The sequence below is a fragment of the Haliotis asinina genome, chromosome 1 (assembly GCF_037392515.1).
Source record: "Haliotis asinina isolate JCU_RB_2024 chromosome 1, JCU_Hal_asi_v2, whole genome shotgun sequence".
In the NCBI taxonomy this organism is placed as follows: Eukaryota; Metazoa; Mollusca; class Gastropoda; order Lepetellida; family Haliotidae; genus Haliotis; species Haliotis asinina.
In genome coordinates, this window is record NC_090280.1 from 87,249,876 (window position 1) to 87,394,054 (window position 144,179).

Below are 144,179 nucleotides of genomic sequence, written 5' to 3' on the forward strand. Positions count from 1 at the left end.
GTGATCAGTAGATATAGGGGGTGTATTTTGCTGGTCCAAATGTTCCGAGTAGCGGGGAAAGTATAACCCTCCGCTTTCATGGTGAAGTGTAAGGATGAGTTGCGGGTGCTGTCCACACCCAATGATACCCCAGTAACCGTAGAAAGGCGGATGTAGTGTCAGCTGCAGTCGTCTGGAAGACTGATCGTCTTTGAAAGTATGTCGGTAAATATCAACTAGGTCCGTGCCACAGGTTAAAAGGGACACAAATTCAGTGCAGAGATTCTTCTTTGTGCTAGTACTGCTGGCCAAAGGTATATATAAACAACAATTTTTACTAATAAACTTTGCAAGGTAGTCCGTACGAGACAGGGAACATTCATGAACGCCCTTTTCAACAGGTAAACTTAGGGCCAGTAATATTCGTTACACTGCTATACTATAATACCGAATAATACCTAGCCCATGTCTACTTTGACTGACCAAGCAGCAGCAGCAGCAGCAGCAGCAGCAGCAGCAACAACAACAACAACAACAACAACAACAACAACAAACTCCCCCTCCCCCAAACAACAAACAAAAACAAACTCTCCCTCCCCCAAACAACAAACAAACTCTCCCTTCCCCAAACAACAAACAAAAACAAACTCCCCCTCCCCAAAACAACAATCAAAAACAAACTAAAAACACAGTCAGTGCCGAGTTATTGGCAAGAGTAGTGCATGCTCGTGCCTGCAATCAATGGTGCTGAATTTTGCCACATTCAATTGATGGAGTATGAAAAGGAGTTATTTATGCCATCAACACACCCCTCTGTTTGAATCCTGTTTATGATCCCTTGAGGCACAACAGTATACACAGCATGTAAACGTGAATTGGATTGTGATTTAGGGCATGCTGTTAATTCGTTTTCTATTTGCAAAAATAGATGGCCATTGGAGATATATATGTATGAAAGTAAAGTTTCAACATTGACATGCTGGCATACAGCGGCATGTATGCACTGCACAGCGCCATCCAATTTACCAAAGAGGGGGTATTCTCAGTACACCTACATTTACTTGTAACTGTTGAAAGGCAGGTGTTGTGTAGAGTCTAAGCTAACTGCCCTCCCCCGGATTAATGCCCTCCGACAACTGCCCCCTGGTTATCTGCCCTCCGTCCATTGTGCCCCCTGGACAAGTGCCCCCTAGGCTAATTGCCCCCTGGGAGAAGTGCCCCCCATAATAACAACACACCAGCTAATACATGTAATTGATAGCCCTATATACCACACAATATATCAGTCTTCAGATTCACTTAGAGTTCATATGTTCAAAATGTTTATAAATCTCATGTTATCTTGGAGAAAGTTAATCTTGGAGACGGCTGTTCAGTAATGTTGCAGAAAGTTAATCTTGGAGAAGGTTGTTCAGTAATGTGGCCATTGCTAGATGAGCTGAAATCATTATTTGCTGTGAAAACTTTCATTTAATCTGGAGTCACATCTTAAAAAAACCACAGGATATCATAGAAAAAACATTCTAATGACCTTACTGACCAACATACACCTAATTGTTCGGGGGGCAGTTAGCCTGATACCGTTGTGGATGCTGATTCTGTTTGAAAGCATGACATATATACGGAAAGTGTATTTTTCTTGCATTGCAGTCCGTACAGGACTGGCAGCTACTCCCAAGCATTTATTGACAGATTACCTTTTCTGCTTCAACGTATAGACATAACACTCTTTTAACGACGATAGCGTTCCCCTCATTGAGAAGAGTTTACTATGGCCATGCCATCCCTAGGTTATGATGCGCTGGCGCTTCCTTCAGCCAGAACCAGGCTCGCTGACGAGCGTGCAGAGGCGACGAAGGGGATCGCGTGGTCAGGCTCGCTGACTTGGTTGACACATGTCATCGGTTCCCATTTGCGCAGATCGATGCTCATGCTGTTGACCACGCGATTGTCTGGACCAGACTCTATTATTTATAGGCATATAGCTGGAATATAGCTGAGTGCAGCCCAAACACTCACTCAGTCCGTCACATTATGTAATTACACAGGCAGGCAGACGTTGTTATATCTGTGGGTTGCGAATGAACTGCATCCATTTTTCTCGGATGACTGGATCAGACGGAAACCGGCGCAAACTCAGATTGTATCAGCGTATCGGAAAATGAACCAGCCAGTGAAAGACTTACTTGAGAGCACGTCCACCTGCTCAGACTGGGTTCTGTATCCACTGTGCCTCGTTTCGAGAGACCCGTGAAGGTCCAGGGGTAGAATAGGCCTTCTGCAACCCATGCTTGCCATAAAAGGCGACTGTGCTTGTCGTAAGAGGCGACTAACGGGATCGGGTGGTCAGGCTCGCTGGCTTGGTTGACATATGTCGATATGCAGATCGATTATTTACAGACCGCCGCCATGTGGCTGGAATATGGCTGAGTGCGGCGTAAAACTAAACTCACTCACTCACTTCGTGTCGAGGGAAGTAAATCGAAGTACAAAATACTGTTCTCTTGATTCGCGAATAAACGCTGATAATTTTGTTTATTTGCATTACCACAATCAGCAACATATATTACATGTCATTAGTAAGTGATGATTGTGTTTTAATTATATATATACACACACACACGAGCGCGCGCGTGTGTGTGTGTGTGTGTGTGTGAGAGAGAGAGAGAGAGAGAGAGAGAGTGAGTGGGTGTGTATGTGGTACCTTTAACAGAACCAACAAAAGTTTAATGTCCCGTTACAATCCAAATTAGACAACTCCAATGTGAATCAGGCATCTACAGCTTGACTTGCCAGCACGGAGAATGTGTCATGTATTTCACAGGTGCTTGTACTGTTTAGAAACGTCGTTAGAAAGAGACATAGGTATGCAGGCCCTACCCTAGAACTAGGGTACTAGGCAGCGAAATAACCACTAGCCCGGTAGCCCGATGTCAGGTAAAACACGGGATAGTCAAATTAGTAACGGTAGCCATGTTTGCTAGCGTAAAGTTTCAGTCTGTAAAAAATTCTCTTCGTGGCCTTTTTGCATTAAAATTGCCTAATTCCTTTAGTACTTTTTGTTTTCATGCCGACAATTCTGAAAGTACACACGAATCTGAATTCCTTACCAGTTTCTTAGACGCGTCGTGATTTGGACCAGTTACCAAAATAGTTTTCAGAGGTCTATATTTAACTGTCTCAACTTGGGATTCCCCTTCTAATTATGGCATCAAGGGGAATCACCCAAAGATTGATTATACTATGGTATGTGTACCTTGTTACTGATCACAACACGAAGATGTTACTATCTTTCTGTAGCGTGCGTGCGGTTGTTTCCGCAGACAGAATGATATTGTTCAGACACTACATTATTCCAGGGAGACTCTAGAAGAGACTCTTGTGGATTAACCCTGGTTGTTGTGAGCTGTACAATGTTAGCAAGCAGCTGTGCTATGTTAGGTTGTGCATGCCAATTATAGAAACTTGGCTGGTTAGAAAACCACTTTACTCAGTGGTATGGTATTTCTTCTTTGAACACTATCTAAGCAAACTAATATGTGGGCCATGTCACCTTGCCACCAGAGTGAGGCCATTTTCACGTGACTAGCTCTTCATTGGTCGTTCCTCTACCAGCAGCCAATCGACAGCCACGATTCACGATTTTTCGTTCAACGTTAATAAACTTGTTATCCAGTGAGAAAGTGTGTTCACACTGTCGAATGTACGGTATTAGGAGCCAGGAATTGTAGAGACTGTGCATTTAAGTAAGTCATCGTTCCCATTATTTATAGCCAGCAGCTGCCAGTGTTTTGAGCCAACCATGGTGGGTGGTATGTCATTGGTTCATGAACATCTTTCCAATGCTGTGTGACGATGTGAGTATGTTTCGTTGTTGTGACCTTGTATATTGTTTTGATTACCTGTGAAAGAGATAAACATGCAGCTTTGAATTAAACGTTGTTCAACGAAAGATTGTCGTTATATTTTGTCATTGAGATGGCTGCTTGTAGTCTCGACCCGACTTACGTGGATCTATATATAGACTAGGTGGGTTTTTCCAGTTTAAAGAGAACACTTTCCTATAATAAGTACATTCATAAATTTAGCCACGTGCCCACTGTAAGATAGCCCTGAAACTGTTTCTGTTTTCTGTTATTGAATAATTGGTGTGGGTATCAAGACGAGGCAAGCATTTGAGATCCACTGATTATTTCAGATCTGGAAATTATTAAAAAAACAATACAGGTTTCTACTTGCGTGTGCGCATGCTCAGGGAAGCTGAAATGGCAACCATAAACGAGTGTTTCATCCTTATGAGCTTGTATATAATTTTGATTATCTGTGTATGAAAGAAAGAGGCAGCTTTGAAATGAACGTTGTTCAACGAATGGCTGTTGCTGTATTTTGTCATTGAGATAGCTGCTTATACATGTAGTTCAAACCCGCCTTACATGGGTCTATAAATAGATCAGGTGGGTTTTTCCAGTTTAAGGAGAACTGAAAAAAAGCACTTTCATTAATTTAGGCCAATTACCGGGCCATGTGCCCTGTGGACGTAAGCCCAGAAAATGCCCTCCTTCTGTTATTGAATAACTGTCATGGGTATCAAGAGGTATCTTCAGGATATAAATTGAGATCCACAGATCATTTGAAATCTCGAGATTATTAGAGAAACTACGGGTTTCTACTTGCGTGTGCGCATGCTCAGGAACTCAGGAAAGCTTGACTGGTAACACTCATTAACGCGCCAACAATTGCTCAGTATTTGCCACAAACCTTCTTGCGAAAGAGATGGAAAGTAATCTGATGCCAAGTGTCATCTCAAAAGTCCACCTACAGATGAACAATGAGTCACAGGAATTCAAACGGCGGCTTGAGACATATCAGAACTGGAGGAGCCAAGCTGTCAGCAAGCATGCTCTAGCACGAGCTGGATTCCAGTTCATTGGTAGGTTTATTTAGTTTCTTTGAATTATCCTATACACATCATTACACTGAGTACGTTGTTTCAGATTATCAATTATGGAATCTTGTTTCATATTTTACATCCAGTTAAACAATTATTCATGTGCACATCTTTGAGACAAAGAACATATTTGTTCACCAATTTTCAGTGTTACTTTCGGTGGGGGTGAAGAGGCGTGACAAGGAGTAAAGACGTTGTGCGTTGAAAACACTCCTTTATTCATTGTCTTCAGATGAATCTCATCCTCTAAGGGTTACACTTGAAGGGAGAAATTCATGGACGATCTGAATTATGAGGAACATGATTTTCAAAGTGCATTCTTACACCTTCATCGGGCCTCTTCATTTTCAAACCGATTTGGCCGGTGTTTAATTATGTAAACCGGCGGTGTGTTTTTTTCTTCTCGATATTTAGGTTTGTTTGTTTATTTATTTTGGAGGAGTGTTTTGTTTTTTTATGTTTAAAGGTACTATAGTGTAGGTGTGATGATACTGGATGGGATGGTCTTCTGTTTTAACTTATATAGGTTATATTGCGTTATGAGGTTTGTTATGCGTTGTGATATTGGGGTTATAGGTTTTGCAAGCCTGCGCATGGAGTTTGGGGCTGGTATTGACATTTATGAGTTGTTTGATTACGGAGTTTGCAGCCGAACATTGGGCCGATATCTTTAATGTTGAAGACTACGAAACCCCAAACAAATGAAATCTAGAAAACATGGAGCTATATATGCAAATACAAGAACCACAGAAATAATAAGATGGCAAAGGTGAACACTTATGTAAAGGGAAAACAGTAGGGCTTGGGAGACTCCCTGTCAATATGAAGGTGGCTCACCTAAACATTTGACTACATCAAGCAGTGTTGCTGTTTGAAACTTCAGCCACTCTTTCAACCGTCATTATGACATCAATATGTATTTGCTGCATTCTGAAATCTAGTAGTCAAGGCAGTCTTGGCTATGACGTATATGTGTTGGGGATGCAATTTCAGGTCCCGGTGACAAGGTGCAATGTGCATTCTGCAAAGGAAAGATGTACGACTGGGCCCCAGGGGATAACCCGTTCACTCTACATCAGAAGTTCTTTCCTTGCTGTGCCTTCATCCTGCAGGCGGCAGTGGACAACAGGAAAGCTGTTAAACCTCAGTACAATAAACTGGCTGAACGAAGAACGTCATTTTCCACGGCACCAGTGCCAATTCCACCCAACCTTCTTGCGGCGGCAGGCTTCTACTATGATGGTGAGCAGACGCGGTGCTTCTACTGCGGAGTGGGACTCCGGGATTGGGGGCTTGGGGATGACCCCTTCCATGTGCATCTAATGTTTAATCCATGTTGTGGATACATCAGAAACACATCGAACTTCCAGAGACTTGGCATCTCGGAACGTGCTGACTGGTCACTTGCGGACAGAAGATCCCTCCGACAGACTGCAGGAGCAAGTCTAATCAAAGATACAGATCTTCTAGTGAAACTGGATGATGTGAACACGTCACTCCCACTTGTGAAAGAGCTGTTAGATGCATATGACCTTGAAACTATTCTGAAGGAGATGAAACTCCATGTCATTGAAACTGGAAGGAATTATAAGACCGTGGAAGGTTTCGTTGCAGGTGTTAATAAGCGGAATAAAGCCGTGAGAAACCGAGCAACTGGTATTGAAATGACGGGACCAGTTCATGAACTGTCTGCTGAGAATCAGAGACTTCGCCAGCTGAAGCTATGCAACACGTGCAATAATGAAGACTCAGTTGCCCTGCTGCCATGTGGTCATCTGGTTAGCTGTTACACGTGTGCAGCCACAATTCAGGAGTGTCCAGTCTGCAGCTCGAGGATTCTTGGTTCAGTGCCAGTGTATTACTCATAACGTACCTCTGAAGGTCTAAATGCATTCATTTGTAACAATCAAGTCTTTGAATGTCATTTAGAAGTGAAAATACATAAGAATGAAGATGATGAAGGAGTAAGCATTAACTCCGAAACGTTGTGTTCTCTCATAAAGAAGTTGATATCCATAAAAATCTTCATTCTCATTGTAACAATGATTTTGTATGTGAAACACAATATTAAACGCCTTTTTGTCATTCGTTTGTAAACAGCATTGTGTGTTTGTTATCTAAATGTTGTTAAGTTATAAACAAGTGTTTACCAACTAAACAATGGTTATTTTCAAAACAGTACTGGTGTACAATATATAACAAATGCATCACCGTTTTAACAGCAAAACCCTGTTAAAATTATCGCTAGTGTTTAGGAATTAAACGTCGTGCGATTAAACGCAACTAAGGAATAACTGACAACGCATCTGTACGGAAGCGAGAGACCGCGTTGGTACACCTTCTTAGTCAGGTTTTATCCAGATCGTTGTAAATGTGCCCGTTAAAAGCACTTTACTGTCTAATATGCTAATGCTGACAGTACTAGATAGATATACGAAGTAGAGGGTGTAATCTAAACATCAACCACCTTCTCCCACAATGAATGTAAACTGTGTTTGCAGATATCGTACACACTCTGAATAGCCATACATGTATTGCTTATTAATCCTTATTAATCCTTAGCCCGTTGAAACTGAGGCGATATGTGTACACTCTAAATGAATTACTGTTCTGGAAATCCTGAAAAATATCAAATCCCATTGAGACCGAATTGCTATTATGACTCAGTACTGTGACCCTTAAATATGAGAGGACATAGGTACCCTTCGTGTCTTAAACTGCCTTAATTTGCTGTTTAAAGTTTGGTCCCTGGGAACACCAGACACCTCACACACACACGATGGGCACAGCGATGGTGCATAACAAAGATCTATCACATTCACCTTTCTTACATTAATAAGGAAGCTGTTTTTCCGCTATTTCCGCTGTCATTTACCGTGTCTTTTGCCGTGCATTTAATTTCATAACTTATGAAATATCTGAATCAGGTCCCTGTGAAAGGAGAGGGTATTTATATTTTCATTTAGGGTATTCAACAAGACTAGGGGGTAACCACACCAAACGACAACACTCACTGCCACAATGATGCTGTCTTTATGTTTTATGTTTCTACATGTTATCTGTGAACCTCAAACAAATTGGTTTTACTATTTTCCAGTCTCACCATCCCTATGTTGTTTGACGTTTTATCTAAAAATGCCAAATAGATTGGTAGAAGAATCAAACTTAGGTATTAAAGTGCATAAAAAGGCTATTTGAAACTGCAATCGCTTGTTGAGGTGACTCCCCCTTCATGTTTACTGAAAATGCTTGTTTTGGAGACATTACCCACCCCCTTCCAGATGACGTAATCATAAGGACAACAGACTTCACTGTTCATATATGAAGCCAAACGTTGTATTGTGATGACTGATATCTCGTGAACCACATTACCCACACATGTGAAACTTTGGATCTAGCTTCGTTAATGATCCATTAAGAATGAAATGGAAACGTCACAAAGATTGGACATGGTGAACATAGTAAGACTGACTTCTTCTTGACATCCCCTCGTATAACTTGCACGTGGCTATCTGAAACTCTCAGACACACAGACTAAGTGAACGGTGCTGCTGCTTAAAGCGAACCAAGAAATCCTCCATTCCAACAACATTAATATCATCGCACAGAAGGGATTATTATTACTATTTAGCATGAACTGAACACAGCCAATGTATTATCATTAACATATAAGAAACACCTGTAGATCCCTGAGGTACAACACAGAGTACGACGTACAATGATGTAGATGCCTTGGTTGTCTTCCTGCCACGTGGTCATCTGCTGTGCGTCTGCTTCTGTCAAATCCTGTGTGCAGACCAGTGATTCGGGGTACAGTGCGGGTACATCATTCAACTTCGAAGATAATGGGACTTGGAGTAAGTGAGTGAAGTGAATTTTATGCAGCATTTAGCAATATTCCAGCAATGCCATTGCGGGGACAACCGGAAATTGACTTCATACATTGTACCCATGTTGGCATTTGAACCGGGGTCATCGGCATGACAAGCGAATGCCTTTGCCACTAGGCTAAATTACCGCCCCCTTTGCGTGAGCGTTAAATATCAAATGGATGAGTGAGTGAGCTTAGTTTTACGCCACACTCAGCAATATTCCAGCTGTCGTGGGACGGTCTGTAGATAGTCGAGTCTGGACCAGACAGTCCAGTGATTAACAGCATGAACATTGATCTGCGCAAATGGGAACCGATGACGTGTCAACCAAGTTAGCGAGCCTGACAACCCAATCCCGACAGTCGCCCCTTACGATAAGCATACCTGCCATTTGTGGCAAGTATGGCTTGAAGAGCTAATTTATCCCGGATCTTCTCGGGTAGGTAAATATCAAAGATGCCGAAAAAAGCCCGGAATTATGTTTAACTTTTCGAACTACCAGACACGACATGCTGTGATGTTGATACCTCGGTTGTCTTCCTGCCACGTGATAATCTGGGGAGCTTCTACTCGTGTGGATCTTCTGTTCACAAGTGTCCAGTGTGCAGTGCGGGCATTCGCGGGGCAGTGCCAGTATATTACTCATTACTTATCTTTGAGGATCTTGGAGGTATGTTAGTAACTGATGAATATGCTCATTATAGCAATAGAAAGCAATAAGAATTATATATTTATCATATAGTAAAACATGTTATTAATCAGTATCGTTTTCAGTGTTAATGTTGAAAATACCCTGAACAAGTACCTCAAGGTAATATAGTTTCTGTACCATCCCTCTACAATAGGAGGTTATACCCAGACGACCAAGGTGCCTGGACATGGGTTTCACATTACAACTGTCCGTGGTCACGTGGGCTCCATTCTGAGAAAGCTGTGATGTGCTGGACTTTCCCTGTGAAGAATGTGATCAGTAGATATAGGGGGTGTATTTTGCTGGTCTAAATGTTCCGAGTAGCGGGGAAAGTATAACCCTCCGCTTTCATGGTGAAGTGTAAGGATGAGTTGCGGGTGCTGTCCACACCCAATGATACCCCAGTAACCGTAGAAAGGCAGTTGTAGTGTCAGCTGAGGTCGTATGGTTGGAATCAGACAATGCAGTGATTGACATGATCACTGCATCGATCAGTGCAACATACATCCACCAAGTCCGTCAATCTGACCATGAGTCACCTCTGATGACAAGCATTGGTTGCTGAATGTCAATAATATCCCGGGTTTTCTGAAGCAAAGTGGAAGTGAACAATCTAAATTTATAGCAAAAGGTCAAAAGTAAATTCATGAATGTGTTTACAACACTATCGTGTAAATATATCCTACTGATAGGCACAGACCCGTTCTATGTACCTCAGCCAGGTTCATTTTGAATACTAACAGGAGGCCATTTCAGCACCTGACTGAGCCACGCCCCTTGGCTATCACCCCCTGTCCTGCAGAGTGCAGTGACCATACCACTTAATACATAGGTAAGAATGAATATATATAAAGCGTGTATGGCATTATACCAAGCGAACTTGGGGCACAAAAACACAATGCAAAAGATAGTCCCCCAAGCGAAGCAGAGGGACCATAACATTCACAACTGCACTACTCACAGAGATTTGTAATTGACCTACTAATCGGTTGTCACCACGAAGACAGAAGGGGCAGTGCAGAGTAGGTTTCCACAATCGTGTACGTTCAGTAAATTCGTGTATCTTGTGACACGTGTGAAGAGAAGAATACATACTTTTGTGCTATTTTAATATTATCTATATCACTTTCTTGACACGGGTTTAAAATGTAGGGAATTGTCAGTAACAGTTAAAACTGTTGTGACAACGACTGTTGCACTTCAGTTTGACTTTGAAGTATTTGCACCTGTTTGTTTGACACTTGCTGTGTCCTGAGCAGTCATACCTCACAACCCCCAGTCCACCTCATATAGATGAAATGTCATCAAATGACTGCAGTGTACTAACTGTTGTTACCCCAAATGACGCGAAATTTCTGACCCTTTTCGTCATTTCATGTAATGACTGATTTCACAATCTGTGTGTAACAGAAAAAGAGATAGTCACGTAGTTTCCCTGTCCATACAAGATACAATAGTTAAAAACGGATATTTACAGACAGATCTGATTTGTCTGCTGTGAACACCGCCTCAACAGTCTCATTTCCCGTCCACGTCATTAGTACATGTGACCAGAAACACGAAGCAAGATCACGTGATAAATACTGAATCGACCGACCGACCGACGACGGTTAACTAACCATCCTCCATGCCTTTCAGCACCGTTGTTGCAACCAAAGGAACGATCACTACTTTCTCCTAACAAGGGCATCTGTATGTCCAACATTCTGAAGATGAAGTGGGTACATACCATGAAATACTTAGACTTGAAATACCTAGATACTGTATTTGTGTATTTCTGTTAAGATGGATTTTATTTCGAGGTATTATGTGAATGGCAGGTTCAAAGCAGCCATGTTGGAATGCATTTGTGTTGTTTCGTCAAGCTTTCGTTGATGCGTAAGTATATGCTTCAGTCGTGTGATTTCAGTTTCTCCTTTTTAAACTCATAGAATATATATTTATGTCAAATGAATATCATGATAATCCGCGAAACACTTTTGTCTGATTTTGTCTCGGGTGTGAATATGGGCGTCTTATGTGGATCTATAAATACTTTGTATTTGGCGGCACAATCATATGAGAACTGCGCATGTCCATACTGTTGAACGGCCATGCTATGAGACCTCAAGTGCTCAAATGCAAAGTCATAACGAAAGGACTTGAAAAGAGCTTCTGTAAATATGGACGCTAATCAGCCGTCAAGTCTACAGATCACAAGCGAATCAGAACAACTGAGACGAAGACTCGACTCATTTCAGAGTTGGACTTGTCGGATTGTGGACAAATATTTCCTAGCAAGAGCTGGTTTCGCGTTCACGGGTAAGCAACTCAGCTAAAGCAGTTACTCGTGTGGTTCTTCTGTTCACATGTGTCCAGTGTGCAGAACGGGGATTCGGGGTACAGTGCCAGTATATTATTTATAACATAACATAGTTAAAAACGGATATTTACTGACAGATCTGATTTGTCTGCTGTGAACACCGCCTCAACAGTCTCATTTCCCGTCCACGTCATTAGTACATGTGACCAGAAACACGAAGCAAGATCACGTGATAAATACTGAATCGACCGACCGACCGACGACGGTTAACTAACCATCCTCCATGCCTTTCAGCACCGTTGTTGCAACCAAAGGAACGATCACTACTTTCTCCTAACAAGGGCATCTGTATGTCCAACATTCTGAAGATGAAGTGGGTACATACCATGAAATACTTAGACTTGAAATACCTAGATACTGTATTTGTGTATTTCTGTTAAGATGGATTTTATTTCGAGGTATTATGTGAATGGCAGGTTCAAAGCAGCCATGTTGGAATGCATTTGTGTTGTTTCGTCAAGCTTTCGTTGATGCGTAAGTATATGCTTCAGTCGTGTGATTTCAGTTTCTCCTTTTTAAACTCATAGAATATATATTTATGTCAAATGAATATCATGATAATCCGCGAAACACTTTTGTCTGATTTTGTCTCGGGTGTGAATATGGGCGTCTTATGTGGATCTATAAATACTTTGTATTTGGCGGCACAATCATATGAGAACTGCGCATGTCCATACTGTTGAACGGCCATGCTATGAGACCTCAAGTGCTCAAATGCAAAGTCATAACGAAAGGACTTGAAAAGAGCTTCTGTAAATATGGACGCTAATCAGCCGTCAAGTCTACAGATCACAAGCGAATCAGAACAACTGAGACGAAGACTCGACTCATTTCAGAGTTGGACTTGTCGGATTGTGGACAAATATTTCCTAGCAAGAGCTGGTTTCGCGTTCACGGGTAAGCAACTCAGCTAAAGCAGTTACTCGTGTGGTTCTTCTGTTCACATGTGTCCAGTGTGCAGAACGGGGATTCGGGGTACAGTGCCAGTATATTATTTATAACATAACATAGTTAAAAACGGATATTTACTGACAGATCTGATTTGTCTGCTGTGAACACCGCCTCAACAGTCTCATTTCCCGTCCACGTCATTAGTACATGTGACCAGAAACACGAAGCAAGATCACGTGATAAATACTGAATCGACCGACCGACCGACGACGGTTAACTAACCATCCTCCATGCCTTTCAGCACCGTTGTTGCAACTAAAGGAACGATCACTACTTTCTCCTAACAAGGGCATCTGTATGTCCAACATTCTGAAGATGAAGTGGGTACATACCATGAAATACTTAGACTTGAAATACCTAGATACTGTATTTGTGTATTTCTGTTAAGATGGATTTTATTTCGAGGTATTATGTGAATGGCAGGTTCAAAGCAGCCATGTTGGAATGCATTTGTGTTGTTTCGTCAAGCTTTCGTTGATGCGTAAGTATATGCTTCAGTCGTGTGATTTCAGTTTCTCCTTTTTAAACTCATAGAATATATATTTATGTCAAATGAATATCATGATAATCCGCGAAACACTTTTGTCTGATTTTGTCTCGGGTGTGAATATGGGCGTCTTATGTGGATCTATAAATACTTTGTATTTGGCGGCACAATCATATGAGAACTGCGCATGTCCATACTGTTGAACGGCCATGCTATGAGACCTCAAGTGCTCAAATGCAAAGTCATAACGAAAGGACTTGAAAAGAGCTTCTGTAAATATGGACGCTAATCAGCCGTCAAGTCTACAGATCACAAGCGAATCAGAACAACTGAGACGAAGACTCGACTCATTTCAGAGTTGGACTTGTCGGATTGTGGACAAATATTTCCTAGCAAGAGCTGGTTTCGCGTTCACGGGTAAGCAACTCAGCTAAAGCAGTTACTCGTGTGGTTCTTCTGTTCACATGTGTCCAGTGTGCAGAACGGGGATTCGGGGTACAGTGCCAGTATATTATTTATAACATAACATAGTTAAAAACGGATATTTACTGACAGATCTGATTTGTCTGCTGTGAACACCGCCTCAACAGTCTCATTTCCCGTCCACGTCATTAGTACATGTGACCAGAAACACGAAGCAAGATCACGTGATAAATACTGAATCGACCGACCGACCGACGACGGTTAACTAACCATCCTCCATGCCTTTCAGCACCGTTGTTGCAACCAAAGGAACGATCACTACTTTCTCCTAACAAGGGCATCTGTATGTCCAACATTCTGAAGATGAAGTGGGTACATACCATGAAATACTTAGACTTGAAATACCTAGATACTGTATTTGTGTATTTCTGTTAAGATGGATTTTATTTCGAGGTATTATGTGAATGGCAGGTTCAAAGCAGCCATGTTGGAATGCATTTGTGTTGTTTCGTCAAGCTTTCGTTGATGCGTAAGTATATGCTTCAGTCGTGTGATTTCAGTTTCTCCTTTTTAAACTCATAGAATATATATTTATGTCAAATGAATATCATGATAATCCGCGAAACACTTTTGTCTGATTTTGTCTCGGGTGTGAATATGGGCGTCTTATGTGGATCTATAAATACTTTGTATTTGGCGGCACAATCATATGAGAACTGCGCATGTCCATACTGTTGAACGGCCATGCTATGAGACCTCAAGTGCTCAAATGCAAAGTCATAACGAAAGGACTTGAAAAGAGCTTCTGTAAATATGGACGCTAATCAGCCGTCAAGTCTACAGATCACAAGCGAATCAGAACAACTGAGACGAAGACTCGACTCATTTCAGAGTTGGACTTGTCGGATTGTGGACAAATATTTCCTAGCAAGAGCTGGTTTCGCGTTCACGGGTAAGCAACTCAGCTAAATCAAGTCGTTTTGAATGCCTCATTTTGTCCTAGGTATCGGCAACGTAAATGTTTGGTTGTGAGTAACATACTTAAATTCTATTAAACTACCCATCACAAGTTGAGACTTACTTAGAGCACTCATTAAAATGTTGTGTATATGTATGCCGAAGATGAATTTCACCACGAACTTTGCGGAACCAACCTCACACCTTATGCAGATGAACTGCACGAGGATGATGCATCAAATTGCTGAAAAGCATGCCCACATATGGTGCATGTGAAAAGTTAAATAAAATTTCGTCAAGAATTTGCCAATTTTCACCATTTACTGAATGCATGACAACACACTTTTCAACATTACAAATTTGTTATACAATACAGCAGTTCATGTGAAAACAATATCTTTACACAGTATGGAATATTGTGCGAAATTTAGTTTGGAACAGTTGACTGAAGTCAGTGGCTACATTTGCACAAGTGAATCTAAACCTTTGATAGGTAGCATATTATTTGTTTGTTTCGAACAATTGAAAATACCAGATACGCTGTAGCTTATCAGCTGCATGTGTGTGAATGTGTTTATTCCTGATACAAATTCACGGTCGAATGTTCTGACTTTTTTGGGTCAATCGGTGGTTGCGTGTCGATGCAAAAGAATTTTCTCCACAATGTGTTCCTGATATCGTCGGGCTAGCTGGTTGGACTCTTTTCAACAAGAGTTTCCATTACGACATACAACCCTTTGAAAGTCTAAACTTTGTGCAAATCTGGAAATAGTAATATCTGCCATTATAAACAAATTCTTGTGTCATTATTACTAAGCTGTACAGATAAAAATAGGACGGTGCAGAGAGGGTTTGGGTGATCTGGCCTTGTTGTTAGTATGAATCTTATTTCAAACAATTTCAGGCTTTGATTACCAAGTGCAATGTGAGGTCTGCGGGGGAATGTACAACTGGTCAGAAGGAGACGACCCCTTTGTCGAACACCAGAAACTCTTCCCTAGTTGTGCCTTTATTATACAGTTGGAACAGGACATGAAGAAACCTGTTGCAGTTCAGTACCAAACTCAGTACCAAAGGCTGGCAACATTTTCCACGGCACCAGTGCCAATTCCACCCAACCTTTTTGCGGCGGCAGGCTTCTACTATGATGGTGAGCAGACGCGGTGCTTCTTCTGCGGAGTGGGACTCCGGGATTGGGGACTTGGGGATGACCCCTTCCATGTGCATCTAATGTTTAATCCATGTTGTGGATACATCAGAAACACATCGAACTTCCAGAGACTTGGCATCTTGGAACGTGCTGATTGGTCACTTGCGGACAGAAGATCCCTCCGAGAGACTACAGGAGCATGTCTAATCAAAGATACAGATCTTCAAGCGAAAGTGGATGATGTGAACACGTCACTCCCACTTGTGAAAGAGCTGTTAGATGCATATGACCTTGATATGATTCTGGAGATGAAACTTCACATCATTGAAACTGGAAGGAATTATAAGACCGTTGACGGTTTTGTTGCAGGTGTTGACATTATTATTGTTGACATAAAGAAAGGTACATATGTATAAACTACATGTGAACTACAGAGAGAAGGAATAATGATGGTGATGCCTCGGTCTTCCTGCTGTACGTGTGTTTCTTCTCCCAAGTGTCCTGTCTTACAGCTCAGTGAAAAGGGGTAAATTGAAGTATGTCATTCACAACTTCGAAGATATTGGGAACTTGGAGTGAGTTTTTTTAAACACCGCGTTTAGCAATATTCTAGTAATGCCATGGCTGGGGGCACCAGAAATGGGCTTCATACATTGCATCCATGTTGGGAATCGAATACTTACTGCCTTCGGCATGACGAGCGAAATGCTGCTTAAATCTGTGAAGTACAAGACAAGACATGTCGTGATGTTGATGCATCGGATGTCTTCCTGCCATGTCGCTATCTGTAGAGCTGCTACTCGTGTGGTTCTTCTGTTCACATGTGTCCAGTGTGCAGAACGGGGATTCGGGGTACAGTGCCAGTATATTATTTATAACATATCTTTCAGGATCTTGGAGGTAGTTTGGTGACTAGTGAATATGATGTTTAAACATGTGAATGCCTGGGCTTTTATGTATTGTGGTACTGTATTTTGAAAAACTAAGAAACACAGCTCCAAAGCATGAGGACAGGTCCATACAGTTCAACAAAATCCCTGAATGCAAGTTAGTGAGGTTGATTACACATTCCATGCCAGTCAGCCCTTTTCATGTTGTGTCTTTCAGTCCACTTTTTTCCATTTCTGGTGCTCACAAATTCACTTTTTCACCGAAAACGTTCCCTTCAAGCAGCTCTTTTGATACAGTCGGTTTGAGCTGACATAGTACCCGTTTGTCATTTCCTCATTCACCTATTGAGGGGTAATTTACAACATACATAGTCCCCATGAACTGTTCTACCCATGACACACCAAAACGTGTGCTCCAGTTTCCAAATACCTGCTGCATAATGGGTGCCTTACTTACACATGGGACACAAGTCAAGCCCTTTACACATCCTTCGGGCCACCTTGAGGAATAGTATCCTGTGTTAATTTGTTTAGAAGATACTTTTTTTACTTTAATAGGGTCATTTGTACTCACATTGAATAATCAGTGAGCGTCGGCGGTGGTTTCACTTTTGTTATTTTACATTTAGCCAAACTCAGGAATATTATATCGATATTACATGATTGCTTCTTTGGCATCTTACATACTGCGTTACTTGTGACTAGCTGTAGAAACAGTGTCCCTGAACCAGTTTATGAGTCAGTATTGTTATTATGTTTTTTTATTAACACATATTTCGTCGGCAATAAAGCAGTAAGTCCATATATGGCAATCTTTTCCATTTTCTGTTGTTCAGCACTCAGCAATGTTCGAGCTGTGTGAAGGCTGTCTGCAAATAATCCAGTCTGAACCATGTTTCGTTGGTTGTTACGAGATTGTATTTTCTGTAATTTGTATTATTACTGATTAAGTGATAGTTATTATGGGCCATTTCGTATCATCGGTTACAGTGTTTTAGCGGCACGTCTTTCAGGAAGCACATTAGAGTTGCCTCTCTTTTGGTGTGTTTCAACTTTTTTTAAAAAATATTTTTTTATTCGCTTTGCTTGGTTACAGGGATATATGGGTAGAATGTAACGTTACAAATTGCATAATAAAAATTAGACAGTAGAATGTTCTTTGTATTGGGAATATCTGACTTAATCTGTTGAACTAACGTTGTGTTCTCATAATAAAGACGTTCATCTGTGTGTGTGTTATATAAACATAATCTTACCACTGGCTTCCAACATTGTTATCATAACTGTCGGCTTCCTATCAATGCTTGTTTAAACTGGCTTCCAGCTTTTGTTAATTCATTTCACTTGTTACTTTGTTATTGTTTACCTGTTCATATAAATATAACTCTGTACCCCATTCTCATTCACCAGATAAGGGAGTAAGCATTAACTCCAAAACGTTGTTTTCACATAATAAAGAAGTTGATATCCATAAAAATCTTCATTCTTATGTATTTCACTTCTAAATGCCCTTCAAAGACTTAAAAACAATGTTAATGACTAGTCATACCCCTGAAAGGTGGTTAAATCATTTGGAGAATGAAGGGCTTTTTCTATTTATGTAATACCACACTCAGTAACATTCCAGCCTGGCAATCATGTGACTTTTATCTTAGCAATTGAGATACCATTATCTACACTGACCAAATCCTATCCTGAAACCTCTATCCACCCTATCCTGAAACCTCTTTTGACAGGTACAGGAGGGGTAGCCTCATGCTTAAAGCACCGCTCGTCACGCAGAGGACCCGGGTTCAATTCCCTGCATGTGCACAATGTGTGAAACCCATTTCTGGTGTCCAATGCTGTGATATTCCTGGAATATTGCTAAAAGATGCGTAAAACCATACTCACTCACTCACCTGCTTGGGAGGGTGTTGAAGACCAATTTGTTACATCCTCGATATTTCCAGGGTAAATGTTCCGACAAGTCCACCTCGATATTTCCAGGGTAAATGTTCCGACAAGTCCACCTCGATATTTCTAGGGTAAATGTTCCGACAAGTCCACCTCGATATTTCCAGGGTAAATGTTCCGACAAGTCCACCTCGATATTTCCAGGGTAAATGTTCCAACAAGTCCACCTCGATATTTCCAGGGTAAATGTTCCGACAAGTCCACTATACCCATGATGCATCAAACGGGCATCTACGATAATTTTGTTACCTCCCTTTGCTGCCTCCGCATTCTCAAAGTAGCCGACCAGCTAAGCCGCCGTTACAACCGAGCAGTCCCTCCTGGATTTAAGCAAATTCTGCACCCCACTTTTCAATATTCTGCAAAACATTCTGCGGCTAAAACAACTAGAAAAAAACAACAAAAAACATCATACAGACCTTCATAGTTTAATTCTCAAACACAGATACAAAGGTATGTCGACAGTACACATCACATCTCGAGTGACAAAGCACCCACACCTTTTTCTGTGTTTGGGAATTAAACACTCGCTGAAAGTTATTTCTCTCCTCTCGATTGTAACTTTGATGCAGACGAACAACTTCTGCTTTCATGCAGACAATTTTATACCTAAAAGAAATCTGAATAATTTCAATTTTCAAAATGATCGATTTTGAGAATGTAATTGTAGTGTCAAATTCATCTAATATTATTTGAAAATGCTTAAAATTGCTTTATTAATAAAGTATATTTAATCATGATTATTTCAAAATGTTGTCACAATACATATGTCAGTCCTTTTCACCTGTAACCAACCCTACTTTTGACATTAGGTCTACTTTTCGTTTCTGCTGACAGTTTTCACTCACTTCTTAAAATGAGCGAATTCCGCGACAGAAAATGGCAAATTCTGCATGCAAATGTGTTTTCCACGGACCAGACGTTTTTCTGCATGGCAAGGTAAATTCAGGGATTTTTTTCTGCAACCGCAGAATAGCGGAATCCAGGAAACCCAGCATGCCAGTGTCAACAAAGATACTGCGAAGGTTTGTTTGCAGCGTGACCTTTGGGGAAATCATAAAGACACATTCAGAAACATATCAGCAAGAACCACTTCTACCTCTTTCAAAGAACCTCTGCATGGTTATGTTGCCAAGTTGAATCGGTTAGATGATTAAAAGAGCCACTGTGAGCTGTGACTGCTACACTCTACTTCCCAGCATAGACACCTGATTGGATAAAAAGCCAAACAAAAGAGGTAATAAAGTCATCAGGCTGAGCTGTAGATGTATCCAGGGTTTAGAGGAGCTTTATTGGAACTACGCCTGCGAGGTATTGAGGATGATTCTTACCTTGATCCTTAATTAAGTGAGTATGGTTTATTACATCTTTGAGCAATATTTAAAATACAGACTTTCTAATCCTGCCACTACCAAGGGACTGAACTCTCAGCCGCAGCCTTCACAATACAACAACTAATATGGACAGATAAGGTTATGTGTAACAAACACAAATCATGACATGGATGCATGTCTAACAATATGACAGATATCATTCTGTGATGCTAGATAAGGGTAAACTTTATGGATACTTGACAATGATAAAAGAATCTGTAATGAAACGTTACATCAACTTAATAAAGAAGTTGTTCACCCATAAAGTTTGTCCTTATCTGACTTTCCAACTCAAAGAAGATAACTGCAATGATAGTTCAAATTCATACATATCGTTGACAGTATGAGTGAGTGAGTTTAGTTTCATGTCGCACTCCCCAAATTTACACCTACACAGGGGTGGTCTGAAAATAATCAAGTCTGGACCAGACAATCCAGTGATCAACATTAAGAGAAATGATCTGCGCAACTGGGATATGATAACATATGTCATCCAAGTCAGTGAGCCTCTTATGACAAGCATGGGTTGCAGAGATCCGTTCTGTCCCAGAGTTGACACTATGAACATGGTAGTGCCTCTTTTCATGTCCATTGTAAAATATCCACAACATATCACAAGTACATTAGCACTAATGAATGAGTTGGGTTAACCAATGATCTGAACAACATTCAACAGAATCACTGTTATTAATCTGTGTGTCTGACATGATGAGGTGGCACAGCTTTACTGGAATACTGACAAACATGGTGCAGGCAAACCTAGATACAGAACAGGACATTCTGGGATTTGAACCAGGGGATGCAACTCTACACAGCAAAATGTGATGGCTTATACAATTGTGCCCTTAACAAAATGATGTCACATTTTGTCATAGCATAGGCCTAGAGCTCCAGATAATTTTTCAACATTAGGATTATCCTTATTTTTTCAATATAGGAGTAACTTTACAATACCTATAGCCTACAGGATGGAATTTAATGGCATACCAATAATCTTTTGTTTCATTTCATAATGCACCACGACATTGCTACTCTTGTGTAAACAGATCAATAAAGAATAAAACAATACTTTTTCAGATAAACACATTTGTAAATGATTCTAAGACAGTACACCATTGCTGTGGTGCATATCTGTTATATTCTCTAAATTATTTCCTACTGTATGGTGCATATTTTTCAGTTGTAAATACGTTGATACGGCCCTTATCTGGAGCAATGTAGGTCTTTCAGAAGACAAAAGTAACTGGTATTTTTTACAATACTATGACTCCTCATGAGCAAAAGTTCATTTCTTCTCTTCAGATATTAATTAGACTGAGGATGCAATACAACTGAAACTTTAAACAAATTAAAATTCTGGCAGACATATTATTTCATGAATATGATTTAATAATAAAAAGGTTTATATCAGCCGTCATTATGTCACAACACAATAACATATTATTTCATGAATATGATTTAATAATAAAAAGGTTTATATCAGCCGTCATTATGTCACAACACAATAACATCTTAACTGTCAAGGCCATTAGGAGACTCGGAGGAACAACAACCTGGCCATGCAAATGTGCATGGTGTCATTACCACTACAAATGATTGTACTTGTAGTCTTTGAGTAATGTTACCAAAAACTTAAAGAAAGGTTTTCTGCTAGACTATACTGTGCATGGTATCATGGAATCCTGGGTCCCTTTCCACAAGGCAACCATAGAACTAAGATGCTTGTACCTCCCATACTTCAACACAGACTTCAGAGAGTTGTAGCGCTATGATCGCTTTGAGAACCCAGGCCCAGGTCTGTGTTAACAAATACCTTGATGTTTACACAGTTCAAATCAATTTAACCTGCCATTTAGTCCATGGCCCCCTTCCTCCAAGTGATCATAGCGCTACAACAGTCGTAACACCCACACCTTAACACAGAGTTATGACTATCATAGCGCTACGACAGTTGTAAATCCTATACTTTAACATAGACTTATGACTATCGTAGTGCTACGACAGTCGTAACTCTCATACTTTAACAAAGACTTATGACTATCATAGTGCTATGATCGCCTTCAGATAAATTACGTTTCAGCTAACATCAAAATCACTTCTGTTTGTTACACGAAGGAAGAACCATCACTCAAGACTGTGAGACAGATTCATCTGTGGCCTCTTTGAGTCTTTCCTCCAGAGCATCATCAAGCTCCTTGTGGAGAGCCTTGTCGATGTCCACTTTGTGCAAGTCCTCCATGCCTTCTTTGGGCTCGTCTCCTATGAGAATGTCGATGAGACTCATGATGGCAACATGGTTGAGTCGGTCTGTCTCCCACTTGTGGAGCTCCCTCATAATGACATATGTGTTCTTCTCCTTGATGTAGAGACGCCATTTCTGCGTTGAACAAAGCTGGGACAAAGAGAGAGTGTGTTAACAAGATTGGTTTTTCATGGCACAGTTGTCAATGTTCAAATGAGTGATGGAGTGAGTTTGGATTACCCTGCTTTTAGCAATATTCTGGCAATTATCAAGGTGGAAACACCAGAAACTGGTTGACTGTACCCATGTGGGGAATCGAACCAGTTCTTTGGTATGATGAGCAAATGCTTTTACCGCTAGGCTACACTACCACCTCAATATCTAAGAAATTTAAAGGCAAGGATATCAAAAATAGGCTTTACACATTGTAACCATTTCTGAAATTGAACCTGTATCCTTGGCATGGTGAGTAAACACTCTGACCACAAAGCTACCTCACCAATGTACAAACACAAAGCATGTTCTTCCTTCCTCCATGGACAAGTGAGTAGGTGGGTCAGCTTAGTTTTATGCCACTTTTGCCATTATTCAAGCATGGCAGTGGACACCAATCAATGGAAGAATTTAGCCTTAGGATAATAAGTGAAAATGAAGTTAAACACCTAAATTGTCGTAAAAAGACAGAAGACATTTTTAAAATCAAAGTTCTTATCTCTTCATCTGCATAAAACAGACTTGATTAATGTAATTTTATAAGGACAACAGTTGGCTTATAGCACAAATTTATACATTCTGTAGTCTAAACAAGTGATTATAGTGATTTTAGTGAGTGAGTGAGTGAGTTTTTATGTTGCTTTTAGCAATATCACTGTGGGGGACACCAGAAATGGGTTTCACACATTATACTAAATTTATACCTATGTCGGGAATAAAACATGGGTCTTTGGCGTAACGAGCAAACACTTTAACCATTAGGCTACCCCACCATACGGGAAAGGTGCTGACAAACCATGAAACATGATCATGAAGATTTGAACCCTAGATGATAGATTTGCTAAAGGGACGTATAGTGACAGTTCATGATTTACGGCTAGGAGGTGATGATGATTTAAATGGTGAAGCGAGTATGATGTGAATGCTACCTTAAAACGTACGTACAGCGTAAATGGACCCCCCTCATGTCATGTACTAAATCAATTACTCCTCCCCTTCCGCCATAATATTTTAAAGATTGTCATGTACAAGATTGCTGATCCTCTCTAATACAAAATTGAAGACAGACCTCCCTCCACCTATTCAGAACAAAATGGGTGACTTTAAGATCACATGATAAACACTGAATCACCCTACCAACCATGGTCTCCGTGGGCTACAACGCCGTTGTTGCAACCAACGGAACGATCACAACTTCCTCCTATATGGGTATCTATATGTCTTACACTGGTGCATACTATCAAATACTTACTTGAAATACCTACACTGTATTTGTGCATTTCTATTAATGTGGATGTTATTTTCAGGTATTTATAGTTCCCAAATGACAACTTTTGGTCCGCCATGTTGAAATGTACTTGTGTTGGTTCGTCAAGCTTTCGTTGATGTGTAAGTATATGCCTCCACTCCTGTGATTTCAATTTCTTCTTTTAAACCTCATAGAATATATATTTATGACAAATAAATATCATGACAATCCGCGATACACTTTTGTTTGATTTTGTCTCGGGTATGAATATGGGCGTCTGATGTGGATCTATACTTATATTTGACGGCAAACTCATATATGACAACTGCGCATGTGCATGGTGTTAACGGCCACGCTAGAATGTAAGTGCAAGAACTGTGACAGGACATCAGGAAAAGAATTTGGAAACAGCTTCTGAAAATATGGACACCAATCAGCCGTCAAGTCTACAGATCACCAGCGAATCAGAACAACTGAGACGTAGACTCGACTCATTTATGAGTTGGACTTGTCGGATTGTGGACAAATATTTCCTAGCAAGAGCTGGTTTCGCGTTCACGGGTAAGCAACTCAGCTAAAGCAAGTTGTTTTGAATGTCCCATTTTGTCCTTGGGTATCGGAAACGTAAATCTTTGGTTGTGAGTAACATACTTAAATTCTATTAAACTACACATCAAAAGTTGAGACTCTCTCAGAGTACTTATTACATGTTATGTATATGTATGCGGTTATACCGAAGGTGAATTTCTCCACTAACTTCAAACCTTATGCAGATGAACTGCACTAAGGACGATGCATCAAATTGCTGAAAAGCATGCGCACATATGTTGCATGTGAAAAGCTGCGTCCTGGAATAAAATTTGGTAAGAATTTACCAATTTTCAACTTTTACTGAATTCATGACAATAATCTTTCAACATTACAAATTTGCTATACAATACATCAGTTCATGTGTAAACAATTTCTTTAAACAATATGGAATATTTTGCGAAATTTAGACTGGAACAGTTGACCGAAGTCAGTGTCTACATTTACACAAGTGAATCTAAACCTTTGATAGGTAGCATATTTTTGTTTGTTTCGAACAACTGAAAATACCAGATACGCTGTTCAAAATGACATAGCCCCCAGCCAGCCTATCAGCTGCATGTGTGTGAATGTTTTTTATTCCTGATACAAATTCAGGGTCGATGGTTCTGTTGCGGGTCGATGCAACAGAATTTTCTCCTGGATGTGTTCCTGATATCGTCGAGCTAGCTGGTTGGAGTGTGAGACTTCATTTCAACAAAAGAGTTTCCATTACGACATACAACTCTTTGAAACTCTTCACTTGCAAATCTGGAAATAGTAATATCTGCCATTATAAACAAGTTCTTGTGTCATTATTATTAAGTTTTACAGACAAAAGTAGGACGGTGCAGAGAGGGTTTGTGTGATCCTGGCCTTTTGTTAGTATGAATCTTATATTATTTCAAACAATTTCAGGCTTTGATTACCAAGTGCAATGTGAAGTCTGCGGGGGAATGTACAACTGGTCAGAAGGCGACGACCCCTTTGTCAAACACCAGAAACTCTTCCCAAGTTGTGCCTTCATTATACAGTTGGAACAGGACATGAAGAAGCCTGTTGCAGTTCAGTACCGAACTCAGTACCAAAGGCTGGCAACATTTTCCACGGCACCAGTGCCAATTCCACCCAACCTTCTTGCGGCGGCAGGCTTCTACTATGATGGTGAGCAGACGCAGTGCTTCTACTGCGGAGTGGGACTCCGGGATTGGGGGCTTGGGGATGACCCCTTCCATGTGCATCTAATGTTTAATCCATGTTGTGGATACATCAGAAACACATCGAACTTCCAGAGACTTGGCATCTCGGAACGTGCTGACTGGTCACTTGCGGACAGAAGATCCCTCCGACAGACTGCAGGAGCAAGTCTAATCAAAGATACAGATCTTCAAGCGAAACTGGATGATGTGAACACGTCACTCCCACTTGTGAAAGAGCTGTTAGATGCATATGACCTTGAAACTATTCTGAAGGAGATGAAACTTCACATCATTGAAACTGGAAGGAATTATAAGACCGTTGACGGTTTTGTTACAGGTGTTAATAAGCGGAATAAAGCCGTGAGAAACAGAGCGACTGGTATTGAAATGACGGGGCCAGTTCATGAACTGTCTGCTGAGAATCAGAGACTCCGCCAGCTGAAGCTATGCAACACTTGCAATAAAGAAGACTCAGTTGCCCTCCTGCCATGTGGTCATCTGGTTTACTGTTACACGTGTGCAGCCAGAATTCAGGAGTGTCCAGTCTGCAGCTCGAGGATTCTTGGTTCAGTGCCAGTGTATTACTCATAACGTACCCCTGAAGGTCTAGATGGCTATGAGATGGCTATGACTGCAGAATACAAAGCCAATTTATTATTGTTGACATAAAGAAAGGTACATATGTATAAACTACATGTGAACTACAGAGAGAAGGAATAATGATGGCGATGCCTCGGTCTTCCTGCTGTACGTGTGTTTCTTCTCCCAAGTGTCCTGTCTTACAGCTCAGTGAAAAGGGGTAAATTGAAGTATGTCATTCACAACTTCGAAGACATTGGGAACTTGGAGTGAGGTTTTTTAGCAATATTCTAGTAATGCCATGGCTGGTGGCACCAGAAATGGGCTTCATACATTGCATCCATGTTGGGAATCGAATACTTACTGCCTTCGGCATGACGAGCGAAATGCTGCTTAAATCTGTGAAGTACAAGACAAGACATGTCGTGATGTTGATGCATCGGATGTCTTCCTGCCATGTCGCTATCTGTAGAGCTGCTACTCGTGTGGTTCTTCTGTTCACATGTGTCCGGTGTGCAGAACGGGGATTCGGGGTACAGTGCCAGTATATTATTTATAACATATCTTTCAGGATCTTGGAGGTAGTTTGGTGACTAGTGAATATGCTGTTTACATGTGAATGCCTGGGCTTTTATGTATTGTGGTACTGCATTTTGAAAAACTAAGAAACACAGCTCCAAAGCATGAGGACAGGTCCATACAGCTCAACAAAATGCCTGAATGCAAGTTAGTGAGGTTGATTACACATTCCATGCCAGTCAGCCCTTTTCATGTCGTGTCTTTCAGTCCACTTTTTTCCATTTCTGGTGCTCACAAATTCACTTTTTCACCGAAAACATTCCCTTCAAGCAGCTCTTTTGATACAGTCGGTTTGAGCTGACATAGTACCCGTTTGTCATTTCTTCATTCACCTATTGAGGGGTAATTTACAACATACATAGTCCCCATGACCTGTTCTACCCAAGACATACCAAAACGTGTGCTCCAGTTTCCAAATACCTGCTGCATAATGGGTGCCTTACTTACACATGGGACACAAGTCAAGCCCTTTACACATCCTTCGGGCCACCTTGAGGAATAGTATCCTGTGTTAATTTGTTTAGAAGATACTTTTTTTTTTACTTTAATAGGGTCATTTGTACTCACATTGAATAATCAGTGAGCGTCGGCGGTGGTTTCATTTTTGTTATTTTACATTTAGCCAAACTCAGGAATATTCTATCGACATCATATGATTGCTTCTTTGGCATCTTACATACTGCGTTACTTGTGACTAGCTGTAGAGACAGTGTCCCTGAACCAGTTTACGAGTCAGTATTGCTATTATGTTTTGTTTATTAACACATAATTCGTCGGCAATAAAGCAGTAAGTCCATATATGGCAATCTTTTCCATTTTCTGTTGTTCAGCACTCAGCAGTGTTCGAGCTGTGTGAAGGCTGCCTGTAAATAATCCAGTCTGGACCATGTTTCGTTGGTTGTTACGAGATTGTATTTTCTGTAATTTGTATTATTACTGATTAAGTGATAGTTACTGTGGGCCATTTCGTATCATCGGTTACAGTGTTTCAGCGGCACGTCTTTCAGGAAGCACTTTAGAGTTGCCTCTCTTTTGGTGTGTTCCAACTTTTTTTTAAAAAATATTTTTTTTATTCGCTTTGCTTGGTTACAGGGATATATGGGTAGAATGTAACGTTACAAATTGCATAATAAAAAGTAGACAGTAGAATGTTCTTTGTATTGGGAATATCTGAATTAATCTGTTGAACTAACGTGTTCTCATAATAAAGACGTTCACCTGTGTTATATAAACATAATCTTACCACTGGCTTCCAACATTGATATCATAACTGTCGGCTTCCTATCAATGCTTGTTTAAACTGGCTTCCAGCTTTTGTTAATTCATTTCACTTGTTACTTTGTTATTGTTTACCTGTTCATATAAATATAACTCTGTACCCCCTTCTCATTCACCTGATAAGGGAGTAAACATTAACTCCAAAACGTTGTTTTCACATAATAAAGAAGTTGATATCCATAAAAATCTTCATTCTTATGTATTTCACTTCTAAATGCCCTTCAAAGACTTAAAAACAATGTTAATGACTAGTCATACCCCTGAAAGGTGGTTAAACCATTTGGAGAATGAAGGGCTTTTTCTATTTATGTAATGCCACACTCAGTAACATTCCAGCCTGGCAATCATGTGACTTTTATCTTAGCAATTGAGATACCATTATCTACACTGACCAAATCGTCTATCCACCCTATCCTGAAACCTCTTTTGACAGGTACAGGAGGGGTAGCCTCATGCTTAAAGCACCGCTCGTCACGCAGAGGACCCGGGTTCAATTCCCTGCATGTGCACAATGTGTGAAACCCATTTCTGGTGTCCAATGCTGTGATATTCCTGGAATATTGCTAAAAGATGCGTAAAACCATACTCACTCACTCACCTGCTTGGGAGGGTGTTGAAGACCAATTTGTTACATCCTCGATATTTCCAGGGTAAATGTTCCGACAAGTCCACCTCGATATTTCCAGGGTAAATGTTCCGACAAGTCCACCTCGATATTTCCAGGGTAAATGTTCCGACAAGTCCACCTCGATATTTCCAGGGTAAATGTTCCGACAAGTCCACTATACCCATGATGCATCAAACGGGCATCTACGATAATTTTGTTACCTCCCTTTGCTGCCTCCGCATTCTCAAAGTAGCCGACCAGCTAAGCCGCCGTTACAACCGAGCAGTCCCTCCTGGATTTAAGCAAATTCTGCACCCCACTTTTCAATATTCTGCAAAACATTCTGCGGCTAAAACAACTAGAAAAAACAACAAAAAACATCATACAGACCTTCATAGTTTAATTCTCAAACACAGATACAAAGGTATGTCGACAGTACACATCACATCTCGAGTGACAAAGCACCCACACCTTTTTCTGTGTTTGGGAATTAAACACTCGCTGAAAGTTATTTCTCTCCTCTCGATTGTAACTTTGATGCAGACGAACAACTTCTGCTTTCATGCAGACAATTTTATACCTAAAAGAAATCTGAATAATTTCAATTTTCAAAATGATCGATTTTGAGAATGTAATTGTAGTGTCAAATTCATCTAATATTATTTGAAAATGCTTAAAATTGCTTTATTAATAAAGTATATTTAATCATGATTATTTCAAAATGTTGTCACAATACATATGTCAGTCCTTTTCACCTGTAACCAACCCTACTTTTGACATTAGGTCTACTTTTCGTTTCTGCTGACAGTTTTCACTCACTTCTTAAAATGAGCGAATTCCGCGACAGAAAATGGCAAATTCTGCATGCAAATGTGTTTTCCACGGACCAGACGTTTTTCTGCATGGCAAGGTAAATTCAGGGATTTTTTTCTGCAACCGCAGAATAGCGGAATCCAGGAAACCCAGCATGCCAGTGTCAACAAAGATACTGCGAAGGTTTGTTTGTTTGACCTTTGGGGAAATCATAAAGACACATTCAGAAACATATCAGCAAGAACCACTTCTACCTCTTTCAAAGAACCTCTGCATGGTTATGTTGCCAAGTTGAATCGGTTAGATGATTTAAAGAGCCACTGTGAGCTGTGACTGCTACACTCTACTTCCCAGCATAGACACCTGATTGGATAAAAAGCCAAACAAAAGAGGTAATAAAGTCATCAGGCTGAGCTGTAGATGTATCCAGGGTTTAGAGGAGCTTTATTGGAACTACGCCTGCGAGGTATTGAGGATGATTCTTACCTTGATCCTTAATTAAGTGAGTATGGTTCATGACATCTTTGAGCAATATTTAAAATACAGACTTTCTAATCCTACCACTACCAAGGGACTGAACTCTCAGCAGCAGCCTTCACAATACAACAACTAATATGGACAGATGTGTAACAAACACAAATCATGACATGGATACATGTTTAACAATATGACAGATATCATTCTGTGATGCTAGATAAGGGTAAACTTTATGGATACTTGACAATGATAAAAGAATCTGTAATGAAACGTTACATCAACTTAATAAAGAAGTTGTTCACCCATAAAGTTTGTCCTTATCTGACTTTCCAACTCAAAGAAGATAACTGCAATGATAGTTCAAATTCATACATATCGTTGACAGTATGAGTGAGTGAGTTTAGTTTCATGTCGCACTCCCCAAATTTACACCTACACAGGGGTGGTCTGAAAATAAGTCTGGACCAGACAATCCAGTGATCAACATTAAGAGAAATGATCTGCGCAACTGGGATATGATAACATATGTCAACCAAGTCAGTGAGCCTCTTATGACAAGCATGGGTTGCAGAGATCAGTTCTGTCCCAGAGTTGACACTATGAACATGGTAGTGCCTCTTTTCATGTCCATTGTAAAATATCCACAACATATCACAAGTACATTAGCACTAATGAATGAGTTGGGTTAACCAATGATCTGAACAACATTCAACAGAATCACTGTTATTAATCTGTGTGTCTGACATGATGAGGTGGCACAGCTTTACTGGAAAAACTGACAAACATGGTGCAGGCAAACCTAGATACAGAACAGGACATTCTGGGATTTGAACCAGGGGATGCAACTCTACACAGCAAAATGTGATGGCTTATACAATTGTGCCCTTAACAAAATGATGTCACATTTTGTCATAGCATAGGCCTAGAGCTCCAGATAATTTTTCAACATTAGGATTATCCTTATTTTTTCAATATAGGAGTAACTTTACAATACCTATAGCCTACAGGATGGAATTTAATGGCATACCAATAATCTTTTGTTTCATTTCATAATGCACCAGGACCTTGCTACTCTTGTGTAAACAGATCAATAAACAATAAAACAATACTTTTTCAGATAAACACATTTGTAAATGATTCTAAGACAGTACACCATTGCTGTGGTGCATATCTGTCATATTCTCTAAATTATTTCCTACTGTATGGTGCATATTTTTCAGTTGTAAATACGTTGATACGGCCCTTATCTGGAGCAATGTAGGTCTTTCAGAAGACAAATGTAACTGGTATTTTTAACAATACTATGACTCCTCATGAGCAAAAGTTCATTTCTTCTCTTCAGATATTAATTAGACTGAGGATGCAATACAACTGAAACTTAAAACAAATTAAAATTCTGGCAGACATATTAATTCATAATCTGGCACGAAATTTTATGTGATGGTGTTTGGTCACTTGACTCAAACAATACAAGTACAGCCGTTTTTCAATTTGGCATGGTGCATTATAATTGTACTACCATTGTGGGTTTTGAATTTTTACCATTGTGGGTCTTAACTGTCAAGGCCATTGGGAGACTCGGAGGAACAACAACCTGGCCATGCAAATGTGCATGGTGTCATTACCACTACAAATGATTGTACTTGTAGTCTTTGAGTAATGTTACCAAAAACTTAAAGAAAGGTTTTCTGCTAGACTATACTGTGCATGGTATCATGGAATCCTGGGCCCCTTTCCACAAGGCAACCATAGAACTAAGATGCTTGTACCTCCTATACTTCAACACAGACTTCAGAGATTTGTAGCGCTATGATCGCTTTGAGAACCCAGGCCCAGGTCTGTGTTAACAAATACCTTGATGTTTACACAGTTCAAATCAATTTAACCTGCCATTTAGTCCATGGCCCCCTTCCTCCAAGCGATCATAGCGCTACAACAGTCGTAACATCCACACTTTAACACAGAGTTATGACTATCATAGCGCTACGACAGTTGTATATCCTATACTTTAACATAGACTTATGACTATCGTAGTGCTACGACAGTCGTAACTCTCATACTTTAACAAAGACTTATGACTATCATAGTGCTATGATCGCCTTCAGATAAATTACATTTCAGCTAACATCAAAATCACTTCTGTTTGTTACACGAAGGAAGAACCATCACTCAAGACTGTGAGACAGATTCATCTGTGGCCTCTTTGAGTCTTTCCTCCAGAGCATCATCAAGCTCCTTGTGGAGAGCCTTGTCGATGTCCACTTTGTGCAAGTCCTCCATGCCTTCTTTGGGCTCGTCTCCTATGAGAATGTCGATGAGACTCATGATGGCAACATGGTTGAGTCGGTCTGTCTCCCACTTGTGGAGCTCCCTCATAATGACATATGTGTTCTTCTCCTTGATGTAGAGACGCCATTTCTGCGTTGAACAAAGCTGGGACAAAGAGAGAGTGTGTTAACAAGATTGGTTTTTCATGGCACAGTTGTCAATGTTCAAATGAGTGATGGAGTGAGTTTGGATTACCCTGCTTTTAGCAATATTCTGGCAATTATCAAGGTGGAAACACCAGAAACTGGTTGACTGTACCCATGTGGGGAATCGAACCAGTTCTTTGGTATGATGAGCAAATGCTTTTACCGCTAGGCTACACTACCACCTCAATATCTAAGAAATTTAAAGGCAAGGATATCAAAAATAGGCTTTACACATTGTAACCATTTCTGAAATTGAACCTGTATCCTTGGCATGGTGAGTAAACACTCTGACCACAAAGCTACCTCACCAATGTACAAACACAAAGCATGTTCTTCCTTCCTCCATGGACAAGTGAGTAGGTGGGTCAGCTTAGTTTTATGCCACTTTGCCATTATTCAAGCATGGCAGTGGACACCAATGAATGGAAGAATTTAGCCTTAGGATAATAAGTGAAAATGAGGTTAAACACCTAAATTGTCATAAAAAGACAGAAGACATTTTTTAAATCAAAGTTCTTATCTCTTCAACTGCATAAAACAGACTTGATTAATGTAATTTTACAAGGACAACAGTTGGCTTACAGCACAAATTTATACATTCTGTAGTCTAAACAACCAATTATAGTGATTTTAGTGAGTGAGTGAGTTTTTATGTTGCTTTTAGCAATATCACTGTGGGGGACACCAGAAATGGGTTTCACACATTATACTAAATTTATACCTATGTTGGGAATAAAACATGGGTCTTTGGCGTAATGAGCAAACACTTTAACCATTAGGCTACCCCACCATACGGGAATGGTGCTGACAAACCATAAAACATGATCATGAAGATTTGAACCCTAGATGATAGATTTGCTAAAGGGACGTATAGTGACAGTTCATGATTTACGGCTAGGAGGTGATGATGATTTAAATGGTGAAGCAAGTATGATGTGAATGCTATCTTAAAACTTACGTACAGCGTAAATGGACCCCCCTCATGTCATGTACTAAATCAATTACTCCTTCCCTTCCTCCATAATATTTTAAAGATTGTCATGTACAAGATTGCTGATCCTCTCTAATACAAAATTGAAGACAGACCTCCCTCCACCTATTCAGAACAAAATGGGTGACTTTAAAATCAGCATCATCCCAACACTAAGCATGCTTTGACTATATATGTAAACATTAAAAAGCCCAATACCCATTCATCCTCAAGAACTCCAAAAAATGCACTATGTGAGCACTGATGTGCCTAAATAAATACCACAACAGCCCTATGGTAAATCTGTAGGGTGAGTGAGTTTAGTTTTATGTCGCATGCAACAATATTAAACCAATATGGCGGCAGTCTGTAAATAATCGAGTCTGACGAGACAATCCAATGATCAACAACATGAGCATCGATCTGCACATTTGGTCAGTGAGCTGTGTGACTGGAGTATATACCTGTGTGACTGCTTCCACCAACATCTTCCGAATGTCCGGATCCTTTTCTCTCTCCTTGTCTGGAGGTAGGTACTGGAGGTCATCTGGCAGTCGTTCCATGTCATCATCGTCAAACTCTTCTGGCCCAGCCAGTGGCAGCAGCAGCCGAGGCAAAATGTCCATCTGGTCTCCCATCAACCATTCATGGCAGTCTACACAAACACACAATATGCCAGCAATATCCTGACATGCCCAACACTTGCAACTTTTCAACTTCTGACAAGACTGAAAATACCACTAAAAACAACTGAGATTAGAAAGGTATTTTTACATAATGCAAAATGCAGAAACAACAATGTAGACGTTTTAAGTCAAACCTTTGCTTAGGTTTTTATCTACAATGTACTTCTCAAATAAATCAGCTTGGGTCAGAGCTCATGTTCAAATATAAGGAAATCAAGAACTTAGTGTTGCAAGGAGAGTCAGATACCTTTTAATTTTGTTATTTTCTTAATTATGTGAAAAAGAGGGTCCTGATCTAACCTTTTCCTATGGGAAAAATACCTACTAACCTATCTCAAAGCAGCAATTTTTCAGAGTTCCAACAACCCCTCCTCTCCGAAGATGGGACCGTTTATACTGCGTAAATGGTAGCAGTCTCTGCAAAATGCAACGGTTCTTGTCCATCAGCTCCTGTCTGATGGATGAAATCTGCGTCAGATTGGACAGCAGCAGCCCCAAACAGTCCAGAGTAGCGGACTGGTTGTAGTCCATGTTACACAGTGCATCGACCATCTTCTCCACACCAACATCATCACGATGCTCTTCCACGACAGCAGCAACTTTCAGTGCACATCTCTGTGTCCGAGTTATATTGGCTAACATGCTACCCACAAGATCAGCAAAGTCGCTTTCTTTGTTCAACACATATTTCATCAAGTCTAGACTTATACTGGGAAACTTTTCCAGATTTAACAAAAGCCATGATATATCTTCATCTGTTGCCAAATTGAGCAAACTTCGGAATGCGTCTTTTACAATATCTTGCATAGGATCAGAGGTCAATGACACAATTGCTTCAAGGAATGGTGGATTGTCTTTCACGAACTGGATGCCCTCTTTCTTCCCAGTTAGACCAACCATGAAGCTGAGAGCCTGGTGTTTCACATCTGGTCGAGCAGAGAGGGACAGGAATGGAAGCATTTCTTGCTTCACAGTCTGCATGGTAGCTTCGTCTAAGGCAGACATTATCTGGAAACAAATCACAAGACACTGTTACCATGGCAACCTTTTCAGCTAAATATGTACTTTGTCATGCTGAGTGTTTACTAAACTAACGATTCACCTTTAGGGACCATTCATAATTTATCACTGGGGTGGGGGAGGGCGATGAGGATTTTTATATTTTTTCTGTACAAATCTGGTAGCCCCCTCTTTCAATACTTGGGACAAAACATATAGCTCCCCTCCCCTGAAAATCCTCATCATACCCCCCTGGTGATAAATTATGAACGGTCCCTTAGTGAGGATAGTATTAGTTCTTTCTTCCAGTAAATTGTCAAAACTCTTTCATTAGAATATGCATCATTTTCTCATCAAGAAAATCTGTACCTATCAAGCATCCATGAACTTCTAGGAAGTTGCTTCATTTGCAACTGTTATAGAACAAAAGGTGTTGTATTCTTAATTTTTGGCTTTCTTCTGTTACATAAAATATACCATTTTAGATTCTGACAATTTAGGTGTTGTTCTAGCCAGACCCCTAAATAATTGCATTTTGTGGTTTTAATCGTCTAACAAACAATAAATGTACTCGCAATGCATTCCACGCTCTATGACAGACATTATGTAAATGGGTAGAGTGCAGTATTTGTGTTAGTTTTTGCAGAAATTATCAGTTGAAATATTATATACAGGAGCAATTCCATATGACTGACATTATGACTGAAACAAGAGGGTTCCCTTTCTCAGCCAGCTACAGGAGCAAAATCCTAGACCACACTTTTCACATCCAATTTATTTTTAGGGTCAGCTGAATTAGGGTTAAGAAAAGAAGGGGTACTTTAAACCCATACAGAGTTGAGGTGTGGCATCCTTCCCTTGTCAAAGTTGTTTTTCAATGCAAAGCAATGCAGTATACAAGTATATTCCATGCAAAATCACAAAACTGACAGATCAGTTTAATATTAAATTCAGCCAAAATATAAAGAAGTATGTCATAAAGGCTCACGATAAAGTGAGTGAGTGAGTGAGTGAGTGAGTGAGTGAGTGAGTTTAGTTTTACGTCACACTCAGCAATATTCCAGCTATATGGCGTTGGTGTGTAAATAACTCTGGACCAGATAATCCAGTGACCAGCAACATGAGCATCGATCTGCACAATTGGGAACCGATGACGTGTCTACCAAGTCAGCGCATCTGACCACCCGATCCTGTTGGTCGCCTCTTACGACAAGCATAGTCACCTTTTATGGCAAGCATGGGTTGCTGAAGGGCTATACTACCCTGGGACCTTCACAGGTCGCTCACGATAAAATGTATGGATTCAGACAGCCTACAAGACATATATTCTGAAAATATTGGTCATTATTTTTTTCTAAATTCCAGATTGGAATTTCCCACTGTATCAGTCAGGTGATCAGAGGAGGAACAGTTCCATAGAAACAAGCCTTTAATATTTGAGTGGGTAGAAATTTCATTGAGGCTTTCACATTTCAGGCAGCTTGTGAAAATGCTCTCTTCCCCTTCCCCTGCAGGATTAGGAGACTATGCGTATTTGATGCTGACATCATTGTGTTTGTTGATTAAAAAATTTGAAATTTCATATCTGCTGATCAGATAATATCTTCAATCATCAAAGTATGTAGTGAAAGGGTTCTAGGACATCAACGATAAGGCATGTTTATTTCAGGAATATATTCCAAGGTTAACCTTTGACATCGCCAGGCTTTTGCCAGGCACATCTACAGATAACATCTACACTGCTGAAGAGTAGCCAGTGGGAGACAACTGGAAATCAATATTTATTTATAAGGCCTTTTACCCTGTCTTCTCTAAAGGGTGGTAGGTATGAAAGGGGTGAGTGAGTGAATTTTGTTTTATGCTGCGTTAGCAATATTCCAGTAATATCACGTCGCTTAACACTAGAAATGGGGTTCACATGCTGTACTCATGTGGGGAATCAAACCTGGGTTGGTGGTATGATGAGCAAACACTTAACCACTAGGCTACCCCACTGCCCCTGGCAGAGAAATGGTTGACAAGCTGAGGATAGAGTTAGGGGTAACATTCGCTGCTTTCACATTAATTTTAGACTTGCAGAGCGTGTAAAAATATCTACAGGCAGACTTCTGCTTTGGTCTATGTTTACCGATAGTGTAAATACACTCAAAACAAAATGATTAAATAATAATTATTTACATGTGTCAACTGTTCATAGCTGATTACATACATCAATGGTGGTGGTGAGATGTGTTTATACAAGAACTTACTGACATAAATTTAGCTATTTATTTCACTACTCACAGTCTTTGTTTCATACAAGAATAAAGATAAGTTGCATTCGACATAAATCTATATATTTGTTTTGATTCTCATTTTCTTCAAAGAATGTGTTTACACTATCAGAAAAGCGTACAACCAAAGTGGATGTTTTCACATGCTCTGGTGAATTCCATGGAACTGAAAAGTGACCTCTTCATCCCAACCGAAGTGTAACATAACAACACATCATTAACTTGTAATAAATACCATATCTGTCTCAGTTTACCAGGAGCAGTAGCGCTGCGGGGCAATTTTCTCAATATAGCGCCTCCATCCTTTGCTATCCTAGGGTTAGGGTTTGGGTCCCTTTATGATCCTTAGGGTTAGGGTTTCTGCTTAGGGTCTTTAGTGAGCGCTAATTAATCTGAAAAAGTGCGCCCGATAAAGTGCTGTACTCCCGACTCTAGACTAAGGCTTAGTCTCTGAATATATATAATTTTGATGGTAACAAACAAACGGAAAGATTTCAGTCTGTAACCCCCGTTTCGATTTACCATTCTATAATAAATAACAAATGTTTGTTTATCAAAAATTCTTAACACTAACACTTGACCCTAAACCACATTCTTGCTTCAACCCAAGGACCCTAAAACCTCGAAATAATCCTACTAAATAGGATACATTTCAAACGGGGATTACGGGTGGAATCAGAGAATGCTTGGTAGTAGGCAAAATAATGTGATTCAGGGACTGAGACAGACTAGCACCAACTCAATTCCAAAGAAGACTCTGGTATCAATCATCTGTACAAACTAAAGACAGACAACGTACCTTCTTCGCGTATAAAGGCTGACAGGAACATACACGAAACCCACGAAGCCAAATTGAGATCACACGATAATGAAAAGATGTAACTTATCTTTTTGCGAATACCTTAGTCAAAACAAACACACGTGCATGCACGACAGGTCAAGTTACCTCCCATGCGGAAGCTGTGTTGTTTCGTTTCGAATAAAACATTTTTAGGTAAATGATAAAGTTGTAATTTGAAACTGAAGTTTCGATAATAATTGTTTCAAATATCATTAATATCAAATACACACCAATTTCTTGATGTGAAATTACGAAAGTTTACACTTGTTTAACTATGAGTAGGTGTCCATGTTGGGGTAATATTTCCTGGTCGAAGAATATTTCAGAATATGTATCATTAACTTACTGATGAGGTTGTTTGTAGGAAAATGGAACTGTAATTCACCGTACCTTGCTAAACGTAACCTGATTACCTTTTCGTGGTGGTACAAACATGAATAATATCTATATGCCAATGCTTCAGAGCAAAAAATGTGCATTATCAGCTAGGAAATGCTTCTTTGAGCAGAAGAATGTTGATGGTGGTTGCGTGAAATGTACCCCAGCGAAAAAGGGGTATTATACCTTTCAGCTCCTTATATTAAACGACTGGGCGTACGTGCAACATTTATTAAGAATAATTTATGATCATGAATAATTTTAATGATGTGTTATTATATTTCAGAAAGTCGCGATGGGATAGAACTCTATGTGATGTCTTCTTTATCGAAGGTAACAATGATTCCATGCAATGAGTAAAGATTATACCATCACTGACATTTTATGCAGAAAGTTTGTAAACTTAGTAGACATCCAATTTTATAGTTCTGTAGCAGGTGCTTATAAAACTTATTTCATAACTAGTTATTTAGGCTGAAGTGGTCGTTGTCGGCTCAGGTACTACAGATATTTACCCCGGGTAAGCTTGTGTATACAGTTATGTGCCCTTAACAAGGTCAGAATACAGAAATGTACCTGGCATCTTGCATGGATGACGAGTCCATATTTCGCACCCCAATACTGAAACTGAATCTACTTGTTCCCATTTTACTGATTGCAAATGGAGTTGTGCTCCTTGAAATATTCGCTACCATGTATGGTCCTTTCTTACAGAAATCAATCAAATGTATCTAATACAACTGTATGACAGTTCCAATAAATGAACATACTGTAATGGAATTGTCCAAGGGCACCTAGGGCACCTTTACGTATACAGAAATGTACCTTTGATGCACATCTGTAGTACATGTGCCAACAAGAACTCCTTCAGCATTATTTATATTGAACCATTCAACTTTGTAATACAGGGCCTAGATTTTCGAAGCTGTGTTAGAGCTAAGATAGTTAGAAGTAATGTTAATGTGTGGCACTTATGACTACCGGTATTTTAGGTCTATGAGAGTTTTCAAAATCTAGGCCTTGAACTGTGAAATCGTATTTCAAAGGAACATTCAAATTATAAGACATGAGACTCTGATCATTTGGACAACATTATTTTGTATTCACATAAAGAACATACACTTTCCTTCGCATCGTAAAGCAGCTGTAATAGTCATGACTTTCTACAGGCACCATTGTATAGTGAACCATTTCAATATTTTACAACCTTGCATGAGTACTGGTACATGGATTCTTTAAGTTACTGGCATAAGGAGAGCTAACTTTATTTCCACCATGTGCCTGGAATATTGCTGAGTGCAGAGTAACACAACAATAAAAAACAAAAGCAGACCTTACTCATGTTGTATGACAGAAACTGACTTTTTTGTCATGGCTGCAGACATTATTTTGATATTTCTCTAGAGTTCCTCTTTTGGCTAATGCAAAATGCACTTGTAATCAGAATCTTAACAGTCTTAGTTTACATGTACCAAAGGTAAAGTGGGCTTTGTTGTAGTCTTTATGGCATTTGTGTTATCTGTGTGTTCTTAGACCAGCAGACCTCGATCTGAAAAAAAGACCAGCTACTGGTTACCTTCAGTTGTGATCGACAAATGTCTATCCACTAAGATAAGGCAGATCAGAAGTAAAGAAAAGTTGTGTGCTGCTTAAATAATATTGAAATGGTTCGATGTATGGAGGCAATTTGGTAGTAGAGTTATCTTTCAAAACAGGTAAGAAATCCCACTGCTGTTGTCAGTGACTGTTTTGCTTTTTCTTGGATGTCAAGTATAAAACAATAGTATACTACAAACAAAAACTATGGGAACAGTCTAAAATTTGAACCAGTTGTGTCACTGCAAGTTCTAACATTTCTTTTAAAGTTTCCATTAAGCACACACAAAGTTGCATTTACCCTAGAGTATACTGGGCTTGATTTAGTGTTTTGTTACTTGCACTGCTGCACCCAATATTTCAAAGTGCAACGTAGTTAATAGTCTAATTTGCACCAGGTGCAAGTCAGTTTTCTAATGCGTAAACCATTGAATAAAACCTCAAAATTTTGCTTGTAAATATTGTGGCATGAACTCATCATGTTTAAATTTACTATCAAATTTTAGGATGTTCCCATACTTTTTGTTTATAGTATAATCCAGTGGGCTACATTGCATTTATGCTGTTGTAATGTCTGACAGGGTCAGCTTTTGTTTGACATTTTTTAGTTTGTATTGTTATAATTCTTATATTTCTTAAAGTTTCTGATTTCTCTGTTTTTGCATTTCCTCAGGGGGATGAGAACTTTATGGCCAGCCAATAATTTAAGATGCACTGTGCATTGTACTTGTAAAGCTGAGGTCCATAACCTAACTAACTTCAGCATTACCAGTATTTTCAGCAGTGTATGAGATCTCCTGGTCACATGCTCAGGTCATGTGACTGTCACATGACCTTTCATCGACAGGACAAGCTTTGATGGAATATCGTCGTCATAGCTGGACCTCACTGATGATACAATTGATCATCGTTCAAATTAGTGTTTACTTGAAAAATGTTGCGATTTAGTTACTTGTGACAAAAATCTTTTTGAACTTGGTTTCAGTTGACTTTCATTCTCTTTTTTTTTGGCCAATTTTTTAGGTTTCATCTAAGACTCGTATGTTCTTTGTCTATAAACAGTTGTGAGCCAGTTTGATGCTGTTTGGCTGTTGCAAAGACTAAATCATAGTTAAGACTAAACTCAAAATGAGTGAACTTTCTATAAGTGGAACTGTGCAAAATAATGGCGATGAAGGGATTGGAATCACAGCAAGCAACTCCGACATGGATTCTGGTGAAGAGGAAGATGCCACACCATCATCACATCATATGTCCAACTCAAAATATGAAGAGTTGGACTGTGAAAATGATGCTGGAGGGCTAACCACTGAGAAAGGCAACAAAATTCACCTTCAGTCGCGAGAGGATGCCGAACCACCGAGGAAGCGACCCAGACGTGATCACACCAAGGATGTGAACGGGAAGATTGAGTTTGAAATTATCGATGAGATTGAGGCTGATGAAGAGGACCATGGGAACGGTGATGATAGTGATGATGATGAACTCTCGGATGACGAGATCTACGCGTGGCTGGAGGAGGGTGTAGATAAGAATGTCCAGGCTGAGAAGGATGACAGTATTCCAGTCGAGAGGGAGAAGGTGGTATTGAAGGGTAAATTGTTGACACATTCTCTATTTGGCCTGCCCTGCAGGGTAACTTACACCTGTCCAATTTGATCTCTCTAAATATATCTGAACTGACTTTTCTGTCCAGTCCTTGCATAGAAGAAGAGCTTGATAAGACAGGTCAGGAGCAACTCAGCATAGAGTTATTATGGCTCAGAAGAGTCATCATATTTTAGCAAATTAATGAAAATTAAATTTAAATTCAACCTGCGAGTTGTATGAAATTAACTGCCTGCATCACTTTCCTGTGTGCTTGGATGACATACCATGATAAGAGTGATTGACCTTTCACTCAAAGCAACAGCAAGTCAGTCTCATTATCTACCCATATTAGTTCTTTGCTGTAGTTTAAAGATACAAAGACAAAAACCTGCCAGTTATTGTAACTGCTGCTGAAGTTGATTAATTAGCTTTCTCTCCTTAGTCAGTGTTTCTATTATCCTGTACAAAGTGAGAATGTCTGTTGATTTCAAAGGCTGTCTGGTCATCATGTTCGGCAAATTTAAAATCATTTTTCTAATTACCTCTGTCAATTTTATTTCTCCTTGAAAAAGATGATGTTTACATAATGACATTGAGCTCTTGTCAAATAAACTATTAAAAAAACCATCAGGCTAAAGATAATGGCATTGATGCATTGCGATACCCCCTACATTTCTGATTGGTTGTTACGGTGCCATGAGTCGCGCAAAATGAATAGGGTAATCACTTGACTGGTAAAATGTACAAATGATTGGTATTTGAAATGCTAGCAGGTGATGTATTATAGTGTATATTCTGTGAAACGAAGACAAAAAATGTTTTTCCATGCTGACACCGATAATATGTCATGATGTAAGAATCGAGTATAAGAAATTGATTTCCTGAAGGGACAGGTACGATTCACCACTGACGAGAGTTAATTATAACGGCCCTAGCAAGTATGTCTAACATTGCAACAAATTTCTACAGACTAGTGGGATAGTGGTAACTTCTTTTTCAGCAGTTTGTTGTTTTGGGAATGTAATTGCAAGGCTGCCATGGAGAGTGAGGAGAGGTTATGTGTAATAATAATGCTATTTCAATGAGTCTTTATACGGAAATTGAGTCAGTACTAGGAAATAGAATTTTTAAATGAAAAAAATATTCATTTTGAGCTCTGCTGCTGCTAGGAAATATAATGAATATACATATTATATATTGTTGTATGTTAGAAGCTATGACGAATGTAATATCTAAATATTTACAGTAACTTACTAAACAATGTTTCAGAAAAGGGTCATGATCCATTTGACATCCTACCTGAAGGCTGGGTGGTGGTGACCCACAACAGTGGTATGCCAGTTTATCTTCACAAGGAGTCGAGGGTTTGTACCCTGGCCAGACCCTACTTCCTAGGACCAGGCAGCGTCCGTGTAGGTTTCACTACAGTGGTATTGATTTTGTTGGTTGATGTGTTTAACACCGCACTCAGCAATAGTCCAGCTATATGGCAGCAGTCTGTGAATCATTGAGTCTACACCAGTTAATTCAGTGATCAACAGCATGAGAAATGATTTACATAATTGGGATACTGAATTGTCAACCAAGTCAGCGAGCCTGTCCACCCAGTGCCGTTAGTCGCCTTAAACTACAGTCATGGGTTACCGAAGATGAAGTCTAACCTGGGTCTTACAGGGACACAACAGTAGAAGTGGGGACATTTTTAAAGTTTGAAACTTGTCCTACTTTGACGATATTTTTAAAAATATTGCCTATGGACATTAATTTGAAATATCGGTCGTTAAGAGGCAGTTCACCTCTACCCAACATTGTGATTGAAATAGATCACCTTCTCAGTGTAGTTGGTTTTGTAGGTAAAGTTCCCACCCTAAGCACAGATCATGGTTTTATTCCTGTGCCTGCTGATTTTGGGTTGCTGAAGCTTAGGTTTACACTGGATACATTACAAACAGGAATACTCCCGATACTGTTGAGGTTTATCTGTCTCCACTAACCATATACAGAACTAGATATGATTTGTTCATTTTTTATCTGTTAATCCCTGTTTTTTCTCCTCAGAAACACGACATTCCTCTAAGTGCCATTCCATGTTTACAATACAAGAGAGAGATAGAGAAGGAGGCTACAAATGATGCCAATTCTAATTCTGATGAGCCCGAACAAACAAAACTCAAAGAAAACAATGTTTTGGACACAAATGACGTGAAGCCAAATGTGCTAGAGGCAGGAAACACAATAAGTTGTGTGGAACCCACAACACCTCAACCGTCAAGGAGGACAGCAGGCATAATGGAGACCAACTCCAGTGGTCAGGAAACGTCATCTGCTTTGGCATTTGGCAGTGTCCGGAATATCTCCAAGACTGGTGCTAGTCAAGATGCAGATACGGACAGGACACCCACCAAGGAACCTGATTCAGAGAAATCAAGTTCTATGCTTGTTACAAATGCTATTTCTGATTCTGTGAAGTTGACTGTTGGTTGCAAGAATCAGTTAGTTACAAGTCAATCTGAAACCTGCCTGTTCAAACAGGTGCAGTCCAGTGGGAATGGTGATGCGGATGATATTGAAATGGAGGATGATGAAAATATACCTTGTGCTACAGCTAGTGCCACACCAGCTAAAGTTTCTGTTGACCCAGGGTCACTGAATGTCAAGGTCACTCAGAAAGGGGCATCCTTAGAAGAGAATGGCATGTCAGCAAGTAATATCAGTGGAGGAAAAGATTTAGGAAATGGTAGGATTTTACTTATAGTGTGCAGCAAAAACTAACCAATGAATTTTGCTTTAAACCCAAAAAAATGAATTGAATATAGTGAAATTAAAAAGATAAAGAATCCTAATAATTTTACCTTAGCAGATGAACTTTTAAATCTCAGTTGCTCAACAAACTGTCATTGTTTCAAACTGCGATTATTGGTTTGTATTAGATAGGGGTAAAATGAATCCCAAGAGCAAGCAGGTTTGGTCTAAGTCAGTGGTCATTATATAAGGCACATGCATTTGTTTCACTGTGCCAACTACTGCACTTACCCCCTTGTAATATAAACCAGTAATAGCAATTTGAATCTATCATTGTTTAGGGTGGAATTCATCGGTACGTTTTCACTCCAAACAGACTATGTAAGTCTGATGAATGAGGATAATTTATTACTTAAGGTTTTAAAAAAAAATATGCAGTTGGATATCTTTCTCTTACATGTCACGGAACATAGTTTTCATAGTCAAAGCTTTCTTAGCAACACGTATGATTCTTGTATACCCCAAATACATTTGCATGGTTAGTTCTATGTGAGAAAAGTAAAGGCCATGTTTGGTGTGTATGTATGTATGTATTTCGTACACTTTTCTTTCATGTGTATGGGAACTACAAACGAAACAAGTTTATTGTCAACTCAAAATGTACTTTTTGAGTTAGTGTTTATCTTAAAATCTGAGTGGTAATAAAATTTACTGAAATATTTTAGAAAGCTGACATGTCATTGGCTCAAGAAGCCATGCATCACTTCTTGAAACTTTACACCCATGGTTTACACCCACTGTATTTGAACTTTACACCCACTGTATCTGAACTGAGCATACATCATTGATTTTGGTGTGTATCAGAGCTGGCGGTTTACATCAAGGGAGACAACCCCTTGTACACATATCATGTTTTCTTTACCCTCAGTTAACAAATCTTCATGTAACACAGTTACTGGTAAACACATATAAGATGATCCACGACCTGACAAATGACCCCAATTTGCATACTTGGGAATGCCCTACAGAACGATCCACTTGAAACAAGGGGGAGACAGGATGTCTGACAAGTATCGAGAAGTTCATTTTCCCTGTGCGTTTCATGCATGAATTGTTATAGAACACTCGATCTGGGAACAGGTACAATCCCAACGAATTGAATCAACACAATATACTGAGCAAATATGTTTAGGACCACCGATCCATTTCACGAAGCAAATGACATTTTCCTGGGTTTTTTTCTTCAAAATTGTTGAAAATCTAAAATGCTTCTCAATGCCCCAATCATCTATTTGTCTTCGTCTTAACTAAAAGTTAGCGTGGAATATCAGTATCTTATGCCTGAAATTGCAGTCTTATGATTCAAAGGAATATGCGGTGTTGATTTCATGTCACGGTTAGCATGTATTGCACATGCATAATCGTCAAGCTACCTGTAGCAGCAGTTGGATGCACCAGTAGCACATCAAGGGAGATAACTGAGACCATATCTCAACCGTTGATGCATCACAAAGTTGTTTCCAATTTCAGGAGCTGTAGATGGTACAGCCCAAGGAGATCAACGATTGGAAGTGCATCCTGTCAAGGTTGAAAGTGCTGAAGAGAGGAGAAAGCAAGCTTCCTTAGGTATCCAATTTATGTAGAGATGGGCAGTGTCTCCAGTAGCCAATCTGTGAGGCTTAAAGGATTAGGTGCTTACGACAAGATTTCTTGATTGAATGCTTTTCATGATACTCATCTGATAACAATATACTTACATGTATGTCCTGAATTAATTTGTTAGGTTGTACAGTGCTATCCTTAAAATATTGCTAACTACAATGTTCAAGCATTTGCTCATTTTGTTATGTCTCATCTGGTATTTCCAACACATAAAAGAAGATCATGACCTTATCACCATTACATTATTTATGTTAATATTTCAGACCCACCGGCAGTTAGAGAATATTGCTCAAGACTGTTTGAATTTAGGACAATTACTGTTCGAAAATACAAGTAAGCTGATCTTCCATCAACTCTTTAATCACTGAAAATAATTGTTGTCAGTATGAATGATAGTTCACAAGGGAGTTCCGTGACAGAAAAGGTGTCAGATGATCTCCAAGAAGTTGATAAATAGCAATCCACATATAGATAAATATTTAGAAAGCATTTCAAGAGATTGTGACTGATAAATAGATTTCAGATATTCTGCTCCATCTGCCCAGAACCTGATGTTTGGCCCCAAATCAGCTGCAAATGAAAGTTAGTTTCAAAGGTTTCAAATTCACTATTAACGTACTGTTTTAATAGCTAAGGGTCTTTCATTGATGAGACCTGACCATGACCGCTAGAATAGTGGAAACCATTGCTTACTGATTATAAACAGGCCAGAAGAGCCTGTGTTGTGTTGAATTGCAGAGCTAAGAGGAATTAATTTATGTAAACAAGAAAATTAGGAAATCTGAAGGTGTAAGAAAATATTGAAATTATATGTGTGTTTATCTGTGAAAGGGACTTACTTCAGAATCCTAGATAAATTGCTGTCTTAGCTCCTTATTGTACTCTTTCCTGCCCTTCCTTTAGAAAAAATGATCTGTTATTGTCTCGTGCCTTGGAATGGGGGACTATGTATTCAGCAGATCTGTGTGTCCGTATGTATGTACGTCCTGATTCTTGTTAACACGATATCTCAAGAACTATTGTACCCATTGTTTTAAATTTGGTGACAGCTTATATTTGGGGATTATACAGAAACCAGTTGATTTTGGTGACCTTGACCTTATTTTCAAACTTATGTAAAAGCATATCTCAGAAAACGTTACCCTTGTAACATGGTGACTTACATGTTACTGTTCCTGCTGGAGCAGTATGCACTGTGTGTTTCCTTGTAGTGCACAAATCTTGATGTTTTCAGAACATGGCGTGACCGACGTAGACACATGACTCAGATGAAAAAACAATCCCGTCCAGAACTGGTAAGTAGATTCAGATCTGTTGAGGTAGAAGCTGTAAACTGAAATCAGCAGTCAGAATTAAGTGTGAAAGTAGAGAAGTTACTTAATTTTACAGGGTCCTAATTTAGGTTTTGCCCTCGTATACTTGAATCACGTGAAATGGGTCTAATAAGGTCTAACAATATCATTTTGGCATCGGTGATGTCATTTCCAAGAGACATAAGCCATGGTGTCTTCATTGTAGACATAGAACTCTCTGTTAATGTAGAAACTTTGAATCAATGTAATGCCAAAATATTAATTCTTCTTCTGATATCTGTATTGTTTTGACAATAAAACTACTTGACAAACATTTCTTTGGATGAAAAAGTAAAAGACACAAAGGTTAATTTTCATGTTACCTTGACCTTTAAGATTTTATCAGAAGGAACTGAGTTGTGATTAGCAGTAGTACAAACTTTGGATCAAAATGTTCTACTTCACCAAAATTTACATTTCTTACCATAGCCAATCAGCTAAGCTGCCCTTATAACCAAGCTTGCCAGTGTCAACAAAGGTAACGGTCGCAACTGCGAAGGTTTGCTTGCAGTGCGACTCATATTTTGGGGAAATCATACAGACAAATTTATAGGTCCGAAACTTAAGAAAAATATATGCAAGAACTCTTTCTACTTCTTTCAGAGAACCTGTGCATGGTTTATTTTGCCAAGTTTAATCGGTTAGATAATTTAAAAAGCGAAAGTGAGTTGTTACTGGTTCACTCAACTTCCCAGCGTAGACAACTGATTGGATAAAACATCAGCCAAGGGATGTAATAAATTTATCGGGCTGAGCTGTAGATGCGTCCAGGGTATAGTGGAGATTTATCGGAACGTTTACCCTGGAGATATCGAGGATGTGCTGCTGGAAAGGACGGGAAAAAGTTACGATATGTACAAGTTGGTATAAACTTGCCAATATTCGTGACATTGCAAAATTTTGATCACTTGCAGACTTGAGGCTTATCTACTTACCGTTTGATGATGTAAATAACCACCAAGTGTTATGCATCAGCGATCTCAGCAGAAAATGTGTTTTCGATGAGAATAGGAGACAGAACTATATCTTTAATGGATGTTTCCTAGTAATGGATGCCCCTGAAGAACCTCTGGAATGATTTATATTTTTGATTTCAGCCTCCCAACACAAAGCTCATCACTTGCTCCTTAAACGTCCAACTCAAACCTGGAGATTTCAAGTCCACCAAAAGGAAAGGTAACATATGATATGCATTGTTAAACCAGTTCAAGGTTAATAGTTGCAAATACAAGAGTTTAAAGTTTATTAATCATGCCTCACATTTCCTGTGATGTTCCTTACATAGGTTGTGGTTGTCAGAAAAGTAAATCTTAATTTGGGAACATTCCCAACATAACGTGCCGTGTGCATCACCTGGAATCGAGTGTATGCTAAACAGCATTCAGAATCGTTTGTATATGAACCGTTGCGAGCTAAAATGTTCAAAAGGTGTGTGTGGATTTGCGGGTCGGCTTTTGCAATTTGATAAGCTGTGTTCTGATTGGTCAATGTCAAAGGTTACCTGATGCGACCTCCCATAAGGTTTTGTTAGACTCAAAAGTGGAGTATTACGAAAAGTACTGAGGATAAGTTTACTTAGACTGTATTACTGAGAGAAATGCAAAATTGATTTGGAGTTTGGCATGATAGTATGCCTTTCAAGTACTCAAGGATGAAAATGGGAGCAAACACCAAGGGCACAATGACTCCCATGATTTGAACATACGTGCTGCTGAAGTTGTGACCGTGCATCACCTTCACTTGTTGCTTGACGTGTTTTATTTTCCAGAATTTCTCCTCAATCCCTCAGGGAAGTCATATGTGTGTATCCTTCACGAGTATGTGCAACACACTATGCGAGTCCAGCCAAGATATATTTTCAAAGAAATGGGTAAGGTTATTTTGTCTGTTTTTAATTTGTCATTCCTCAGAATGACTTTTGTAGGGGTTATTAAAATGGTCTGTGCACATTCATCTTTTCCGGAGTAGAACTTTAAAACTATTCAATATTTCTTCACCAAACTTGGCACATAGATAGGTATGGTCATGCACTGGTGCCTTTTGTTAGATTTGAAATTCTGAGTAAAATATTTGTTTGCATTTCCATGGCAACAAGTTTGGCTTTGACTGAAATTTGGTGGTAGTGCTCCTTTCTGGAGCAGAAGTTAAAAACCTTTCAATACTCTGCTTCCACTTTACTATGTACACACCAAAACATTTGACATAGCTATAAGTAGTACACATATTCAGGAAGTGTATTTTGCCATTGTGGGGAATATTGATGACTTGTCTTCTTCTTGTTTAATGCTACACCTTTCCAGCTTTATCTTTGTTATCAAGTCTGGACCAGAGAGACCAGTGATTGACATCATGAATGTCAATCAGCAGAATTAGGATATGATGATGTTATTTTGGTTTTTAGAAAGTGGAATCTCATTAAATAATTAATTTGGACAGCCCTGTTCTGCATACAATTTTCTGTGTTAAGAAATCATCTTTAGATTATTAATTATGTTGTTGAGTCATGTATCTGGAAACATAAAAAGCAGTGGTTTGATTTACTTCTGATGTTTTGTTATCAGTTCATATCACATGAAAAATAATCACAAAATGTAAGTTGCCATGACATCACTGAAATTGTGTATCAGTTGATTGCAGATATAAAATATATATTGCAATGTGTTTTTTCATGACATTTGAAGCAGTATATGCCATTATTTTCCTCATTTACAAACAACACTGAATTGTGAACACCCAATCACTTGTTTTCAGAAAGTGCCCTAACTCCTTACAGTGCTACAGTTGTGATAAATGATGTGGAGTACGGAGTCGGCTATGCATCCAGTAAGAAAGCCGCTAAACTCGAAGCTGGTGAGTTGGTTGTTTCGTCTCCAAAGTGGAAGAATATCAGTTCTGCATGTCTCCAATCACCACATATTATTTAAAACAAATTTAAATGCAGGTTAAAAGTACTGGTTCTCACTAATCATTTGTGATTGGATTCTGCATCTATGAAAAAATGTCAGATTTCATTTAACTCTCAGGGTCTCATTGGATAGTTAGCCCAGCATCAACCAATAACGTTCAGGGTTTGAGGGTTTGAGTTGAGTGAAAATTTTGTTCTGGCAGTTTTGAAGTAATTTAAATAGGTATTCAAATATTGAATCGTAATAGTGATAATGGTTATTGAAAATCAAAACTAAGGTTTGATTGGTTGAATCGAACTGAATTGTTGCAGCACTAGCGAGCACCAAGCTTACTAGGCTCATTTTGGGACAAACACCACCAATTATGTTCTGGGTTAATAATCTGGACATTCCAACACCCATGTCTGTGGATCTTCATGTTTTATTGCTTTGGTCTCTTAGAATTGGTCCACAAACTGGCCTAGCTTCAGAAAGAGGCGGATGCAGATATATCTAGAAACTAGTGAGAGAAAAGAGTATCTTTTGGTGTCATCGTTTCTATTTTATTTTATATTTCTTCCCATGAAATTGTAATGTCATGCTGTTTTGCTGATGGAGCTCACTCACATTTTGTAATATTGTGTGTTTTAGCCAAAGACACCCTCAACATTCTCATTCCGGAGATGAACAAGGTTACTGATGACCAAAAAGGGGAGGGAGAGGATCTGTCAGTAAGTGGAACAATTTGTATTCCTGGACACTTGTAGGCAGACAGAGTTTTATCTTGCTTGTGAAAGAGTTGGGATTATTGTTGTAGTTCAGCTAAATGATGCTAATGATCGAATCCTGTTTCAGTTCTTTGATGAAATCAAGATTGAAGATCCTCGGATTTATGAACTGGGGAACAAAGCTGGACAGCCTAGTCCGTATCAGATACTCTGTGAATGCCTTAGAAGGTAGGTCTGTGTAGAGCATGCAACAATTAATGAACTCAACACATATCCAATATGAAAATTTAGGCAATGCCCAACCCTAGCTGTAACTTGAGTTGGTGGTCATATCCCAGTGTTAGGGGTTTTCGATGGTATGAGACAAAAACGTAATTTTTATCTTTATTATCATTTTAAGTTTTGATTTTGCTAACCTTGAGTGATAAAGGTATATTCATCTATTTCACAAAAAAGTATCGTGTGTTTCCAACAAAGAGAGCTTTTATTATATCGTATCAGTGAAACTGCATTCGCTTGTCACATCCGGGTATTTTTGTATGTGTTTTCGATGGTGAGCCATACTTTTCCCTCCGCACTACGAGAGAGTGTTTTGATCACGTGGCTTCGTGTTTCATACATAACCTGTCACTAGCAGATGACTGATCTTGTTGTATTTTGCTCGCTATTTTTTGTTATACTGACAATTGATTTTGCATCTGCAGTGGTATTAACGATCAAGGGTAAATAATATTCTTGTTTATTTGCTCTTTACATAACTTAATTTCTTGATTTCAATTGTAAATAAAACGTCTCATGACAGGAACTGGGCATCCGCCCTACCGATGAATCTGTTTGTGCACTCCGATCACGCATATACTTCCTCGATATAGCGTTAGCAATGCAATCGTCGAAATCACCAGAACGTCGAATTCAGCTCGCTTTGGGATATTTCAACCAAAATATACAGCAAGTGACCGGAGCAAGAAATATAACCCAGTTCGGTTTTACAAGCTTGCTCTGGGGCAGTGGGCTAGCATCTGGACGTCTGATCAAAGACCTGTGTTCGATTACCTACATGGGTACAATATTTGAAGCCCATTGCTGATGATGCCCACCATGATATTACTTAGATATTGCAGTAAGCGGCTTTAGACCATACTCTCTCACTAACTAGCTTGTTCCATTGTGTTTGAAATTCACAGATCAAGAAGTCTGTAACGTAAAAATCTTGGTAATGTAAAAGTACTTGGAATGAATCAAGGGTTCTAAGGCCCGTTGAATGTGGATCAGAAGAAGCTCATGGCTTTGTTTCTTCAGTGGATTTTATGCTACAAATATGGAAATATGACCACATAATTTGTGTAGTTCTCAGAACATATTCAGTGTGATTCCATTACAGATATTGAGGACTCAGCTAGCCATAGTGGGGGTTATAGGGCAAAGCTATATCTCAAAGTTCTGTGGTGATGCTCTTATTCTAATGTTTGCTTGTCATGCCCCAAAACCTGTGTTCGATTCCCCATATGGGTACAATGTGTTGAGGCCATTTCTGGTGTCCCCCACTGTGGTATTGCTGGAATATTGGTAAAGTGGCAAAAACCTAAGTTACCCACTCTGTAAGATAAATGATTCAACAAATGATTGTGTTAACTGAAGTAATGTGCACTCCCTGCTTTAATCAGACATAAGTATTTTCTGCAGATCAGCGGATTACTCCGTGATTTTTGTTTCAATTTGAACATTTTTTAGACTGAATTAAAGATCTCAAACTAAATTTTTAGTGGTTTATTTTGCTTCGCCGTTCTCATGTCTGATTATTCCCAGAGTCAGTCTTGTTTTAAGGAAAACTTGCAGATGTATTATGCCCACAATCCCTAACTGTTCAGGTATTTATCTAACAGTTAAATTTGGAACTGCTAATAGTGTCATCTAACTCTAGTGTTCTGTTCAAGGTGGTGTTAAACCAAATTCATTAATGCTCCTTTGGATCAATTTGTGGGACTGACAGGCATCTTGAATTAGTGCTGTAACTGTCGTGTGTAGGGATTGGATTGAGTGGGCTGGTCTCTTTTATGCTTGGGTTGACTGGATCAACAGGCATCTTGATTTAGTTCAGTAACTATCTTGTGTACAGGTTGGGTAGACTTGGTTGATCTCTATAAAACTTGGGTTGACTGTTAGCAGGCAGGCATCTTGATTTAGTTCAGTAACTATTGTGTGTAAGGATTTGGAAGACTTGGTTGATCTCTCTTACAGTTGGGTTCACTCTGTTAGCAGGCGTCTTGATGTAGTTGAGTAACTATTGTATGTAAGACTTGAGCGACTGTTCCAGGAACTACGGTCTGGGTGAGACCCACTGTGAAATGGTTCACTGTGTCAGCAGGCATCTTGATGTAGTTGAGTAACTATTGTATGTAAGACTTGAGCGACTGTTCCAGGAACTACGGTCTGGGTGAGACCCACTGTGAAATGGAGATGAAGCAGCTCAAACATCAGAAGAGTGAGTTCACCATGACCGTTGGCAAACACACAGCTACAGTAAGTGAAGCAAGACGTCCAGTCCGCATTGCTCTATGTTCACCAGTCTTCTTGATGAGTTTTGTTGTGACGAGACTTGTGAAAAATGTGATAGCCCTGGAAGTTTTCAGGGTATAAAACTACCAACAATTTCAGCCTGACCACAGGACTGGTTAGATATAAAACTTGTCAGCCCTGACCAAAACTTACTTACCCTCAAATAATTTAGGTTTGACTTGCGAGTTAGTTTATCATCCATTTGGAATTCATCATGTATATTTATTTGTTAATTAATAATGATTTAATACCCTGAAATATTATGAATATCTTCATATACATGCTTAAATTTTGCCCTGACCATTAGGTAAGTGAATTTGAGAATCTTGCAGTCTGTGTTGAAAATAACCTCTCCCGGGCAGTTGGGCAAGCAGGTATTTCGAAGGCTGGTGTTTTAATTTACTGTTTAGAAGAATGTTAAGAGTATGTCATTTTTTCTTGTGACTATTTTCAAGCTCATGTTGCTACAGCTCTGAAGACTCCTACTGACTGAAATGTTCCAGAGTGAAATTCTGCTAGTGGCCATGCAATATGTTTCATATTGTTGCATTCTTTTGCAGGTGATTGCTAAGAATAAACGAGATGGGAAACAGAGAGCTGCTCAAGCCATACTTCAGGTATATTCCTGTGATTAAAAGTATGGGTCACGATTCATATGCACCTTTAATCTCTCTTTGAGATTTCCTTTATTATATATTTTATTCTTGTACTAAAGGCAGATTACAACATTTGTTAATAGCACCAAACTATTTACATTCTCAGTGCTACGATGATTGAAACTCTCATACTCTATCATAGTCATAAGATGGTCTGAGTCCTACGATGATTGTAAGTCTCATACTCTAACATAACTGTAAGATGGTCCTAGTGCTATGATGATTGTAACTCTCACACTGTAGCATAGTCAGAAGATGGTCTTAGTCCTGCGATGATCGTAACTCTTGTACTCTAACATAGTCAAAAGATAGTCTTAGTGCTATGATGATTTCAACTCTCAAACTATAACATAGTGCTAATATCAATTTACACCCAGATGTAAATGAAAAGTGATCTTTTCATCCAAAAACTACCATCTCTCTCAACAGCCTGTTTGACTGTTTCAGAAACTGCATTCCCATGTCACCAGCTGGGGCTCTCTGCTGAGACTTTACGGGAAATGTTCAGAAAAATATTTTGCGGAGAAGGTAAGAATGGACTGGGAACCTTTCTGTAAGCTGGTCAGCTGCATGTGGAGAATTGGATGTCTTTTGTTGGCCATTAGTCTGAACATGTTTGGGATAAAGCCATGTGCAGAATAGTCTTAAATTTCAAACTGATTTTTAAAAAGATGTTTTTCCATACACTGTAGAAATTTCCATTTTTGAGTCTGCAGCCATTGTTCATGTTTTGTAACTGCTGTTGCTGTGCAGATCTGAGCAAACTGTGGGAAATTATTCGTCTTAGTTCAGATTTGCCGTAAAAAGCAACCATCCTTTCGAGGTAATCCAGGTTTTGTGTGCAAGAGAGAGATATGCATCCAAACATTTCCTGAACATTTCCGAATTTGTTTTCATCATCTGTTTCTTTCTTGGCGTCATCATTTGCATTTTACAGTACACATATTTAGATGGAACCATTGGAAGATTGTTTGGTTGTACAATATGAGAGTAACACCAGTGGTATAATACAGCTATTGCTGAATTCATGTACCTGTGGAAGCAGATGTGTATATATGGAGGCACTTAACTGTTTGTCTGTCCTATGTTCTGACATCACATGTTTTGGGTGTTGACAGTCCACTGTGATTCTTTCCAGAAAGACGAAATGAATATTAATGAGCTCCAAGCTCAAGTAAAAGCAAACCGTCCAAACAATGCCATTCTCGACAAACTGAAGGAAGAAATGACCAGACTACACACGCAGAGGGTGAGTGGCATCTTGATACCTGTCGGAAGACTTTCTTCTGTATGCAGAAATCTCTTTAGACAAGGTCTTGATTTCCCAGTCCCAGTACTATTCTCCAGTCCTGTTGCCAGTATCCATGCCCCGAGTTTCAGTTCAAAGTATCCCCAAACCCACTTTACAGTATCCAGTACCATGTCTTCAGTACCCAGGCCCTGAATTTCACATCCAAGTATCACCAAACCCACTTTACATTATCTAGTACCCTGTCCTCAGTACATAGTGCCCAAATGTCAGTTCAAAGTAACCGAATCCATTTTACAGGACCAGTATCATGTCCTCAGTACCCAGGCCTTGAAATTCAGGTCCAAGTATCCCCAAACCCACTTTCCAGTATCTATACCATGTCATCAGTACCTAGTGCCCAAATCTCAGTTCCAAGTACCCCTGGCCCACTTTACAGTACCATGTCCTTAGTACCCAGGACCCAATTCTTAGTTTCATGTACCTCAGCCTACGTTTCAGAATCCAATCATATGTCCTTAGTACTCAGCACCTGGTAGCCAAATCTCAGCTCCAAGTACCCCTAACCGATTCTGCAATACCCAGTACCACATGCTCACTTCTCAGTTCTTCAGTACTCAATCTCCTGTCTCTTCTCCTGTCCCAAGTCTCAGCCTCTAATACCCATGTACCCTTTCTCTAATCCCCAGCAGTGTGTGAAATAGTTTCCAAATGTTGCTCGCCCAACCAGCTATGTCCGAAAGTTACTAGCCCGCAACATAATTCATTGGCTTGAAATTTGAATGTAGGAACTAAGCAAAAGATTACAAAAACAAATGGCCCCCATGAAAATTCGCTATCTAGTCAGACCAGTGACTGGCCCAGCTGGATTTTTACTAGCCATGGGCTAGCAGGCCAGTGGGTATTTAGGGCACCCTGTTCCCTAGTCTCAACTCCAGTCCTTAGCCTCAGCCTCTAATATTCCAGTACCCTATCTCTACTCCCCAGTGTAATTCCAGTGTGCTCTGCCTTCCCATGCCATTTGTCTCTTGTGTTTTGCTTCCAGTGCCGAATTTCCAGGGTCCAAACCAAATAACTCACACCAAAGTCAATTAATCCAAAGTCCCCTCACTGAATTCTCAAGCCATATTATTTTATGAAGGCACAAAGCCATTTCAGGTGGTCAAGTATAACCTAAGCTGTTTTTGACCATTTTCAAACTGACATTTTGCACTCATAGCCTATTCATAGATCTGTCAATTTTAGCTTGCCAGAGAGGTACATGATGTCATGTAACTGTTATGATACTTCAGCTGCTGACTTGGTTTGTAATGTGCATCACACTAGAGTGTATTTGATTCTCAGATGAGACTGAACCACTAAAGATAACAGAATCTGTTCTTTACTGGAGAGGATGAGTGAGTGAGTTTATTTTGATGCTGCTCAGTAATATTCCAGCTATATGGCAGTGTTCTGTAAATAAGCAGATCTGGACCAGACAGTCCAGTGATCAACAACATGAAAATTAATCACATCTGTGATGTGATGACATGTGTCAACCAAGTCAGCGAGCCTACTGAATAGGTGTGTTTAAAAGATTCAACATATGTTACACATAATTAGAGGTAATAATTCTGGCTATGATAATTAACATGCATACTCATCAAATCATGACATTGTACGTTTTACATTCTGTTTAATCTGAATTGTGTTTCTTGCAGGGGGCCATCCAATCCAAGGGCAAACTGCGTGTTGAGACCACCGAGCTGCCAGCCAAAGTTCCCAGCCTAGACTTATAAACCTGTGTCTTATCTTTCACTGCCAGTACAACCCTCTGAGAGAAAATATTCCTGTTTTATGCAATTAGTCTCTTTTATATGCCATTTTGTTGCATAATGTGAATAATCATTTTTCAGAAATGGACTGTCACATTGATGGTGCCAAATTTGCTTTTACAAACCTACATTAACTCGTTCAGAGAAGATGGAGAACTGAGGGAGAAACCAGAAGAATCTAGTGACTGTAGACACTCCAGAAATAACATGTCACCCGAAAAAGAAAACTCTCAAATGATGCATCTAAGTCTCAAGATCCAGGATGTAGAGGGGCAGAGCACCGTTCCTCAAAGCGATCATTGCACTATGACAGTCGTAAGTCCATATCAGTGTATGGGAGTTGTTAGATCAACTAATCGCTATGATTGCTTTGAGGATGCTTGGACTCTGATTAGTCCGCTATGTGTCTGGTATTGTAACAAACTGTTCCTGAAATCTTACGATTTATAATCTCTGGTAGTCTTCTGAAGACTGAGTAGGGTCTGTATTGTTCAAAACATTTACCATTTTGGACGTTGCAATGTCCCAGTTCTGCAGCTCTAGAGAGTATTTCAGTAAGGGACCATTCGTAATTTATAGCTAGAAGGATTGATGATGATTGTTTTGGAGAGGCATGTACTATTTGAATGAACCTGCCTATAATTTATGTACAAAGTAAGTGATATTGGCCAAGTAAGAAAAAAGCTGATTCAAATTTATGAATTTATGATATAAGTATATATGTATATTAAAGTAGAATCTCTGTTAAATCTAACTCTGAATGTGTTAGATTACAGTGAGAGTGTAATCCAGTTCATTTTTTTGTGTTTCCCATGAAATATTTTTGACAGATTTGAAGCTGACAAATCAAAATAGCTCAAGGACAATAATTCCACAAATAAGTCAGAAGCCTCTTTCCAAGGATCAATCATCTCTTTGGGAGATATCATGATTTTTGAAGCTCTCTTAGCACCAAGATAGTTATAAGTTAATGTATAACACTTACAACTATTTTAGTACTAAGAGAGCTTTGAAAATCGACACCCAGATCCTGATATTCCAAATCCCAATTTCAAACAGACTTTTTCACCATTTGCCTGCTTAGGAAGCCAAGATAAATCTCTGTTCAGGCAACATACTTTCTTCCATTGAGACCATTTTTGTAGCAATTTGCCATTTTTCATAATATCCATAAGGCATCTTGTACCCAGCAGGTTCCTTGACAATGAATAGGGATGAGGCTGTGAGAATTACGAATTGTCTCTGATCCCTGTACATGTTCTGTGTGTGAAGTGTTAGCTATTTTAGTTTAGTCAGTAGTTTTGTGGGTCATATATTTGGGTTAAAAAACTGGTTTTGATATTATTTCTACATGAACATGAAGGTTTTACAGTTACTAACTGAAGAGGAACTTTTTTCTCATTACCATATACGAGCCATTTATAATGCATGTTTGTTGAAGCTAAACTAAGGATCAGATTGCAGTATTTGGTTTTCTGGGTATATATATATAATCAGCATTGAGTTGGGCAGGAGTATTGTAATTTTAATATTGCACCTGATACTTATTCCTTTCATTAATCTTGGTAATAATTATGATAATTAAAGCATCTGCACAGCACATAATATCAAAACAGTGATGGTCAGTGTTGCTGTTAGATTTACCCAAGTGAGTGGATAAATATCCATTCGATATTCATTCTCAAATCCCTTGGGATCACACAACCCCAGCGGTGACATGCTAGATGTTTAACAGTCACAATATGACCTTTTCCAGCCGGGTACCCACTGCCTGCCAAGATCACAAACGATATGGCCGGCCTGGTCAGTTTGAAAAAAGCTGAAAACATGAAAATCATGTTAATTGTGGCATCATTCCTGTATTTCAAATAGTATTATATCTATTGTGAGTGATTGTGTGTGTATATTGAGCTTTAAGGTTATTTATTCAATGCCTAATTCCAGCTTTGCCACCCTACATATCCAACTTACCTGTAGTATATATTCCATATTTTCTAAATAGTATTATTGATGTTTGTACTCTGCTTCTGTCGTTGAAATATGTCAGTTTCTGCTACGAGGTGATGTTGTGTAAATCTATTATATGGTACCATGTTCCAGTGTATACCAAGATGTCTGTTGTGTTGAAGGTGATATGATCTGTATCATAAAACATGATGGGAAATAATTGTAATGTGAGTGGGGCTGGATGTCTTCTCTGAGTTGTAACACACAAAAAGATATTAAGAAACAGTGTTTCCTTATTTGAACACATTTGGTAAGACAGAAAACTTTGCATTGCTGAATCACTTAAATTGTTTTACCTGTTCTTCAGGTACTGTCAGTTTTAGTGCAGTTCAACACTTATTTGAATCAGATAGGACTCAGTCTAAGAGATGCAACAGGGAAAATCCATTATCCACCATATTCTGAATCTTAAAGAGATGCAACAAGGAAAATCCATTATCCACCATATTCTGAATCTTAAAGAGATGCAACAGGGAAAATCCATTATCCACCATATTCTGAATCTTAAAGAGATGCAAAAGGGAAAAGACCACCATCCACCATATTGTTTCTGTGTATTCTGCTCAAATAAGAATCCTCATTTTAAAACTTGAAAAAATGTTTCCTTGTTGTTTACATGAGCAATTTCACTTTCTTAAAACAAACTGGATTATGTTTCCAACTACTCTAGAATGGAAAATTATTTATAATACGTAAAATGTCAGATGTGGCAGATTACTGTGAAGTTTCTACTGTTTGTCTTTTGCCACAAATGCCTCTTTCTCAAAGGCAATGCAGTGTACTGTTCAAACTCACAAAACTCACTAACTCAGTTGATTGTTGGCTAATAGATTAGAATATTGGTGTGAAATTAACATATATATTTTCTTTAGTATAGCGTGCACCCTTATATAAACTGCAACCTCTCTGGAAAGTTATATATCTGTATCTGTCCATTCTGAGGTTACATATTAGCATTTTGCACAAGTATTAGCAGAGCACAGAGCTCCAGAGAAGTATTTACACACAAACAAGATTAACTGTATACAAAACTCAAAAATATTTAAGTTTATTTCTGTCAAGATTTATTTTTGTGCATGGTCATACTGATTTCAATATTTAATCCTTGATAAAAGGCACTATTTCACACCACACCTCTGTTAAAAAAAATATGCATTACTCTGAATAATACTATGAGCCTCAGGGAAACTACCATGTAATTTGTTCTTCCCCACACACCCCTCTACCCACCAAATATTATTGCAAGTGAAGCCATAGAGTTATGTCCCTAGAAGTGCTCTTTACAAATATTCTATCATTCATTTGGAGACAGAACTCTGTCCTAGACAAAAACGTATGCTCAACTTGTGATTGAAACCAGTTCAACAAACGCTGACAGCTTTTAATGAGCAGTTGTTTACTTTCCATATATGGCAAGTGTTCTCTGTTTGGAAGCTGCTGGCATAGAGGTCTCAATTATTGATTTCAGGCAAGTCGTAAGGGATAATAGGTCTTTTATTGCTTCAGTAGGAAGCCAAAATGAGTGTGTATGCTGCCAGTGTATATATAATACAAGCCAAAATATTGTTAATAATATGTGAAATGGTGCCTTTAAAAAGTATTGAGATATAATTCCTTTGTCAAATATTTGACTAATGGTAATTTCATGCATTTGTGTCACAACCAGGCCGCACTCTCTTGTATACGTCTCAAAGTCCAAGACCAACAGTTCTTTCCTGTTACTTTCGTTAATATGGCATACTGTGACATGCTGACTAAGGAATAGAAAAAAAGAAGCTTGTTGTCCTTTTTAGGGTAGCATGTATTCATATTTTTATACAATTTGTTGTGTAGAAAACCCTGGCTTTTTGATATTTATGTTGAAACACATTCAGTAAGACATTTCAGATTGCTCTTTACATTCTTTAAAACGCCTTGTGAATACTGCAACTGAGCATTTCATTTCACCTACTATACCCACACAGTTTACATTAGCTTGACATTATATATGGCACAAGTTTGTGACTGAGAAATGTAAATTAGCTTTAAAGTATGATAAAGAGCACTTTCAAGGTTTTAATATTTTCAACATTGACTTTACTTATTGGTAAAAATCCATGGACTGTGTAAAGAAAGTGTCAGGTACTTTTCAGTCTCATGTACGTATTCTTTGAAGAAAGTTAAGTGCTATTCTTTATGTTTGCACTTTTTTTTATTGATTAATTAGTAAAAAGTATAACATGCCTCAACAAATGGTATGGCCTTTCATGCTTAAATAACCATTGTCACTTCCAGTGGATATGACATAACTGATTGTTTTAATTTTGTTTTCAATGTCATTTTGTAAACAAACACAAAGAAAGTTAATAGAAAATGAATGCTGGATATGTTCCCGTATATGTCAATATGTGTCATTTATAGAACATTGGCTTCCTACACCTACGGTCTGTTTTGTTTCATCCTCATGGGTGCCGTTTGCTTTATAAGTTCTTTTTGTTCCAACAATTGCAATAAGTAGTGCTAAAAGAGGCTTAAAACATTTTACCTACTTTTTTGTTTGTGTCTTCTTTTTTAAATAAAGTATTTATCTGGCATTCCAAGACAAACTTCATTTCTTTCATTATGATCTGCACATAACTCATTCATTCGTTCTGTACAGTGGAAGCTGTTTCAACCGGCACTCATCAGGACTGAAGAAATAATCCGGTTTAGACAAAGTGCTAGATTATAGAGTGATGGTAAATGTACAAGCCATTGATGGGGCTGAGATTTTATACCGGTGACGACAACTTGCTGGACTGGACAGATGCCGGGTTTGACAGCTTCCACTGTATATACGTGGAGTAGACAGTGCAATAGTAGATTCGTGACCCACTCGTGCTATTCCGGGACAATCCGAATAGTCATCTTGGAGGTTACAGAAAGGGTCAAGGGGTGATGAATGTGTAATGGTATTACGGACTAGTCATGTTTAGAACCATTCTACTTTACAATCCTATGATCATGGGTTCCAGTGTGATGTACCATGAGTATTTTATTTTGGTCTGTAGCTGGCTTGGTTGACACGTCACCAGTTCCTTATTGCAAAGATCGATGCTCATGTTGATCACTGGATTGTCTGGTCCAGACTCGAATTTTTACAGACCGCCATGATATAGCTGGAATATTGCTGGGTGTGGTGTAAAATTAAACTCACTCACTCACGTTTGGTATGTCACACCATAGCCATTCTTGTGGGTTTCGTCATCACCTTGACGCTCGGAGACCTGCTTCAGTTCTGGGCCCGCGTTGTGCTATAACTGGAATACTGATTTACCATCTTTAAACGTCTTCTATCAGAAGTGGCAAAGTGTTCTAAGATGCTGAGGTACTTCGCTGATATATCGTGATCAGGAGTGGCATCTTACGTGACACAAGTAACTTTCCAGATTTGCATCATGTAAGCTAGCCAGAATCCTACCATCGTAGATTCGAATTCAGCATTCTGCTTGACATTTGGTTTGTCAGCGCTGTTATCTTGATGATAGGTTTTGCCAGTGGTGTTAACGTGTGGTTTTCATTATGCGAGCTGATACATCATGATAAACATGATCCTGTCTGTCCAATGGGGAGATCACTTCCGACTACATAAAGAATATCTAAGCAGGATCATATTGAGTGAGAACGAAGCTTGTTTTGCGGAATGTGGAAGTAACCAGTGTTCAGAAATAGAGAAAAGTGGAACATACGTACAATGAAATTTTTTTTATTAACCAGTATTGTCACATGTGTAAAAACAACACGATTTACAACTTAAAACATACATAAAAAGCTAACTCGACATGGACATGTATTGCAATTGTGTAGAATCAGAACAAATGCCATGTAAAATGAAATAGCACACGAACATCCCTGAAGACTTGTTTCTAGACCACAGTTTCACGTAAAGGCTGAACACATATCACAACAGAAGCTTATTTTGCTTGCATTAAAATACATACGGTGCATTTAAATTTAAAGGATTGTTTCCAATGTAGACCCCTAGTCGAAACTTTAATTTGTACTGATATAATTTTAGTCTCTGGCTACCCGATCACGTTTTGAAAACTATATTATATTGTAAAATTTAGACAAAATCTTTGCTTTAAGATCAAAAGAAGCACATTTTGGCGGGATAGTGTCTTCCCAGTGAGTTTACTGTCTGAGAAATGGTAGTTTTATTATCTTGAAGTTACGACATGTGTGAAATTTCAATTGTTTTTGAGATACACCTCTTCACCTTCTTCCAACAGGGCTGGCAGTGATATGCAAATTTGACAAAACATTTGACACAAATTATGACGCTGGTGTGATGGTCAGGTATAACTCCGACGTTGTCATCTACTACCGACAATATGTTTATTTTCAGAATAGCTGTGGTCACGTATTCCTGTGCTGTCACTACTGTACATATCTGTTGCATGTTTTTCTGATGCTAATCAATAAGGTGTGTGAATGTTTTCTAACCAGGACAAAAACAGGAAGCATTGACTTCAATATTCGCTTTTCCGTCAAAGTTATAAAACCTCAGTCAAGTCCCATGATTTTGTATATATAAATACCATAGCAACGGACCCATAAACTGGCAGTGATCAGTCAGATATCTTCAAGTACAACTGGGGAAGAACGAAAGGACTCAAAGCGCTCAGACAAATAATTTTGAAATACTCGTCTCATCTCCTTCACGTGAATCAGAACACGAGATAGACCTTTAACATTGGACACAATTGCACATAAAGTGGTACTACATCTGCTAAAGTTCACATGGTCAGGTGATTTGTTCAACCAATTTTCTTGTACTTCCGGGTACACGTCACTCCACTTCCGGTCATTGTCTGAAAAAGGAAACAGCAGATTTTGACTTAGAAATGGCTATGGCAATGAGTGAACTAATCTTTAAATTCATAGACAGAAAGGGTGTCGCGTACACGATATTTCTAGCAATGTTTCACTTACTTGTACATAGAGATAGATCAATACTAAAACGTAGATATATACCATAGTGAACATGACAGCGGTTTTCATGCCTGTACATACTGATAATTGGCCCCCACTGCAAGTCAGAAAATCGATATAAACTTAGCCCTGTTTTGTTTTCACCTGCCAGCACTCCTACTATTAATCGTTTGTTATGTATTATATAGTAGGGGAACTGGATAGGGAACAGGGCTCAGTTAATCGATCTTCTGACCCGCAGTTGGGCCCATAATACGGATCCATATCGGCTGTTGACCATTGGTTGGTTAATTTGTTGTTTAACGCCACCCGAAGCCATATTCCTGTAATATGGGAGTTGTTTATAATACACGATTCTGGACCAGACATCACAGTGATCAACAGCACGAGTATCGATACACGCAACTGAGATACGATGACATGTTTCAACCAGACCAGCAAGTCAGTTCAGGAAAAGGTAACAGTAGCCTTAGCCACTGGTGACACCCGTCATAAACATATGTAAAGACTAGTCAAAAGGAACCGTGAAGGTCCGGGGTAGAATAGGCCTTCAGCAACCCATGCTTGCCATAAAAGGCGACTATCCTTGTCGTAAATGGCGACTAACGGGATCGGGGTAGTCAGGCTCGCTGACTTGGATGACACATGCCATCTGTTACCATTTGCGCAGATCGATGCTCATGTTGTTGATCACTGGATTGTCTGGTCCAGACTCGATCATTTACAGACCGCCGCCAAATAGCTGGACTATTGCTGAGTGCGGCATAGAACTCAATTCACTCACTAATGAATAGTTCATCTGAAAAAAATCGGGAGGCCTGGTACAAGTTAAGATATGGAATTGCATCGGTCACTGATGCGTGGGATTTTGAAATTTTCTTCACGTGTCTACCATAAAACCTTTTAAAAGTTTTACCTGGTTTTGAAAGTTGAAACAACTTCGCGCTTGACTTCTAGATAAAGAGAGCATGTTTGTATTCATCCTTTAAATAGTTTACACCCACCATGACCATCTCATCTCCGGATGCCGTCCTCACGTTCTTGGTCTCAAAACCGTCCCCCTTCTGTATCTCCACCAAGCTGCTCCCTTCCTCTGTGACAACAACCTGAAACAGCAACCACAACATTGAGTCACCCATGTTAACAGCCTGAAACAGCAATTACAACAATGAGTCAACCGTGAAAACAACCTGAAACAGCAATCACAACATTGAGTCATCGGTGACAACCTGAAACAGCAACCACAACATTGAGTCATCCATGACAACAACCTGAAAAAGCAACTACAACACTGAGTCATCCGTGACAACCTGAAACAGCAATCCCAACACTGAGTCATCCGTTACTACAACCTGATACAGCAATCACATCATTACGTCATCCTTGACAACCTGAAGCATCAACCATATCAAGTCATCCGTGACAACCTGAAAAAGCAACCATATCGAGTTATCCGTGACTACAACCTGAAACAGCAGCCCTATCAAATCAGCCGTGACTACAACCTGAAACAGCAGCCATATCGAGTCATCCGTGATTACAACATGAACCAGCAATCATATCAAGTCATCCGTGACAGCCTGAAACAGCAACGACATCGAGTTATCCGTGTTTAGAACATGAAGCAGCAACAATATCAAGTCAATCGTGACTACAACCTGACACAGAAACCATATCGAGTCATCCGTGATTACAACATGAACCAGCGGTCACATCAAGTCATCCATGACAACCCGAAGCAGCAACCATATCGAGTCATCCGTGACAGCCTGAAGCAGCAATCATATCACCGTTTCCTCCAAAACAACACCAAGAAACGGAACCAGTCCTCTTCGCCAGTAAATAGCACTGCACATGGTCATGACAAAATGTGACTGTCCACGCGTGTTAACCAAAGTATTTGTGGCGCTCTGATTCCACTGACGCCGACAGACCTTGCTCCCTGGCATTCCCACTGAATGTATCTACAGACAGTGAGACCAAGGAATATAGAAATGCGTGTATCCACTGGCCCCAGGGAAATCAAGAAAAGTCGTGTAGAGTAGTTATGCCCGTCTCGGATGATATCCCAGTTGACTTTGACACAGTGACACCAATTGTTGTGTAGCAACCTTGAAACCCATGACTGAAGCACCATAGGGCCTATTCTAGGTAAATCATTCAAATCCCAAATCCCAATGGCGGATAGTAACTACAGCGTTCTTTCCCCGAATATCTTTCTTTGAGCAGCTCGAAATGGACCTGTTTATTTCTCCTGGTGACAGGGTCACATGCACCAGAGAACCATGATGCCACGAATATTGAATAATAATACCCGATCACAATTGTTGTGCAATATATCCCACTGAACCGTTTTGTCAGTAGGGTGACGGTGCTGAAATATTTTTCACAAATGAAGAATATAATTTTAAAAGACTGAACGAAATGTTATTCCATTACGTGGTCAATGCACTATAAAAGTACATAAATTGTCAGATTGGCGTCTTAGAAGAAGATTCTGAAACATTATCAAAGTTTTAATGATCAAATTTTAAATATGTAATTACTTATTTTTCTTCTCGAATTTTTTTAAAAAGTCTTTGACTTTCTTAATTTATTAATTTCGCAGATTCCTGGAGGTTGATACTTATGAGAAGACGTTTTATACGTTTTTGACAATTTTACGTAGATAGACATAAGTGATTTCCGTTATAGTGCCTGCTCTTCTAACGTTTAAGTCAAAAGGAGAAAGTTTAGTCACTATAAAACATATGTTTTTCAGTCCGAGTATTCATAAACAGAAATTCATCTCTAATGACTTGTACAGGCGACTAACGGGATCGGGTAGTCAGACTCGCTGACTTGGTTGACACGTCATCGGTTCCAACTTGCGTAGATCGATGCTCATGCTGTTGATCTCTAGAATGTCTGGTCCAGACTCGATTATTTACAGACCGCAGCCATATAGCTGGAATGTTGCTGGGTGCACCGTAAAACTCAAGTCACTCACTCACAGTATACACGAACTAGTGAAATCGGCAAGGTCCAGTTTTGGTGACATTTGGCAATAACCAGTCCCAACTAGCACACTTCAATCGCCAGACTACTGCCTTTGCCTATCCAGACCTTCCTCTAGTGTGCAATGTCATTCGACCTCGAGGTAATTTGGGTATCTTGTCAATCTACCCTGCAGAAAATGGGTACCAGGTTGGATAAAGTCGTGTGACTATAACCTTCGAGCGCTTGGCAGCTTGGGTTATCAGGGGTAATAATAATCAGTGTGTTAACGCTTTAAACATGCTCTGTTGCGTGGAGATTTTCATCATTGTTTTATTATTATTATTTAAATCGGGCTTAAACTGAAGACATGTTGGCGAATGAGACCAGGTTGTGAAAGATGATGAAATGAAGATATTACACCCTGGATAATGGTAGATGTCAGCAAGGGAAGAATACAACCATCACCCTATCAGTAGTAACTAAAAGGGATGTGTACATACCTTCACAGGCCTTCCATCGAGAGTTGCTGTTGAAAATTCTTCCCCTAGAGTGAACGTGACCTCCTTCTCTCCGGCGCTGGTGATGGTCTTGATGGTCCAGGAACTGCCATTGTTGGAGAGATCCTGCACCAGCTTCGACCCAGCAGACAGGACACTCTTCGCCTTCTCTATGTTGTCGTGGGAGACACCTGAAGCAGTGGGTGAGTGAGAGCGTGGATGAGTCAAGAGGGTGAGTGGGTGAGTGGTTGAGTGGGTGAATGACTGAGTGAGTAAGTGGGTGAGGTGGGTGAGTATGTGTTCTAAATGTATATGTAACCACTGAAACCTACTGACACAAGCCATTGTGTACAGCACACCTGATGATAAACCTAACTCTGATGCAACCTGTTTTGGTGCCGAGTGATGAGCATAATTAATAACCAGTCGGTATGAGAATTATTGTTTCTTTTCTCTTCTTTTGATGACTGCATATTCACATAATGTCCACGACAAAAAGTATTCATATTTTAGATCATGTGTAAATATAGGTAGAATTATACTCACATTTCATGTGTATAGATAGACAGTATTCATTCTAAAAAAATAATCACGTATATATGAGAAATAGTTATTGTTCATAAGATGACGCGTGTATAATAGGATGTAACTAATCTTATAACATGACGCGTGTATAATAGGATGTAACTAATCTTATAACATGACGCGTGTATAATAGGATGTAACTAATCTTATAACATGACGCGTGTATAATAGGATGTAACTAATCTTATAACATGACGCGTGTATAATAGGATGTAACTAATCTTATAACATATAGTGTATATTTAGATAGTATTCTCGTATGATAAGTGAGTATCAGGACCGACATACCTGATTGTCCCTATTAAAAGTAGTCTAGTATACATATTTCAGTTCGGTATCGACACAATGCCACGGGTGTTTGCACCTATGTAAAGAGATAGACACAAGCGGAACGAGACAAGCTCAAGGCAAGGCAATGTGTAACACATTAAATATTATCAAGGAAAGCATACGCTGTATTTACATTACGTATTCAGATACCTCACTGATAGTGTAAATGGGTTTAACGCCTCGTGTAAATGGAACAGCGAAGCCAGGTCGCAAACACAAAGTCCTCACAACTGACCTTGCATCTATGGCAAAACTTAACATAGAACTTGCCTGGCATCAGGAGCAGGAATTCTTTGCATCCAGTCAAAATAGCTCTGGCAATAAAAGTCAACTGTATGCTTGTCTGATGTGTTTCATATGTACCCACCCTTGTCTAAACATTCCTTCGTAGAGAATCAATGCCATAGAATAGCGTTATGTTTGCCATGTTCACAGCCCAAAGCGATTGTATATATGTATGTATACGTATTCAAACTTATGGAATGCCATGTTTCAGCTTTATTTGTTTAGATTATGTAATGTGATAGACCTTGACAAATGTGGTATTCGAAAACTAGGTAATTAAAATTCAGTGTGTATATATTGTTTGTTGAAGTTGCTATTCAACGCCCATAAACTAAATAGACACATCGGTAAGATGTAAGGCACGGGATTATTCAACTGTTTCGGTTGATAACCGAGACAATGGAGCATCCTAAGCATGGAATTCTTTACTAACTTCTTTTTGTCGACAATTTAAAAGAATATATATGCCTTTTGCAAAAGGAATGCCAGTATAATCCTATAATGGGCCGGGTGGTTATTGTTTTACACCATATATTCCACCTCCCTTGCGACATTGTGAGTACATAACTGAGTCGGGATCTAGCAGACTAGTGAATGACAGCATGAACAACAAACAAGGTCACCATGACACACAGTCATGCCACACAATGTAAATGTTAGGCTGAACTGATCGAATACTGATAACATACTCTACTCGTGTCGTTAATTATCAGGAGGTTCAGAGACTCACTCATGACCTTTTCTTTCATAAATATGAAGACTAAACAATAGACATCAGTGACGATTCCGAGAAAACAATAATTACTTTTGTGATTTACATGCAAAAACATGGGCGTCAATGACAAACGTTTCTAATCAGTAGACGGTGCCAATGTATCTGATTTACTGGGGCTGTATCCTTCTAGTTACAAATGCCTATGGTCTTATCTTGACAGAAAGACCGAATAATCAGTGTTAGACTGTTTTTGTTTTCCAATTCTCATTCGAGTACTGAGGTGTTGAGTTTTTTTCAATCCTCCTTCAAGTACAAACGCAAGGAGCCTGTTTATGAAACATGATATCGGATGAATCAGAATGTCTTGATATAAACAGAATATCACAACCTTGTGGGTGCATTTCTCTTCAAAGGGTATTTTTGTGGAATCAGTAAGACTGCATAAAAAACCTGACATATCAGTTGCAGAATTTAAGGGAAACGCAGAAGACTGATTGTGAATGTTAATCTTTGAAGTCTAGAAAATTCGGAAATTAAGACATCAGCCTTAGGGATAAGCTTCAGGAAGTCAGCGGGTCTGATACTGGATAAACACAGACGCAGGACAAGAGAGAGAAACCGTGTACATTCCATGCCTTTACTGTATGCCAACAGGAAATACTGTATATCTGGAAGAATCTGTTTGAAAGGGGTGTACATTAGTAGACATAGGTAAACAGGTAAACTTCGCTCTAAACATTTAATCAGTAAATAAACATATTTCAGAAAATAACATAATGCTGAAACTCATATTCAGCTCTATATATACATGTACGATCTATGAAAACACCCTTCTGAGTTCTTCTATATCTAAGGGACACTTGTAGCGACATCTATAGTTAGATGAATCCCTATTCTGGTGTTTACTTGAACACTTTCCCCCACTCAAGACGGAAGAGCAGCTCATGCTTGTACGCGTCCAAATGGGGATATCTTTGTAAGTTACACCTTTGAGGAAAGACCTCAATAAACCTGTAGCTTCATCCTTGTTTGTGACAGAAAGTATATTTTTTCGGAACATATCCTCCCCATCAAAAGTTTACACTCACTTAAAACACTATATGGTTGCATCAAAGATTGATTTCTCCACTACCATTGGGGAACTAACTGTATACTTTATGCAGATGAATTGTAAGAGGATCATGAAGTTGCTGAAAAGCATGTGCAAATACTGTGCACGTGAACATATGCTTTTTGGTCTAACGTTTTGTTAACAATTCTTCAATTTTCACTAATTTCTATTATTTATTAAATTCATAATGATCATTTCTGATTTACAACTTTTTTGATATTTGTAAAACGACATTTCTGGGCTACTTGGATATGCATGAGAGAATTGATTGGAAGCCACCTTTGAAAACAGTGATGGAAAAACACATATATGAAAACAGTGCTTAATGGAGACATAGAGAAAACGTATACATTGATATCTTATTATTTCATATATGTGTTTCTGGTTGCATAAACATCCTGTACGTCCATAGTATAAACATACTACTTAATCCCTTTGAAATATGTAAATCAAAACATATTACTTAACACCCTTGATGTCTGTACATCAATCTGTAATACTATTTCACTGGCTTCCTGTGCCTACTATAGATTTTGCTTGTTATCATGTTATTCACCTGACGAAGGGACATGAAGTAGCCCAGAAACGTCGTGTTGTAAGTATTAAAGACCAAGTAAATCCATACTACTCGCTTGTCATATTACCTACCAACCTCTAAATGTCAATCAAGCAAATTATCTTACAGTACATCACCTCATGTGTAAACAGTGCCCATAAACACTATGGGATATTTTGCAAAATCTAGTTTAGAACAGCTGTTCGAACAAAGTGTCAGTACTGACTCTAGTGAGTCATGACGTGAAGTATAGGTGTATGCTTGACACACCGTTATAGTTATGTCCATATGCCAAACCCTCACATAACTGTGGAAATACTGACGCCCTTGATTGTTGCTCTTGAAACAGTGAAGTCATTAATCAGTTAGGACTATTGCTGTGTACAGCCGTGCGTGATAGGCGGGTCGGCAGCGCGTCACAATGTTGTAAATGAGATCTAAATCGATACATGTGTACAATTCATTTCCAGGATCTCATCATGCTGAGTGGTTATAAATTCGGATGACAATTCTTCTGTTATTAGATTATTGCCTAAATTTATCATACCTCATTGTAGGTCACAAGCAGGATTTCTGTCCAAATAACATCTCCAGTGTGAGGTTTTATGCTACTCGGTATTCCAGCAACATTACAACGAGTGTCAAGTTAACTGTCGTTGTTGTGTCGTGGGGGAATCATAGCACCCTGACGGACAAACTCCTCCTCCACTAGGTGACCCCATTGGACAAATATCATTCTTAAAATATGCTTTAACATTACATGCAACATTCTCTTGATGTTATCATTTATAGCGAACTGCTGGTGTCATCTTTGTTTGATCTTGAGTAAAATGCACAATGCCTTTCATATCAAAGTCATTCTCGTGAAACCGTTCAGCTTTTAGCACACAGGTCCTATTTCTTACAAGTGGGGAGTCTTCAACTTTCCAACAGTCATTTTCCCTTTATGGCCAGCAATCCTCCAATAGGTCCATCCTGTTCCCTTAGCAAGATTTCAAACGGCGTCACATCACTCTTCATCAGAAGTTGACTAATCAAGATTTACACTTTCAAGGTTGCAGTGAAGCTTTCAAAATGTTTTATGGCAGACATGTGGAGACCATTTCCAAATCAAATTTGAGAACGGCATCTGATGCAATTCCCTATTTTGAATTGTAGCACATTTCCGAGTTTATAAGCCGAATAGTTTATAAGTCTTAGTGGGCCATCGAATCCTTGGGGCATGAATCAGTTAAAAAAACCAACAAAACAACATAAAATACATTTTGTGTGCGCGTTTGGAAGCACGCATACTTTCTGATCTATTTAAGTTTATAAAGTACATCAAGACAAACAATATGTTTTCAAATGATTCAGGATTGTATTGAAAATTTCATGCGAAAAAGATATGGCCTACACATTTCTGCACGAACTCTCTCACAAAACCTACACTAATTTACCCCATCCTTAATTACAAACACTGTATTGTAAATGTTTGCAAACAAAGGGCATGTACCGTATTAAAACGAGGATAAGAAGAGGAACCTAGAATGGAAACGCAATGTTTCTAAATTTAGAGCTAAATGGCATAAGATAGGCCTCGTGCCTCATCAACTACAATCGAAAGTGCAAATGACATGAGATGAAAGAGGGCCCCACAGATGCCATCCAATCATGGATGTACTGATATTTTCCAACAAATGAGATAGTGAGGTTTCAAAAGGACACGACTGACTGTATTGACTTTTTGGCCAGCTCATCGTGCGCCTCTAACACATGCACGTGCTAATGATGTATTATTTAAAAGTGATCGATAATATGAGGAACAGAAATATTCCCTCGGTCCCAATCAAACCCCTTCAGCTCCAGAGAACAATTCCCATCTTATCAATGAAATCATTGCTGACATTATGTTTAATTTTACTCAAGTCTGACTGATTGGGAGTTTATAACATGGCTTAGTGGTTGATAATCCCAGCGGGATAACCGTCAATATATCCAATATTAATCCAGAACCAGCCTTTTCAATTAACGCACAATACCAAATCCCCAGTGATGCGGAACTGAAGTTAAGGACAAAATAAGATGCCGATTCACATGATTTCCGACATGTTTATGCCGGAATTATTTCAAGCCTGAATCATTGACATTTAAAGTTATTGGACCTTTGTGTACATTCAGCAAAAATAGTAAACTAATAGCCAGATATATAACTGTTAACAAAAGAGTTACCAGTGAAAACTGTTTAAACGACGCGATGTGTAACAGTCAACACCGTTTTGTCGAACTTAACTGCATAGCAATTCTGGTTCGCTCGAGCAAACCTTTAGGTCCCATTGTATGCTTTCATCATTTGCATCATTCATAGGTTGTACAGATTGTTGGATAACTCAAAGGTTTTACCCACGTCTCTTCAACTTTGGCACAATGATGTTTTTATGCATATTCAAGTAAAGTATAGCCAAACATACCTGGCCATGATTAACAGAAGAATGCATAAACGTTATGCATGTGACATATTAAATGCAAATAAAGAAAACAAAGTACAAGCTAAGTATGAAAAGGTAATAATAACGTTGTTGAATGTAACACAACATGTTATATTTCGCCGTCCTTGTTAGCATGGCCAATTTGTAAAGCAAATACATAACACATGCTTCGAATAATTTATTGTGTGTACATTTACATTTTTGTAACTCAGATGTTACCACATAAAAATATTCAATTCAATATTCACTTTCTTATCTTCAACTAACACTGGTAAAGTGATAGCTTTCAAAATGAAAAATCAAATCAGCAAACTTTATATCAGACAATGTTCGTATTAAGAAGTATGCACTATGTGACATATCAAATGTGATCCCGTATTAGGAAATAATTTACACAGATGGGTTTATATATTATGGAGATATTGAAACTAACGGGCTGGTAACTAATTTGTTTTATTTAGTCCGCGCAACGAATGCTACAACCCTGTATATTGATCAGGCCACTTCACTTAACAACCCTGCACATTGATCAGGCCACTTCATTTAACAACATTCAGGACATGTATTCCAAGACCATGCATGGACCGCTTCGGAACCGTACCCAGTGAACCTCATTAACAAACAAACTGCACTTGTTTCTTTGTATAGTGTTAAACACTGGATCAACCTTCGTCATGGACCGTTCATTAGAGGCCGGGTTGGACACAGGTCCATGCGTACAAGTCAAACGAATTTATTCAAACGACGATAAGAAGAGGAACTGATTACTGAAAGCCCATTTCACATCGGATGAGACTTGATGCCACATTTGACAAGTTCAGTCTATTTCAGCAGCCAATGCGTTCACACGTGAACATCAATACTTTATAAAATAAATAAAACTTAATAATTTGTCATCTAATTTCACCTGCGTAAAAACAGTACTTTTCCCCAAACATCGATATATTAATCGATGACCTATTTGTTTCTGGGTACAACAGTTTCAAGAATACTTTCAGTTTTATTCAAGTAATTAAATACCAAATAGCTCCATAGAAAACAGGTGTCAATAATAATGAAATGCAAAAAGTCGAAAATGCTCCAGATTCAAAAATATCTGACAGTCACGTGTCTCCATTAGACGAAGAAGACAGACATAAAATAATTGCCCTGTTTTATTGATCCCGTCCGACTAAACTCGCTTAGGGTCACTCTGAAGACTCTGTCAATTACAAGGCTAGGAGTGAGGGGATTACCATGTGTACACAATACATACACGTGATTAGTTAATGGATTAGGGGTAGTGATAGGATTAGTACAGGATTACTAGATAATTATATTGATTTCTTGACCACAGAGGGAACCTTATGACCTAATGTTTCATTTATACTGAGCAGCAAAAGAAACGCAACGCAGGTTTTTAAAACAGAAGACACACACTTGGACTGTTACTATCGTGAGATTTCATTTTTGTCGAAACTTGCGTTTGCTTTGCTGCCCAGTATATGTTGATCGCGATTACCATCAAAAACAGGAAATCTATGGCAATTACATGTAGTTTGAAACTTTAAATGTTCAAAAGATTGTGGTATGTAAAGACGACCATTGAAATTAATGCCCAAAACATAAGAAACTAGAGTGTAACACTTTGTAAAAGTGGATATAATATCTCAAAGTAATAATGTATACAAACTCCCAGGCCTGTTAACGTGAAAGTTTAAACTCCTGTAAAATCCATGTTCTCCATTGGTAATACTTGCCATTTTAAGGATATGGCGAACCACTGTATGTCTTTGTCACCCATACGAATTTGCGTAATACGATATCGGTTTGTTGCTGCTATAGGTCTGTACATGTCTCACACTCAGTGCAAAATCTGCAAGTCTGCTAAAACAAAAACTTTAGAAAGTGCAAGACTGCACACGAATGCTTACACTCTTAAAGGTTTGGTAAGAAAAGGCAAGTATTAAGCACATTGAGATCAATCTGAACTCGCCCCCCTTTAAGTGCTATAGGATTACAATGTGGAATGGGTGAAATGGGGCAGAGACAAACCATTTTGCAAACAACAGAAAGCATTCCACAGCTTGAAATCATTAATGCAGAATGGGCGATGGCATGGAGGAAAGTCTCCGCCACGCTGATAGTCCAGTTCTGCACCCACCGTATGAATGAAATCCAGTCTCGGTGTCCAAAGATGTGATCTTGCTAGGATATTACTCATAAAATTAACAAGGTCGGAGAATATGTAGCAACTCGTCACAGGCCTACACAATTCGCTGTGCAGAATTACCTCCCTTGGGCATGCCAGAAATGCCTGGCAGGTGTTCGAATTCCGATAATGTTTCTAGGTTTGTTAGCACCATGCCCTGCTTGTGTAGCTCTCTAAAGTGGCAAGAGTCTGAATCACTTCTGAAAAACTTGCCATAGTAATCCGATTCGAATTGATATAAATTGAAACCCAACTCAGTCTCTTTGTAACAAGGTTAGGTTTAGCTTACCAGATCATTTTGACATTCAGACTACGATGTTATTGTTAACTACTTCGATTATCCAGAGATAAAGTCCAATTCATGTTCAGTGATCGGAAGCACAACAACTCTCATCGACAGTGTTATTCCGGAACTAGCCTCCTCGCAGTTCGGAAACAAGCGATCTACGAGACCACGTGGTGAGTCACCTTGAGTGGGTTAAGCGTGAGGTAGGTAAATACGTGATACCGTGTTATAACCGGAACGGAAACTGTTCATAATCACGAGTTGCTACATACGCAAAGACCGTGAACATGTCTCAGAATGACACAGCAGATACACAGATTGAGTGAATTTAGTTCTACACCGCTTCTGCAATATTCCATGGCAGCATTATCACGGGGCACCAGAAATGGGCTTCACACATTGCACCCATGCCGGGAATCGAACCCAGGTCTTCGGCATGACGTGCGAACGCTTTAACGATTAGGCTACGTTAGTGCCCCGATGAACACAGATAGTAAAGGACGGACATTAATATATGCATAATTGATCGCTTAGCCTCATATGCTGAACAAGATTACGATTCCGAATAACCTAATAGGGTAATTTGAAACAGAGTTGAATCAGAAAGGACTTCTCCGATAATGACACTGATTCTGTTGTGGAAGAATCGGCTATCTATATACCATGTAAAACATGTGATCAAAGCCCTCGAGGGAAATCAGTACTTTAAAATCGGCATGCATTCGAGTAGTTTTCAAAATGGTTTTCATTCTAAATTTATGGCGAAAGGTATGCTAGGCCATAAACTGGTGTGAACAGAGCACGATAACGACTCTCTAGACTTTTTCCCTGGGACAGCCCTATCTCACTGATCCACTATGTAATACGATCCCATAAATAGCGGAACTCCCCGAGGAGTTTAAAAAGCCGCTTTGCCTAATACGAGTTCTTCTTCGTTGAACGTCTACTTGGTAGTTGTTCGTTTATAAATATTACAGCACTAATTCCACAAAATGTTGAATACCAGTAAAACGACGAACAAAACAGATTGCATGCATTACTCATCTAAGCACAGTCTGAAATTAGAACTTGTTAACGAGAACTTTTAGATTTGATAACCTGTATCCAACAGACTAACTCTAGCGATTCCAGAATTGTGAAAATAATTCCATTTGTTTGCAAAGGCATTGTACAATTCTTGCACTATTATCGTATAGAAAGTGAACGATGTCCCGAGGTTCCCTGTTATTTCTCAGCTTATTTAAGTGGTTTTTCCGTCTGTCGGAAGTAAAACAAATCCAACGTGGCACATGCACGCTATTCTACTCCTACCTTTCACACACTGACTTTCTCCACTACTCCAAACACAATTTATTGATTACAGTATTCATTAACTATTAAAACAGTAATTTTAGAAATGGCCCAGATACATTAACAAGAGTTTTACAAAATTTATGTAGCTCGTCGTGCATGGTGAGAGATTTCAATACATCAGCAGGACCAAGTGATTTGTCAGTCAAGCATTCAGGTTATATATAATGACTCGACTAGTTGCGAAAATATAAAGTTAACGTATTTTATTCGGATCAGTGACTAAACTTTTCCATAGCGCCATGTTATGTATAGATGAGATTTGACTGCTGCAAATATTACATACGAGTTACATACAAAATATCGGGGTTTATATTTGTACGATGCCCTAGGTCAAAATATCACTTTGTCTTGGTGACGTGACGCAGTAAATAACGCCATGACGTCACGGTTCCTCCATGACGTTGCGTTCAACATGCAGCGATTGCAGCCAGCCAGCCTACGTTTGAAAGCAGATTTGGGTTTATGTTCCTCAATTTGACGACTTCGATGATAAATAGAATATTATATTCGTGCCCATTGCATACCATGTTTACGACAGTCGTACCTTAATATCGGTATAACCCTCGCTCGGGAAATACCAACATTTAGGCACTCGTGTAGTAGACATAGTATGACATGGGAACCCATGTAATAACCTCTATATATGTGTTCATCGAGTGCAGATCTACAACTCCCAATCATAACTTCACTAACGTCTCAAATGTTTTGCTCCTTCAAACTGGCACTCTATCAGTCTGGTAGCACGGTGAATGCCTACAATTCCATAGAGATAAGATTAAGGCAAGGTCGTGGATGAAAACTAAACGCGTTAAAATGTTTACCGTCTGTCATCTTACGTACAATAAGCACTTTGCGAATATGAAGTGTATTTAGCCGATGTTGTATTCTGGAATATCAGCTAAACTGAATTTCAAATAGGAACTGAGTGTGGTGTTTATTTTCCAAATGAACTATAACTTATCTAAGTAGGGATCAACAATCTGGAAACTAAGGGCAATGTTACACAGATAGGTACACAAACTCCCAGTCTCTGAATATATGTTTGTTTTTGATGGAAACAAACAGCTCCATTTTAATTGAAAGGGGGCCCATGGCGACCTGAGGAAGAAGTATAGACTCTTTTTCATTTAGGATATTTGCATAGAAGAAAAGGTTGAAGGGAACGGAAATACTTTGGTTCGGTGACTGTGAAACAGACTAATATACTGGTTTGCTTTTCTTTCACGCCACAAAGCAAGTGAACTAATGTTGATTGCAACTTATAGCTTTGTAAAATCAAACAACTGATTTGCCCAAATAGGAAATGATTTCAGCGCCTTTTGTGCCTATTGTACAACATTAAACACCTCAGAACCAAAATCTTTAGAACTTCTAGACGGATCCGTTCTCAACATCTTTTTGCATGCACCCCTACACCTTTTGGGATGAACACAGACGTGCAAGGATATACACATGTGTAAGGTGCATCGAGTCTGTGGGCGGCTGTGCCTCTAAATCGCTACCGTACCGTTAGACGTACCCCTGGACGTTACAGTCGAATTAGCCGATCACACTGAATCACAAATTGTTGCGCTAAACACACCAATACGGTGATGCATGAACACGCGACCTCAACGCCTACAGATAAAACAGGTGGCGGGAGTGTTGTTTACCGAGAAACATAACTCGTTGAGCAAAATGTCAGATTTATTTAGCTTCCGAAACATATACTTGATAGGAACCCTAGCAGACGAATCGTCTTCGTCAGTGACCCAGGGGATCAGCGCAGATATTTATGTGCCACAAGTCAAAGTGGAGAATTGATGGATGTGTTTTGGAGAAAGCTGTTGCACAGACCTGACGCTCAAACGAACAATTACTTACAATTATTTATTATTTTACTTTAATTAGAGCAATGTGCTCTTAGCCTCTGATATTAACAAAACAATACACAGAAAACACCTGGTATTTCTGTCATATACTGACAAAGTATGTTAGTTTGTGTTTCAAGTGGAACTCGCTCGGCAATTTGCAATTATTGATTTCTGTTAAAGGGAGTTGGACCAGATGATCCAGTGATTCTCGAAATACAATGTCATGAGTACGTTTAATTGGCGTGGCTGTAGAACATGATAGCTCTCTGATTATGGAGACTCCCAACTGAAATATTACCACATTTAGACGTTTAAAGAATATACCTCCTCCAAACTGTAATATTTGTTTCATCAGTATTATAAATTTTCTCATGAATTTATTTTTAAGAAGTTGCAAATACTGTTCATATCAATTTTCTCCCGACAGTCAAGACAGTGAACGGTGTCTGATTGAAATACACAGCCACATGTCACAGGATGAGGTCGTGTAAGCATCCGAGTACACCAGTTCTAGAACCAGGACCTTGTGATCAGAGCGGTTATATCCCATACTTAACACGGGTTTACGATAGTCAGAGCGTTAAGGTCGCTCTATGAAATGTGCCCTGTATTTGTTCCTGGTCGCGGCCTTCAAGCTCATACCTCCTGCAAGTGACAAAGAGCCCTTGACGATCAAACAGGTGATATGATATTGGTATCTCTTGTATGAACAGGTGCTTGTCAGCTTATCCATGCCAGTGTACCTGATAACCCAGCACTAAACATTGGTGATAGTCTGTTGCACTCCTTGTCATCAAGTACATGCCATGTGCACGGAAATATGTCAACAGATTGCTGTTTATTGAAATCACACAAATAGGAAAATAGCAAATATACGCCAAGTTCGCATAACAAACGACTACGTAAATAAAATACATCGGAATACAAAATACAAAACAAGCAAGACAATCCGTTATATACAATCTGTTATATACAGCAATCGGTCAGGACCATGAAAATAGTTCGTTATATCCATCAGTTCGGTGGGGAAGCCTAGTATTGAAGTGTTCGCCTGTCCCTCCGAAGATCCGGGTTCGATTCCCCATTTCTGGTATCCCCCCGCCGTGATGTTGCTGGAATATTTATAAAGGCGACGTAAAACTGAACTCCCTCACTCTAACAATTCGTTATATGCGTGCTCGTAATAAACATAATTTAAGGCGACACTTACGTCAGGCTCACTGACCAGCTGTTGCATGTCATCTTATCACTATATAGATCGATGCTCATGACGTCAATCACTGGACTGGATCGGCGTTAGTTATCAAACAATGCAAACGTTGTGCGTCCTGGCCGTCCCGTGGCAACGAGCACTTTACTGACAAAGAGCACTTTACCCTTTTTACTTAATGGTGGGTCTAACCGGTAGGACAGGTTTCCCCATTTACGAACACTCGATGTCCTCACTAACTTCCGGTGATCCATTCCACTTATTTTCCCCATGATGTTCCCTTGAATCCAACTGGAATGTGTTTCAACGAACAATTACAATTAAAGGTATTTTCCCCGTTGACGTCATACATTGAAACAAAAATTGAAAGACATCACGACCAAGCACTACCAGGCAGGTTGCCGTTTTCAGTCGCTTATAGGAGTCTCAGAAGGAACGGAGGCAAGAGTATAAAGATGCAATCTGTTGTACATTATATTTAACAGCTCTTTTTGCATGCACAATGGACACGTGCCATATATCTTACATACTGCTGTCTGTCAATTAGAAGCGACAACGCTTATTCTCCATTTCCTTTTATTTGGAGGCCAGAAATATACGGTCTTCAGTTAGGTTGTAGTGTGCTAGTGTATGACGCTGCCGTGCCATATATTAAAGGCAAAGGATATACGCCCACATATGACCAGGAATTGGTGATACTGTCCTCAAGACTGTATTACGGAGGCTAACAGATCCCCCAAGTGAAGGGCAGAAGTTTGATTTATCGGAAGCCTTAATGAACTGATGATAAAATCATCAGCAAGGCAATATAAGTTTGTTTGTATTTAAGTGTTTTCTCGAGAGTCCAGTATCTGGCAATACCATGCGTTCGGTGCAGACCTGATTTCTACAAAAAACCAACTTATTCACTTTGATATTTCATACTAATAACAAATTAATGCGCTCTGATATATGTTTTGCAAATCTACTTTCCCTACTGATACTGTTCAGAAAGATGTGTTAGGGTCTTGGTTTCATTGTAACATGTCATGGATTCACAAAAAGACAAGTATTTCTTCAACTAAACCAAACTGAATCAATTAGCGCTATACCACATACACACTCTTCCATGACAGCCCTGACCTCGATAACAAAATCTTAAAACACTGCTGCACTGCGCTCTACGATAAAACAAGCTATAAACGACTTCTTACATACAAATATTAGCTCTACCTCCGACCACATGGCGGGCTGGCTGAACAGATGCTGTGTGAAGTGTTGGAGTGAGGAAATGGAACACTACCTTGCATGTCACTACGTCGTGTGTTCAGTTCGCCATAAATATCTAATTACCGGGATTAGCTAATCAGCGAGATCAATATGTTGCTTTCCAATTTAAGCTAGGGATTCGTTTGAAAAGCATTAAAAATCCATGAGCCCTCATTGTAAAACAGTGTCAACGGACAAGGATCTTTTTCAAATATTCTTCATTTACGGTTACAAAATGTGTGTAAGGTTTCATCACATTCTGAATAGGAATCCTCTCCGATCCATTGATACAATGAATAGACACCATCTCCTATCTATTGATACAATGAACAGACATCAGTTCTGAACTATTGATGCAATGAATACATATAATCTCTGAACTATTGGTACAACGAACAGACCATCATCTCTGAACTATTGATATAGTGAATAGACATCCTCCATGAACTATTGGTACAACTGATATAGTGAATAGACATCCTCCATGAACTATTGATACAACGAATAGACATCCTCCGTGAACTATTGATACAACGAATAGACATCCTCCGTGAACTACTGATACAACGAATAGACACCAACTCTGAACTGCTGATACAATGAATAAATGTCATCACTGAACGTTTAAAAGTCTTGGGATTATGTTTAAACTTGTGTTGATAATCATGCATGTTTATTCCTTTGGAATAGTGAAGCTGCAACACATTGTTAGTGATGTACACTGGAACATTTAAAACATTACACCCATGATGAAGTGAACTTCAATGAAATCCGACTCAGGACAATCGAATTAGACCCATGTAATGCGCCCAAACATGACTCAAGGATTCTATTGATGTGGACAGCCGTTCTGTCATACTATCACTTGCATCATCAACCAGTGAGTTTACATTCAAGCACAATTTTATATGTTTGAACAGTTTGGGGACAGATCTCATTATCTACCGTATTCATTTGGCATTATACAGTTATGCTTCGTTTCCTTTGGACATACCAGTAACGGTGATGCGAAACGGTTGGAGTGTATTTTCTCTCAGTGTTTAAACTAGGTCGTTGTCGTTTGATGTTTCGGAAAATATATCCAACCTAATATCATTGCCAATATGACGATCTGTTCCACGAAGGTCTTCATAAAGCCATATTGGATAAATGGAAAATGAGCATGTACGTGTCGTTAACGTCAAGATTCTTTACATTATGGAAAAGTAAACATAGAAAATACATAACGGGATGTACGGCAAATCATAAAACCACGTATCAACAACGAACCATCTGTCTGTCAGTCCATCAAGGTCAGGGTGTCTTACACTTGAAAAACACATTTGACATATGTTGTTTATGAAAACAGATCTAGGGTTCCATTAGTCAAGCCTGGGTAATTGTTATTGTTTTCCGATATTCGTCAAAAGGTTTGCGAAGCGTGGCTACAAAACTGTGTATGTGGATATTCCGATGAAATTTAAGTCAAACTCACCGATTGCTTTCATATACTCATCAAATCCTTCACTGCTAAATAGCTCCCAACGTCCAACGCTTCCAGCCATGATAGCAACACACTGACACTGAAACTTGCTCGCCAACAACTTTCTACCGTGTCGTCTGCTCTTATCGGCACGTGCCAGTGATCATCAGAATCCCGTGCACTCTATATATAGGTTATAGGGTCACGTGACATCAGCTACTTCCGTTAATCGGAATCAAGAACTATCAGCAAGGTGGAGCTGTGTATTGTCAATTGGATTCTGATATGAGTCCTGTTTTGTTGCTTGTCAAAACTTGTTTGGCATTTCTAGCTCAGTGCTTGAATTTTTTAGCGGTGTTGGATTACGGCCAAATATCACTGTTCCGTACATTGTGCAGATGAAACGTGTGACTGTGAATGGAAGACTGTTCCACGTAGATGTATCACCACCAACAAAACCATCATCATCATCGTCATCATCGTCATCGTCGTCATCATCACCACCCATCATCATCATCGTAGCTATTAAAGTTAGGACGGTGGGGTAGTCTAGTGGTTAAAGCGTTCGCTCACGCCGAAGACCCGGGTTCGATTCCCCACAACGGGTACAGTGTGTGAAAACCATTTCTGCCGCTCTCGCCGTGATATTTCTGGAATATTGGTAAAAGCGACGTAAAACTAAAACTCACTCACTCACTCAGCTGTTAAAGTTAGCGTTATTTTATGCTTATAATTTCGTTATGTTACACAAGTATACTGCACAGATGTCGATAGGGATATTCAGATTATGTTATTTAAGGTTTGTGAAAGGATGTCAAGATTTGAAAACTATACGGTTAGTGTGAAAATTGCTGGTGTGAAAGGCCACGCATTTTTCAAATAATTTGTATAAACTGATTCATGTGGAGGTTATTTCACATGCCCCGACCTAACATGGTAGCTAAATATCTCAGTATGTGCAGCTGCTCACAAATACAGCCAACAATACTAGACAGAAATGTACCTTTGTTTCCAGTATTGACGTGATGTATGCCTGTCACGAGAACATTAAGGAAGAGATTTTTAACAAGAAAAGAATCATAGTTTGTAGATTATCTAAAGTAAGGCTTAAGTATAGCGTTTCATTAAACAAATAACAGGTAATCTTCCTCAAGAGATGTGTCCAGTGAGATAAGTCAAAGTACATGCTTTGAAGAAGGAAGTCCAACTTTGACGTTTTTACAACATATAGTCGTAAGAGGGTGTTGTCACAAGTGAAGTATCTATTTGTGTAGCTTTTTGTGAAATTAAAAAAACAAGTGCGGTTATAAAGTATTGTTGACATATATAACAAAAGAACTATGACTCGACTGATTATGTATATCCGGATGAAAACTTATTTTCGTCCTTAATTTTTAGAGCAATATATAGTTCCACTTCCAAGAAGACGTTTGAAAACGTCAACATCTTACAATAAATTCTTCAAGTAAGCCTTGACAGGGGAGAAATCAGGCCCGAGACCCTATTACAAGCAAAACACAACTTTTCTTGACACATTAGCGCATATTTGACATATAACTCAAGGCACACCTCGTTTGTACCGAGACATCAAAGGGTTGATATTCTGTACCTGATTACACAGGCACCGCCGACCTTGCGGGGGGTCTGTTACGTCCGTTTTTGCCGAAACAAACAAGTGCGTGTTTCTTTATCCACGAGGTGTATCTTATTTGTTCATTAAGTGCTTTCGTTGCAGCAGGTGTAAAATGATCCTGTTCCTATTTGACGTGCCGACAGGTTGAAGCAGATCTGTTCCGTGGAGGCAGAGACTCGTGTTGTCTTACGTTGATTCCAGACTAAAAGTGCCTACGCCCCGCGATCTGGTACATTAGTTTTGGTCTGGGCGTTGTAATCAATGAATAGCGCTGCCTATCTGTTTGTTGTTTAACGCTTCGGAGTATTCCAGCGCCTTTGTACTTTGAGGTAGAGTGCCATGCCATCCTCCTCCTCCTCCTCCTCCTCATCATCATCATCATCATCATTACTACCACCACAACCATCGTCGTCGTCGTCGTCGTCATCGTCATCATCATCATCATCATCATCGTCATCATACAGGGCACCAACACAGAGTCTGGAGACTAGTTAAGAAAGTTCTTGCACCGTTTCAGCTGGTCTCAGTTCACAATAAACCAAACGAAATGTAGTAGAGTAGAAATGATTTTACATATTTCTGCTCATGCATTTTTGTAATATTTTCGGATGGAGCAGGTGTTGATTAATTCAAGCAGCATTTACAGAAGATATACGTGCAAGTTTGTAACAGACACTATTCACCGGAGCTTACTTTCGTGAAAGTTTAACATATGCGATTTCTTGTGTATGTAAACATATATGCAGAAAGATAGCAACTGTTTCTAGGTAAATATAGCCATAGAGATTATCATTTACTGTATCTGGCGTTCACAGCTGCGTATACTAAATATAATGTTTGAATAATTACATGAAACACAGTCTGCGGTACTGTAAACACTGTCTGGACATCTCTAAACACTATCTGGATACCTTTAAACATTGGACACATCTAAACACTATTTGGATACCTTTAAACATTGGACTCCTCTAAACACTCTCTGGATTGCTCTGAACACGATATGTCACACGAAACACTATCGGCACATCTCTAAACATTGTCTGGATACCTTTAAACAGTGGACACCTCTACACACTGTCTGGACACCTCTAAACACTGTTTGGATACCTTTAAACATTGGACACCTCTACACACTGTCTGGACACCTCTAAACACTGTCTGGATACCTTTAAACATTGGACACCTCTAAACACTGTCGGGACAACTCAAACACTGTCTTTACTGCTCTGAACAAGATATGTCACACGAAACACTGTCGGAATACTTTTAACTCTCCACGTACTCAACAAAACACTGTCTGGACTAATCTAAACACTGCATGAACTGCACTGAACAACTAAACAGTGTGTGCTCAATATTGAACCCTGTTTGCGCGACTCTGAAGCTTTAAGAAACACCAATTACTGCGTTCCAAATATCAGCACTGATCACCCAAATACATCTGATTCTTACATAACTTGGTGACCACCTCATGCCACGGAGCCATTTATCTCTCTTAAGAACATAGACAAAATCCGTCGTGGACATGCGTGTAAGATAATGGTGTTTATAGGCGAGATACACCACATCCAGTATAACGAGAAGAAAGAGAACCGCTGCACCATGATAGATGAAGGCATCCATGTGTTGACCACGTGTGTCTGGAAGCAAGGATCTGCGTTCTCAACCGCGAGGGCGGACATTGACATAAACACTGCATTGTTGGATAGAGATAGGGAAATACTAGCTTGTATATTATGTCACTGCGCCTTTAGAGAAAAAAGACTGGACATACATGCGGCTAGAACACACTATGGATACACCGGATAACTGAGTTAGTGCTTCAGTGACTCAGTGAGTTAGTGACTGTAGTTTTACACGGCTTTAAGTAATATTCCAGCAATATCACGTCAAGGGACACCAGAAATGGGCTACACACATTGTACCCATATTGGGAATCGAACCCGGATCCTCGGCGTGTTGAGCGAACGCTTTAACATCTATGCTACCCCACTGTCCCTACTCAAGATAATATCAGAGATAGGAATGTATTATCTCAGGGTAAATTCATATTTCAAAGTTGATAAGAAGTAAAATTAAAAAAAAAGGATAAGCAGAGAATTGTTAATGAGAGCAAACACCAACCGAGTGTTGCGGCGAGGAAATGCTAACTGACTTGATGAAGTTGATATTTCCTGTATAAATAAGTATCGTGACGAATTATACATATCATTTTCATATTACTATTTCCTTTTTGAAATACATACAAGACGCCTGCCGAAATAAATTATTTTCGTGTTTGGTTGTAATGTTTTCATTGGACTGTAAGCCAAAACCTGTTCACCCCGTATTAGCATATTCATGCACTGAAAAAAGCAAATGTTCCTCGAATTATTTAATAGAAAGACATGAAAAGAATATTTGAAACTTTGAAAGCGGTAACAGCAACGGTTTTGTGTCATTTGATTACACCTCTGGCATAATTTCTCTGATAACAAATCAAACCGCGATCTCACAGAAAAGAAGTCCAGCTTCCGTGTATCTAATTTGCATACACATATCACAGGGGATTGTCGAACATATTTTTACATTGGAATATATACTTGGGAAAATAGAAGCGTGTACATCAGACAATGGAAATATGTTATTGAGCTAAATTGTATTGGCCACTGACCCAATACAAATCTAGTCTTGCCTTTCGTAATGTTATAAAGCCGTTCGAGAAATAGGAATGTACATAATTATGTACAATGCAGACATGGAGAAACATGCACGCCATAATGTCACGGTGCCCTAAGAGAAGTGACTAGAGAATTTACATACAGACACAACGAAAACGATAGGCACAGAAAATACCAACTTGTAAATCAAAATGTCACGATTGTTTTGAAGGACCACCTGCAGAGTGTACACACAGATCCGAGAGTACGCTCTGTAGATAACGGGACATATTGGTTGGTGTATATCTTGGTGTATGTCATCCATCTTTATATACGTCATGAAACAGCGGTAAATATATATCTAGTGTAGGTATGTATGTCTAGTATATATTGGTTATCGCCAGACTCTGGAATCAGTCATTTCTAAAACGTTTCCATTAGCTGATATGTCAAACCTTTCAGGTGTTTCGTGTAATCACTGCCCGGACAGAATACGCCCTAAAACGATGTAAGCCTGAACACTATACACCCTAAACACAATATGCCCTAAAAACACAATATAGGCTATAGGTCCAGAACACAATACGCCCTAAAACGTTATGGGACCTAAACTATAGGCGCTGAACAGAATACGCAGTAAAAGTTATAGGCCCTGAACTCAATATGCCCTGAAACGCTGTAAGCTCTGAACGCCAAAAGCCCTAAACACAATATGCCCTTAAACGCTATCTGCTCTGAAAACATAATGCTATCGGCCCCAAGACGCTATGGATCTGAAAACGCTACAGACCCTGCCTATAGACCCTGAACGCAACACGTCCTAAAACGCAATACGCCCTAAAACGCTATAGGCCCTGAACGCAATACGCCTAAGGCATATTTAAAGTGAGTATGCTTGCAACGTGTACTCCTCAAGAAGGGGACCTCCAGATTCTTGTATTTATCTCCGTGTGTCTCCACGAACTTGTGTCGTCCTATTCTGCGATAGGCATGCTGTATGTATTCAGGATCTGTCTTTGTGGAAGCGCTACATGTAACATGGCAACCACATCTGTCAGTTAGTACGGTTTGACGCAGCTTCTAGCAATACTCCAGCAATATGACAGCGAGGGACACAAGGAATGAGTTGATTGCTTTGACATGGTGACTCGAACTCAGGGCAAGTGGACGCTTAACCACAGTGTTACCCCATGGTCACCCGTAACCACATTAAAGCACCACTACAATAACACATAACATAGTGGCCTGCCCTATCGATGACCCACCGATGTAATAACACTCCGGGAGACATCGTCAGTATGTCAGCGTGCAACAGGAGCCAGCAAACACAAGTAGAAGCGTGACCTTCACCACTAGATATCTGGCAGCTACTGTGATATCCGATGACAAGTAAATGCTACTTGGAGGTCTTTATTAGTGATTTGATACCTCAGTTATTAAGATAATTTGCTTAGATGTGAAGTAATAACGGCTCCTCTATGTCTGACGGGGTACAGTTAACCAGGAACGGAGAGACTGGTATTTCCATTGTGAAAAACGTAACGTTTAAAGAATTAGTAGGGCATGAGAGAGGAATCCTATTATAGATAGAAAACGTGTAATACGATTTAAAAAGCTACACCAGACATCTTTAATGTCTATTTTTTATCTATATCATTGTAAGGGGGCAAAATGTTCAGATAATGAGATTTTGAAGGTTAGACATAAAGAGGAATTTAACCATTTAAAGTATATACATGTCACTTCTCTGAGGTGGTAGTGACAGGAGAGATAACATGTATTTTCGTATGAAGGGTTAAGGATCGGAAACAATTTGCATAACAAAACACAATTGTAACCATTATATACATGTCTCATTATGAAAATGAATGATGGCCTAAAATAGAAGCTTGGTAATTTCTATGGCAACTTTAGCTGTAAATGACATCAATCATTTGGAATGTGAGCATATTATGTAATTAGTGTTCCTTTCCATAGCGGGTTGTATGTAAAAAAAACCAAACAACAACAACAATATCTCTTCCTTTTCGAAATGGAATTATAATTGGAATCAAAGCAGGATTCTAATTAATGATGATGATACTGTACACATCCTATATGGCCTTGTGGATACAGCATCAGCCCGAAAGTGGAAATTCAGCGGTTCGATTCCCAACCATGTGAAAACGTAATATATTGAAAGATTGTTCCCTGAGGGTGCGCGGCATTAAGGTGTATTAAAAGTTTTACAGAGTATAATGGAGAACAATGGTGATGATTTTTGTATAAATGCGTGTTATACACACGTTAGTAGCGATGATCTCTCGTTAGGAGAAAGAACCCCTACTATAGGGAATTGGTGGTTTGACCATAATGCCATCAGTACGGAAGGCTAGGCATGTCCACCTTTTTGTAAAATACCTGATTCATTGTGGATCTGCAACTGTCAATTCACATTATTTTTTTGTCGTTTACACTCAGTGGAATTCGTTCAGGTAGATAATCGGACAGCTCTAGACTGCCATTGTTACCAGGATCTGACCTGGAATAATTCTGACAGCCAGATTAAACAGCACGATGTTTACTCACTCTATTACCTGCACTGAATCTAAGTATATAGACTATCACTCATACAGATACATATATCTGCTTATTGTTTCAGTCAAAACTGACATTGTGGTTGGAAAATTGTGCTTGTGCTTTTAACATATTCCTGTTCTAGAGGTTTGGTTTTACTTGGTGGAAGTAAAAATAAGGCGTTGCAAGTAATTAACCAGTCTCCATTATTCGACAAAACTGATACTCTTGGCGTATGGGGGAAAAGTTTGACTGACTGAGTTTACTCCGCATTTAGCAATATTCCAGCATATCAGTGAACATAACAACTGATCAGATGATCCCAGGTAAACACGTTTCGAAAATCATATCTCGATACTGAAGCAATCGAATACTGATCTGCACTTTTGATCGACGTGGTGTACAGAGCATACAAATTACAAACACTTACACAAGAAATGTTTAATTATTGACAGAAACACATCGTGGAAAATGAAATATATCATAGGATTTTAAAACAAACTATCTATTTTAAAACAGCAAAATAAATTCACGCTTCATGATGCGGAATAAAGTGAAAAGGTTAACATAACCTTGACCTTGCGACCTTGTGACCTCAGTCACATACGACGAACATGCAGATGCGCTATACTCAGTAGTGCTTGCTTGTTACAACATATCACATTCCGAAGGGCATTTCTTCGTTCATTGCCCAGCAACGGATGTAAACAGAAATGTTACTATGGCCTATGGCACTTCGGATAAAAGCAGGTGTTTATGTAAATACCCACTGAAATCATGTCTCGTTGGTTAATTATACTCTAAAATCACTCAATATTGCAAACTATGTAATAATGTGCTAACTATTCATGTACGCTTGAAAGTATACTTTCCTGAATATTTCTAAAGGAGGGAGTGAGCTTAGTTTTACGCTGCTTTTATCAAACATTCCAGTAATATCACTGTGGTGGACACCGGATTGTACCCATGAGGGGAATCGAACCCGGGTCTTCAGCGTGACCAGAGAACGCTTTAAGTACAAGGCTACCCACCGCCCATTTCAGAATGAAACATGTATGCTATAAGATTGAGTTGCGAAAATAGTAATCACAAGCTGCAATAAAATATGTGGGTACGATAAAATATTGCTACAAGCAATTTCCTTTTAATTTGCAACCTGGGAGTGCATGGTATTGTAAATGAGAAGTTTATAAGATCATTCACATGTTGAATGAATGAATGATTGAATTAGAGAAAGAAAGAACGGACGGAAGGACGGATGAAATGGCGGATGAATTGAGGAATAGTAGAGTACCATGCAATTCATGCAAATTCATTTCCAACTATATCCCTATATATTAGTAGATAGAGATATTTCATAACGTACAGCTTCGTTAAATCAAAGTCTCATGTACCAGCGAATTCCCTTATCCCCTATCTCAGCTGAATGGGACGCTGATTCACACCAGTGTGACAATACGAAGTTCCCTTGTATTCACTGACATCTTGAATAAATCGAAGTTCCAAATAGTGACATATATTCGATGATTGCCTTCTCTATATTTCTTACTATTTGGGTTAAACGCAAGGAATAATATTTCTTTAAGCGTCTCGGGTTGTACTTCATCATCAATAAATTGCAGGAGGCACTGATATTGTTCATTGAATCATTGCCAGTAGCCATGATGTGAAAGTCCCATGAGTGTAAACGTTATCAAGCGTCGGTAATTTAGTCTCGAACAACACCCACATCGAGGCTATCTGCAGGCCAAAACGAGGTTCGGCACGTGCAGGCCGTGCGCATTATTTGATATGTAAACCTAAATCAATTCTCCAGCTTTAGATCCCAACAACGCATTGATTACATAGCGAGCTAATGCAATAAAGTCTGATATTGTGTGCAAATAACGAATTTAAGTGAATGATCTGCCACAAAAGTAATATTTTCTGGTGAGAGATTATCCTTGTAACAGGAATTTTATTGAGTGATGACTGGGATACCGCCTGTGTGGGAGGTATGTCGCACATGACAGGGTTTAACTGGATACACTAACTGTAACACTGAATCTTCGGTTAAGTTGAAGGTAATATCAAAAGCTGCCAAACGACCTTACCGTCTTTGTCTTGAGATACCCCAAACGGGCCTCTTGTATAGATTAACTGTCAATTAAGTGAGCGGGTTCATCGTCTTTTTGACATTATGTCAGTCATTATGATCCAATACACGTGACCTGACACTTCACTTTCTCCTGCTTGTTCACAAATACGACATTTATGAGCGGAAATACGGAAAAAGTGGAATTTGACGTTTGGTTAAGACAGACACAGCTCCGTAATTAGCTGTGCTGCCGGATCATGAATGCTTAAGCCACTGCATAGCAGTATGACAAGCAATATTTTATTAACACCAACTGTGTTCCACAATTAGCTATGCAGAATTTCCAAGAATGTGTAACCCAATACATATAAAATGCCATATGACATTTAATACGGATTCTGTTTCATAATTAGCTGTCGTTTCAGAATGTGTAAGCCATCATGAAATATACTACCCATCAAATGTTTAGATTCACTAGGGTAAATATAGACGATTTATTCAGGCACCTGTTCTACAATGAATATTGCCCAGAATATTCCATACTGTTTAAAGGTTCGGTTTACCCACGAGCTGATGTACTGTAAAACAAACACGTAATGTTGATGCGATTATTGTCATGAATTCAATAAATGATGAATCTCAGTGAAAACTAACGAAGTCTTCTCCAAAACGCAGCTGTTCACGTGTATGACATCTACTTTTCATCGATTTGATGATTGATCCTCGAGTATTCATGAATTCATCTACATAACCAGTTGGTTTCACCAAGTCTGGTCCAAATATTGATGGGTTATGTGTACGGAAAGACGTCTAACATTGTATTAATGCAGATTCTTGTTTCATATAAATGGTTCCTAAAGTGTGTCAGTCAAGACATTTTGTCATTTTGTTATGACTGACACTGTTGTTCTAGGAATGTGTAAGCCATAACGGAGAAATGTGACAAGTGACATTTTGTTAAGACTGACACCGATCCACAATTACCGATTATTCCAGGTATATTAAATTGTTAAAAGGGTGAAAATACGACAGTTTTGAAACTGACCGAAATCGAAACCATGAACCCCATACAAGGATTATATAATCGGCTTGGAAACACTGAAAGGCTTGGAAACACTGAAAGGCTTGGAAACATCGAAAGGCTTGGAAACTCTGAAAGGCTTGGAAACATCGAAAGGCTTGGAAACATTGAAAGGCTTGGAAACACTGAAAGGCTTGGAAACACTGAAAGGCTTGGAAACATCGAAAGGCTTGGAAACACTGAAAGGCCTCCAATACACATTGGTCTTGTCTCACAGCCCCTGTGGTTACAGGTTTAGTTCAGTTTAAAATGGCAGCATATCTATTATATCATGTTCCTACTTCAAAATATCATTTTCCAGGGAACTGTATTTCAATGTAAATAACATAAAATGTTTAAGAAGCACTCCCTAAGTTTAGACGTCTTTCATACCTTTACGTATTGAAACTGGAAGGTATTACAACATAGACAGAAATGATAGATTATGTTTACAATACGGTGAAGGCTATGTTGAGGATGAATACAACTTTCTTCTCTTAAATTCAAACAGCTCCCCTTCAACCATCTAACTAAAACCTGTTGTGCCAAGCCAAGTAAAACTAAAACATTCCCCATGTCATCATCAGATTGTAAATAATTTAGCTAGTTTTGTGTGAGCTAGCTAATATGTTAAAATTATTAATTTATTTTGAACGCACCATGTTTTGCCATGTACAATGTAGCCAATGTAGCTAGTAGCCTACACTTCTGTAATAAAAGACCTGAAAACACAGTCTATAAATCATATCAGTGTCTCCCCTAACTGTACTGTAACTATAACGAAGCAAGTCTTGATTATCGTTAGATTCTGGCACGCCCATCTTACTTTGGCTCCTTGTCAGTTTATATGAAATTCTTCGTTTTTATCGAAATCATGCATTTCCGAATCTGAGCGTTGCCTAAGATTGGTCAAACGCGTGGTACTGAGATTCGTCACTGAACTCCATATGCAAATCAAGAGAATATTGATTTTTTTGGGCCCTGTATATATACTGAACAGCAAAATAAACGCAAGTTTCGAAAAATTGAAATCTGATAAAAGTAAGCGTTCATGTCTTTGTCTTCTATTTAAACACTTGACAAAAAGCCATAGTTGCCTTTCTTTTGCTGTTCGACATAGTAAAGTGTGTACAACACGAGACCGAAATAAAACCAACAACGTAAAGCTGATAAAACCCTGGTGAAACTGTAAACAGTGAAGTGAGGTTTGTGCGACGAAGAAGAGGTTAATAAGATATACTGAAACTACGTTATAACTTATTCCGGTTTTTGTCACACATGTCTGGATTTTATCAGTCTTGGGAGGACACGAAATTAAGAGACATTCAGTCCCCACCCTTACGCAACAAATCACATTGACGATATAGGAGCAGCCAGTTAACTAGAGTAATTAACATGGTTCAGCCATGATGTAAGATAAAACGTAAGAGGATTGTTGATCCGTGATGTGAAGAATGTAAATAGCCCTATTATGATTATCATTAAACTGAGTGAACGTCACAGATCTCCTCCCACTAGCAACATGCCCTGATATGGCACACATGGAAAGAAACATTAAGTTGGGATTACGTACACAGTGCAAGGCCTGAAAATAACCAGTCTCGGTTGACCAAATTAGAATTGTTGTAAAGGCAAGATGAGAGATAATGATAAGACCAGTTGTCCGGTCTTACAGCTGGCAGCGGCCTTCCCACACAATGTGCCCAAAAAAATGTTCCAAATAAGTATGTACAAAGCGCAGTTTCAGTACATTGTTGCTTTTGCACAAGGGCTGTATGTGGTTTTATTCGCCCCACGAGCCTCCGGCTGAACTGAAAGTGAGTTTAGTTTTAAGCCATTTGTAGAGGGTGACACCAGAAATGGGCTTTAGTCATTGCACCCATGTCGTGAATCGAACCCGGACTTTTTTTAACCGCAAGGCTACCCCACCACCCCACAGACCCTACATTATTTACCGGACAGTAACACCATAATTTGGGGGGTTATATTACAAGTATAAAATTGAGTGACAACAAACGTCTTTTAAAAACGCTACAGTTGGCAAACCGAATTTGACGAACCCAATTATCGATAAAGAAGTGGATACAACTGACTAGCACAATCTGCTGTGTGTGTGTGTGTCTGAATTATATCTTAATAAATCATCAATTATTGCTTGCAGCGTTCATTTATTTGCTGAAGACCAGACAGTCGCATTAAGGCGATTACCATCAAGAGCTGTGTCCACACAGCAGGCCAACAGCACGTAGACGGATGTGAGATAATATCAATGTCATCATGACAAGTGCTGGGAGGGAAATCAAGATGGACAGGAAAGGCTCGGACAGGATGAAATAATGATGCAATTTGCAACGTAGAACTATAAATCAGTAGGCTGCCTGGTACATGACGTGATATATACTGAGACGCAAAAGAAACTTCTCTGTCAACTTTATCATGTACTTGATTTTCATCGGAAAATATCTTGGCGATGTATTATAATATCAAACCTCACTGGAATATGTTTGATAATAATTAATTCTTCCTAATCCGCACTTAAAACATGCTTCTTTAGGATGAGATTGTTGATATCTATTTGGTGCTGAAAACTTTTTAAAATCACCACCAACAAAAACAACAACAAAAAACAACAACGAAAAACAAAACAAACCAAAAACGTATTATCGCAGTATACACAACTGCTCACGGTACATTAGGCATTTTATTTTTGAGAATAAGCTTAACGCTTTTTGAGAAGCAAATTAACATTTCAATCCCACCACTTTTTACACAGTCACTGTACAACACTTACAAACTGTTGAATGGATACTTAAGTAGTTGAAGTGAAATTTAGAAACAGTTCTTTTAACTTTTAATGAAAAAAAGAGAAAAAACCTTGCGATGCCTCTTTTGCTCCTCGAATTAATTTACGACGGCGTCCAAATGGTCAGAAAGGGAGCGTGGATACACAATGCCAGTTAGAAGGTGGACAAATGTAGGGCAGGATGCATTTAGGATTAACCCGTGAAGGTTCGATTAGAATTGATCTTCAGTAACCCATGCTTGAGGTAAGAGGCGACTAAAGGGACGTCACGCCTTAGATCCAGGTTCGATTTCCTACACGGGTACAATGTGTGAAGCCCATTTCTGGTGTTCCCTGCCATGATATTGCTGGAATATTGCTAAAAGTGGCGTAAAACCATACTCACTCACTCAGGCTTTTCACCGAAGGCAAGATGACACACCTAGGTGCTACTTAAATTCTACTCTAAGTACTCGAGTTAAAGACTAATAATGAACAAATGATATACAATGAGGAATTTACTCTAAGAGAACGAGCGTAGTACCAGTGTTGCTACACTGCACCTAAGTTTGCCGATACTGATATGTTAGTGATTTTCAACATCACTTTTATTATTTTCAATGTGTTGTACGAGAGATCTTTTCTCGCCTCGAATAGCTGCAACGTTGCTGATGCGGCGATAAGAAATATTCACTCACTCACTCAACTTGCCCGTGTGTGTGGTAAGTCGGATCTAGCTTTCATCATCTCACCAAAACGCTATCACAACCACCAGGGAATACTCTAAACTCGGATCCCTCCTCACGAGCTATTTATTCTTCGACGGGCCCCCAATGGTTACAGGCGTCTTGATGAAACAAGCGTTAACATCTGCCTTGGGAATGTTAACATTCTGATTAAAGAGGCCAGTATACATGCATTCGACTTTCGCTTACGATGACAGTCCTGTGAATACCTAGCTGATATTCGACTGCGACAAATCTTGTTTATCTTTGGTGAGGTGGGATTAATGAGGTTCAATGTTGCGTTCACGACTTTCGCACTTAGATAAAGAGTTGCAGGTATATGTGAATAAAGTTTGACTTGGCCGCGTCCCGATCATCCATTTGTCTACTACAATAAAGAGCGTCTGAATCTACAACACATTAACTCTCGCTAAACTTCCCAAACTGTATTTCTGAGAGAAAAAATAAATTAAATGTCACTTTTTTCGATCATTTTTTTGAAAAAAGTCCTACCACCCTCGTCACTTTTGAAACAAAATATGGCCGTGAAACATTTAATTTTTCTATGCAGATAGACTGAAAGATTGACCTCTACCGAGGTATCGTTATTCCAAACATTCCAAATACACGTATGCTTCCTGGGTATATAATAACAGAAAGGATTTATGATATCCTGGTTCATCGAGGATGCGCCACAAGACTGTTGTCATGAATTTATATTCTGTCGTCAGCAGAGCGTGCATCACGTGCATCACTTGCATCACGAGCATTACGTGCACCAGTACTCATGTTGTTTATATCTCACAAGTTTGTACACAAATAAATGAAATAGATTAACTTCTTTTTTACATTTTAACGTGTTAATTTACATGAATATTCGAAGTCTGTATGCCCCTGTACCACCGTGGTATTGTTTCGAGAAATACAATTGAATTACAAATAACTGAATAACAACTTTTTGGGACGTGTTACGAATAGATGCGATTCATACGTGACGTGACTTGACGTTGATGTCTCAGTCAAATACTTGTCAATATATCAGCCCTTAAATTATGTGAATATTCATATTAGTACAATTTCACAATTTTGTTAATGTCGCATTCAGTATCTGTTCTGCAGATATTGATCGACCGTATTGACGTCAAGCAGACAGAACAAATAACGACTTGTCAAACTTATTTCAAAACTGTGAAAGATTTCTGGTTTATGAATACACTCGCTCGCAACTGGTAAAACTGTGCCCAAACTTATGGAATTGATATTTACGGTCTCTCGGGACATATTAGTGGTTGCCCACCGTCTGTGACTTCATTTATAAAACAAACATGGAATAGAATCTCGAACAGCGATATCGATATGAATTGTTGCCATGTTTAACTGTACAAGGAAATCTCTTAATGACCCTAGCGCCATACATGTTGATGTAGAATAGCTTGAATCACGACCCTTTCAAACAATCAAACGCTTAAACAGTCAACCAGAAAAATCTCAGGCCACAAAGCAAGATGAAAATCGAAGATTCGTTGTTTGAGCTGTATCTATTGATGATGATGAAAAAATGTGGTTTGTTCAATACGTGTTCTCAGTATCACCGTATTGTGTGCCTCCATTTGCTGATTAACAACTATGCTTCGACTCATTAGTCAAGATTATGTCGATAAGGTGACGCTAATGATCAGAGGCGCTCACCAAGTTCTCATGTCGGCACAATAACATGGCATTGAGAGTGAGTGAGGTTAGTTTTACGCCGCACTCAGCAATATTCCATCTATCATAGCGCTACATCATCCACGTGCCTTCTTGCTACGATAACTTACAGTTGAATTCACTTGTTAGTATTTCTTCGCTTTGCGCATAGGAATGCACAGCCTTAAACAAATAAATACTTCTGTCTGCTTCACAGGCTTCTCTAGCTGATTTGACAGAAACAGTCTGGAACTGTGTATATGTGTAGTCTATTTTATTTATATTGATTTGACAAATGGGCCTGCAGATTTCTATCAAGGCGTGTAGATTTTAAAGCATGGCTAAGTGGCAAATCAAAGGATTGCAAACAGTGTATGACGCCCCGCACTCACTCACTCACTCATGGTCACATGAACACCACGTCCAGGTACTAATCAATGGAGTCATAAACTTAGAACGCACTAAACCAATCATCCCGAAGAGGTCAGCATTAGTTTCATTGATTAGACACAGCAGGACTGGACACGAAAAGCACATGCAGCAGTAACTGTTTATTTATGTCTGGGTCAATGGCTCATTAATCCTCCTCAGCTGGCATTGTTAGTCTGTCCTATAACCAGCTGCAGGCATATATAACACTCGGAGGAAGATGGCCTTATTCTTTCAGCTTGCATTATGTAGTCTGCGTCTTGTGGACGAGCTGTGTTTACACTGCTTGAAACAGTTTTAACGAGTTTATCATGTTCTGCTGCCTTAATATAACACATAGTGGAGAATAATCGTTAGTGCTTGTCCTTGTTAAGTGTCGGAAGTGTCAACCCTCTAAATAGCTTTATAATTAGTCAACATTGTAAGCCGTACTAAAGTATTAAGTTTGAAAAAATCTTTGCCATACTTTTAAATCGATCTATTTTAGAAGTACAGATACATGAGTGAAATAAAATGTACCGTACGCATAATTGTATAGATCAAAGTCTCGTCGAAATCAATATGTTAAAAAGACAGTCATGCAGGAAATGATGTTGGCATGATAACACAAATCGAAAACAATCAGAAACAAAGTAAAGCAATACAAAATAACATACAATAATAATAAAAAAAACAGAACAAAGAAGAACAAAAACAAAGCACCAGACAAAAACGAAAGAACACCCCACAAAAACAATTAAAAAATAAAAAACCAACCAACCAACCAACCAGAACAAACAAACAAAAACAAACCCAACAAACAAAAAGGAAAATAAAGCAAAACAAAACGAAACAAAAAAAAACCCACAAAAAACAAATCCACAAGAAATAAAACAAATTTAACCATTAAAGTATAACGTTTTATCACGTTGGGTGTTTTTCGATACCGTTATTGGTACGATTATGTTTCAGTAGTATATAGACTATCTCACCCAGGTGTCTATTAATATCAAATATATCAACGCGAGTTCATAAAGTAACAAATATCCGATGCTTGCCGAGGATATTTTTACATTTATCAACGAGTGTTGATATAACTGATATCAGTTTGACCCGCGGGTTAGATTCAATTTATCCTCCAGATTCATTCTTCATTAGTTTTCAATGAAAAATGTACATCTCTGAACACAGCACTGCCATTAGACTGTCAGTGTCATAGCATTGTGCAAAATCTACTGTCCAAACGATATCTGCAAGGAGATATCGTTTGATTTCACACAAGCAGTATCTTCGGTTTTTAACACAGGTTTGGGTGATAAAAAATGTGTGCGACGCAAAATGAAAATCTTTTCTTATGTAGAAAAAGGAAAGCCTAAAGCGGATTTGAGACACTTACATGACTCGCTTGTTATGGGTGAGTGAGTGAGTGAGTGAGTGAGTGAGTGAGTGAGTTGGGGTTTAGCGCTGGTTTGAGCAGTATTTCCATCACACCATGACGTGTAAGCTTAAGGTGACATGGAAGCTGGAAGTTATGCGGAACTAATACATGTTTCACTTGGTTGAAACTCAAACCCACTGCTCTGTGACAGCAGTCACAAAATACAACGGTGTTGGCTTAACAAATTAGTGATTGATATTATTGAGTATCGATTCATTAAATAGCTGACAAACATAGAACATAATTCAGATGAACCGGGATTCGTTCATTTCCTTGCAGGTCCAACTGATGTACATCAAATCGTTGCTGACTGTTAGTTGATTGGCTGAGTTTAGTTTTACGTCGCACTCAGCAATATCACATCTGTGCGGAGACGATATGTAAATAATGGAGTCTTAGTCAGATAATCCAGTGATCAACAGCATGAGCATGGTTCGACGCAACTGGGATATGATGACATGTGTCAACTAAGTCAGCGAGCCTGACCACCCGGTCACAATAGTCGCCTTTATAGTCAAACTTGGGCATATAATGATCAGGGCCCACTTGCACAAAGCAATCTTAGCGCTAAGACTATCTTACGCCTATGTTGAAGAATGGGAGTAACAATAATTCTAGCGCTAAGATCACTTCGTGCAAGTCAGCCCAGTTCTAATCCGGATCATCACAGCTCCCTCCTTGGTATTAGTGAGTGAGTGTGGCTGTACAAGGGGATAAACAACATTCGAGCCATATCACAACCGAGATTTTCACATGTAAGTATATTAGTGAGTGAATTTAAGAGTACGCCGCTTGTGGCAATATTCTATCAATGTTACGGAGGGGGAGACCAGAAATAGGGGTCACACATTGTTCTCGTGTGGGAATCGAACCCTGGTCATAGGTGTGAGTAGCGAACGCCTTAAGCACGAGGCTAACCTACCGCCCTGTAAGTATACTGGTTGAGAGTCTGACAGTTGAATCCAGATGCAGTGGTGATTCTGAATTCATCAAACCTTCTAACTGATTACCTGCACATGCTGGACATGGGCATGTTCAAGGACATGTTCAAGGACATGTTCAAGGACATGTTCAAGGACACGTTCAAGGACATGTTCAAGGACACGTTCAAGGACATGTTCAAGGACACGTTCAAGGACACGTTCAAGGACATGTTCAAGGACATGTTCAAGGCCTAGGTAGTTCACCCCAACTGGTGCATGAACACCCCAAGGTGCCTGAATAAATATGATATCTAGTTATCGAGTTTTCGTAGCGTCACTGATAGGTCTTCTGTCACGACTACACCAGAGGAGACAGACATTTGGAGATATTAATAAATATGTGTGGTTGGTTATCGTTCTGATTTTTGATTACCTGTTTTCCGAATCCGTTGGTTCGTCTAGTCACTTTTATAGGAACCTCACGAACCTCAATTTGGTTCCGTTGTTGTTTAACTCACCATTATTCCAGCTTACAGAATATTTCTGTCTTGACCAGACTATCCAGTGATCAACAGGAAGAGTATCGAACCTACGTAATTGGTATACGATGACGTGTGTCAACTAAGTCAGCGAGCCTGACCACCCGATGCCGCCAGTGGTGTCTTACGACAGGCATGGGTTGCTGAAGACCAGTTGTAACCCGGATCTTCACGGGCCCGTGAAGGAGGTAAAGTCATCCCAAGCCTACTAACTAATCCCAGGAATGGAAATACTCGAATTAGGTTACTAAGGGGGAAAATAAGAAAGCTTAGACGTGAACCAATTGTTCAGTTGTATTGCAATAATTATCAACCGTGAAAAATAACTGTGCTGTTCTATCTTGTTCGTGTTGAATTCGTTAAACATAGAACGAGAACGCCAAAACGATATCAGGTATACGAGTTATCAGGCAATACAGATTCATCTGGTGTAAAAGATAAAATAGCGACAGCACGAGGTGTTCGTGAAAAGCGTTTTCCATCACTTTGGTGGAAATCCGTTGCACATTCATCGGCGAATTTGGATTTCTCTTTCACCGAACTTTGAAAACATATTTAAATTTTTGTTATCCAACTATGTTAACGTTTTTATGTGACCGTTTCATCGAGGTTTGTCTGACTGCCCAGTCACAACATGTCCTCTAAGACGGTACCTGTCACGGTCATTAAGAGCAACTGCTCTTACACGGAAATATCGGAGTTTGGATCACACAAAAACAGTCTTCAAATAAACGAGTTTCGGTGTTAAACCTTTGGATGCATAGATGTAATAAAACATACCTTAATGTGTTACACAACACCCAGCTTTGAATTCAGACCAGAATTGTCAGATTTTCATTTCCGTCCCTCACTACCAAATAGCTCTTTCATGTTATTACGCTATTTGCCCTCTGTACGTAGAGAGGTAGAAACATACATGCATGTATTGACACATTTAGTACCCACAGAAACCAGAGAATATTAATGGTTATTCAACAGTGATGAATACTATATTAGTCATTTAGAGCTTTTACTTGTTTGTCCCAGTGCTTTGTGTTCTCATTGGTTTGACCAAATCGAGTTTTCATGCGTGTGCATTTGTTTTGCCTAGCAGTTTGGAGATAACACTCCATATACCATTCCTACAGACAGTTCTTTCTTTATGGGGGTCACACCCGTCGACAGTTTCTGTATCCATTGTGAGTTTAGTTTTACGCCGCACCCAGCAATATTCCAGCCATATTTCGGCAGTCTGTAAACAATCGAGTCTGAACCAGACAACCTAGTGATCAACAGCAGGAACATCGATCTGCGCAAATGGGAGCCGATGACATGTGTCAACCAGATAAGCGAGCCTGACCACCCGATCTCGTTAGACACGTCTTACGACAAGCATAGTCGCCCTTTATGGCAAGCATAGTCTCCTTTTATGGCAAGCATGGATTGCTGAAGGCCTGTTCTACCCCAGACCTACACGATTCTCTGTATTCATAAGAAATCTCTGCTGAAAGCAGACTCCAATTATTGTCACCATGCGATATGAGGATAGAGCATGTGTTTATGAATCATGACGAGACAACCACAGAATTTGTCTCAGGTCTCACATAAACTAACATACTGAACCAAAAGTTAGGAGAATTTATGAATTTTGAAATTATTCTGTAAGGAAATAAAAACTGGTTAAAGTATCTGCTTAATATTCAAGATCCCCAATTTTTTGTCCCATAAAAATGAAAATCCTGATACCGTACGTCTCTTGGCGAGAGATATCATCGTTTAAGAGCATCCCTCTTGGACACAACGGTGATTAATAATGACTGGATCTGAAAGTGACCTTAACGTTATGTGGCTCTTTACGAGCATAGGACGCCCATAATACCTTTTAGAATATTTACACCGTCCAGGAGGACACTACATGTGGTGCAAGTACGTTAATATTTCAATGCGATCAATAGTTGTTTTTGCTTTTGTCCGGCAAAAAATGAAGTCATTTCAATATTCAGATGGTTTGGATTTTAATGGAACAAGTATCTTCCCTTGCCTAAACTTAGAGCGGCTCGACTCTATTCCAGAAATACTAGTATATGAAGGCGTTGTGTAAATAATCGAGTCTGGACCAGCCAAACATGTGATTGCAGTTTGAGCATCAATGTACGCAACTGGGATATAATATTGTGAGTCAATCTTTGTAGCAAGCAACTAATCCATTAGTTGCCTCTTTCTGAAGCACAGGTTGGTGAGGACTAATGCTAACCCGGATTGTCTGTCGTGCAGACCCTGAAACAAATATACCCAATTCAGCCCACTTGAGTCTAGAATGTGTGTCAAGTCTATATGAGCTCAGTGTTTGAAAATGAAGAAAGTCTCTCGGCTCCTTTTCATTGTATTTTATCGTTTTTTCTGTAAAAGATGTTTAAAAACAACCCGGATATAAGGGACATGTTAAAACGCGAAGAAAGGGTGCTGCAACTAGCGTGCGACAAATCTGAACTATATCCGTTTTTTTCACTATTGAGTCTCGATCCACAGAAAATTGTCAGCGATGCTGTCTGTTCCATTTCAGTCGGAGTTAGGAGGGGCGAGTCTGTGAGTCATTATGATTCACAATCAACTATTGCCACCTGCGCATTCTGCGTTACCCGTGAAGATCCGGGTTAGGATTGATCTTAGCAAAGACATATATATATGTACGTCTTTGGTGTTAAGTACAACATGTTTGTCTTAAGAGGCCACTAACGACATCGGGTGGTCAGTTATGCTGACTTGGTTGACACATGTCATCGTAACCCAGTTGCGTAAATCAGTGCTCATGCTGTTGATCACTGGGTTGTCTGTTACTGCTACCATATAGCCGAGTGTGGCGTAAAACAACACACTAAATCTGACTCATTTCGGTCTTTCTTCCGCATCAAGTTAACTTACAGTATAATACTCGATACTGTTCAAACCGACGTCTACTCGTTCACTGTCCTTCAATGGCCTGACGGTATGGGGAATTATACATTACATTCCATATCTCATTGTCTCATAGTTGCATAAATTGTCTCATCGATTGAACATATTTCAGAAGAACGAGTGTTATTTACGCAGACACAAATATGAATACAACATAATCAAATCAAATCGTAACGCGAAGCACTGTGTTCTTCCCGGACCCCATGATGTGTTCTAGTTCTCTTTGAGTAAACGCGCTCGTAAAATCAATGTAAACTCTCTCTGAGACGAGGACTAATGCGTTCATGGGCCTCTGAAACACTGGGGTACAGTATTCTGATAATTTCATTTTCACAAATAGTTGTTACGGAAGTAGGATTCAGCTATCAACACCATTCCTATCACCGGTTTGGCGTGTGGGTTACAGATTGGAGTGTTGACGATGCCCGACCCCATGGGGTCCCGTGTCGCTGTTTCCATCAGCGTTAATGTTATTGTATTTCTTTATAACCCAATTTTGTATGAGTGAGTATAGTTTTACGCCGCCTCGGGACACATTACAGCAATATCACGGCGGGGTGCGGGAAATGGGTAACATGCATTGTACATAAGTGGAAATCGAACTTTGGCTACCCCTCTGCTCGTCTGCCCCTTCCAGCCTGTAGGGTAGCCTAGCGTTAAAGGCTTTCGCCCCTCACAGATTGATTCTAACCTAGTTTGATTCTTAACACATATACCGCGTATCTTATTCATGAAGCCGTTAGTATATCAAGCAGTTTTACAAAATGGTGACGATGTCTTCTCGTTCCGAAATGTATGGAGAAGACAGCGTTTTTTCCCTCAGATTTCAACCTCCATAATGAACGTACTGCCTATCATTTGTCTTGCAATACTCTTCATTTAAAACAAGGCCAAGTAATGAATGACGAATCAATCAAGTTTCAAGGGGCGGGTTTTATTGAGCATCTTGTCGATGATCAGGTTTACACCTATCATGGATTGCAAGTTCGAGACAAGCTCCCCAGTGACCAAATTCAAGACAAATCTGGGTCCGAGCATATATCTTGAGCTCCGAACTAAATGCGCCAAACAAGGTCAAAGCCACCAATATTCTGTGTCAGACACCCAGAGTCGTTACCATCTGACCAGAAGGATCATATCTGATAAGAAAGCCCATCATCCTCTGTGTATTCATCGTATTTACATGCCATTCAGTTCGAGATCGAGTGAGAAAGAGGTGTGTGCGTGTGCGTGTGCGTGTGCGTGTGCGTGTGCGTGTGCGTGTGCGTGTGCGAGTGAGAGTGAGAGTGAGTGTGAGTGTGAGTGTGAGTGTGAGTGTGAGTGTGTGTGAACGTGAGTGAGTGTGAGTGTGTGTGAGTGTGAGTGAGTGTGTGAGTGAGTGAGTGAGTGAGTGAGTGAGTGAATGTGTGTGTGTGTGTGTGTATGCACTCCACATTGATTGCAGGCCCAAGACAAATTATTTGTTATCTCAACTCTCCAAAATATCAGCAAACACGGTGATCGTGTTCCTCGCCGTGAACGAGCGCTGAGTACATATGATAATGTATTTTGTATATTCCTTGTCATGCCTATCGTTTAAAACATGAAAAGTAGCACTAATGAGTCAAATTTATCTTAATATATTGATCGTTATCTTTGTAGATGTACACACCATCTTTACTGCATACCTTTTCATTGTAAACTCAGAATTAACTCTTATACATTAATGTGCGTATTTAAGAACTTAGTCCATTATGTGTGTGTGTGTGTGTGTGTGTGAGAGAGAGAGAGAGTGAGTGAGTGGGTGAGTGTGAGTGTGTGTGTGTGTGTGTGTGAGAGAGAGAGAGAGAGAGAGTGAGTGTGTGTGTGTGTTTGTTCAAGCCTTACGCACGTCAGGTTTTGTTTAATTGCTTGCTCGTTTTCGTTTGAAAGTTACTTTATATATTCCAGCGATTCAGTGCGGTGTTTCTTGTGCACTGGCCCATACAGATTGTAAAGTCAGACATAAAAGTGCAGTTTATGATTCAGCGTATTTCAACCGAAAAGTCATGTTTCAGTCACAGTGGTCCGGATGTGCAGACATTCAACCCAAACAGCGATTGGATGTTGACCAATCCACGATAAGAAAGATACGAATCTTCAGAATATCCGGGATCAACATTAACAGGACACAAGCGTGAATGATCTCACGTTGTCCCACATCCCGGTGGCGTGATAAAACTGTAACGGATCAAAGTGCGTGACCCCCAATGAACGCCAGAACGGTTCTCCAGTTATCTGGCAATGAATCCCCAAGACACGTGCCTTCTGAAGCGAACCGCGTTCAGAAAACGTTTTATCTATATACTTCCTCACTTTGCTTGTTCAGTCACAAGTTAGATTACTGCAAGAAAGGTTGGAACTACTTTAGTAATTTCTTTGACCATACAAATATACTACTTCGAAAAATCTTGAATCTACTTATACCCTACGTGTTATGTGAAGTTAACAGTAAATCCCAAACATAAAGCTATCTTAAGTTTTTGGCTATCTTAATTTTATAATATGCATTCATAATGCACACAAAGCCTTAAATAAGATCAAAAGGACCCGAAACATGCTGAATGTTTTCTGACTAATCTAGACTTTCTAAATAATTCCGGTGTCGTCACTTTTACTTCAGTTTTTAAATTTAGCCTCTAATAGTATAATAGGGTACCGTCCTTTCTTCGAGGAAGTATGCCGATCGAAGCAATGCTGACAGTGGCAAGACGTAGATAAACGGACTGAATGAGCATACGAATCCAGTTTATCCGGCTGGTTTGGTTACACTCGGAAATCGCCCATATGTACTGGTATCACGCCATATTTACACACACGCACGCACGCTCGCACGCACGCGCGCACACACATTCGAGTTCCCCTTGGATTCATCAATTGTCAAATCAACTGTCAACTATATACATTTCGTTATGTGTTTCATTCAACTCAGCAATCGACACATCCCATTTTGTAAAGTAAAGTACGTTCAAAACGAACACGTTTGTGAAAAACAAACTTATACAAAGATGTGTTTTTAAGTGTGCCAGTAACGTCGAAATTCTTGTAACTTACTAAGGTTATTATCAGCTAAAGTTATAGGCACAACTAAGTTTGGTAAAACCGAAGTGTACTGTATGTAGTAACATCTACAATGGTAATATGGTAGTTCGAGGGAACATACTTCGAGAATACAGTGACTGGGTGAGTGTGGTTTTACGCCGCTCTTTGCAATATTCCAGCAATATGACGTCAGGGGACACTAAAAATAGATTTCACATATTGTATCCATGTGGGGAAGCGAACCGTAATCTTCAGCGTACCCACCGCCCCATACAGTACACTGGGAATCCGCCCCACACAGTACACTGGGAATCCGCACTCCATATATTTATGTTAGGAACTGTTTTATATATACTGCATAGAACTGATTGATATTATTTTTCGTCTTCATCTGAGCTAATCTCCCCATCGACGTACACGCTGACAAAAACATGAACGTCGTAAGACAAAGTGATTTTTTAAATAATCATGCTTAGTATGACACCTATTTTTAATTAGTGTGTCCTTATAAATACAAGTTACACAAATGCGTTCCCTGATGAATACAAACATCAAATCCAGTCACCCGATCTTTCGCTTCACTGATTATAAGGCGTGTTTACTCACCTATAGCAGCCATGTACTCCTCGAAGTTATCGCTGAAGAAAATCTCCCATTTTCCTACTAAATTCGCCATTGGTAACAATGGGAGATCCAGCGTATAGTGTTCAATCCTGATCTGTGATGCCAACAGTTTTATGGTGCGATGGAGACTGAATTTATTTATAGTAACCTCATCTGGAGGCAGGTTGCACGTGACACGTGCTGAGATCGTCTGGGAGTCAAATTATAGGGCGTTACAGGAATCGTCCCACATCACCCATAGCTGCCTTTGCTTAGCACTGGGGCTCAGGTGTATCAGCAATTGGATTTGATCAATGTACGCTGTGGTAAGGATGCTGAATGCTGGAGACACATAGCGCCAGTATATGTTGGTGAGAGTCTGTGCGTGACTTAAAAATGTGTTAACCTAGCTTTTAAGATGTTAGTACGTTTTTAAAAGGAAGTTAGAAATCGACATATGTCGTTGTTAAACCTTATGACATAGCAAAAGCTAACTAATCTGGCAGGTCATCTTTGGTTTGGTGTGAATACATGTATATTGGTTCAGTAAAACGTAGCGTAAGAAATGAATTGCAGCAACTACCTGGCCCTAACATCCCTACACTGCATTGTATTTGTACTGTGCAAAGCAGATTTATTGACTGTCAAAGACGGGTGCTAGTGGACGGATAAGACATGAAGATACGTCAGGTTTCACACGACAATCAACAAACAACTTTGGCGTTGTATTTTAACAACTATTGTCAATAAAGTCGATAGGTATGCGTAGTGAAAATACCGGAGGTTTGCTATTATTTATGTGACTTCAGTTCGTGTCCCAATAGCTGGATACACATTCACAGATTTCATATAAATTGGATCTATTTAGATCCTATGTGGCAAGTTGAGGGGGTTATCAGGTTTTCGCCTATCGAGATCACGTCCCAGACCTGTTTCATGGGGAAAAGGTATGGTTTTGTCATGTCATTCTGGCGACTGTTTGCTGAGGGGCATAGTAAGTTACAATACGTGTACATTGGGCTCAAGCGTTAATACTTGAAAGACGATACCTGACCAGCAACTAATGGCGTCGATATGTCCAGTATATGTCGATATGTCTAGTGGAACCTCCATGGACATACACATATAATTGGTCTACAAGAACCATGCTTGTCGCAAGATGGGTTGAAAAGGCTCGCTGACTTGGATGACACATGCTATCGTATCCATGATACGTAGATGGATGCTCATGCTGTTGATCACTGGATTGTCTGGTCCAGATTAACTATTATGTACAGACCTCGGTCATACAGTTGGAATATTGCTGAGTGTGGCGTAAAACAACAACGCAATTCCATGGAAACAGAAGTAATCCAACCAGTAGTGTCCCACATCCAAATCTGTTATAGCATGGATCCTCCCCAGTCTATGTAAACTTAGTCTCAGTGTATTTCGTTACACTACACCACTGAGTCTAACAAAACCTGTAGAAGGTCGCGTCAGGTAACCTTTGAGCGACCAATGACCGTCCAATCAAATGCGAGACAGTAAAATAGATTTAACCAATCGTACAACGGCTACTATTTAGGGATCGGAGGGACTTTCAAAATATTCAGGTCACTGACACCGATTTCAACACAAACAAAAATCATATGACACAATTATTTGACCTGCAGTATATACTCTTTGGGGTTTCTGTTGACATGGTTACCATTAGCTAATATTTCCGCAAAAAGACATCCTTGAATATTGCCAAAAACACCATTTCCAACGACTGTTTACTCCCCGTTGTCATGGTTGTACGTATGTCGTGTGCATCACCCAGAAGCGATCGTACGCTAAATAGCATTCGGAATCGTTCGGGTACGAACCTTTTCGAGATAAAAACTTCAAAAGGTATGTGCGAATGTCCACTTTCGCGATTTGGTAAGCTGTGTTCTGATTGGTCAATCTCAAAGGTTACCTGAAGCGACCTCCCATAAGGTTTTGTTAGACTCAGTAGTGGGGTGTAACGAAAAGTACTGAGAATAAGTTCACTTGGACTGGGATGTTCCCAGACATACCCTCACATATACAGAGGTAATGTGTGAGTCTGGCTTGCATCAGCGACTACTACAGTTTCAGTTCACGATTTGATAACAATAAGAGGTCCCAGTTGTCTACCGAAAGTAAACGATGTTGTGGTTGGATTTTTTGGCTCGGTTTGAAAAAAGCCACTCACTTATTTTTTAATAATCAGTCCTGTGTATATTTTGTTCAAGAAGGCAACCATGTAAAGGACCAATCATAAACAGTTTGTGTTCGCGGCGCCATGTTCCAATGAAACATGTGTTCGCAGTGCCATGTTCCAAAGAAACACGTTGTGTTCGCAGTGCCATGTTCGAAAGAAACACATTCAACATACTAGCTACCTCTTGATGAGTTGCCAACTGTCCTTCCACGTTCATCACATTGTATTCTCAATCTGATCAGTTTGGTGGGGTAGCCTAGTGGACAAAGCGTTCACTGGTCGCGCTGAAAACCATGGTTCCACTCCCCAAAATAGGTATAGTGTGGGAAGCTCATTAAAAACTACACTCACTCACTCAATCTGATCACAAATACTGTGTTCAAGCAAGAGTAGTTTACTGGTTTTACAGCTTGACAAGTATTAGATGAGCCACGACCTGACAAATGAACCCAATTTGCATATATTCTTTTCCGGTTTTTTTCACAAGCATTGTATTGCACTGTGGGTGAAAGTCTGGAAAACACAACAAAGGAACAATTGTATTTGAATGTGTTCCCATGAATATATTTTATTTTATCTCCTTCTTTACTTTGAGGGCATATATCAATAAACACAGAAGGAGAGATGTCAGTAACGTCTTATCTGCATATCGTGTTATGAGCGTGCTATCATGTCGACTACCCTTCCAGAATGTTTCCTAATGCATATTGCCGTACCAGCTTCTAGATCGCGGCTATGCGGGTTAGGGGAGGGGGAGGCACTGATAAATAGCTGGGCCCCTTGGCAGAACAGATAGCACTATCGATGGAAGTCTAGACATGGCACATTTTGTCTCCCACTATTTGAGAAGAAAGAACTAATTTCCGAGACCTTTATCATGTTTTGTCAGATTACATAATAGTTCACATAAGGAAGGACAGTAAGACACAAAATTCTAACTTTGTGGTGATGGCGATGGCTGTGTTCATTCAAAATCATTTCAGGAAATTGTAGCGCAAATACTGCAATTTTGAAATTTATATTCCATCGCATCATGTGAAAATGGGACCCACGACAAAAGAGCAGTTTGAGACCTTTACAAAGGAAGATTTGTGGACAGAACATAGGCCGGTATAAATCTGGGTAGTTTTACGTGATAGTTTAACTTTGATAAAAAAAGACGTAAAAGGGGAGCTGGTAACAATGAAGAGTGATGTACAACTACTATCAGAGTGTACATTAGGCTCAGTCACGTGGGGAAATGAAAAGCACACACCGTCGTAATCATGTGAAGTGTTGGCACAAACATATATGTTGCAGTTATATCAGAAGAGCCAACTGTTACCATTGTAATTAGTGACATAACTAGTGTCATTCCTAAAACGCTGAAACCTGGGACTGTCATAACATTTGAAGAACGTGTCATCATTTGTCCCTTGTCATTAAGAAACCGACATTGACATCATGCTTCATGTTGCCCATGCTGCAAAACATGGCCACGAAGTGAAACAAACAGTAGCTGCAGATGTTGCAGTGTTTCCATAAATGCTCAAAACATGCCATCCCACCAGCGCATGCAACTATTGTACAGCATGTAAGATCAAGGGGTGCAAGTGCAAACTGTCCTCACTTAAATGCATTGGACTCTTTAGACATTCAACCACAATATTTGGGTAACTATTAATTTAGTTAAAATTTCAGTGTAATGCGTTCATGGCTTTTCCAAAACTAAAACAGTCGCGTGAAAATTCAAGTTATGATTTGTCTTCTGAAAACGAATGTAAAGATGTGAGTTTGAATTGGCCTTCTGGAATCCATGTTTGTCCAGTGAGGCGACTAAAGAGATCGGGTGTTCATCCTCACTGACATTTTATATACGACCAATTGAAAATCCTTCCTCACTTGACGTGACCAGTGCTCTGGTGGCAGAGTTACGTAACCTGTATGTGGTTTCGTTGGCGGGCGAGAGTGAAGCAGACGACTTTTTGGCAACTGTTAAGTGCTCGGTATTAATTAACCACGCGTTTTTAAAGAATGAGTTTGGTGTTACGCTTAAGACTAACCACAAGTCTTCCATACGTAATGGTTAAAACAGTACAAAAAATGTGAGTGAGTGAGTGAGTTTAGTTTTACGCCACACTCAGCAATATTCCAGCTATACGGCGGCGGTCTGTAAATAATCGCGTCTGGACCAGACAATCCAGTGATCAACAACATAAGCATCGATCTGCGCAATTGGGAACCGATGACATGTGTCAACCAAGTCAGCGAGCCTGACCACCCGATTCCTTTAGCCGCCTCTTGCGAACAAAAAATGTGAGTTTATTCCTTCTTTAGAGCACTCCACAGCAATACATGTCCTCTTACAGTACGTTTGGTAAGCCATTCTACTGAAGGCTTGCCATGGGTATATGTGTGAACTCGTTTGTGTAACTCGAGGAGTGGGAGACTGATGACTCGTGAACATTCTGGTAAGACAACAGTATGGAGTGGTCAGGCTTGACATTTTAGCTAAAAAAAATCGATGTTCTTGCTGTCGATCTCTTGATTGTCTGGTCTGGAGTCGATCGCTTACAGATGGCTTCCATATAGCAGGAGGAAGCAGGGATATTGCCGAGTGCGGCGTTAACAACAAACAAAACATTTTCCGCATGCGGCAAATGAAATCATGAGCAATTGCCTGAGTGCCTCTATATCTTAAAATGTTCACTATTCATCAGTCAATAAATGTGCCAAAAAATTATGTTTTTCTCATGACATGTGCAATGTACAATTTATCTGTTTAACCGCTTCACTAGAATGGATTGTGCGATGATCTAAGGTAAGAGTTGATAGTTTAAGGTAAATAATGATGGTCCAGGTAGGAGTTTACTGGAAGGTGTGATGATCCAAGGGACGGATGATGGTTTCTTGGAAGGTGTAATGGTCCAAGACAGGGATGATGGTGTCATGAAAATGATCCAGGGGAGAGGATGATGGCTTACAGGAAGGCTTGATGGTCGCAGGAGGGATGTTGGTTTAAGGGCACTTGTGATGAGGAGGGATGGGAGTTGAAACGACAGTTTGATGGTCCATTAGAAATAATGATGGCTTACGGGAAGGTGTAATGGTCCAGTCGAGTGGATGATGGTTTAAGGGAAGGTTTTGGTTCGGCTTGGTTTGTTGTTTTTTTTAGCGCACTCACCAACATTCCAACTATACGGCGGTGGTCTGTAAATAATCGTGTCTGGACTAAACAATCCAGCGGTCAACAGCATGGGCATCAGTCTACACAACTGTGATACGATGACATGTGTCAGCTAAGTCCGGCCACCCGATCCCGTTAGTTGCCTCTTACGATATGCATGGGTTAGCGAAGATCAAATCTTACTCGGATCTTCTCGGCTATCATGGTACCCAGTGTGTGGAAATTATCTTTATTGAAATGTCCTTCTTTTTTCATTTCATTCACATCATAAATAATATATTTGAAATTTCATTTGACATGAAAAAGGAAATATATCTATTCCAGATAAATAGTTTATTCATACATAAGCCCTAGGGCCACATGCCCATGGTACACAAAATTTAGGAAGCGGTTGTGTATAAACAGACTTTCAGATGTAGCAAGTTAAAATTCATAAAACAAATTACGTATAACATCAATACTAACTAAATATATTAGAGGACAAATTGTGACTGCTTGGGCTGGCACCGAACTGTCGTGTTCAATGCATGCTTCTCAGATTATAATATGGCATAATTACAGGAAGTCATAAACGTCGGCAATAATATTTACAGTACAATGACTGCAAGATCTAAATTATCTCGCATTGTCAAATAAAGAACTCTCTCTCTCTCTCTCCCCTCCCTCTCTCTCAAACACGTGCGCTCTCTATATGGGGGTGCGATATATATGTGGGGGGTGGGGTGGGGGAGGGGGGTGTATGAGACCAGAATCTGAAATAGAGAGCACGTGTACACACACACACACACACATGAATACGTATGCACATTTGATATATATGCATCCAAAACTCGCTTTTCATCTACTTATCTGGAAAATGTTACCAAGATTACAAAACCTGTAGTCTGTTCAGATCATATTGGCGTCCTTCGGGACTTTTGTTACCATTTTCAGTGGAATCCCCAAATAGCAACAGCCATCATTATAAATGTTGCTAGACTCGGTGACATGTGACCGGAAGAGGAACCTTGACTCAGGAAGGCTGCGCATGGGTCTGTAAGGAAAGGAATTTGTTTCTTACTGCCTTGATTTCTCTCACCTGATTGTGGTTTTGTTTAAACAAGTTTAAACATATGTCCTAATTTGTCCACAAAAATGTATGATTCTAGCATTACTAGTATTTCAGCAATACCACGTCTGGAGAAAACGGAAATGGGCTTCAGGCATTCCACTCATGAGGACTGGAACTCAGACATCTCCGGCGAAGAGCGAACACTTTGGCCTGTGGGCTACGGCACCGATCCGCTGTTGTTAGACATTAACATTCTGGTGAAATATAAAATCACTGTTTGGGCACTGACAAACCTAGAAATAAAAAGTTGTGCAAATCTGCGGCTCGAAAACGGTCATGGATTCCTATCGTGTCCAAGGGGCGCAACTCCATACTGCAAAATGACAGACGGTTGGGAAATCCTTGTTCCTTGACCGCTATTACAGCTCGCCTCTAAACAGGAGACGGATCAACTGTCCACTACCAGGAACACCCCTCCAGAGACAAACGTGATGCAACTTCACCTGGACAGTCGCCATATTGTTGTCGGAATACGATAACTAGAGCTTAAAACGGGCATAGCGTTAATTCTTTAAGTGGCATGTTTAGAAGTTGGGAGCACCTTTAGAACACCCCAACTTCTCGTGAGGACGTTAGGGTTAGGTTAACCTAGCCTAAATTAACCCTGTCGTAACCTCAGCCCTAACCCTAATCACCTACGATTAGTGAAAGATTAGTATGACCTGCTTTGATAATTTCTAGTACTGTATTCAAAATGTAGGCCAGAAGGTGGTGTGTCAGATAAGTGCAAACGTTATGGTTGAACAATTTCTTCATTCGGATGATGCGACGTTTCGATACAGGTTCGTATATCGATGTCAAGCCAGTATATAGTTTGTACTTATCCGAGCATAGCGCTAACCTGTTAGTCCTATGTATAGGTGTGCTATCCAGTAGGTATATTATACCATTATAAATGTAGGGCATATTGGATATACAAAATTTATAAAATACAAATTATGAAGCCAAGGAGGAAACGGAAAATTTCTCACATGCATTGATATTGGCTAACAGTGTGCTCGCAAACTCGAACCTAAAACACACCGCCTAGTCATATAAAATGTATGTCTATCTAAAATGTTGTAATCAGTCGCTGCAAGTCTGAAGAACGTGACAAACTGTAAGAGGAGTTACAATAAATGAAAATCCCATGTTCGGAACTTGGTGGTTATGTGAAACACATAAAAATGATGACATAACACTGCTGATGACGTATTCAATAACACCGAGATATGATAAGTTTCTCACCTGTTGGTGTGCAGACTTCACATGACAGTGGACATTCGTCTCTAAAGAAGACTCCAAGTCCGTCCCTCTCACAGTAGCCATTGGCGGCGAACAGCGGACAACCTTCGTCATAGTCCATGCAAGACTCAGAGGGGGCTGAAACACGGTCAGGTTAGGTCAGTGGTGGAATCTGGAGGTCAAAGGTAAAAGGAATCGTCTGGCCTGGTCAATTGTTCACTGAAAAATAATGTTAATTCTTGAGATATATCTCTCTTGTCTAAAACTACACCTAAATAGAGTGCAGAACAATGCGTATATTCAGAGGTTAGGCAATAAAGTGACTGAATTTAGTTTCATGGCACCTTTAACAATATTTCATCAGTATTTGCCTTGGTGTCAATGTATTTGAACTCTTTGTCGATGCGTGATGTTGCACTATAGGTACAGTTACAGAATACCGGATACCTTGTGTCACGTCACCTTAACCCAACACAAATCCTAAATGTTAGACTAACCCTAACCCAAACCCTAACGCAAACCCTAAACCCTGTCTTAACCCTAACCCTAACCAAACGTAAACGTGCTTACTTTCAAAGATGGCAGAAAGTACCCGGTATTCTTGCCTGACGTGAAGAGCACAAGCGTTTTAGAGCTAGAAAGCTTAGGCTTTGCTTGGCGTGGCCTGATTGAATTTGCACTCGTTGGAATTATTTGCTAGCAAAAAGCTGTTCTCATACTTTGGATGCTCTTATCAGCAGGGGAAATGTTTCTTTATTGGTTAAAAAGTACTCACTTGTGCCGCAGAGGTTACACGTTTTCCTGCAGAAGACCCTCATTCTAGCCACGTCGTTGGTACAGAGACCTCTTGCCTTGAGGTCATCGCAACCGCTCAGAAGATCCATGCAGTCGGGTCCTGTCACAAACTCACCGTCATTATTCTCCAAAGGCATTTAGAGGTTGGTGTAGTAATACAGGACAAATCTTATGGATAAGGACTTCTTAAATTCATTTCTCACGACATTTCGGAGCTTGTTCTAGCCATCATCATCTTGAACTGAACCATAATGTATATGACGTCACAATACTATGACAACGTAATACAATGCTATGACATCAGAACATAATACAAGGTGAAGTGAATGGTTATAGATAACGGGCTAATAGAATGAATACATGCCACTATGAATATATAAAATATTGTTGGATTAACTTAGAAATGTACAGATCCTTATAAAACAAAATTGTTGATTGATTTAGATATCTACAGAGACTTTATGGTTTTTGCATGGGTGCCCTCGTCAGTTTTATAATAAGCTTTTATAATGAGGAAAATGGTATGTTTGCGTAGCAGAGGGGTTGAGAGTCTGTGATTTTTTTATGCTGCACCAGGCGCTGGGGAGGTAAACCCCTTGATCTCGAGCAATAATCTTCCTATGTTGATCAACTCAAGAAGTCTACTTTTGCACCAATTATTGATATTAAACGCCAGTATTTGAATGTGTTGCCAGTTGATAAAGTGATTTGGATTTTTGACAATGTGTTCTGAGAGTGCAGATTTGAGATCATTTTTTTTTCAATTGAAGTTTTATGTTCGATTAGTCTTATGCTGAAGGACCAACAAGTTTCTCCATTATAGCAGTTTCCACAACCGCAACAAATTTTGTATATACATCCTCTCAGGGTGGTTTTCAAAGATTTATCAGAATAAAATGTCACATCAACATTGGCAGTTGTTCTAAAGATTTGGCTGATGTTGTGGCTAATCTGGCTTTGGTATGGAATGTTAATCCGGATGAGAGCTGTTTAGATGACCTGTCATTTCGTTGATGGAGGTCGGTGGCTACAGACTGCTCTACAAATCATTTCGGATATCCGTTGAGGGTGATGAAAGTTGTTTTGAGGTAGTCGATTTCATCTTGGAGTTGGACTGGGTCGCAGATTGCTTCGGCGCGTTTGATTAGGGTTGATACAATGACTCGTTTTATTTGTGGATGATGCTTGGATAGATAATGAAGATACTGGTCAGTGTGTGTTGGTTTTCTATGAACAGAGGGAGTGATCTTGTTGGATGTCGAGGGACACATCAAGGAAGGGCAACATGTGTTGATTTTCAGTCTCCATGGTAAACTGGATGCGGGTGTGCTGTTTGTTGAGGTGATCTAGGAGAACTGCAGAGTCGTGCTTGGGTTTCAAGACTTCATATTTCACATGGCAGAACAGAATCATGGACTTCACATGGGATCACCATTGTCCCCTCTGATTACTGAAATCTTCATGACCAGCTGTGAAGAGTCAGTCCTACAAACATCGCCATTCCGGCCACTATGCTGGTACAGGTTGGTTGATGATACTTTCACCATCCTTGATCCCGACCACGATCCTGCAGTTCTCCTAGATCACACCTTGTATTAAGATTTGTCCTGTGATCCTGATATTACTTACAGAAAAGTAAGCCATCATATATAGACCTACTGGTTCTTGCTATTCAGAGAAAGAGCTCAGATGTCCTAACGTATCAGGATTACTGAACCCAATCTTCCTGTCTAGAACTCCATGTCCTACTGTGGCACTATATCAGACCTCAGTGTCCTTGTGTATAACTATATTTGTTTAAAACTCGATGTCCTAGTCCATCAATGTCTGCATATAATACTGTATTCGTTTACTGCACGGAATGATTAACATTCTATCTGTACGAAACCCCAGTTCAAGTGTACCATGTCATATGGTATTAACATTTGATCACCTGGTGGAACACCTTCTGTTGTAGTTGTTGCGGACGTTGTTGTTGTTGGGGTTGTTGCCTTGGTTGTTTCTATCGGCGTACTCCCACATGGGACAACAGGACTGGTTCTGAGAGGCCCTGGGCAGTAACACTTGCAGTCCTTGCCTTGGAACCCCTCCCCAGGACAAGACCTTGTTCTGCAGCCCACTAGAAGCAATAAGAAGCATTAAGACGCATTTGCTGGTACGGGAACCCAAAATCAAAGCGATAAAGATGCACATCACACCATGAGCATGTAACTTTGTAGTTAGAGCGTGTGCCCGGGGAACAGCAAAAGACATTACTAGTTCCCAGCCTGGCGATCGGCATTAACGGGTAAATGAAGCACCGGTCTGCTCGGAGTTAGTATAATGTGTCTGGGTGGGGTATTCATGCTTAAGTGCGACATGGTATCTCAGTGAGCTGGCACTCTGCTTTAAAGGGTAAATGAAGGACTGGTCTGCTCGGAGTTAGTATAATGTGTCTGGGTGGGGTATTCATGCTTAAGTGCGGCATGGTATCTCAGTGAGCTGGCACTCTGCTTTAAAGGGTAAATGAAGCACTGGTCTGCTCGGAGTTAGTATAATGTGTCTGGGTGGGGTATTCATGCTTAAGTGCGACATGGTATCTCAGTGAGCTGGCACTCTGCTTTAAAGGGTAAATGAAGCACCGGTCTGCTCGGAGTTAGTATAATGTGTCTGGGTGGGGTATTCATGCTTAAGTGCGACATGGTATCTCAGTGAGCTGGCACTCTGCTTTAAAGGGTAAATGAAGCACTGGTCTGCTCGGAGTTAGTATAATGTGTCTGGGTGGGGTATTCATGCTTAAGTGCGACATGGTATCTCAGTGAGCTGGCACTCTGCTTTAAAGGGTAAATGAAGGACTGGTCTGCTCGGAGTTAGTATAATGTGTCTGGGTGGGGTATTCATGCTTAAGTGCGGAATGGTATCTCAGTGAGCTGGCACTCTGCTTTAAAGGGTAAATGAAGGACTGGTCTGCTCGGAGTTAGTATAATGTGTCTGGGTGGGGTATTCATGCTTAAGTGCGGCATGGTATCTCAGTGAGCTGGCACTCTGCTTTAAAGGGTAAATGAAGGACCGGTCTGCTCGGAGTTAGTATAATGTGTCTGGGTGGGGTATTCATGCTTAAGTGCGGCATGGTATCTCAGTGAGCTGGCACTCTGCTTTAAAGGGTAAATGAAGCACCGGTCTGCTCGGAGTTAGTATAATGTGTCTGGGTGGGGTATTCATGCTTAAGTGCGGCATGGTATCTCAGTGAGCTGGCACTCTGCTTTAAAGGGTAAATGAAGGACCGGTCTGCTCGGAGTTAGTATAATGTGTCTGGGTGGGGTATTCATGCTTAAGTGCGGCATGGTATCTCAGTGAGCTGGCACTCTGCTTTAAAGGGTAAATGAAGGACTGGTCTGCTCGGAGTTAGTATAATGTGTCTGGGTGGGGTATTCATGCTTAAGTGCGGCATGGTATCTCAGTGAGCTGGCACTCTGCTTTAAAGGGTAAATGAAGGACCGGTCTGCTCGGAGTTAGTATAATGTGTCTGGGTGGGGTATTCATGCTTAAGTGCGGCATGGTATCTCAGTGAGCTGGCACTCTGCTTTAAAGGGTAAATGAAGGACTGGTCTGCTCGGAGTCAGTGTAATATGTCTGAAACAAACACGGATCAGAACACACACACACACACACACACACACACACACACACACAAACACACACACATACACACGCACGCACGCACGCACGCACATCCAGATATTTCTCAAAGACAGCCCAAAACTATTTTCCCCCAAACTCACTGATGCCTGAACAGTTGTACATAAGATTGGCCAGTTTGATGTCACGGAAGCTCAAGCCGAACCGCTGCCCAAGTCGGTCTTGGTCTTTTGGGTCACGTGTCATAATAGTACCAGGTCCAAAAGTCTGAAATATATATGGCAACAATATACAAATATACTAAAAGGTATCGTCCTCTGTGAACAAGATCCAAACAAGTACTCCTCTCTGCCACCTCTCCCGAACTTTGGTATGACGTCACAAGAGATGGAAACCCAACACTTTCTTGGCAGATGTGGAAAGTAGGTGAACTGTCGGAAATAGAAAAGAAAACTGGTTTAGGCAGTAACTCTGTTTCTCTCAAATTTACACAACTGCGAACAGGATATACCTCGCCTCGGCCTAGCTGGGCATTCAGTAGGATGCGTAAGAGGATATCCAGAAAAAATCGGATAAAAACGAATTTCCGCTGAAAACAAAAATATAGATGTCAATTAGGTCGCTCAGCCGGGTGTGACGACGGTCCGTCGACTCACCTGGCACGAAATGCATGCGCTGTTTACTGGCACAAGCGGTCATCTCAAAGATATTTTGTGCCTTTTCATGTGCGTTGATTGATTAAAAGCTTACGTGTCATTCTTGTATAAAGTTTATGTTAAGATATGTAAAGGAGTATGATACCTGATACCCATAGAAAAGCATCATATTTAATGTCTCAAACATGTAGGTGCATGACGGCATGACCGCCTGAAGATCGACATGACTGGATATTGTTATGTATGTCAGGACATGCTGTGTTATTCCATACTTTAGTTCTCCCGTGGAATTATCATATTTTACCTGATATCTCTCAAACCTAATCCCCACCACCGCTCCACCCCTTTCCCCCTTCCCACCCCTCCAAAACTGAAGAAAACAATTCAGTTTGAGAAATGAAATTTGCTCCTCCGCTTTTTGTGTACTCACATCCTGAAGTAGCGTATTTGACACAAGGATCGCCAAACTACATATGTATATGAGCATTGAATAAAACCACTGTCATCAGGTTAAGAAATGGGACTGAAATGCACTCCCATGGATTTTCGAATTTGAAATGATGACAAATCGAAATTGGCGTAACGTTATGTTCCATGACAGCATTCGAAGTTGTTTGATGACGTATGCAAAATGTAATGTTAAAAAATCGTCTCATAATTGTTACTGAAATTAGATTTAGGACTTTACCATACCATTAAATATAGAGTATATTGAACGTTAAAAAAATATAAAAAATCTATACGTACATTGCCAGAGTAGTGCATGATGCTGTCATAGTCATATTCGACACCGCGGTCGTTGACGAGGGCTTGTGCCACTTTCCCAAACTGTGACCTCCAGTTGACGGGGATTTGGTCGAAGTTGATAGTGACGTAGTCATCTCTGTCGGGTCGGGCCTGTTCGTGGTACCATCCAATTGCGTGGCCAAATTCGTGGACAACCACACCTTTCTGAATGACAGAAGAAATGAGGTATGAATACGAATACACCTGGCTGCAAAATCCTAAATCACCAGAGACATGACGGCCAGTGACTAGGACAGGAGGTGACAGCAAAATGTGGTATTGTTGGTAGTCAACGTGCGGATTCACCTTACCTAGATAGGTTGGATGATTGTTCACAAAACTGAACTCTGGTTTGCTTTCTCCTCATTGATTAGAAACAGACAGCCAGGCTTAGTTTCATTGTCTGTTAAGGCCGACAGGACATAAAACTTGCTGTTATTGGTGGATCCAGAAGTTGTGAAAAGGGGTATGTGTTGTCGGTGGATCACTGTGTCCAACCCCCTGAACCCCGCCCTTGGCTCTGCCAACCCCCCAAAAATCTTCAATGTGGTCTTAAATCAATTTTAAAAGGTGGGGGAGGGTGGTAGTGGTCCTAGGTGGGGTTCGAACCCACTGAACACTTCCCCACACCTGGATCCGGAAGTGGGTGTGAGTCGCCACCCTTCTCCTCCATTATACCCCTCCCCTGCCTACCCCGTCCTCGACCCGTATATCCCCTCACACACAACCCTTTCACCCTGACTACCCATCCCCTGAAGATCCGGGTTAGAGCTGACCTTCAGCAACCCATGCTTGTCGTAAGAGGCGAGTAGCGGAATCGGACGGTCAGGTTCACTGACTTGGTTCACACGTGTCATCGTATTTCATTTCCGTAGATCGATACTAATGCTGCTGATCGCTGAACTGTCTAGTCCAGACTCGATCATGTACATACTGTCGCCACATCACTTCCCCCCTTTTATACACACACCTATCACGAGTTCCCAGAAGTTCCCTCCACACTTACGCTACGACAATTGGGGGCCAATGCCAGGTCCTGAATTCCCCCTGTTCTTCCAAGCCTAGAGTAGCACCTGTAAAGAAAAACATAATGGTTCTGGTACGAAAATTACCAAGATATTTAAACGACGCTCTGTTGCCAAACTACACTGACACTATGAAGACGATAAAAGCTCTAGCGTCTTTACAGAAAAAAAACCGGCCACGACATCACCTGGACCTTGCATTACTGAAATGGGAGGGCTGTGGGCTGTAGTCTAGTGGTTAAAGCGTTCGCTCATCACGCCGTAGAACCAGGTTCGATTCCCCTCCTGGGTACAATGTTTGAAGCCCATTTCTTGCGTCCCCCGCCGTGATAATGCTGGATTATTAAACTAACCTCACTCACTCAGTGAAGCAAACTTACCCTCCGCCGTTGCGGACTCGAATCCGACTTGGCGCTGTGCTGTTTCGTCTGAATCTAAGACAGGTATACTTCTCCCATTCCGCTATAGCTTCTTGTATGACGGCCTGGTCCTCATTAGCTGGAAACGGAAACGAATATCATCGAGCATAAAATTACAATATATACAAACACTCTCTCCCTTTTTAACTTCAATATATACTTTGGTTGACAGACAAGTGGGGTTATTTTCGAATTAGTGCATCAGTGTAAAAAATGACGCACGATGCACTTGAACCATCTTTCTGTACTCTTTTTCAGTTGAACTATTGCCTTGCTTTTACCTTCAACAGGATCCACTCAGCTTTACGAGAACGCCTGAAGTAACTATTTGATAGTGATTCATTAACTATTTATTTATGAAACTCGAATTATACAACCAACACAGCTTTAGCAGACGCAAATACGAAATGTGTTTTGATCATTTTTCAAAAACCAGGGGTACTCTCAATACGTCGTCTCACGACCTTGACGAACAATACGACGTCTCACGACTTTGACGAACATATACGACGTCTCACGACTTTGACGAACAATACGACGTCTCACGACCTTGACGAACAATACGTCTCACGACTTTGACGAACAATACGACGTCTCACGACTTTGACGAACATATACGACGTCTCACGACTTTGACGAACAATACACTACTCCGATGCAATTCCTGCAATCTCAAATCCCTTACTCCTTGATATATCTGATATTCAAGGCTTATAGGCCACATTTACATGACAGCAAATGATAACAACTGCATTCCCGAATATTGAGAAAGACCCAAGCCAATTACAAAAGTCCGCCACTAAGTGTGCAAAGAGTTACAACAAAGGTTCAAAGTTATGTTTCTTGCTACATTAATAAATCTTTTATCCACTTTTTTTTATGTATTCTTACGTCAGTTCATACACTATGACGTCACATGTGACTTCACAGACACATGTGTGACACTCTCTTTCAGTAGAGTTACAAGTATGTCTTCTTGCAGCTGTCTGTGACGTCACACATGACATCACAGATACCCATATCTGATGTTCTCTTTCAGTAGAGTTACAAGTATATATCCTGGTAGCGAGGTGTGGAAACTGATAGACTATTGGGGTATCTTTGGCGAACTGCCTCAGGCACCAGGCTAGAGATCAAGCGAGCTTGAAGTGCCGGGATCGAGCCCACCTGTGACGGGGTTTGAAAACCTTGGGGTCAAGCCAGAGTTGTCACAACCCCAAGTGTACAGTACACAAACTTTAAGCATTTAGGCATTTAAATGAACCCACGAATCCCCTGGTAAATGATCAGGTGGTGGTCACATGAATATGTGCAAACTCACTCTTTCAGGTACAGCTTCATGCAGTAAAACTTTGACAAAGTATTGTGACTACGTGCCCCAGTCCACGTCTGTAAATGGGTACCTTGTAAGGATGGGAAAGCCACATTAACCATGTGCGCCTGGTGGCTGCAAGAGCTGTATGATCCCCATGGAGTTGAGACTGATAATACTCTGTGGTCATTGAAATTGATATCCCATTATCGAGGGGAAATACCAGCGCCTTGAGATTGATAATACGATGTGCTCTTTGGGTTTGACATCCAATGATCGTAGAAAACTCTCAGCGCCTTTGAGATGCTGAGCTGGACATGCAGCTGTTAGTATAATAATTACATCATTGAATGGACGGCTTAGGATTCAAACCCTAGAATCTAATGACTCACTGAAATCAGCATCCACGGTCTCATAGTAGACATTACAATTTTCCCACAGCTGTCTGTCATTGGAGGTAGCTTTCCTCTTTCCCCGTGATCTTTTCTTCCTGATTACAGAAAACAGAAACAAGAACAATTAGTAGTAGTGGTGGTGATAGTGGTAGTGGCATACGTCTATAGCTCAGTGACACACCTCTTAGTCTAGCAGGTAGAGCGTCTGAATAGAAAGCTTAAATTTATTGGTTCGAACCCTGGTTACACCATACCAAAATGCGGTAGATGGGAGTATTTGCTACGCGTGATATTAAACCTCAAGTCAAATATCTGTCACCTCATCTATGTGAAAATGGGATACACGCTGCGCGTTTGTTCTCTGTGTAGAGTTCGAGTCTCTGTTTGACATTATTTTGTTTATAGATTCACGAGTACTATGCCCGTCTTCGCGGGAAGCGTCAAAGAGGTGAACAATTTAGAACAGCGTTATCTGTTAACAAGCTCAACAAGCTCTCACAGCAAGCTCTAGTGCCGTAATATATGAGCAATACTGTTCAGAGGGGCATGAGACACAACTCACTCTCTCAGTTAACAAAGTAAGAGAGCGAGTTTATCTGAAAATCGTTGTATATTTGGAATGCAACCTGCAAAAAGCGGAGTAAAATCTTTGACAGTCATAAACTTTCAAAGCTCATACACTATGAAGGCACAAATACACATATCTGACGTTCTCTTTCAATAAAATTACAAGTATATCTCCTGACAGCTGTCTATGACGTCACACGTGACATCACAGATACATATATATAACGTGCCGTAATATATGTGCAATACTGTTCAGAGAGGCATAAGACACAACTCACTCTCTCATTTCAGAAAATGAGACCAGGGAGTTGAGATTGATGATGCGATGTGCTCTTTCAGTTTGACATCCAATGATCGTGGAAAACCCTTGTGTAGCTGAGCTGGCCATACATCATGGTCAGTTACATTGTATGGGCGGCTCGGGATTCAAACCCTAGACTCTAATGACTCACTGAAATCAGCATCCACGATTTGAGAAAATGAGAGATCAAGTTTATCCAAAATCGTAATATATTTTGAATAAAACCTGCCAATAGCGGAGTAAAATCTTTCATAGTTATAATGTCTTCAGTTCTATGCCCTTTGTCATACTGCCCGACTATACGAGTAGACTGTGATAATGATGTTATCAGTAGGTACCTATTTGGGTACATTTATAATTTGACTTCACTGTTTTAGTTTCTGAAGTCTGGAGCTCCAGAGTGAGTGAGTGGGTGAGTAAGTGAGTGAGTGAGTGAGTGAGTGAGTGGGTGGGTGGGTGGGTGAGTGAGTGAGTGAGTGAGTGAGTGAGTGAGTGAGTGAGTGAGTGAGTGAGTGAGAACAGACGTTAACTAAAACACTAACAGTCTGGAAACTTGAGAGAACCCCTGACATCTGTTTCAAACTAATCCAGACTTCACTTTCATTTCATGAAAAAAACCACATTGTTTGATAAAGGAGAGTGCACCTCCTTATCAAACAATCTACATGAGTGTGTTTGGCGTGACATCGAATAATTAGGTTAAAGCACAATCGATGTGTGACAACACGATACTTAGCAATGTCCATGGCTTGGAGGCTGTCTAAACATCAGACAGGATTTTCTCCTAAACCCTTTTTATCTCAAGAATCAAACGGCTGAGGAAATGCAAAAATTAAAAAGAAAGAAAGAAAAGAAAACCCGAACAGTTTTGCCACGGCCACACCCACTTATAAAATCACAACTACATGTATTTACAAACTGTTCCAGAAGCAAAACGACAAGTCCCAGTGACCCAGTTATAATGTAATAAAACACATATACATTACGCAATATGTTGAAATATTGCATTCATGTTTTTTATTTCTTGATGTTTTTCAGTTTGTTTCTCTCTCTGGTTGGTTGAGTTTGGAGATGCGAAAAACAAACACACACACACACACACACACACACACACACACACACACACACACAAACCCGATGACTTTGCTTTGGATTTACAGTAACTGTTGTGTTTGTGTGTTAAATATTTATTGTTGGTTAAACTAACAAGCGACAGGTTAGTCAACAAGCAACAACAAAACAGATAATATCAATTAATGTGAGCTTTCATATTATTGCATATTGCAAAGGAGGAAAGTATATATGGTCGGAGACACCAACGGCTTGTGTCATCTTAATTGGGTTAACCTACCCGTATTTTGCTAGTTCCTTTAGCGTCATCAGAATATCCAACTCCACCATCACCATCATCTCTCCGTCACCCATGTCGTGAATCAGATCAAACATCTCATCTGAAAATGGAAACGCAATATATATTCTTCAAGGAGAAAGTAGTTTAAGTATCCGAGTGATCCCACCAGGGAGCGAGCATGTCACTGTTACTGATTCAGTACATATTCACCAAGGAGAAAGTGGTTTAAACTACCATTACTGATTTAGTATATATTCATCAAGGAGAAAGTGGTTTAAACTACCATTACTGATTTAGTAAATATTCATCAAGGAGAAAGTGGTTTAAACTACCATTACTGATTTAGTATATATTCATCAAGGAGAAAGTGGTTTAAACTACCATTACTGATTTAGTATATATTCATGAAGGAGAAAGTGGTTTAAACTACCATTACTGATTTAGTATATATTCATGAAGGAGAAAGTGGTTTAAACTACCATTACTGATTTAGTATATATTCATGAAGGAGAAAGTGGTTTAAACTACCATTACTGATTTAGTATATATTCATGAAGGAGAAAGTGGTTTAAACTACCATTACTGATTTAGTATATATTCATGAAGGAGAAAGTGGTTTAAACTACCATTACTGATTTAGTATATATTCATCAAGGAGAAAGTGGTTTAAACTACCATTACTGATTTAGTATATATTCATGAAGGAGAAAGTGGTTTAAACCAACGTTACCGATTTAGTATATATTCATCAAAGAGAAAGTCGTTTAAACCAATGTTACCGATTCAGTATATTTTAAGCCAGCATTACCGATTCGGTATACATTCGCCAAAAAGAAATTGGTTTAAACCAATATTTGCGACTTAGTATGTATTCATCAAAGAGACATGAGTTTAAGCGAATATTACCGATTCAGACTCATCATATTCACTGAGGAGAAAGTCGTTTAAACCAATATTACTAATTCAGTATATTCACCAACGAGAAAGTCGTTTAAGCCATTAATACCGATTCAGTATATATCCACCAAGGAGAAAGTGATTTAAGCCAACATTACCTATTCAGTATATATTCACCAAGGATAAAGTATTTTAAAGTTTGTGATTTGTCCAAGCAAATGTTTTGTTCACCAAAAAGAGTGGTTCATGTATGAAACATTTCTGTAGCATTTGCTAAAATAAATACCCGACTGTCCTTGTCAGACAGTCTACATCTTTTTCTTTGGAGTGATATCTAATGAGTAGGGTAAAACGTGATGGGTGCATGACAGCTCGACACTCGATACGATATTACCAGACCCAATATACATTCTCTTGATTTGTATAGCCAACCGTGCTCATACACGCACGCACGCACGCACGCACGCACGCACGCACGCACGCACGCACGCACGCACGCACGCACGCACGCACGCACGCACGCACGCACGCACGCACGCACGCACGCACGCACGCACGCACGCACGCACGCACGCACGCACGCACGCACGCACGCACGCACGCACGCACGCACGCACGCACGCACGCACGCACGCACGCACGCACGCACGCACGCACGCACGCACGCACGCACGCACGCACGCACGCACGCACGCACGCACGCACGCACGCACAGTGAGTCCTAGCTGGACTAGTGACTAACGGGAAGGGAGAGGATTGTGTCCGCACCTCTTCACAAGTTTCAATGTGTCCGGTTTAGTCAGTACTTCCGATTGACACGAATGAAAGGTCAATCCGTTTGTGAACGGTTCCGCTCGATTCAACTCACCATAAACACTTCGTCATACTCGCCATTCCAATTCTCTACAATATCACATGCAGACAAAATACCACCAATTTCAGATGATTTAGATTGGTTGTTCTCTTTTGGTTGATTATGTATATATATATTTCTGGTATTTCCCTTCGATGATTGGATATCACTTTTAACGGCCACATAGTATTATCAGTCTCAACTCCATGGGGATCATACAACTCTTGCAGCCATTAGGCGCACTGAGTAATTGTGACTTTCACATTCTTACGAGATATACCGTCACAGCTGGGTGGATTGGGAAATAGTCATAGTGCTTTGTACAACTTTACTCCACTTTGCTGTACCAAATTTCATTTGCTTCTCACATTTTCTGAAGTGTTACAGCTTTGCGAACGAGGTCCTTATGTTATTACATTTGTAGGTCCTGTAAGGTCAGTTTGAATATTTCGCGCACACATAGCTGAACAAGTGAAGGTAGTCATCGATCGCACGCTCTATGCGCTACCTAATGAAAACGATACTTACAATATTGTGCTTATATAAAAGTCATGTTTGGTCACTTATGTCTACTTGCAATCAATACTTGCACATCCTGTGTGATGTTTACTGTCTTGCGTCAGCATGTTTTGGTTATCTATGTCTACATCTGGTCATTTGCTGTAAGGTTTTGTAATTTCAATTGAATAGTTTCGGCATTAACATTAGATTTATTTCTCTCAGAATTACCAGTTAACTGAATATGTGTTCTGTGTCTTCACGTACATTTGTAAATAGTCCTGTATTTTATAAGATCCCCTCTGTTTTTGAAGTCATGGCGATCTCGAATCTAATTCCTCGACAATAGTTCTAGACAGAAAACATTCCCTGCAAGGTTGGAGAAAAATCTGGTGTAACACAGGGCAGGTTTGTATGTTAAATCATATCTCTCCTAACAAATGTAAGCAGTCAATTGTAACCACGTGATAATAGACAGCATGGATTTCTATTAAACTAAAACAGTCCATGAAGATCCGGATAAAAAGTGGTCCATCTTCAGTACCCAATGCTTGTCGTACGAGCCGACTGACGTGATCGGGTGGTCAGGTTCAGATCCGATTATTTCCAGACCGCCGCCATATAGCTGGAATGTTGCTGAATGCGGGGTAAAACTAAACTCACTCAAAACCGCATGGCTGTCTACTCACGTGATGATGCCGATTCCATGATGATTTGGTCTATAGTCTTGCCATCAGCTGGTGCTGCATCACATGCCTGGAGAAGAAGTTGAGGTTCAAGTTCTAAGTCAGTCATGTGAATTTGATTTCCTCAGTGAATGCTATATATTGTTTCCGTAATTCTGTTTGATAAACATAAACATGTCGAGAAATGGCAACAGACATATAAGAAAACATACCACACCGAGGTATTCATATACATGAATAAGCTTTAATTGAATCACCGCTGACTTGGCCTCAGTCACTTGCACTTGCTCTTTCTCTCGCCCAACCGCACGCACACACACACACAAGCACACACACACACAAGCACACACACACACACACACACACACACACACACACACACATCCACCCTAATGCGCAAACGCCGAGATATCAAGATATCACAAAACCAGATATACATACGCTGATACTGTGGATACATCGCGATGCTACAAACCCAGATAAACTGACGCCGAGATACCATGATGTCACAAAACCAGAATAACAAGGCTCGGACATATCCGTGATTTGAACCTGACATACTATTTCTCAGACATGCATAAGCATCTCTTGTGTCGATATTCGATATATCCTTCTATCACAAAGTTCATTTGATTATGAACAGCGACGATTGCAGAACAGAACGAAAACAAAGACAAGATCCGAGAATCTGCAGTCACGATTTATGATTTATAACACTGCACATACTTGGATCACATGAACACTATGTAAACATAAAGGTACTCAATGCACCAAACATGTATATATTCTCTGAAACGCCACTTCATTTGTCGCCAACATATGGTTTCTATACGTCAGTATTTTTCACCTTTTAAAGGCTCAAGTTAAAGAAAATTGGATATTCTTACCCGATAAGATACAAGCCCCAGAAAAATAACCACAATCTTCATTTTCAACACTTTTTTGCAATCGCTATAGATGTGTAGCTGAACCCTGTCTCAGATCCACTGCTGTACGTTTATATATAACGAGTTTGACCACTTCGTGCATCTGATGAGATTTTACTTCCCTGTACTAAATATGTCGCCATGAAACATATCCTGGGAGGCGGAAGTGCGTTGTCCCATGTACTGCTCTATAAGGAAAGATCACAACCATAGTCGATATTGTGTCATATCATGCTTACACGATGCAGCGAGCGGGTAGCCCATTTCAAGAAAAAACACAGTGTTACTAAAACTTTACATAATAGGTTACTGAGGTTATGGCGTCTATGGAGATTTACAAGTAACATCGATGTACATACTAATATGTGTGGTTACATAAGGATACAGTCGTGTCCCGTGTATTTGTTACCACATATGTACAAAGTAATCAATTAAGACCGCCTGTATTTTATAAACTTCTCGTTTTGACACCGTGCTGAACCGTACGATCCTTTGACAGGTCGGTTTTATGAATGATACCTGATAATTTTAATAAATAAAGTATCTCACTAATGTTCATACGTAGCCATGCCTGCGCATGTAGGGAATGCGATGTTTAATGTTAAATTTATTAGGGAATGTGAACATACGAAATGTAATAGCAATGTCTTCAGGTCAGTAAAGCTGATATCAACCTCGGTTGTAGGAGTCACTGAGAAACTCGGGGAAGACATTCTACTTGTATTGGAGGAATGGAGAGAAAACACGATGCAACAAGTTGGTAAACGTTGGATGTAATGATCAGTCTCCTGACGTCACTTGCTTATAAGCTGTTTCTTAATGAAGCCAGAGAAGTCCTCATGATTGGATTAGTGTGAGCTTATTTCACATTGAGGTGACGGATTGAGTGACTGAGGCCAAGTCAGCGGTGATTCAATTAAAGCTTAAAACAACACGCCTTTGTAGGCGTGACTGTACACACTGATCTACAGGTCAAACTTAATGACGACGTTGATATAGGAAACATCTTTATTTAATCCCTTTTATCTTAGTTGAATGCAAGGTCCCTATAGGAAGTAATTGGCACCCTCATTTCTACATATGGCTTCACATACAATAACCAAGACTATTGTGTCCCACTTGCTCGGCTGTCTTGATGTGTACAGTCGAAACTTGGCCTAAATAATACCATACACTGGACATGCCGAGTAAAATACGAGTAAGATACAACATGTTGCATGGATTGTACTCAAAACAGCATATATGTCTCTGTATAATATGTGTAAGTTTGTATGGAATAGAAAGTATATTGACTTGGACAGCAATCGTCTGTAGATATGTGCTGTCATGACGTCTGACGGTACACTTGTCAGGACACAAGAGTTGTCGCTGCATATTAATAGAAACGAAGTAGAAACGAAATAGGTTTGCAGTTTGTTTTATTGAAAACTGAAAAAATATCAACGCCATACATAAGGGTAACATTTTTCAAAATGGTATTATAACAGTAACAATAGTCAACAAGCACGTGATAAACAAATGCACGAGCAGCAGAATAACAATGTCGCTTTGCAATATCAGTCATTCAAAACAATACAACGAATCGTCCCAGACACTGAAACGACATCACAGGAGTAACAGTCAACAAGCAATTATATCAACTGTACCAGTCATATACGAATGTAACAACCAGCAAAGAGAATAACACCTCGGTTTAAAACTGCAGGCAGACCATAAGATGAGACTCTGTTTGACAGTGCTGATCGAAAGATGGAGAAGACATGCTCCTGACACTCATCCTTTGTCTACTTCTTCCCATCTTTTTCTGGCCTGCTGTACCCGACTTGGATCGTGCCCGAAACTTCTTCAAATCGTCGACGTGATCAGCGTGGAGCATGGGAACGTAGGTCTGAGGTTCACACATATCCTGCAAGGAAAGATGCAAGAGAAATTACAAGTCTATCTTGAAGAATATCAGTTATGGAAAGTATACGAATGAGAGGGTTACAATACATTGTCCACAGGGATGTAGTACATTATATAAACAGACAACCTACCTTATGCTCACTAAAAAAAGTCTTGTATCCAGACTGCAGAAGGTAGACCTCGGGATAATACAGCTCAGGGTATCGATGACTGTTGGCTTTTCTGTCTTCGCTTCTCAAATGACGCATCCTGTAGAAAGAGAAGATGAAGATTTGAAATAAAGTCTGTGGGGACAGAGAGACGACATCGTGTATCTAGGGAGATCTTACGTTTGAGAAGCTTACAAAAGGCGAAACATAGTATTTCCAATAAGAGATGTCATGTAAGACTACTAAACAACTTACATTTTAGGGCCTCTCTCGGAGGAGAACTCACAATGGAAAATCAGAACTGTCGGTTGGCCAGCAGGGCATTTGATAAGCTCTGAAATGCCTTCCTCTGTGTATATGTTTCTGGCACCTTGGATATGTCCTCCTTCGAATTCGTAGGGGTATCTGCAGTCAACGATCTGATACTTGCTAATCTCGGGAAATTGACCTTTCATTAGTAGTTGAACCTGAAAATATGCAAGGAAATAAAACATAAGAACAAAGGATAGATGGTTTCGACGCTGACCTTGACATCCACATGTATTCACTTAACACCATGTGTATTTAACTTTCGTGTGTACTCATTATAGTTTGCAGATATGGACGGGCGTTTCTAAGGAATCGCAATATAGTATACAGCAGAGTCACACATACCGTTGAAGGGGTAACGGTCTTCAAATCCCTGTGGTTTCTCGTCTCTACCGTTGGAAGGGAGTGTACTCTTGTGCCATCACCAATAAGGTTTCGGTCAGCAGCTTGCAACTTTTCCACAGCAGATCGCGTTCTCTCTTCTTCGTCATCGGAATCCCAATCCAAGGATATCAGCTCCCGTCTTGAACGTTTGAGTGGAGAATCTTCATGATCATGCAAGTCTTGGCGCTGCCTTTTGGCGGGGAAAAGCGAACGCCTGGCAAGGGATCCACGCAGAGAAAGTGGGCTACCATCAGAGGAACACTGAAAAAGAAGAAAGGAATATTCAGCAAAGTCACACAGATTTGCTTGGCAAGATGAAAAGACACAGACGGAATCCTTTTGGATTTGTGGCATCGGTTTATGTATGGCAGTCACCAGCTAGAATGCATTTAAGTATTCAAGAACAGGAGTACCAACCTCTGACAATGGGTCGGGCGATCCCAAACCACTGTCACTTGATTCGGAGTCACTGTTTCTCCAGGCACATGGGCTGTCGAAGAGCAATGTCTTCAGGTCAGGAAAGATGCAAGAGAAATTACAAGTCTATCTTGAAGAATATCAGTTATGGAAAGTATACGAATGAGTGGGTTACAATACATTGTCCACAGGGATGTAGTACATTATATAAGCAGACAACCTACCTTATGCTCACTAAAAAAAGTCTTGTATCCAGACTGCAGAAGGTAGACCTCGGGATAATACAGCTCAGGGTATCGATGACTGTTGGCTTTTCTGTCTTCGCTTCTCAAATGACGCATCCTGTAGAAAGAGAAGATGAAGATTTGAAATAAAGTCTGTGGGGACAGAGAGACGACATCGTGTATCTAGGGAGATCTTACGTTTGAGAAGCTTACAAAAGGCGAAACATAGTATTTCCAATAAGAGATGTCATGTAAGACTACTAAACAACTTACATTTTAGGGCCTCTCTCGGAGGAGAACTCACAATGGAAAATCAGAACTGTCGGTTGGCCAGCAGGGCATTTGATAAGCTCTGAAATGCCTTCCTCTGTGTATATGTTTCTGGCACCTTGGATATGTCCTCCTTCGAATTCGTAGGGGTATCTGCAGTCAACGATCTGATACTTGCTAATCTCGGGAAATTGACCTTTCATTAGTAGTTGAACCTGAAAATATGCAAGGAAATAAAACATAAGAACAAAGGATAGATGGTTTCGACGCTGACCATGACATCCACATGTATTCACTTAACACCATGTGTATTTAACTTTCGTGTGTACTCATTATAGTTTGCAGATATGGACGGGCGTTTCTAAGGAATCGCAATATAGTATACAGCAGAGTCACACATACCGTTGAAGGGGTAACGGTCTTCAAATCCCTGTGGTTTCTCGTCTCTACCGTTGGAAGGGAGTGTACTCTTGTGCCATCACCAATAAGGTTTCGGTCAGCAGCTTGCAACTTTTCCACAGCAGATCGCGTTCTCTCTTCTTCGTCATCGGAATCCCAATCCAAGGATATCAGCTCCCGTCTTGAACGTTTGAGTGGAGAATCTTCATGATCATGCAAGTCTTGGCGCTGCCTTTTGGCGGGGAAAAGCGAACGCCTGGCAAGGGATCCACGCAGAGAAAGTGGGCTACCATCAGAGGAACACTGAAAAAGAAGAAAGGAATATTCAGCAAAGTCACACAGATTTGCTTGGCAAGATGAAAAGACACAGACGGAATCCTTTTGGATTTGTGGCATCGGTTTATGTATGGCAGTCACCAGCTAGAATGCATTTAAGTATTCAAGAACAGGAGTACCAACCTCTGACAATGAGTCGGGCGATCCCAAACCACTGTCACTTGATTCGGAGTCACTGTTTCTCCAGGCACATGGGCTGTCGAAGAGCAATGTCTTCAGGTCAGTAAAGCTGATATCAACCTCGGTTGTAGGAGTCACTGAGAAACTCGGGGAAGACATTCTACTTGTATTGGAGGAATGGAGAGAAAACACGATGCAACAAGTTGGTAAACGTTGGATGTAATGATCAGTCTCCTGACGTCACTTGCTTATAAGCTGTTTCTTAATGAAGCCAGAGAAGTCCTCATGATTGGATTAGTGTGAGCTTATTTCACATTGAGGTGACGGATTGAGTGACTGAGGCCAAGTCAGCGGTGATTCAATTAAAGCTTAAAACAACGCACCTTTGTAGGCGTGACTGTATACACTGATCTACAGGTCAAACTTAATGACGACGTTGATATAGGAAACATCTCTATTTAATCCCTTTTATCTTAGTTGAATGCAAGGTCCCTATAGGAAGTAATTGGCACCCTCATTTCTACATATGGCTTCACATACAATAGCCAAGACTATTGTGTCCCACTTGCTCGGCTGTCTTGATGTGTACAGTCGAAACATGGCTTAAATAATACCATACACTGGACATGCCGAGTAAAATACGAGTAAGATACAACATGTTGCATGGATCGTACTCAAAACAGCATATATGTCTCTGTATAATATGTGTAAGTTTGTATGGAATAGAAAGTATATTGACTTGGACAGCAATCGTCTGTAGATATGTGCTGTCATGACGTCTGACGGTACACTTGTCAGGACACAAGAGTTGTCGCTGCATATTAATAGAAACGAAGTAGAAACGAAATAGGTTTGCAGTTTGTTTTATTGAAAACTGAAAAAATATCAACGCCATACATAAGGGTAACATTTTTAAAAATGGTATTATAACAGTAACAATAGTCAACAAGCACGTGATAAACAAATGCACGAGCAGCAGAATAACAATGTCGCTTTGCAATATCAGTCATTCAAAACAATACAACGAATCGTCCCAGACACTGAAACGACATCACAGGAGTAACAGTCAACAAGCAATTATATCAACTGTACCAGTCATATACGAATGTAACAACCAGCAAAGAGAATAACACCTCGGTTTAAAACTGCAGGCAGACCATAAGATGAGACTCTGTTTGACAGTGCTGATCGAAAGATGGAGAAGACATGCTTCTGACACTCATCCTTTGTCTACTTCTTCCCATCTTTTTCTGGCCTGCTGTACCCGACTTGGATCGTGCCCGAAACTTCTTCAAATCGTCGACGTGATCAGCGTGGAGCATGGGAACGTAGGTCTGAGGTTCACACATATCCTGCAAGGAAAGATGCAAGAGAAATTACAAGTCTATCTTGAAGAATATCAGTTATGGAAAGTATACGAATGAGTGGGTTACAATACATTGTCCACAGGGATGTAGTACATTATATAAACAGACAACCTACCTTATGCTCACTAAAAAAAGTCTTGTATCCAGACTGCAGAAGGTAGACTTCGGGATAATACAGCTCAGGGTATCGATGACTGTTGGCTTTTCTGTCTTCGCTTCTCAAATGACGCATCCTGTAGAAAGAGAAGATGAAGATTTGAAATAAAGTCTGTGGGGACAGAGAGACGACATCGTGTATCTAGGGAGATCTTACGTTTGAGAAGCTTACAAAAGGCGAAACATAGTATTTCCAATAAGAGATGTCATGTAAGACTACTAAACAACTTACATTTTAGGGCCTCTCTCGGAGGAGAACTCACAATGGAAAATCAGAACTGTCGGTTGGCCAGCAGGGCATTTGATAAGCTCTGAAATGCCTTCCTCTGTGTATATGTTTCTGGCACCTTGGATATGTCCTCCTTCGAATTCGTAGGGGTATCTGCAGTCAACGATCTGATACTTGCTAATCTCGGGAAATTGACCTTTCATTAGAGTTGAACCTGAAAATATGCAAGGAGATAAAACATAAGAACAAAGGATAGATGGTTTCGACGCTGACCATGACATCCACATGTATTCACTTAACACCATGTGTATTTAACTTTCGTGTGTACTCATTATAGTTTGCAGATATGGACGGGCGTTTCTAAGGAATCGCAATATAGTATACAGCAGAGTCACACATACCGTTGAAGGGGTAACGGTCTTCAAATCCCTGTGGTTTCTCGTCTCTACCGTTGGAAGGGAGTGTACTCTTGTGCCATCACCAATAAGGTTTCGGTCAGCAGCTTGCAACTTTTCCACAGCAGATCGCGTTCTCTCTTCTTCGTCATCGGAATCCCAATCCAAGGATATCAGCTCCCGTCTTGAACGTTTGAGTGGAGAATCTTCATGATCATGCAAGTCTTGGCGCTGCCTTTTGGCGGGGAAAAGCGAACGCCTGGCAAGGGATCCACGCAGAGAAAGTGGGCTACCATCAGAGGAACACTGAAAAAGAAGAAAGGAATATTCAGCAAAGTCACACAGATTTGCTTGGCAAGATGAAAAGACACAGACGGAATCCTTTTGGATTTGTGGCATCGGTTTATGTATGGCAGTCACCAGCTAGAATGCATTTAAGTATTCAAGAACAGGAGTACCAACCTCTGACAATGGGTCGGGCGATCCCAAACCACTGTCACTTGATTCGGAGTCACTGTTTCTCCAGGCACATGGGCTGTCGAAGAGCAATGTCTTCAGGTCAGTAAAGCTGATATCAACCTCGGTTGTAGGAGTCACTGAGAAACTCGGGGAAGACATTCTACTTGTATTGGAGGAATGGAGAGAAAACACGATGCAACAAGTTGGTAAACGTTGGATGTAATGATCAGTCTCCTGACGTCACTTGCTTATAAGCTGTTTCTTAATGAAGCCAGAGAAGTCCTCATGATTGGATTAGTGTGAGCTTATTTCACATTGAGGTGACGGATTGAGTGACTGAGGCCAAGTCAGCGGTGATTCAATTAAAGCTTAAAACAACGCGCCTTTGTAGGCGTGACTGTATACACTGATCTACAGGTCAAACTTAATGACGACGTTGATATAGGAAACATCTCTATTTAATCCCTTTTATCTTAGTTGAATGCAAGGTCCCTATAGGAAGTAATTGGCACCCTCATTTCTACATATGGCTTCACATACAATAACCAAGACTATTGTGTCCCACTTGCTCGGCTGTCTTGATGTGTACAGTCGAAACATGGCTTAAATAATACCATACACTGGACATGCCGAGTAAAATACGAGTAAGATACAACATGTTGCATGGATCGTACTCAAAACAGCATATATGTCTCTGTATAATATGTGTAAGTTTGTATGGAATAGAAAGTATATTGACTTGGACAGCAATCGTCTGTAGATATGTGCTGTCATGACGTCTGACGGTACACTTGTCAGGACACAAGAGTTGTCGCTGCATATTAATAGAAACGAAGTAGAAACGAAATAGGTTTGCAGTTTGTTTTATTGAAAACTGAAAAAATATCAACGCCATACATAAGGGTAACATTTTTCAAAATGGTATTATAACAGTAACAATAGTCAACAAGCACGTGATAAACAAATGCACGAGCAGCAGAATAACAATGTCGCTTTGCAATATCAGTCATTCAAAACAATACAACGAATCGTCCCAGACACTGAAACGACATCACAGGAGTAACAGTCAACAAGCAATTATATCAACTGTACCAGTCATATACGAATGTAACAACCAGCAAAGAGAATAACACCTCGGTTTAAAACTGCAGGCAGACCATAAGATGAGACTCTGTTTGACAGTGCTGATCGAAAGATGGAGAAGACATGCTTCTGACACTCATCCTTTGTCTACTTCTTCCCATCTTTTTCTGGCCTGCTGTACCCGACTTGGATCGTGCCCGAAACTTCTTCAAATCGTCGACGTGATCAGCGTGGAGCATGGGAACGTAGGTCTGAGGTTCACACATATCCTGCAAGGAAAGATGCAAGAGAAATTACAAGTCTATCTTGAAGAATATCAGTTATGGAAAGTATACGAATGAGTGGGTTACAATACATTGTCCACAGGGATGTAGTACATTATATAAACAGACAACCTACCTTATGCTCACTAAAAAAAGTCTTGTATCCAGACTGCAGAAGGTAGACTTCGGGATAATACAGCTCAGGGTATCGATGACTGTTGGCTTTTCTGTCTTCGCTTCTCAAATGACGCATCCTGTAGAAAGAGAAGATGAAGATTTGAAATAAAGTCTGTGGGGACAGAGAGACGACATCGTGTATCTAGGGAGATCTTACGTTTGAGAAGCTTACAAAAGGCGAAACATAGTATTTCCAATAAGAGATGTCATGTAAGACTACTAAACAACTTACATTTTAGGGCCTCTCTCGGAGGAGAACTCACAATGGAAAATCAGAACTGTCGGTTGGCCAGCAGGGCATTTGATAAGCTCTGAAATGCCTTCCTCTGTGTATATGTTTCTGGCACCTTGGATATGTCCTCCTTCGAATTCGTAGGGGTATCTGCAGTCAACGATCTGATACTTGCTAATCTCGGGAAATTGACCTTTCATTAGAAGTTGAACCTGAAAATATGCAAGGAGATAAAACATAAGAACAAAGGATAGATGGTTTCGACGCTGACCATGACATCCACATGTATTCACTTAACACCATGTGTATTTAACTTTCGTGTGTACTCATTATAGTTTGCAGATATGGACGGGCGTTTCTAAGGAATCGCAATATAGTATACAGCAGAGTCACACATACCGTTGAAGGGGTAACGGTCTTCAAATCCCTGTGGTTTCTCGTCTCTACCGTTGGAAGGGAGTGTACTCTTGTGCCATCACCAATAAGGTTTCGGTCAGCAGCTTGCAACTTTTCCACAGCAGATCGCGTTCTCTCTTCTTCGTCATCGGAATCCCAATCCAAGGATATCAGCTCCCGTCTTGAACGTTTGAGTGGAGAATCTTCATGATCATGCAAGTCTTGGCGCTGCCTTTTGGCGGGGAAAAGCGAACGCCTGGCAAGGGATCCACGCAGAGAAAGTGGGCTACCATCAGAGGAACACTGAAAAAGAAGAAAGGAATATTCAGCAAAGTCACACAGATTTGCTTGGCAAGATGAAAAGACACAGACGGAATCCTTTTGGATTTGTGGCATCGGTTTATGTATGGCAGTCACCAGCTAGAATGCATTTAAGTATTCAAGAACAGGAGTACCAACCTCTGACAATGAGTCGGGCGATCCCAAACCACTGTCACTTGATTCGGAGTCACTGTTTCTCCAGGCACATGGGCTGTCGAAGAGCAATGTCTTCAGGTCAGTAAAGCTGATATCAACCTCGGTTGTAGGAGTCACTGAGAAACTCGGGGAAGACATTCTACTTGTATTGGAGGAATGGAGAGAAAACACGATGCAACAAGTTGGTAAACGTTGGATGTAATGATCAGTCTCCTGACGTCACTTGCTTATAAGCTGTTTCTTAATGAAGCCAGAGAAGTCCTCATGATTGGATTAGTGTGAGCTTATTTCACATTGAGGTGACGGATTGAGTGACTGAGGCCAAGTCAGCGGTGATTCAATTAAAGCTTAAAACAACGCGCCTCTGTAGGCGTGACTGTATACACTGATCTACAGGTCAAACTTAATGACGACGTTGATATAGGAAACATCTCTATTTAATCCCTTTTATCTTAGTTGAATGCAAGGTCCCTATAGGAAGTAATTGGCACCCTCATTTCTACATATGGCTTCACATACAATAACCAAGACTATTGTGTCCCACTTGCTCGGCTGTCTTGATGTGTACAGTCGAAACATGGCTTAAATAATACCATACACTGGACATGCCGAGTAAAATACGAGTAAGATACAACATGTTGCATGGATCGTACTCAAAACAGCATATATGTCTCTGTATAATATGTGTAAGTTTGTATGGAATAGAAAGTATATTGACTTGGACAGCAATCGTCTGTAGATATGTGCTGTCATGACGTCTGACGGTACACTTGTCAGGACACAAGAGTTGTCGCTGCATATTAATAGAAACGAAGTAGAAACGAAATAGGTTTGCAGTTTGTTTTATTGAAAACTGAAAAAATATCAACGCCATACATAAGGGTAACATTTTTAAAAATGGTATTATAACAGTAACAATAGTCAACAAGCACGTGATAAACAAATGCACGAGCAGCAGAATAACAATGTCGCTTTGCAATATCAGTCATTCAAAACAATACAACGAATCGTCCCAGACACTGAAACGACATCACAGGAGTAACAGTCAACAAGCAATTATATCAACTGTACCAGTCATATACGAATGTAACAACCAGCAAAGAGAATAACACCTCGGTTTAAAACTGCAGGCAGACCATAAGATGAGACTCTGTTTGACAGTGCTGATCGAAAGATGGAGAAGACATGCTTCTGACACTCATCCTTTGTCTACTTCTTCCCATCTTTTTCTGGCCTGCTGTACCCGACTTGGATCGTGCCCGAAACTTCTTCAAATCGTCGACGTGATCAGCGTGGAGCATGGGAACGTAGGTCTGAGGTTCACACATATCCTGCAAGGAAAGATGCAAGAGAAATTACAAGTCTATCTTGAAGAATATCAGTTATGGAAAGTATACGAATGAGTGGGTTACAATACATTGTCCACAGGGATGTAGTACATTATATAAACAGACAACCTACCTTATGCTCACTAAAAAAAGTCTTGTATCCAGACTGCAGAAGGTAGACTTCGGGATAATGCAGCTCAGGGTATCGATGACTGTTGGCTTTTCTGTCTTCGCTTCTCAAATGACGCATCCTGTAGAAAGAGAAGATGAAGATTTGAAATAAAGTCTGTGGGGACAGAGAGACGACATCGTGTATCTAGGGAGATCTTACGTTTGAGAAGCTTACAAAAGGCGAAACATAGTATTTCCAATAAGAGATGTCATGTAAGACTACTAAACAACTTACATTTTAGGGCCTCTCTCGGAGGAGAACTCACAATGGAAAATCAGAACTGTCGGTTGGCCAGCAGGGCATTTGATAAGCTCTGAAATGCCTTCCTCTGTGTATATGTTTCTGGCACCTTGGATATGTCCTCCTTCGAATTCGTAGGGGTATCTGCAGTCAACGATCTGATACTTGCTAATCTCGGGAAATTGACCTTTCATTAGTAGTTGAACCTGAAAATATGCAAGGAGATAAAACATAAGAACAAAGGATAGATGGTTTCGACGCTGACCATGACATCCACATGTATTCACTTAACACCATGTGTATTTAACTTTCGTGTGTACTCATTATAGTTTGCAGATATGGACGGGCGTTTCTAAGGAATCGCAATATAGTATACAGCAGGGTCACACATACCGTTGAAGGGGTAACGGTCTTCAAATCCCTGTGGTTTCTCGTCTCTACCGTTGGAAGGGAGTGTACTCTTGTGCCATCACCAATAAGGTTTCGGTCAGCAGCTTGCAACTTTTCCACAGCAGATCGCGTTCTCTCTTCTTCGTCATCGGAATCCCAATCCAAGGATATCAGCTCCCGTCTTGAACGTTTGAGTGGAGAATCTTCATGATCATGCAAGTCTTGGCGCTGCCTTTTGGCGGGGAAAAGCGAACGCCTGGCAAGGGATCCACGCAGAGAAAGTGGGCTACCATCAGAGGAACACTGAAAAAGAAGAAAGGAATATTCAGCAAAGTCACACAGATTTGCTTGGCAAGATGAAAAGACACAGACGGAATCCTTTTGGATTTGTGGCATCGGTTTATGTATGGCAGTCACCAGCTAGAATGCATTTAAGTATTCAAGGACAGGAGTACCAACCTCTGACAATGAGTCGGGCGATCCCAAACCACTGTCACTTGATTCGGAGTCACTGTTTCTCCAGGCACATGGGCTGTCGAAGAGCAATGTCTTCAGGTCAGTAAAGCTGATATCAACCTCGGTTGTAGGAGTCACTGAGAAACTCGGGGAAGACATTCTACTTGTATTGGAGGAATGGAGAGAAAACACGATGCAACAAGTTGGTAAACGTTGGATGTAATGATCAGTCTCCTGACGTCACTTGCTTATAAGCTGTTTCTTAATGAAGCCAGAGAAGTCCTCATGATTGGATTAGTGTGAGCTTATTTCACATTGAGGTGACGGATTGAGTGACTGAGGCCAAGTCAGCGGTGATTCAATCTTGATGTGTACAGTCGAAACTTGGCCTAAATAATACCATACACTGGACATGCCGAGTAAAATACGAGTAAGATACAACATGTTGCATGGATTGTACTCAAAGCAGCATATATGTCTCTGTATAATATGTGTAAGTTTGTATGGAATAGAAAGTATATTGACTTGGACAGCAATCGTCTGTAGATATGTGCTGTCATGACGTCTGACGGTACACTTGTCAGGACACAAGAGTTGTCGCTGCAT

At 40.0% G+C, this 144,179-nt stretch overlaps 7 protein-coding genes across 11 annotated transcripts; 4 read left to right on the top strand and 3 right to left on the bottom strand.

The window, feature by feature from the left end:
- The first annotated feature begins 3,653 nt into the window (after positions 1–3,653).
- Positions 3,654–7,003, top strand: LOC137299026 (E3 ubiquitin-protein ligase XIAP-like). Its single transcript, XM_067831502.1, has 2 exons — positions 3,654–4,909; positions 5,921–7,003. Exons 1-2 carry the CDS (start codon positions 4,753–4,755, stop codon positions 6,793–6,795), a joined length of 1,032 nt encoding a protein of 343 aa, XP_067687603.1. The 5' UTR covers positions 3,654–4,752; the 3' UTR covers positions 6,796–7,003.
- Positions 7,004–14,448: 7,445 nt separating this feature from the next.
- LOC137276812 (baculoviral IAP repeat-containing protein 2-like) lies at positions 14,449–16,236 on the top strand. The gene is made up of 2 exons (XM_067808460.1): positions 14,449–14,665; positions 15,575–16,236. The coding sequence occupies exons 1-2, from the start codon at positions 14,527–14,529 to the stop codon at positions 16,234–16,236; spliced, it is 801 nt and encodes a 266-aa protein (XP_067664561.1). The 5' UTR covers positions 14,449–14,526.
- A 7,387-nt stretch (positions 16,237–23,623) lies between these two features.
- On the top strand, positions 23,624–26,150 carry LOC137283881 (baculoviral IAP repeat-containing protein 8-like). Of its 3 annotated transcripts, XM_067815572.1 has the most exons (4): positions 23,624–23,703; positions 23,802–23,883; positions 24,103–24,304; positions 25,229–26,150. In XM_067815572.1, exons 3-4 carry the CDS (start codon positions 24,166–24,168, stop codon positions 26,098–26,100), a joined length of 1,011 nt encoding a protein of 336 aa, XP_067671673.1. In that variant the 5' UTR covers positions 23,624–23,703; positions 23,802–23,883; positions 24,103–24,165; the 3' UTR covers positions 26,101–26,150. The 3 variants fall into 3 exon arrangements, with proteins under 3 accessions (XP_067671673.1, XP_067671660.1, XP_067671666.1); XM_067815559.1 differs by lacking the exons at positions 23,624–23,703; positions 23,802–23,883; positions 24,103–24,304 and adding an exon at positions 24,396–24,606; XM_067815565.1 differs by lacking the exons at positions 23,624–23,703; positions 23,802–23,883; positions 24,103–24,304 and adding an exon at positions 24,617–25,011.
- Positions 26,151–28,943: 2,793 nt separating this feature from the next.
- LOC137299014 (protein HGH1 homolog) lies at positions 28,944–38,211 on the bottom strand. Of its 2 annotated transcripts, none has more exons than XM_067831483.1 (4): positions 38,044–38,211; positions 34,302–34,980; positions 33,751–33,941; positions 28,944–32,275 (listed from the first exon to the last, which is right to left on the bottom strand). In XM_067831483.1, exons 2-4 carry the CDS (start codon positions 34,975–34,977, stop codon positions 32,012–32,014), a joined length of 1,131 nt encoding a protein of 376 aa, XP_067687584.1. In that variant the 5' UTR covers positions 34,978–34,980; positions 38,044–38,211; the 3' UTR covers positions 28,944–32,011. The 2 variants fall into 2 exon arrangements, with proteins under 2 accessions (XP_067687584.1, XP_067687591.1); XM_067831490.1 differs by having other exon boundaries at positions 38,146–38,192.
- A 145-nt stretch (positions 38,212–38,356) lies between these two features.
- Positions 38,357–61,873, top strand: LOC137299004 (microprocessor complex subunit DGCR8-like). The gene is made up of 18 exons (XM_067831469.1): positions 38,357–38,381; positions 38,750–38,796; positions 41,122–41,653; positions 42,919–43,061; positions 43,708–44,386; positions 45,922–46,017; positions 46,317–46,386; positions 47,288–47,348; positions 48,503–48,581; positions 49,174–49,275; positions 50,157–50,255; positions 50,942–51,021; positions 51,146–51,246; positions 53,439–53,538; positions 54,135–54,191; positions 54,678–54,758; positions 55,369–55,479; positions 57,180–61,873. Exons 3-18 carry the CDS (start codon positions 41,188–41,190, stop codon positions 57,255–57,257), a joined length of 2,403 nt encoding a protein of 800 aa, XP_067687570.1. The 5' UTR covers positions 38,357–38,381; positions 38,750–38,796; positions 41,122–41,187; the 3' UTR covers positions 57,258–61,873.
- Positions 61,874–63,008: 1,135 nt separating this feature from the next.
- LOC137299035 (fatty acid-binding protein, heart-like) lies at positions 63,009–108,652 on the bottom strand. Of its 2 annotated transcripts, none has more exons than XM_067831520.1 (4): positions 108,449–108,652; positions 67,733–67,920; positions 65,258–65,359; positions 63,009–64,132 (listed from the first exon to the last, which is right to left on the bottom strand). In XM_067831520.1, the coding sequence occupies exons 1-4, from the start codon at positions 108,516–108,518 to the stop codon at positions 64,079–64,081; spliced, it is 414 nt and encodes a 137-aa protein (XP_067687621.1). In that variant the 5' UTR covers positions 108,519–108,652; the 3' UTR covers positions 63,009–64,078. The 2 variants fall into 2 exon arrangements, with proteins under 2 accessions (XP_067687621.1, XP_067687614.1); XM_067831513.1 differs by lacking the exon at positions 108,449–108,652 and adding an exon at positions 83,395–83,544.
- A 5,486-nt stretch (positions 108,653–114,138) lies between these two features.
- LOC137283904 (protein SpAN-like) lies at positions 114,139–131,408 on the bottom strand. Its single transcript, XM_067815582.1, has 12 exons — positions 131,202–131,408; positions 130,318–130,384; positions 127,381–127,480; positions 125,159–125,256; positions 123,416–123,533; positions 123,017–123,083; positions 121,972–122,175; positions 120,712–120,835; positions 118,884–119,069; positions 116,931–117,050; positions 116,159–116,293; positions 114,139–114,853 (listed from the first exon to the last, which is right to left on the bottom strand). Exons 1-12 carry the CDS (start codon positions 131,241–131,243, stop codon positions 114,750–114,752), a joined length of 1,365 nt encoding a protein of 454 aa, XP_067671683.1. The 5' UTR covers positions 131,244–131,408; the 3' UTR covers positions 114,139–114,749.
- Between the last annotated feature and the right edge of the window lie 12,771 nt (positions 131,409–144,179).

Excerpts from the sequence above, each read along its gene's own strand:
- LOC137299026 (XM_067831502.1), top strand. The coding sequence starts at position 4,753 with ATGGAAAGTAATCTGATGCCAAGTGTCATCTCAAAAGTCCACCTACAG. Across the intron at positions 4,910-5,920 it reads AGCTGGATTCCAGTTCATTG|GTCCCGGTGACAAGGTGCAA; the intron begins GTAGGTTTATTT and ends ATGCAATTTCAG.
- LOC137276812 (XM_067808460.1), top strand. The coding sequence starts at position 14,527 with ATGGACGCTAATCAGCCGTCAAGTCTACAGATCACAAGCGAATCAGAA. Across the intron at positions 14,666-15,574 it reads AGCTGGTTTCGCGTTCACGG|GCTTTGATTACCAAGTGCAA; the intron begins GTAAGCAACTCA and ends AAACAATTTCAG.
- LOC137283881 (XM_067815572.1), top strand. The coding sequence starts at position 24,166 with ATGGACACCAATCAGCCGTCAAGTCTACAGATCACCAGCGAATCAGAA. Across the intron at positions 24,305-25,228 it reads AGCTGGTTTCGCGTTCACGG|GCTTTGATTACCAAGTGCAA; the intron begins GTAAGCAACTCA and ends AAACAATTTCAG.
- LOC137299014 (XM_067831483.1), bottom strand. The coding sequence starts at position 34,977 with ATGTCTGCCTTAGACGAAGCTACCATGCAGACTGTGAAGCAAGAAATG. Across the intron at positions 33,942-34,301 it reads AAATTGCTGCTTTGAGATAG|ACTGCCATGAATGGTTGATG; the intron begins GTTAGTAGGTAT and ends GTGTTTGTGTAG. Across the intron at positions 32,276-33,750 it reads TGGTGGAAGCAGTCACACAG|CTTTGTTCAACGCAGAAATG; the intron begins GTATATACTCCA and ends TCTTTGTCCCAG.
- LOC137299004 (XM_067831469.1), top strand. The coding sequence starts at position 41,188 with ATGAGTGAACTTTCTATAAGTGGAACTGTGCAAAATAATGGCGATGAA. Across the intron at positions 51,022-51,145 it reads GGGAGGGAGAGGATCTGTCA|TTCTTTGATGAAATCAAGAT; the intron begins GTAAGTGGAACA and ends ATCCTGTTTCAG. Across the intron at positions 54,759-55,368 it reads AAAAATATTTTGCGGAGAAG|AAAGACGAAATGAATATTAA; the intron begins GTAAGAATGGAC and ends GATTCTTTCCAG.
- LOC137299035 (XM_067831520.1), bottom strand. The coding sequence starts at position 108,518 with ATGGCGAATTTAGTAGGAAAATGGGAGATTTTCTTCAGCGATAACTTC. Across the intron at positions 67,921-108,448 it reads GGAGTACATGGCTGCTATAG|GTGTCTCCCACGACAACATA; the intron begins GTGAGTAAACAC and ends CCACTGCTTCAG. Across the intron at positions 64,133-65,257 it reads CCGGAGATGAGATGGTCATG|ACAATGACCGGAAGTGGAGT; the intron begins GTGGGTGTAAAC and ends TTCCTTTTTCAG.
- LOC137283904 (XM_067815582.1), bottom strand. The coding sequence starts at position 131,243 with ATGAAGATTGTGGTTATTTTTCTGGGGCTTGTATCTTATCGG. Across the intron at positions 117,051-118,883 it reads AACAGAAGGTGTTCCACCAG|GACCCGACTGCATGGATCTT; the intron begins GTGATCAAATGT and ends AGTTTGTGACAG. Across the intron at positions 116,294-116,930 it reads GTGTAACCTCTGCGGCACAA|CCCCCTCTGAGTCTTGCATG; the intron begins GTGAGTACTTTT and ends ACCGTGTTTCAG.